The sequence below is a fragment of the Sorex araneus genome, chromosome 8 (assembly GCF_027595985.1).
Source record: "Sorex araneus isolate mSorAra2 chromosome 8, mSorAra2.pri, whole genome shotgun sequence".
In the NCBI taxonomy this organism is placed as follows: Eukaryota; Metazoa; Chordata; class Mammalia; order Eulipotyphla; family Soricidae; genus Sorex; species Sorex araneus.
In genome coordinates, this window is record NC_073309.1 from 48447508 (window position 1) to 48591686 (window position 144179).

General features: G+C 49.7%; 1 protein-coding gene across 1 annotated transcript; it reads right to left on the reverse strand.

The window, feature by feature from the left end:
* Positions 1-34314: 34314 nt before the first annotated feature.
* LOC129406854 (poliovirus receptor homolog) lies at positions 34315-99513 on the reverse strand. The gene is made up of 9 exons (XM_055146451.1): positions 99435-99513; positions 97537-97905; positions 93329-93446; positions 91834-91982; positions 48873-49091; positions 38674-39036; positions 36410-36527; positions 35140-35288; positions 34315-34403 (listed from the first exon to the last, which is right to left on the reverse strand). Exons 1-9 carry the CDS (start codon positions 99511-99513, stop codon positions 34315-34317), a joined length of 1653 nt encoding a protein of 550 aa, XP_055002426.1.
* Positions 99514-144179: the final 44666 nt, after the last annotated feature.

The window sequence follows — 144179 nt, forward strand, 5'->3', positions numbered from 1 at the left end:
CTGTGCTGTCAGGTGAGCATCACTCCTCCCCATGTCCCTCACACGTGGAGTCTACATTTTAGTTGATGCCCCTTTCTGGGCCCCTCATGCTGCATCTGGGGAAACTGCCCAGCCCCGGGGAGAAGGATCCACAGGCCTGACCTCTGGACCGCGGGGCTGCAGGGAGAATCGCTGGTTTTGTCTGAAAGGACCTTGCAGCTCAGGTTTGAATCTTCCCTTTCCAGGCTGTCTCCTGTGCAGCTGTGCAGAGAGAAGCCAGCGCTTCCCAGGACCCGCCGACAGAGGGCGCCAGGGGACAGGCGAACCGACCTGGAGACACTGGGGCAGGGAGGAGGCTTCAAGGCTGGCAGCTGTTCCCAGGACCAAGTTCCCTCCATAGACCTGGGCCCGCCCCAGCCAGCCCTCAGGGTGTCCCCTCTGCATCCTAACACTGTGGACAGCTGCGAGCTTGGGGTCCCAGCACGCCCTCAGGCTCCGTGGTGGCTGGAGGGACTCACGGATCTCAGGAGGGCCGGGTGGTTCCTCACCAGACCGGGTGGGATCGGGGTCTGCAAAGGGAAAAGCACCGCGGGGCCCCTGGGACCAGCTCGGGCTCTGCTGGTGTGAGGAACTGGCCCAGAACAGACCACAGGTATCAATTTAGCTTTCTCAAGACTCTTTTTACAGGAGCCCGCATGGCAGAATAACTTGATTTTTTGCCCCTGAGCAAGGAATTCGGATACAGGCACCCCGGGTCGCAAGAAGGGTGGTGGTCAGACCAGATAACCAGACCCATATCACAAGACCCAGGACTGCCCCCAGAACCGGGACATCCTGAATATTGGCGCGAATACTGATCTCTAAAACCATAGGTTAAATGGATTGGTTAAGAAAGTTCGTTATATTACAAATCTATTGGCTATGAAATGCGCAGGCTCTGATGTAACGGCCGGGGAAGGCCGTTATATAAAATCTCCTTTGGAGAAGCTCGGGGTCTTGCCCAGCTGCTGGACCTGCGTGTCCGTGTAGGCGGCTGGACCCTGGCTAGCCAGTCTTAAAATAAACCCTGCTTGCTGTTCGCAGTCTCTGGAGTCTCTTTGTCGTTATAGGAAGATCTCCATCCGCTCCCTAACACTGGTTCCCACGGGCTCCCACCCGCCACCTTCTCCCAGGACCCCGCGTGCAAACCCCCTCGTCAGGCAGCTCAGCTCAGCTGCACCTCCAGAGTTTCTCTGGGTCACAGTGGACACGGGTCTCCCACGGGGCTGACCTGGACTCCAGCCCCTGCAGAGATGCAGCTGATGCTGTAAGGGTGAAACTGACGACGTAACAGGCAGGGACGGCAGCAATGAGGAAAACCTGGTGAGATTTAGCTTCAGTTGCTGGAACTGAAAGAGATTCGGTTTCCTGGCAATAAAACACAATGAGTACCTAGCCAAACTGAACCCACCTGGCAAAGTTCCCGGGCTCAGCGAGTGGGCTCAATTAACGAACTCTCATAATGCCCCAGAAGTTGCTTTCTGTTAACCCTAAAAGAATGAGAAGTGGGGGCTGGAGCGATAGTACAATGGGTAGGGTATTTGCCTTGCACGTGGCTGACCTGTGTTTGATTCCCAGCATCCCACATGGTTCCCCGAGCACCGCCATGAGTTATTCCTGAGTGCAGAAGAGCCAGGAGTTAACCCCTGTGTGTTGCCGGGTGTGACCCAAAAAGAAAAAAAAGTTAAAAGAACAAGAAGTCTATGTCATAAAATTGGTACTGATACTGGAAATTATTGTTTAACTGTTGCCTAACCACAGTTTCCATGGACATTTGCCAAAACACCTTCGTTCAGTAACTAAGATTTCTTTCTGAAATAAGAAGGCCTGTACTGCTTATGTAATCAAACCCTGTATAAGCTGCTTGCTGCCTGAAGTCAGGGTCGCTATCAAGAGACCACTCTGTGGGTGAGACAGTTGGCCCCAGTATACTGGAATAAAACTCCTACCGCTTTTGCATTATTGAGTTAGTGTTTCTGTCTGTCTCACCGCTTGGGAACCCAGAATCCCGGGCTTAATATTACACATCCCAGATACCCCATAATTATACAATTGCCATAGACTCTCCAGTGGGACCCCCTGCACCCCCAAAACACAGACTTCTGTCATAAGATTGTGACTTTGATCCCTGGGTGCCCACATGCTCTGACGTGGCTTCTGTGACTCTTGTGACGCTTGGTGCTCCCCCAATGTTGCAACTGAGCATGATCACTGGAGCACAGCCAGGGGCGTGGGAGGACCACAGTTAAAGAGTGGGGGCCTGGTACACCCTGCAAGTGAAGACTGAGACCACTGAAGTGTCTGTCAGAGATGAGCACAGTGAGCACCACCTCCAGCCCTAGGGAGCACCACAGCATGTGTGAGAGGTGCAGCCTTTGCAACAGTAGCTGTGAGAGAGGGAAAGGGAAGTTTTCTCCCTTTATTTCTTATTTCCTTTTTTGTCTTTTTTGGTCACACCTGATGGTGCTTAGAGGTTACTCCTGGCTTTGCACTCAGGAATTACTCCTGGTGGTGCTTGGGGAACCTTATGGGGTGCCAGGGATCAAACCCGGGTTGACTCCATGCAAGGCATACAGCCCTACCCGCTGTGCTATCACTCTGGCCTATTTTCTTTTTCTTTCTTTTTCTCCTTTTGGGGTCACACCCAGCAGTGTTCCTGGAGCATGTGATGCCAGTGTTAGTCTCAAGGCTTCTCACCATGAAACCTTCACTCTGCTCAGAGATTTTCATAGAATTTGAGGAGTCTGAAGCAGTAGGCAAGTGGGTATGGCACTTGCTTTGCTTGTGGTTGACTCAGGGTCAATCTGTGGAAACCAGATATGGCCTCCTGAGCATTCCAGGAGTGATTTCTGAGCACTGATCCAGGGGTAAATTCTGAGCACTCCCCGGTGTGGCACACACACAAAACAGAATTTGGGAAGCTCTGTGACAGATCATGAGTTAGAATTAACACCTAAATTTCATGAGATCTTTGTCTAAAAATCTTTGTAAGATAGTAAGAAAAAATATTTATCATTTCCAACTATTAAATTATATTTATATGCAGGGGGACTTGTAAGACTCTGACCTCTGACCTTGAGTTTCCAGGTCTCTGAACAAGTCATTCCCCATAGTTACCAACCTTCACTGATATCCCATGTCACCAGCAAGGACTGAGATTGTCATGGTACCACACCTAGTCCCCTCCTTCCCCTTCTGTAAGATAACATTGCCACAGGAAGCTTAGGTTTATTTGGGTTGTTCCCATCACAGTGCACCCATTCATCTGTGTTTATCTGTAACTTCTTTCTTTGTGCTCGGTTGACTTATAAATACTGTTTTTCTCTTCTCCTTAAGTCCTTTGCATAGTTTATTCAGTGCAATGTCCTTTTTGTATGGGCACAGGAAGACAGTAAATGCTATGTTTTTGTAACCTGGGAGTCAATTGACTCTAAATGATATTTTCCTCCTGGGCATCTGTTCTCTGGACTTAAGCCTCAGCTGTCCTAACTTCCTAGCACCCCCAAAAGCAGGGTCCCGACGAGGGACTGGATGGACCCAGGGCAAGTGGTGAGCTATGTGCTAGCCTAGCATAGAGATGGGCCTCGCCAAGGTGCCTAATGCTTAACTGTAAGTTAAGATCCTGTTTATGGACAGATGCTGTCATGATCCAAAAAGTAATAACTAGGGTTAGGAATGATTAATCTGGCCTGAGCACCGCATTCTGAGTCTGTGGCAAGATGTTCCCAGGATAGCTGTCCTACAAGTCTCAATGTATCTCTTGCTGTGCCCATACAAAAATAACTAATATTTAGATGTTAATTAAGATGCTAGGAGCAGAGGAATACCCCTAGGTGGTGTTTCCACCCTTGAGCCTGATGGGCAGTCAGGAAGGGCTTTCTTATGTTGAGTTTGCTAGAAGACTGGGTATAGCATGGGCACAGAGGGCAAGGGGTGGAGAGATGAGTTGGGGAGAGGCAGAAAAGGGGAGTCAGGGAGTCATCGAGAGAGAAGGAGTCAGAGTCAGAATCCAGAGAGGAGAGAGGGTTGGAGGAGTTGGGAGAGAGAGAAGACAGAGGGCGAGATGGAGCACGGAGAGATGAGTGGGAGAGACAGGAGGAGACGGGAATGAGGAGCAGTGTGAGGCTAGAACGAAGGCTCAGAGAGACTGGAACAGGTGCGTTTGGAGAATGGAATAAACGGCAACTGATCAATCAATCCTCCTTCATCTGCCCCATGGCCCCAGCCGCCCCAGCTAGGGGAGGGGTCTGGGATCTCCCCCAACTGGGTGTCTAGGGGAAGAGCCATCAGGGCCTCCCCTGGCCGCCCAAAGATTATACAGCCTCCTGCCTCCCCTTCTCCTGTAGAAGGACCCTGGTGTCAGCCATCAGGGCCCAAAGAACATCCAGGAGACGCTCCCAACCAAGGCCCTGAATTCTTCACCCTGTAAATGAGTTTGTTCATTTCAGTGACAGTCATAGACTCAGGGATTAGGACCCGAATGTCTGGGACCCATTGTTCTACTGACCACTGTCCACTGGGCCTGCTCCAGCGCAGTAACCAAGATGGGAGGGTATTTCTGCACAGAGAGGATGATGCAGGGGTGGATGGGTGGAAGGATGGAGAGATGAAGGGATGGAGAGAGGGATGATGAGAAGAAGGGTAGATGGATGTATATATGTACAAGTGAATACTGGTTGGTTTCATGGACAATAAATGGCCAGAACAACATACGTAGCTGGATCAGTGATAAATATATGGAAGATACAAAAATGATAGGAGATGAGGTTTCAGGGCCTCTCAAAGTGGGTGCTACCACACCCTGGGGGTGCAGTAATGATCCAGGGGAGTAACTGTAGTCTCAGGTGGTTGGTGAAGGAGAAACTTTCTGTTTATTTCTTTTTTGTTTTAGTTTATTATTATTTTTTTATTAGTGAATCACCGTGAGGGTACAGTTACAGATTTACACATTTTTTGTGCTTGTGTTTCATCAGCCGAGGGAGCTCTGCTCGGGGCGGGGAGGGAAGCTGGAGCCTACCATCTTCGAGGGGCCCTGGGGAAGACAGCCAGGCATGCTGGCCAGAGACTCTCTGGCCCTGAGCAGAGCTCCCGTGGCCGAAGACCTCCGGAGCCTTAGCCACAGCCATGCTCAAAGCCCTTCTCCACACGTTCGGATGAGCCTCACACATGAAGGTACCGGCAGAGGAACCCAGGTGTGTGGGAAGCGGGCCTGAGACCTCCAAGCCTGCTCGGATCGGGACTTGGCCTCTTCTGCCCAGATTTCCCATTTTCCAGTAGCCAGGCGGTCACACCCAGGGATTGCCCCCCACTCCTTGTAATTCCACCAACGGCCAACGTCCAGAGACTTAAGAGCAAGCTCCCGGAACAGTGTGGCCGAAAAGTGGCCGTGTGACATCTTATAGCCTACTTCTCCCTCTGGGAGAACTGGCAGGCTACCTAGAGTTTCCTGCCCACATGGGAGAGCCACACAAACTCTCCATGGTGTATTCATATGCCAAAAACAGTAACAATGCTGGGTCTCATTCCTCTGATCCTGAAAGAGCCTCCAATGGGGCATCGTTGGGAAGCACGAGTAAGGAGAGGCTTCTAAAATCTCAGGGCTAGGACGAATGGAGACATTACTGAGACAGCTCAAGAAATTCGACGATTGGCGCCATCTTGCCACAATCCACAGAGAAGCGGCAGGCATTCTGGTGAGCAACGCGGCCTGGAAAATGCTCCGGACCCGAATTGGGGCCTGAGTCTTGTCGGCTGGGTCTGTGCCAGGACCCGGGTCTCTTTTTGTTGCAGGGATCACTTCCAGGGGTGCCCAGGGGTGCCAGGGATCAAACCCCGTGTCTTGCATGACAGCAAGCAAGGACTCCAGTCTGCTGAGCCCTCTGCAATGTGGGATCTGAGTTTTTACATTTATATTTTGTTTGTTTTCTGGGTCACACCCGGTGATGCTCAGGGCTGACTCCTGGCTCTGTGCTCTGGAAGTTCTATGGCTCTGGCCCTGGATCAGATTTTATTGGGCACCATATCTGGGTCCCTCAGGCCCAATTTTGGGAAACTTCCCGGCCTCCAGGGAAAAGGAAACACAGGCCTGACCTCTGTGTTTCAGAGCTGTAGGGAGAGTCAGTGGTTTGTTTGAAAGGACCTTGCAGGAGCCAGAGCAATCGTACAGTGGTTAAGGAGCTTGCCTTGCATGCAGCCAACCCAGGTTCAATCCCCAGCACCCCTTATGGTCCTTTGAGCACTGCTAGGAGTAATCCCAGAGTGCAGAGTCAGCAGAAACTCCTGAGCAAAACCTTGCCTGGTGTGGGGAAAATCCCCTCTGAAAGGACCTTGCAGGTCAGGTTTGAATCTTCCCTTTCCAGCCTGTCTCCAGGGCAGCTGCCAAGAGAGAAGACCTTGCCTTCCAGAACCCACCGGCAGAGGGCGCCAGGGGACAGATGGACTGACCTGGAGACACTGGTACTGGGGGTGATGTCAAGGCTGAGTCCCCAGGACAAAGCTTGTCCCAAGGCTACTCCCTCCTCCCACCCCGCCCCAACCCACCTTTAGGGGGTCCCCTCTGCATCCTAACACAGTGGGCAGGTGCGAGATTGGGATCCCAGCATCACCCTCGGCTCCCTTGTAGCTGGAAGGACTCACGGATGTCCCCCAGTCTCATCCCTGAACTGACAAGTACCCAGCAACAGTCCGCTGAGTGTATAAGGAGTGGAACCAGAGGCCAGCAGGGGCCGGGGCAGGGGCGGGTGTCAGGGAGACTTTGCTGCTCTGATTCTTTTTTGGTTTTGTTTTACCTACAGGAAGCCAACAAAGGTGAGATCCCCATGTGGATCCTGGATCCTGCCAGCAGTGATCCCTGAGCACCATTGGTGTGGCAAAATAAACAGAATGTGAGCCTGTCTTGGTTCTGTCTCAGTGCAGTTGGGCCATGAGAAAGTGGAGTGTCTCTGGGATTAGATTCTTCCCAGGCTGGTGGATGGGTCCCGGGCGCAGAGCAAATGCAGGAATTTTATTTTTATTTTATTTTAATTTAATTTATAAAGTAGTTCACAATATTTGACTACACTTAATTTTCAAAGAGCACCAATCCCACCACCATTCTACCTTTCCACCACCATATTTTGGATATTTCCATCCCAAACCCTGAGCCCTGCCCCAAAGCAGAACTGAAATAATTTCTTTTGTATAGTTTGTTATGAATAAACTGCTCAAAATGCCCCAAAATACATTTCCTAGGTGAGAGTATGTGAAGATTGCTGTATTTCACCCTGGGGTCATTAATCCCTTCTCTAAGAGATTACTAACATGTTAAAGATAGAGCTTTGTGTTCATATATATATATATATATATATATATATATATCTGTAAAAATATATTTCCCTTAAGATTGGTTGCCTTCTTCTTTAAATGCCATCTTATGTGGTGCGCGAGACTTGGACCAGAGTGGTGTGAGGTATGAGAGTCTACGTGGTCCAGGAATAGATTCACTTGTGGGTGAGGCTCGGCCGAGCGTGTGGAGAGTGGCTGTGAGCATGGCCATGGTTGAGTTCTGGAAGTTTCGGCTGCGGGGCCTGGGTCCCTTGGGGCAGGGCGGGGACTCACCTGCCCCCCTGGGTACCAATGTGGGATTTTAAAGCTGAGCTGAAAGGCCTCCCGGCAGCTGTGGACTAAAAATGGGCACAGGTTCCTCCAGTAGCTGCTGCCCTGGGTTCCCGCACAGCAGGAATCAGTCAGCAGGAAACTGGGCTCTGAGGCTGAGAGACCTGAGACCACCCTAATCCAGCCCCATTCTTTTATTGAATCACCATGTGGAAAGTTACAAAGCTTTCAGGTTGCAGAGCTGCTAGCGTACTTAAAGAGGCTGGGAAGGACGGGAGGCATCTCTCGGCCACCAAACACACATGTCGCGCAGCACCCAAACATGCTTTGTGAACTCACACCCTACAGCCTTTCCATATTTTACTATAGAGCAGTGTTCTTTGCTTAGACATAGAAAGACCATTAATGCTGTGCTCCCAATATTTGGCAGTTAATTGTATCAACTCCTGTGCATCCGTCATAATTGTTTGACTCAGGCTTCAGTTGCCATAGTTCCTAACACCCACCAAAGGGAGATCCCACTGTGGGACTGGGATGGACCTGGGGCGAGTGGCAAAAATAACTTACCATCAAAATGGGAAAATCTAGAAAGCATAAAATCACAGGATTAATGCAAGCCATTATGACTTCAGACAGACATAGGACCGCCATGGGGAAGACCAAGCTGGACAAGCCTGAGGAGACTGGGATTTACTTGCCCTCAAAGCCCAGAGAACTAATTTTTGGAATCTATATCTATTAATGTGTTTATCCAAATAATGGTGAGTATTGAGTAGCAAGGAAAGGAGAAAAGCAGTATAGATGTCCCTGGGAGACAGAGCATCTCTTTAAATCAATCCCTCCCAAGAGAATTGCCTCCACCAAAATGCTTTAACTCCATAAATGATCAGTCCCATCTATGTGCAGTCCTATACCTTGACCCTCCTCAGATGTTCTACAAGTACATTAACAGCCCTGCATTAAATGGGCCATTTTTACCACCTACCCATGAGTCGCCATCTCTTTGCTCCTCTGCTGGGGAGGAGGCTCTCAGCTGCTAAACGCATCGCACACTTGAAGTCACAACCGAGAAAGACAATGTGGATCCTTCCCTGAGGGGCCAGAGTCGGCAGGGCAGGATGTGAAGGCTGCCCATGGAGGCAGAGGCTCAGCAACCACTGTCAATGACACAGGTCACACTGAGAACCTCCCAGCTGCAGCCTAGACCACTGGTGTAGACCATGGATAGTGCTGCGTGGCCCAGGAAGCCAGTGTAGACCACTGGTTTTTAAGTCTTTTGCACATAAAGACCAGTAAAAAATAAAAATATTTCACCAACCACTATAAAAGAAATAATTAACATTATTTATAAAGGACTTTGTGTATTCATTCTTAGCTCTGTTATCATAATAAGATTCCATATTTAATTTACTTACAAATAACCAGAAATCAAGCAGAAAACAAAAATATTACTGGCAAATCCTACTATATTTTCCCCTGGTCCAGCAGGAAATTTCTGCGGCTCGGCAACAGTGTGGGGACAGGGGTTGGGAAGCGCTGGTGGAGATGCTGGAAAGGGCGTGGGAACGGGCTGGGAGCTGTGCATGGGTGGGGGGCAGCAGCAGGATGCCAGAGTGGGCAGTTCCGGTCAGAGAGCAGCTGAGGCAGTGTGTGTGGAATCTGCTGAAGGGAGCAGGTGTGGACAGTGTGGGAGTCAGTGTAGACGGCAGTTGTGGAGCCAAAAGAGCAGGAATATGTGACCCAAGATTTCGAGGAGACAGCGAAAGATGGTGCTGTTGGTGGCCCATGTGTAGACAATGAGGGTTTGGTGTGGTGGTTTTATTGGTGCCCAGGTGTAGATAATGAGGATTTGTTGTGGTAGCATTTGTGGGGCAGGGATAGACAATGAGAGTATGGTGTGGGGTTGGGGTTGGTGGCCGACGTGTAGACAATGAGGATTGTTTGGGCAGTGGTGATGATGGCCTGGGTGTAGACAATGAGGGTGGTGAGAGGGTAGTGTTGAAGCCTAGGTATAGACAATGAGGGTTGGTGTGGTGCTGGTGTTTGTGGCCCAGGCGTAGACAATGTGGGTTGGTGTGGTGATGTCGGTAGTAGGGTCACGGCAGTGCTGTAGTCAATATTGGAGGCAGGAACTGAGCATGCGCATCTCAGCTCTCAGTCTTTGTCCTGGATAAACTGAGATCCCCACCCTGGTTCCAAATAACTGCCTGGCCCAGGCAAAAAACAAACAACTCTCCTCCCCACCACACACAAACAACCAAAACAGTCTCCAGAATGTTATACAATATCCAGATCATCCCGTCTCTCCTGACCACAACACCTCCCCCTCGAACCGGCCCCATATGCACCCTCAGCCCCACCACTGCTGCTTTAACTCCTTTGGTCTCATCCCTCCCTTCCTGCTCTGAGTCCTTCCTGGACCCCTGATGCCCACTAGCACCGTGCACAGTCACGCCCATACCGGAAGTCCCGCCCCTCACTCGCACAGACGACGTAGAGCTGAATGGAAAGTGTGTGGGGGTTAGGGCCAGATGGCTGGGGCTGGGTGGGGTGAGTGACAGGGTTTGTGTACTGTGAGTGCATGTGCTGCTCTGTGCTGTGACTGGATTCAATGTTACCAAGTTTCCTACATTTGAAATTGTAAGAAAATGTTGTGATGAAAAAAAAATCCTAGGTGTGGTGCCGAAGCTATTGTACAGTGGGGAGGGTGTTTGCTTGCACACGGCTGACCTGGTTTTGATCCCTGGTATCATATATGGTCCCCAGAGCACCAACAGGATTAAGTTCTGAGTTCAGAGCCAGGATTGACTCCGAACATTGATGGGTGTGACCCAAAACAAAACAAAACAAAAAAAAAAAACGATAAGAAAAGAAAAAGAGGACCCTCTGCTCTTAAAGACTATGATTCGAGAGATCTTCTAACCCATTTTGGCACCTAGAGCGGCTTCTTACAGAAATGCATCTAGACTGTGAGCTGTGCTACAACCCCGTGCCGCCAGGGGAGGGATTTTCCCTCTCCACCCTGTGTTTCTGTGCAGAAAATGGTGGCAGTGGCAACATCCACATGGCGAGAGCCACCTCCTAAGACTTCCAACCCAGAGATATGAGTTTTGCAGTGACGTTGTTCATAGGTGATCATGGGAGGGGAAGCGTTACCAGCACGCCCTTCACCCAGATAAGATCTGGAGCTGCCGTGCGCAAAACGGACCTTCTGCTCCTAAAGACTATGATCCAAGAGGTCTTCTAACCCATTTTGGCACCCAGAGCGGCTTTTTACAGAAATGCATCTAGACTGTGAACTGAGCTAAAATATCAGAAATCCAAAACCGCACGGCCGCTGTCGAGGCCGTATGAGCTCATAGAGTCTTTATTCTGACTCAATAATTTCATTGAAAAGAAATTATTAAATGATGTCTTTTCAGCAGGCCTGATTGTTGGGGGGGAAATTCCAGACAATAATAGTGAGTTCTCTATTGAAATATTGAATGTATTCAAAGTATAGAGAGAATAAAGTGAAGATCATTAGCTACTTAGGTGGGGGGTGGGTGGGAGGGGGGTATATTGGAGTTCTTGGTGGTGGAACATGTGCACTGGTGAAGGGATGGGGGTTTAATCATTATATGACTGAGACTTAAACCTGAAAGCTTTATATTTTTTTCATGGTGATTCAATAAAATAAAAATTTTAAAAGGTATAAAAAGAAAAAGAGAATTCTAAAAAAAGAGAGAGAATTCTATGTAGGAGGCAAAGCAGAGCAATAGCACAGCAGATATGGGCGCTGGCCGTGTACATGGCAAACTGAGTTTGATTCCTGGCACCCCTAGTACACCCAAGAGTCATCTCTGAACACAGAGAAGGATTAATCCTTGAGAATTACTGGGTGTGCCCCTCCCCCACACACAAAAAAAAACCAAATCCAGAGGCAGCCAGCAGCAATAGTACAATGGGTAGAGTGTTTGCATATAGCTGACCCGAGTTCAATCCCTGGCATCCCATATGGTCCCCTGAACACCACCAGAAATAACTCCTAAATGCAGAGCCAGGAGTAACCCCTGAGCACTGACGGGTGTGGCCCAAAAAGAACAAAATTCCACTTACAGCTGGAGAAACAGTACAGCAGGGAAGACATTTGCACTCCAAGCAGCTGACTTGAATCAAACCCCAGCTCAGATACGGTCCTCAGAGCACTGCCAGGAGTGATTCCTGAGCACAGAGTGAAGGAATAAACCCCGAGTACAGAGCCAGGAGTAAACCCTGAGCACCACAAGGTATCATGACAAGGTGACACCAAGTTTGCATTCAAAAGGAGGGGGCTCAAAAAGAAGAGCTGAAAAACAGGATGGGACACTCTGTGGATGCAGGAACCCAGGGACAGGAAGCCCCTAAGAGTAAACCTGAGAATAACCTGATTTATAGACAAAGTGGCTGCGATACATTGTTCTCTTCAGCTGCCAATTTTTAGAAAGCATGTTTTAACCATTTAAGGCAAACCATGTATATCCAGCCTCTATACTAAAATCATGCTCGCTTGCTTAGAAAAATTCCCAGTTGATGTTGCCAAACAGGATGTGATAAGAATGTATGAAAACTGCCTGGAAGCAGGTCGGGGCTGTTGGTAGCGCTGAGCCCCGTGCTCTCAGGCTGGGCAGCCCCTGCAGGCTAATAAAGGCTCTTCAATTCAGTAAACAAGTGTGCTGGAAACTTCTTAGGTAACCTCTCACTCCAGAGTAGGGCCCAAAACAAAAACAAGAAAGAAAATTGAAAGAGAAGACAGAGAGCTCTGCTGGGAGACCTCAGGCTGGTTTCTGGGCTTCTCTGGTCCTTTCCTAGTGAGTGAAAAGGGATGAGGACAGTGAGCACTCCCGAGTGCTCCCACAGTCAGGGCTGTCCCAGGGCTTCCCCCATCTCAGCCCTTAGTCTCCCAGCAGCTCCCTGAGCCAAGGCCCATCCAGCCCACACCTGTTCTTGCCAGAGGCCAGGACACGCCTCACCTCACTGCACCTCACTTTTGCTGTTTCTCTGACTTCTGGGCCTGGGGAGTGTGTCTCTCACCCCATCCCCCGTGGATTCTTGGGACACGCACACCCACAGGGCAGTGAATGCTTACTCCCCCCCACCCCCGTGCTGTTGGGGCCTGGGTGTCAGAGGAACCAACACAGGCTGGGAGCAGCTGGGGGGGAGGGGCAGAGGAAGCTGGTTTCACTTTCTGTTCCTCTTCTAGGAAAAGGATGTTTCTATAAACCTGAAAAAGCCAGCACAAAGAATGCAAAACTCTCTGCTCAGTGGGTCCAGAAACACCGCCTGTGGTAACTTTCCTTAGAAAGACTCTGAACTCCCTACAAACTCTGCAGAAGATGCTCTGAGTGACTTAAACTCACAGCCCCGTCCCAGGCTTTAGAGCACCTAGCACCCAGAACCTGCTCATGATGCAGGCAGGGAGGGAGGGAGATAGGGAAGGCCCCTCCCAAGGCAATGGCATTGAGTCTCCTGGGAAGTAATAATATAAAAATCCTTCAATTGCAAAAGCCAACTTTGCAGGAAAACAGGAACTGAGGCCTCACTTAGCCCCAGTAACAGACCTAGAGAAGGCCGGACCACTACTGAGGGGACAGACTTCAGCAGAGGCAGGAACTGGTATCAAAGACTTGAAGGAGGTTCACAGGAAACGTTGAAGCTGTCCCTTTGTCACAATCCTTGATCAAACCCCCACCTCTGGCAGAAAACTGCAGACCAAGGCAAGCCCTGAGAATATGCATATAAAAGCCGGCCTTCAAGGCCACTCAAGGCTTGTCCACCTTCGGGGAAGCCCACATCTCTCCAGCTCCTGCCTAGGAGACCAAGCTGACCTCAGGTGTGGCTTGATGGCCACCTGGTGGAGGTGGCCAGACTCAGGCTTGTACTGAGCAGGACTGATGAAAAACTTTCTCAGTCCCAGTTAACGCTGAGTCCCGGGGTGGCAGAGGTGGGTTGGAAGAAAGTGACCATCTCTCTCCTCCCCGCCTCACACAACTTCTGGCTGGTGGTCTGACATTTAACATCGCTGATCCTTAACACAAAGGAAAAACTTGATTTCCCGAGCCCAGACCTCCTGTGCCCGTCCAGTCTGAGGCCGCTGTCCAGGTCGCTGGCAGCCCAGGTGCAGGCCGCTGAGGAACAGTTCCATGGTGCTGTCCAGGCTGCTGGCGCTGGGCCAGGCCCAGGGTCCTCTACTCGTCCCGGCAGATCTTGGCCTGGCAGTGCCGGTGTCCTCCTCTCTGTCGCTCTTGCCCTGGCAGGGCTCGAGGCTCCCAGGGTGCTGGTTGCAGGAGGGGGCAGGGAGGGATACCCTGTTGGGCACCAGACAGTGGACAGCCGCGTCATTGAGCGGGACCGGCTTATGACCGCGACCGGGACAGGCGTGGACCTGTCGCTGCGCTTGCACAGGCACAGCGCGTCCTGGGTCCCGCAGCTGGAGCGCGGCGTTCAGGTGCACGTGGATCTTGTGCGCAGTTTCCGGTGGTCTTCAGGGTGTCCCTTCGCCTGGTGCTCTGTGCCCCCTCCCGGCAGCAGCAGCAGGACTGGGGCGAGTGCGGCTGCGGGAGCCAAACTATGGGCGCACAGGCCCACGTGGGCCCCAAGACAGTGGGGTGACCTGGGGGTGCCCAGGTGCAGTGGATCCCCGCTGTAGCTCCCAGGTTGGCTCTGCAGGTCCCGGCTGTGACCAGATCTTAAACGACCGAGTTTTCTGGGGTTTCTCCGAGCTGGGGTGGATAATCTTATCCACCCTCACCCCCACCCGAACTCCGGGATTCCCAGCAGCTGTATCCACAGTCCACTACTGCCAGCATGTAAGCTCATTGCCAATCAAATACTCTGCGATTTCTGGAGTGATGTCACAGACGCTACAATACTAACATCCCAGTAGGGCCTCACCAGGTTGGATGGGAAGTAACACAGAGGCCAACTAGCTCCAGTAATAAGAACATGAACTCGGAAGCTCAACTAGCAACACCAGCTCAGTAAACCCTCAGATAAGCTCCTAATGGCCCCAGGCTGAGATACAATTGTCACAAGTTTTCTTTCACTGAAGTGTTTTTTTATCATCCCACTAGCCATTTAGTGGTAACAAGCAATATAAAATATGGTGGGTCTTCGCTCTCCGCCCAGATGAGATCCAGACCAGCCGCGCACAAAACAGCCCCTCTGCTCCTTAAAGACTATGATCCGGGAGGTCTACTAACCCATTTTGGCACCCAGCGGCTTCTTATAGAAATGCATCTAGACTGTCAACTGAGCTAAAATATCAAAAATCCAAAACCGCGGGGCTGCTTTCATGGCCGCACAGGCTCATATAATCTTCATTCTCAGCAATGGAAAACAAATTATCAAATGATGCCTTTTCAGCAGGTTTGATTGTTGGGGGGAAATTCCAAATAATAATAGTGAGTTTTCTGTTGAAATATTGAATGTATTCGAAGTATAGAGAGAATAAAGTGAAGATCATTAGCCACCCAGGTGTGTGTGGGGGGGGTGGGAGTGGGAAGGGGGTATATTGGGGTTCTTGGTGGTGGAACATGTGCACTGGTGAAGGGATGGTGGCTTGATCATTATATGACTGAGACTTAAACCTTTGTAACTTTTAAAGCTTTGTAACTTTTTTCATGGTGATTCAATAAAATTCAATAAGATAAAAATTTTAAAAGATATATATTGTGGGTCTGCTAAGGGGCAGTCATCAGGGTGATTGAGAAAATGGACAGTGGTGGAGGCAAGGTGACAGTGGTGGTGGGATTGGGGTTGGAATATTGAATGTCTGAAACAAATCATCCTGAATAACGTTGTAAATTTGTAAATCACAGTCTTTAAATAAAGTGGGGAAAAGTTAAATGACTGCATTTCCTGTTTCTTAAATTGTGAGAAAATATTGTGCTTAAAATAATCCATTTGGGAGGGTCAGAGTGATAGCATAGCAGCGAGGGCACTTTCCTTGCACATGGTCAAACCAGGTTCTATCCCCTGCATCCCACATGGTCCCTGAACACCCACAGGAATGATCCCTGAGTGCAGAGCCAGGAGTTTGCCCTGAGCATATCCAGGCAAGATGCAAAAAGCAAAAGTTCCATTTGGGGCCCAGAGACAATCCAGCAGGTAAGGCTTTTGTGTTCCATGCAGGTGACACTTTCAAACCCCAGCCCCTTATATGGTCCTCAGAGCACCTCCAGGAGGAAACCCTGAGCACAGAGCCAGGAGTAAGCCCTGAGCATCACAAAGTATGACCCAGAAACAAAAAAGAAAAAAAGAAATACAACGAGGAAAGAGAGTTCTGCTGGAAGGCCTCAGGCTGGTTCTGAGCCTCTCTGGTTTTTTGTCCTAATTAGTAAAAAGAGACTGAGAACAGTCACCCCTCCCGAGTTGTTCCCACAGGAGGGTCCTGAGGGGTTCCCCATCTCAGCACTTAGTCCCCCAACAGCCCCCTGAGCCAAACAGTCTGTCAGCCCAGTTTCATTGAGGGGGAAACTGAGGCACAGAGTTCCTTGTTCCAGTCATTCAGAGGGTAAGTGCAGAAGTGGTATCTGAGCTGGGCCATCTGCAGAATCCTGACAGCCATCTACCAGGCTCCTAGAAAAATCTTCATTATTTAGCAAAACTCACATCACAGACCTTTACAAAATGGAGAAACCAGAAAGATATATGATGCCCAGCACAGCATACGGACCCCGAGAACCGCCAGGAGTGACCCCTGAGAGCCAGGAGTAAGTCCTGAGCATAGCCTGGTGTGCCTCCAGAACTACACACACACACTGACACAGACACACACAGACACACACACAGATACACACTCACACAGACACATACACAAAGGAGAAGCCCTTAATAGAACTTTTTTCAGTTTTGGGCAATACACAGTGATGCTTGGGCTCAGCTCTGAGCTCAGGGACCACTCCTGGCAGCACTCAGGGAACGGGGTGCCAAGGATTGAAGCTGGGCAAGCCATGGGCAAACCATGCACCCTACCCTCTGTACTATTGCTCTGACCACTTTGGATGTGCCCGCCTACCACACACCTGCTCTTTTATTCCTTTTCTTCTTCTTTTTATGCTTACTGGGCCATACTGGAGATACTCAAGGGTTACTACTCCCGACTCTGCACTCAGGAATCCTGGTGGTGCTCGGGGCACCATTTGGGATGCCGGGGATCAAACCCCGTAGGATGCGTGCAAAGCAAGCGCCCTCCCCACTGTACTGTCTCTCCAACCCACACCTGCTCTTTCTAGATGCCCAGGAAATGCCTCACTTTCACTGCACCTCACTTCTGCTGTATCTGTTCTTTGACTTCTGGGACTGGTGGGTTTCCATCACAGCATCTCACACCATCACTCGTGGATTCTTGGGCATGCGTGTATCAACATGGAAGTGAGCACTCACTTCCCCCTGTGCTATTGGGGGCCTGGAACACAGAGGGGCCGCACCCAGGCACGGGGACGGGAGGTGGGGGACAGAGTTAATTGGTTCCACTGCTGGGAAGGGATGTTTCTCAAATCCCAAACTTAGGATGATCCAGCAATGACCTTTCTAGCATCAAGTCAAAGAATACAAAATCCTCTGCCTGATGGGTCCAGAAACAACCCCTGTGGGAACTTCCCTTGGAAAGACTCTGAGCCCCTTTCAAACTCTGCAAAAGATGTTTGAACTTTAGAGCACCTGACGCCCAGCACCTGATCAGCACCCTGGAACCCAGCCTGGACCCTGAGTCCCAGTAACGGCCCCTGAGGACACTGCCTGATGGCCTCTCAATCACGGACAGTCCTTCCCCTCTGCTCTCCAGCATTTCTGGGGACACTGAGGTGCCTTTCCAGGGGTCAATGCCTGACCCTGTTTTGAGCCGAGGCTGACTTGAGAACAGTCGCCCTGGTCCCTGGAGCATTGGGGTGAGGGGGCAACGAGGGGTCACTGTGGGGCGAGTTCTGGCAAGTGGGCACCTTCAGTGCCAGGTGTTTGGGTGCTGTGGAATGGGGTGCTGCGCCCCTTATGTGGAGTGACTGAACCCACAAGACTGGAATTGCTGATTCCCTGATGGCTGCAGGGGCCCCAGGGGCCACTGATCCTGCCTGTGGGGTGCAGGGGTGGGGCGAGCACAATGCAGGGCTGGGAACCTGTGGGAGCCTGGGGTCCAAAAGCAGGAGAAGGGGTCACTTACCGGCTTTGGTGGGCACCTGGGGCGGTAAGAGCAAAGGCAGCATCAGAGTCAGGCTCAGCAGGGAGGGGGGCCAGGGCATGCCAGGGGTCTTAGCAGGCTGAGCAGGATGACAGGGGGTCTCTCCGCCCTTGGAGCATTTCTTCCTGCCAGTTGATTCCCTTTGGGAAGGATTCCAGGGTCAGCTGCTGCTGAAGGAACCAGCACTGTTAAAAGAAATTTCTTGGTTAAGCGTGTTAACGGCCAAATCCAGAGACTCATGAATGAGTCTCAGAACACGGCAGCTTGCTACAAAGATGCACCCAGTGCTGAGCTGATTTCACTGGGGCACTTCAGATGGAGCAGACATCCTATATTATTCATATATTATTCCTATGTTATTCATAATTTTATAATATTATAATATTATCCTAATTATTCTATAATATTATCCTATGTAATATTATCCTATATTATTCTGTAATACTATCCTATATTATTCTGTAGTATTACCCTATATTATCCTATATTATTCATAATTTTGTAACATTATTATAATATTCATAATATTATTCTTATATTATTCATAACAAGCAATGCAAAATAAATTATTTAGCACCAGCCTGTGGGGCAGGCTTTAATGGAGGTGTGAAAATTTGAAATAATGGAGGGAAGGGTTGATGTGGTGGGATTGTTTTTGAGAGATTGAATGTAATCAATTACTGTGACCAACTTTTTAAAAAAAATGTTTAATTGAATCACCATGTAGAAAGTTACAAAGCTTTCGGGCTTAAGTCTCAGTTATACAATGCTCAAACACCCATCCCTTCACCGGTGCACCTATTCCACCACCAGAACCCCAGTATACCTCCCCCCCACCCTGCTCCCCATCCCCCGCCTGTGTAGCTGATAAATTTCTGCTTTAAGTTCCAGTATTTGCTCCACTAAACCTCAACGGAAACATCAACCCCTCATCTCATGAGACTTGCCCACTAGCCTGGGAGGAAGTTTAGACGAGTCCAAAAGACCTGCCCCTTTCTAAAGTGAAACTGAGGTGAGACAGAACCAAGACATCTGAGAATGGCCACAGATCCCCAGGTTTTCAGGGTTGTTTTTTTGCCACATGCAGCGATGCTCAGGTATCACTACTGGCTCAGTACAGGTTCACTCCTGGCAGGGACCCACCTGGGTGAGGGGTCTTACCTGTGTGTCCCGTGGAGACAAGCACCCTCAACGCTGTGCTGTCGCTCTGGCCCACAGCCTCAGTTTCTCCCTCTGAAAAGTCCCCACCCAGGAGGGTCTGCAGGGCTGCACCTGGCCCAGCTCAGCCTGGACTTGGGTTTGTTCAAAGCTTTCCCCACTTTGCCCCTGATCTCTAGAAGTGCTCTCAGGGTGGGAGGAGCTGAAAGAACTGGCCTGGGCTTGGGGTGCAGAGGGTGTGACAGTTCATCCCTGAAGATAAACACCAGCTGGTTTCTATTGGGTCAGACAAGGCAGAGCATTGATTCCAGAACCTTCTGAAATCAGAACCCGAGGCCTCAGGCAGACCCCGGTAGCCAGGGGCAACTGCACAGGACACCCATGTCAGCCCTCAGAGTTGTAGGTGAGGTTACCCTGAAGGCTCCAGCACATTTGTTTGAAAGACCTAAAAGCCTTTATCAGCCCGCAGTGGCTGCCCAGCCTGAGAGCTCAGGGCTCAGCCACCAACAGCCCCGACCTGAGTCCAGGCAAGTTTTAATCATTCCTTTATCACATTCTACTCAGCAACAACAATCAGCTTTTTTTTCCCCCTTTAACAAGAGAGTATGATTTTAGAATATTGAAGGTTGACCTTAGCTTTAAAATGCGGAAAGCTTTTTTACTTACTTAGTAGCGGACAAGAGCAGTGTGGAGCAGTGTGGAACTTATCTCAAAGTCAGGTTGTTTCCGCAGTTATACTCAGTGGTTTCGTTTTCTGTCCCTTTGTTCACAGACTGTGTCATCCTGTTTCTCACTTTTTTCTCACTTTTTTTTTCTTTTTGTGTCATACAAACCAATGCATAGGAATTACTCCTGGCTCTGCACTCGGAATTACTCCTGGCGGTGTAAATAGGGGACAAAATGGGATTCTGAGAATTGAACCCAGGTCGGCTGCATACAAGGCAAATGCCCTACCACAGCCTGATGCTGAAAATGACCTGTTTAATGCAGAGCTGCTAGCATACTTACAGAATATCTCAGGGGGTTTGAGGTATAGGACTAGGTGTGATTGATCATTTACATAAATAAAACATTTGGAGGAGGAAATTCTTTGAGGAGATTAACTTAAGGAGACACTCTATCTCCCAGGGACATCTAGGTTGCTTATATCTTTCCCTCTAGTTGTATATGTTATCAGTACTTGCAGTTGTTTGGATAAACACAGTAAGAGACAAAGATCTCTACACTTGGTTCTCTGGGCTCTGAGAGCAAGCAAGGCTTTTATCTTAAATCCCAGACTAAATCTTCTCAGGCCAGTTCAATTTATCCATCCCCCATGGTGGTTTTGTCTCTTAAATCATAACAGCTTACATCAAGATTATACTTTTATGCTTTTTAGCCTGTCCCATTTCAATGCCAGGGTAGCTTTGCCACTCACCACAGGTCCATTCCAGTCCCACGGCAGGATATTCCTTTTGGGGGTGTTAGGAACTACAGCAACTGAAGCCTGGGTCAAGTAGTTATGACCAATGCCCAGTAGTAGATGCATTTCAGAGTCAATCAACTCCCAAATATTAGGAGCATTGCATTAACGGTCTTTCTGTGTTTAACCAAAGAATATTGCCCTATAATAAAATATAAAAATGCTATAGGAAAATAGGAAAGTAGGTACAATACACAGCACTTCAAATCACCACAAAGTCCATAATTACTTTTGGCTTATAAGTAATCAAAACTGACTTGGGGAGCTGAGACAATGAGAGGTAAAACACAAAAGGAAGGTTAAAGATAAACTTTAATTAAATTAGGTATGCTAGTAAAACATGGTAGCTTCTCTGGGAAGAGGAAAAGGAGCAATTCATGGATGAAGCTTTAAACACTTAGGGTTAATATCCAACTGTCACCTGCCTTTTTCTCCTAACGTTGGGTCACCTCATCACACAGCCTCCTTGGTCTTCCTCATCTTATGCAACTATACACCTTAAGATATTTCTCTGCCCTGTTCTGAACATGTGATGTATGTTCTTTGTGTGCTCCTAGATTGCCTTGCCACTTCTCCCCCCTGTGAATGTGTGAGTTTCCTGGAACATGTATGAGCTATGATGTAACCACCTCAGTGGGGCATGAAACCAGACCCATGAGCTGGCCACAGGGACAGTCCAGTGATTAAGGCATTGACCTTGCTTACAACCAACCCAAGTTCGACCCCCAGCACTGAATTAGCTCCCCTGCACCCTGTCGAGAGAATTCGAAGCACAGAGCCAGGAGTAAGTCCTGAGCACCCCCTGAATGTGGCAAAACACAACTCACACCCCAATGAGGAAAAATAAACAAAAGTTCACACTGGTGTCTTTGCCAGAGCCCCCTTAGAGCAAGCTGGACTCCTCAGAATGGAGGAAGTTGAGGAACAAAAAGGCCGTGATGAGAATAAGAGCAGAGACTTGGCAGAGCCATAGCCCAAAGGAGAGTGCGCTTCCTTGCACACAGCTGACCCAGGTCTGAAGCCCAATGTCCCATAATGGTCCCCTGAGCACTCCCAGAAGTAATTTCTAAGTGCAGAGCCAGTAGTAACCCCTCAGAAATGCAGGTGTGACCTCCAAATAAAAACAAAACAAAACAAAAGAACATGAGCAGCAAACTTACTTACAAACTTACAGCAAAGGCCCTTCCAAGCTGCAGCCACCCCTGCTCCGGCCCGTGCTGGCCTCTGGTTCATCTCCCCAAACACTCAGGGCTGTTGCTGCTGGACAGTTGTCAGTTCAGGGGTGAGACTGAGGGACATTCTTCAGGGATCCAGGCTTGGGGTGCAGCAGCACTAACCCTGGTACTCAGGAGTACCGAGGGAACTCCAGTGAGGGTCCCAGAGCTTCCCCCTGAACTCACAGGATGCCAGCAAGTCTGTTTTGGATTCCTTTGGATTATTTGTGTGGCATACCCAGCAGTGGTCTGGGCTGACTCCTGGTTCTGCACTCAGGGATCACTCCTGGCTGTTTTAAGGGGAGCCTGTGATATGCCAGAGGTTGAACCAGGGCTGACAACATGCCAGACAGGCTTCCTGCCTGCTGTGCCATCTTTCCAGCCTCAACACCATCAAGTGTCAATGGCTAATGGTCAGGGAGCAGCAGAGCAGAAGTCAGCGGACAATTCTACAGAGAGCCCAAAGGTAAAGAAGGGAAGGCGGGAGCGACAGTGCAAAGGGCTGAGAACAAGCTTTGGGTGCAGGGGGCCTGAATTCAATCTCGGGTCCCTTGAGCACCCCTAGCACTGACCCCCATGCACTGAGCCCAAGCACTGAGCACTCAGCACTGCCCCGTGTGCCCAGAAACCAACCAACCAGACAGTAAAGAGGAGAAATGAGGGACTCAGTCTGCACCGTGGGGAGCGCCCAGACTTGTGTTCTGGGGTCCCCCTGGGTGTTGCTTTGGGATCAGGCTGTGGGGGTCGGGGTGGAAGCCAGAGGCCCAGTGAGAGGCGACTGTGAGGTCCAGGAAGGTGGGGGGCCTTCTTGGCTGCAGGCAGAGTGTGGGGATGGAAGGGATTGGTTTGATTCTCTGTTCTGGGGTTTTGTTCTGTTTGGGTTTTGCCTCCTTCACTGGTCCTCAAGGCAGCTCCCAACTCTGTGCTCATGTGTCACTCCTAGTGAGTCTCGGGGACCATGAGGTGCTGGGGATTGGAACAGAGTTAGCCTCAGTCAAGACAAGTGCCTAAACCTGACCCCAACTCTCTCTCCTCCTCCTTCTCAGTGAACCTGGGGGGCAGAGCCCTAGCCTGTGCTGTTGGATGTGTCGTGCGTGGTTAAGAGAGAAACCCCCTTTCCTGCAAGTCTCTCAGGGTCTGGGGGGAGGGAGAAGCTGATTCTGGGAAAGCTGTGAGCAACGGCTTTGGGGACCACATGAAAGCACCAAGGGCAGGTTTAGTCCTGAACAGATGGCAGTGAACACGCACAGACACACACAACAGAGAGACAGACAGAGGCACAGAGACAACTGCATGCACACAGAAACAACTGCATGCACACACAAACACACACACACAGTAGAAATATTAAGATCTCATCAGGTTTGGGTTTTCCTTCTGGGTGGTAGGGAATTTCTACTAGAAATTCAGGGTCAGAGGCTGGAGCAATAGCACAGTGGGTACGGTGTTTGTCTTGCACACAGATGACCCGGGTTCGATTCCCAGCATCCCATATGGTCTCCTGAGTACTGCCAGGAGTAATTCATGAGTGCAGAGCCAGGATTGACCACTGTGCAATACCGAGTTTAACCCAAAAAAAAGAGAGAAAAAAAGAAAAGAAATTCAGGCTTATTTTTGCCTTCTTTTCTGCCTGGGAACTTATGTTACTGTTACTTTGTTCTCGCTGTTATTATTTTCTCTCCTTCCTCCATGCAACTCTAGCTGTGGGGACGGCTCTCATGCCCATCTGGTGCTCACTGGGGTCCACCAGGCCCTCTGCCCATGGGGTCCCAAAGGGACTGGGGGTACATTGTCAAGAGGACATGAGAGAACTTTGCCTGGAGCAGCGGCCATCGCTGTTGTCCACAATGGGCCCTTCTGCAGAGCCGCTTCTGGGCCTGAGAGAACAACATGTGCCTTAAAGTCCTAGAACATTCTCCCCTGGCAGACTCTGTCGGTGTGGTTGTCACTGGGGGATTCACTGGAAGGTGGTTGTTCTGGGCCCAAAGAGCGTCACGTATTTGTGCTTGTTAGTGCGGAGGGAGGCATCTCCCAGGGTGCCAGAGACTGACCCGGTGATAGGGGGTGAGGGGGACTGGGACTCGGGGATGCACAAGCCCCTGCCTCCTGATTATTGTGCTCCCCCAGAAGGATTCTATGGGAGCTCAAAACCATCCAGCAAACATTTATTTAGGTGGCAGGAAGTAGCAAGGGAGTAAACAACATCAAGAAGTGGGGTGGATGGGGCAAGCCTCATTCTTTTCATTTTGCCTTATGTTTGCTTTCAAACTTCCTCCTTGCTTGAAAAAGAGAAAGTAGCAAAGTCTTCATAAGAAGTGGGGGTTGCGGGGGCCACACACATGTGCGGCCTCTCCGCAGCTGTACAAGCGTGAATCCAGACCCAGCAAAACCTCTTTCGGTGTGAGCAACTCCTCGCAGAATGTCTCCAGCCTGAGAACTAAGCCTCGGCCCCGTGCCCACCCGGGAGGGGAAAGGTATTTCTCTCTCTCGCCTCTTTCTCTCCGGGGATGAAGGGCGCGGTGGCCGCCATATTAAGACGACCACAGATTGGGTTTTCAACCCTGCAATTATCTAATATCTGGAAGAAATCTCCCTGGACTTCTTGTTAAAGTACAGAAATTCAAAACCGCGCGGCCTTATTTGTCTTCACAGTAGGTCTGAATCTAGTGGGGTACTCCTAACAACAATGGTGAGGTTTGTGTTGAAATATTGAATGTAACCAAAGTAAACAGAATGTAAAATGAAAAAAAAAAATAAAAGTACTGCTAAACAAAAAAAAAAAAAGAAGTGGGGGTTGGCCAGGAATAGTAGAGATGTATACACCAGGAGGATAGTTCCATGGCTTGGAAGCCGGCCTCACATGCTGGGGGAAAAGGCAGTTCAGATAGAGAAGGGACCACCAAGTAAAGGGTGGTTGGAGGGCCCGCTCGGGATGGGAGAGGCGAGCTGAAAGTAGACTATAGACCGAACATGATGGCCACTCAATACCTCTATTGCAAACCACAACACCCAAAGGGAGGGAGGGAGAGAGAGAGAGAGAGAGAGAGAGAGAGAGAGAGAGAGAGAGCAAAAGGGAATGCACCTGCCACAGAGGCGGGATAGGGTGGGGGAGGTCAGGGTGGGGGTGGTGGGAGGGATGCTGGGATCATTGGTGGTAGAGAATGGGCACTGGTGAAGGGATGGGTACTTGATCACTGTATGACTGAAACGTAAGCACAAAAGTTTGCAAGTCTGTAACTATACCTCATGGTGATTCATTTAAAACAAAATTTTTTTTAAAGAGGTGGGGGTTGAAAGAAAAAGTTTGAGAGCAATGTTCTCTTTCTTTTGGCACTTTTATGATTCCAGGTTTCCTCCCTCCTCTTCCCTCTTTCTCAGCGGCCACGCGGTTTGGGATTTCTGTACTTTAGTATTTTAGTAACTAAGTCCAGGGAGATTTAAGATAGAAATTGCATCATTTCCCTTCCTGCGGCAGCATGGGGCTATGGCTTAGCTCACAGTCTAGAGACATCTCTGCAAGCAGCTGCTGGTACAAAAAGTAGTCTAGCTGGCCTCCGGATCGTGGTCGATCAGCTGCGGAGCGGCCACAAAAACGTGTGGCCACCTGGGTCGCATCTCGGCAGAGAGCTCAATTTCTAGTTTTTGAGAAATGTCCATATTGTTTTTCAAAAAGGCTGGACCAGTCAGCATTCCCACCAGCAGTGAAGGAGAGTCACTTTCTCCCCACATCCATGCCAACACCAGTTGCTTTTGTTCTTTTGGATGGGTGCCAGGCTCTGTGGTGTGAGATGATATCTCATTGTTGTTTTGATCTGCATCTCTCTGATGATTAGTGATGAAGGGCATTTTTTCATGTGTCTTTTGCCATTCAGATTTCTTTTTGAGAAAATTTCTGTTCATTTAATCGACCCATTTTCTGATGGGGCTGGATGTATTCTTGTAGAGTTCAACCTTATCTGATGGGTATTGGTTGAGTATCCTTTCCCATTCTGTAGACTGTCTTTGTATTTTGGTCTGTTTTTTTTTTTTTTGAGGTGCAGGAGCTTCTTAGTTTAAGATAGTTCCATTTATTTATCTCTGTTTCCACTTGCTCGGTCCATGGAATTTCATCCTTGAAGATACCTTTAGCTTCAATGTCATAGAGGGTTTTACTGACCTTTTTTGCAATGTACTTTATGGATTCTGGCCTGATGTTGAGGTCATTAAGCTACTTCGATCTGACTTTTGTGCATGGTGTTAGGTAGAGGTCTGAGCCCATTTTTTTTGCATATAGCTAACCAGTTTTGCCAGCAGCATTTGCTAAAGAGGCTTTCCTTGTTCCACTTCACATTTCTTACTCCCTTATCAAAGATTAGATGATCATATATTTGAGGGTGTGTGTAAGGATATTCAACCCTATTCCATTGGTCTGTGGATCTGATTTTGTTCCAATACCATGCTGTTTTAACTATTACTCTTTGTAGTACAGTTTGAAGTTGGGGAAGGTGATGCTCCCCCCATCTTTTTCCCCCCAAGAATTGCTTTAGCTATTCGTGGGGGCTTGTTGTTCCATATGAATTTCCTTTTTTTTAAATAATTTTTTTAATCGAGTCACCATGAGAACAGTTACAGGGCTTTCAGGATCAAGTCTCAGTCATACTATGATCAAACACCCATCCCTTCACCAGTGCACATGTTCCACCACCAAGAACCCCAGCATACCCCTCTGCCTGTGTGGCAGATGACTTTTACTTTACTCTCTCCTTACTTTGATTACATTCAATTTTCGACAGAACAGTTACTATCATTATTTGGAGTTTTCTCCCCAACAGTCAGAACTGTCAGAACGGCATCATTAGATCGTATTTTTTCTATTGTCGATAACAAAGAGCATATGATGTTGCACGGTTGCGAAAGCGGCCTCCCAGTTTTGGGATTCTGGTATTAAGTCCAGAGGTATTTCTGCGAGCAGCTGCTGTATTCTGAGGCTGGTTTGTGTGTCTCTGGGATCATGGCTGTTCAGGAGTGGAGGACCAGATCATGGGCGCTGCTCAGGGTTTCATTGGGCAGGAAGCAGGGCCGGTACTGCCACCCCCCCATCGCAAAATTCCCCAAGCATCCCATCACCGCAAGCTCCTACCTACTTCTCTGTCCAATTGGTTGGGAACGGTGGTGGTCGCCATGCTGCTGCTAAGGGGAAAAGGTAAAGGGACAAAAACCCTTCCCCTCCTGGGGCTGCACAGGGCCATAGTTTAGTTCAAAGTTCAGGAGCATATCTGCCAGCAGCCGCTGCGTTACGACATTGGTTTCTGTGCCTCTGAGATAATAGTTGATTGGGGTGGCAGAACAGTTCCTGAGCAGTTTTTTGTTTGTTTGTTTGTTTGTTTTGTATATCAGGAAAGGTTGAGGCCAGGTGCGTGGTTTGCAGAGATATCCCAGTCCCACATACCAGAGCCATGTTGGTAGAAGGTCAGTGTCACCGGGACTCTCTCTGAACAAGGCAGGTTGGCTGCACCTTCTCCATCTAGCACCCCGGTATTGTTGGCCCGGTCTGGGATCCGGAGCATTCTCCAGCTTGCTGTGCCCACCGGTCCAGAATCTTCACTGTTCCTTATGAATTTCAAGAGTGTTTGATCAATTTCTTTAAAGAATGTCATGGATAGGGCTGGAGCAATAGCACAGCGGGTAGGGCGTTTGCCTTGCACGCGGCCGACCCAGGTTCAATTCCCAGCATCCCATATGGTCCCCTGAGCACCGCCAGGAGTAATTCCTGAGTGCATGAGCCAGGAGTAACCCCTGTGCATCGCCAGGTGTGACCCAAAAAGAAAAAAAAAAGAATGTCATGGATACCCTTATAGGGATCACATTGAATCTGTATAATGCTTTGGGAGTATTGCCATTTTGACAGTGTTAATTCTCCCAATCCATGAGCAGAGTATGTGTTTCCATTTCCTCATGTCCTCTTTTACTTCTTGAAGAATTATGTTTGTACAGATCCTTTACCTCCTTGGTTAAGTTGATTCCGGGGTACTTGATTTTCTGAGGCATGGTTGTGAATGGGATTGCCTTTTTCATATCACTTTCTTCTCTCTCATTATTTGCATATAGGAAAGCCATGGACTTTGGGGTGTTGATTTTATAGCCTGCGACTTTAACATACAAGTCTGTTGTTCCTAGGAGCTTCTTGGTAGAGGCTTTAGGGTTCTGTAAATATAGTATCATTTTAGTCATATGCAAATAGTGAGAATAGTGAGAGTTTGATTTCTTCCTTTCCTCTTTGGATGCCCTTAATGCCTCTTTCTTGCCTAACTGCTATGCCAAGTAATTCCAGTACTATATTGAATAGTAGTGGTGAGAGTGGGCATCTTTGTTTTGTTCCTGATCTTAGAGGGAAGGCTCTTAGTTTTTCCCCACTGAGGATAATGCTTGCCATAGGCTTGTGGTAGATGGATTTGACTATATTGAGGAAAGTTCCCATTTTGGTGAGAGTTTTCACCATAAGCGGGTGCTGGATCTTGTCAAACGCTTTCTCTGCATCTATTGATATGATAGTATGGTTTTCCATCTTTTCTTTTATTGATATGATGAATTATATTGATTGACTTCTGAATGTTTAACCATCCTTGCATCCCCGGGATGAATACCACTTGGTAGTGGCGTATGATCTTTTTGATGAATTGTTGGATTCTGTTTGCTAATATTTTGCTGAGGATCTTTGTATCCATGTTCCTCATGGATATCAGCCTGTAATTTTCTTTTTTTTTGTGGTGTCTCTGTTTGCTTTTAGTATTAGGGTGGTATGTGCTTCATAGAAACTGTTTGGGAGAGTTTCTGTTTCTTCAATTTCCTAGAAAAGCATGAAAAGGACTGGAAATAGGTCCTCTTTAAATGCTTGGAAGAATTGGCTAGTGAATCCATCTAGACCTGGACTTTTGTTTGGGGAAAGACTTTTGAGTACTGTTTCAATTTCCTTGATGGTGATAGGTCTATTCAGGTATTCCAAATCTCCGTGGGTCAACTTTGAGAGGTTATAAGAGTCCAGTAATTTATTCATTTCTTCTAGGTTCTCTTGTTTCGTGGCATATACAACAGAGTAATGTCTGATGATCTTTCGAATTTCTTTGGTTTCTGTTGTGATGTTTCCTTTTTCATTTCTGATTCATTTAACAGGGTTATCTCTTTCTCTTTCCTTATGAGTCTTGCTTGTGGTTTATATATTTTCTCAATGAACCAGCTGCCGGTTTCATTGATCTTTTGGATTGTTTTTTGGGTTTCCATGTCATTAATTTCTGCTCTAAGTTTCATTATTTCCTTCCTCCTGCCTGGTTTGCACTCCTTTGTTGGTCATTTTCTAAGATCTTGAGCAGTGAAGTCAGGTTATGTATGTGGGTCTTCTTCCTTCCTGAGAAATGCTTAAACTGCTATAATTTTTCCCCTCAACACTGTTTTAGCTGCATCACACATGTCCTGATAGCTCGTGTCTTCATTCTCATTTGTTTCTTGTATCTTTTGATTTCTTCCTTGATTTCCTTCCTGACCCACTCATTGTTCAACATTGAGTTGTTTAATTTCCAGGTGTTTGATTTCAGTCTCCATTTCTGTGTGCAATTAACTTCTATCTTCAGTGCATCGTGGTCTGAAAAGAGAGTTGATACAATTTCTATCCTTCTGATTCTATTGAGGTATGTTTTTTGTCCCAGCACATGGACTATCTTGGAAAATGTTCCATGTGCCCTGGAAAAGAATGTGTATTCGGGTTTTGGGGGGATGAAAAGCCCGGTATACATCTATTAGCCCTCTTTCTTCCACTTCTTCCTTCAAAGTCAATACTTCTTTGCTGAGTTTTATGACAGGGTGGTGTTGAAGTCTCTGACTACTATTGTGTTGCTACTAATGTTCTCCTTGAAGTCTATTAGCAGTTGCTTTTTGGGGAGGGGGGTCACACCCGGCGATTCTCCGGGGTTATTCCTGGATCACGCACTCAAGAATACTCCTGGCAGTGCTTGGGGGGACCATATGGGATGCTAGGAATCGAATCCTGGTTGCTCGCGTACAAGGCAAACGCCCTACCCGCTGTGCTATCGCTCCAGCCCCAGCAGCATTGTAAGTATTTTGCTGACCCTTCATTGGGTGCATATATGTTTAGGAGTGTGATTTCTTCCTGTTGTACTTAACCCTTGATTATTAAAAAATGACCTTTGTTGTCCCTTCTAATCTTTTTCAGCCTGAAATCTATGTTGTCAGATACTATGATGGCCACCCCACCTTTTTTGAGGGATTTGTTTGCTTGAAGGATTATTTTCCATCCTTTGACTTTGAGTCTGTATTTGCTCTGACTCTTCAGATGTGTTTCTTATAGGTAGCAGAATGTTGGGTTCAGTTTTCTAATCCATTTGGCTACTCTGTGTCTCTTAATTGGTGCATTTAGACCATTGACATTGAGAGAGATTATTGTCATGGGGTTTTGTGTCATCTTTCTGTGGAGGTTTGTTGTGCTTGTAGGGTATTTTTTTTTGGTCTTACAGTAGCCCCTCTAGTCCTTCTTTTAAGGTTAGTTTTAAGTCTATGAGGTTCCTGAGCATTGTTTACCCATGAAATAGTGTATCGTTCCTTCGAGTCTGAGTGAGCGTTTAACTAGATGAAGTATTCTTGCTGAGGCGTTCATTTCATTGAGTTTTTTCACTACATCCCAACATTGTCTTCAGGCTCAGACAGTTTCCTCTAATAAGTCTGCTATAAATCTATGGGGTGCTCCTTTGTATGTGATTTCCTTCTTTGACCTTGCTGTTTGCAGTATTGTGTGTCTCTATCTGTGGATCGTCATTCTGATTACAATATGCCTTGGAGTCTTTTAATTAAGGTCTCTTTTAGCTGGCACCCTTCGGGCTCCTTGGATCTTGATGCCTGCATTCTTCAGCTCTGGGAACTTCTCAGCAATGATATCTCTAACTATTGGTACTTCATTGGGGTTGTCTCCCTGTCCTTCTGGTACATCGATGATTCTTATGTTGTTCCTCTTGAATTCATCCCCTAGGTCTCTTATCCGCCCAAGTGCTATTTTGAGGTCTTTTTCTGTTATATCTTGTTTCCTATATGCTTTCTGCAGCTCATCTTCAAGCTAACTGATTCTGTCTTCAGCTGTCGTCATTCTACTATTGAGGGCACCCACTGAGTTCTTAATTTCATCTACGATTCCATTATTAGTGACACTTCTGTTTGTAGCTTTCTCATTTCTGCTCATTTCTTCCTGTATTTTGTTGGCTGTCCATTCCACTGTTTCTTTTATGTCTTCCTTTAATTTATTGGATGCCTGTTCCACCATTTCTTTGAGCTCATTGAACAGCCTCAACATTTCATCTCTGAATTCTTTATTGGAGAGATCATATTTGTGGTCGTTCCCTCCTGAGCCTTCAAGGCTCTTTCCTTCATCCACTCCTCATGGTAGGGATCTGCGCTCTTTCTTCATGGGCCTCTGCAGCTTCCTCACTCCAGGCCACATGGGCTGAGGCCCAAGAAGTTGTCCAGGCTGAGACGCCCCATGGCCCATGACCCAGGAGCACCGGCCTCTGGGAATCTCCCAGGAAAACAGGTTCTTTCAGGGGCAGCAAAGGCAACTGCCCTGGGAGCCTGCAGAGAGGAGGAGAGCCCAGGGGTCCTGAGTTCTCATGTGTGACCAGAGGATGGAGGCCAAGACAAAGACATCTTGTCTCCTGCTGGAGGCAGGATGTGAGCCTCTAAGCCGAGTGAGGCTTCACAGGCCACTTACACTGTGGTTAGGGCTCTCGATCCCTCCACCGCTGGGACAGAAGGAAAAGCAGAAGCAGCCCCATGGGAACCTGACTCCCTAGACTGTGACATTCTACTCTCCAGGGGAAGTGGGGCACAGAGAAGGGAAGCCGGACAGACTTTCACCCACCTTAAGAACGGCCCCAAGGTGCTCGTCACCTTCTAACTGGTGGGTGGATGCCTGTTTTTTCCAATAGGGCTACAGGACTAGGCATCCAGAAACAAAGAAAAAGGTGACAGAGACCCGGAGCCTGGCACACATCCTGCTCTTCTGCTGGAATGTTCTCCTGGTGAGCCCCCAAATGATGCAGGTGACGCGGAAGCGGTGGGTCTCTGTGTTCTTTCACTATTCCCAGATTCTTCAATATTTTCAACAATGAAAATATTGAGAAATAAGATCCTCAGACTCAGAGTTGAAAAGTAGAAAAGTTTATTGGAAAACAAATGAGAAAAGGAGCTCCCGAGTGGGGAGGAACACTTAGTATGGGACTAAGTTAAGGTAAGGGACTTTTGTCATTCCTTAATGGTTGGCAAGTATTTACAAAAGAAGCCAGAAAATCACAGGAGTGTGTGGCTGGTCTAAATCTCTCCAGGCACAATTGCCCGTTAGCTCAGTTTCCCTGTGAGCCCAGGCTCCCGGGCAGAGTTTGTGTTCCTGGGAAGCCCTGGGGTGCTGAGACAGAACCTTGGGGTAAATGTGAGTCAGGTTCATGGAGGAGAGATGGACCTCCAGAGAGAGGATTCTGTGTGCTGAGGACCCCAAACCCGCACCTGCCCACTGTGTTATGATGCAGAGGGGACTCCCTGAGGGACGTCTGGGGCCAGGAGAGCAGATGCAGAGGGTGTTTTGTTCTGGGAAAGTGTCCAGCCTAGGAACCCTCCATCAGTGTGTCTAGGTTGGTCCCTGTCTCCCCTGGCGCCCTCTGTCGGTGGGTCTTGGGAAGCGCTGGCTTCTCTCTGCACAGCTGCACTGGAGACAACCTGAAAAGGGAAGATTCAAACCTGACCTGCAAGGTCCTTTCAGACAAAACCAGCCACTCTCCCTGCAGCCCCGCGACCCAGAGGTCAGGCCCATGGGTCCTTCTTCCAGGAGGCCGGGCAGTCCCAGATGCAGCGTGAGGGAATGCAACCCCGCGTTTAAGGTTCAGCACGGGGAGTCTGCTCGCCTGATTGAGCTCTGCTGTGCGTGCTGAGGGACCAGGTCTACCCCCGACCCACAGGGTCCTCCGAAGCCCCACGATGAGTAACCCCCAAGCATTGGGCCCACAGTGACCAAACAATTTTTTACGCAGCAGCTCTGAGCACAGACCAAGGAAACTAACTTGGCCTTTGAGTCAATCCCACAGACTCTGGGTGCAGCACAGGGGGTGCTCCTGGGAGACCAACCGAGCAGTGCTCTGAGTACAGTCCTAACTCTGAACCCCACTCCCCTCACTTATCCCAGCAGCCTAGGCCAGGTCCTGACCAGCGGGGAGAGGAGACGCGTCTGGGAGCTGCAGCCAGTCACAGGAAGTGGTGTGAGGCCCGGGGCTCCCCCTTCCCTCCAGGGTTCACCAATTCTAAATCGGGCTGGGAGAGGCCTCGTCCGGTTACTCCTCGGATCCCTTCAACTCTCTCTTTTGTGTGTGTGTGGTGTTAAGGGTCAAACCTGGAGCCTCAAACATAAAGTTATATGCTCCATCAACAGGTTATTGATTAGAAATCAATACTGACTGAGCCCCATCCAGTAATTTATTCATTAAGAACAATACTAAGTCCCATCCCACCATTGTGACTGTGTGGCTTTGGGAGCTGGGTGGGGTCTGGGTCTGCCCCTGACCCTCAGGAGCTGTGTGACCTTGAGCCCTGGGCTCCCCTCTCTGGGCCTCAGTTTCTCACCACCAGGGCTCCCCAGTCAGTCCTGAGTGTTTCCTCCTGCCAGGGGCATTCCCGGGGGCAGGAGACCTGGCTGGGCACCGACACTCCCCATGCTCCTCTCCCTGCCCTGCTGATGTGTCTCCCACAGAGCGACAGTCACAGAAACACAGCCAGGCTGGAGTGAGACAACATGCCCCATGCAGAGCTCAGTGCTGCCCCGAGTGCTCAGGGAGGCCCCACTTTACAGATGAGGAGACTGAGTCACAGGCAGCTGGTCCTCTGCCTGTCCTCAGCAATAAGGCCGGGAGTGACCGTGCACAGGCCGCCAGGCTCTAGGGATGATACACATGGGGTCACTCAATACTTGAGTCCAGAATGGTGCCAAGGTACAGGTGACACAGACTCTGACAGTCCTGCCCTCAGGGCCTCACTGGGAGACACAGTCATGAGCCCTCAGAGCATGGCCCAGAGTGGGCACAGTTGGGGTAAGACAGTCCAGGGAAGAGAGTTTAAATATTCTGGGGCAATAGGAAAGACTTCCTGGAGGAGGAGGTCTCTGCTAGTATATGAGGAGTTCCTTTGTGAGTAACAAGCACTGTGGGTCCAGATATGCCCTGTCCTCCAGCTACTAACACTTCATGTGTCCCACTTCTTTCTCCTTGACCCTGCAAAGAGTGATCAGGGTTCCAGTTCCTGCTGTCTCTCATTTCTGTAGGAGCATCAGGGGATCTCTCCTAGCAAGGGACATGAGAGACAGCTGGGGGTGTCACTCTGCCCTCGGTCCCCCTGTACCCTGGTGGGTGCCCAGTGCTGAGGGGCCTGGAATCGGGGGCCTCACTCCCTTGGGGTGAGAGACCAGCCCTTGCCTCAGTGTCCATGTCTGCAGGGTCGGGGCCGCCCGGCTGTGGGGACACGCAGGACAGGCTGCCTGGGGGGATGAGCACAGAGCCTCACGCGGGGTCAGGCTTAGGGATCGTGGTTTGGGATGCTTAGGGCCAACACAAGGGTGGAGAATGTTCCAGAGACACTCACGGGACCTTCTAACGCCGGAACTAAAGCAGGGTCCCCAGCACAGCCACCACCGCAAACGGGAGGCTGAGCTTGAGGCCGGAGTCTGCGAGTGATGCTTTCCCGGAAGATTCTGAAGAAAGAGAAGCAGCAAGAATTTAGGGTAGAAGACTTTGGGGATCCCTGTGGTCCAGGGGCGGGACCCAGGACTGACCAATCAGAGCGCTCCCCTCTGTGTGGCTGCTGGGATTGGCCAGAGCCACTGTCAGGGTTGAGTTCAGGGGCCAGAAGGACAGGACAGCGGGGAGGGCACTGGCCCTGCAGACAGACCACCTGGGTTTGGTTCCTATGACCCCTTATGGACCCTTGAGCACTGTCAGGATTAATCATTCAGCACAGCCAGGAATAAGCCCTAAATATCCCCGGGTGCTGCCCCCAAAGCAAAACAAAACAAGGAAAGGTGTTGGGTTCCCCTCTGCCCCACTAAACGGCGGGATGGGCACCTGGAATGCCCACGTGTTCCAGATTACTGAGTCGGAGTCCGCTGAGAATAGAGCCAGCACCGAGAACAGCGCAGACACAATAAGGAAATTTCTTGGTTTTACACTCACGCTTGGGGCTCCCCAGTTAAACCAAACCTGACAGGGCCGTTTTCTCGCCCAACTGGGGCGTTTCCAGCAACTGCAATGGCAGCTGTGGCGTTCCCAGCCCCTGGAAAGGCCTTTCTGAGTGTCCAGGCAGAGGCCTCGGCAGGAGTCCGGGATCATCTCATGGCTGAGGGTCCTCCCCCAGGGACTCTCCCATCCCTCCTCAGAGACAGTCCTGCCTGGCACCTCCTGGGGTGTCTCCGTGCTCCCCACTGTCCTCACCTGGGAGCTGAACTCTCATGGCTGCCTGGCCCGTCCCCAGGGCATTGGAGACGCGGCAGATGAAGGTCGTGTTGATGGACTCCTCAGTGGGCTGGATCAGGAGCCGGGAGCCCTGGGGTACAGCAGAGGGGGGCAGGGGTCCCGTGGTCCTGGGGGACACAGGTGGGTGAGAATGCGGCCTCTGCTGGAGCCCAGAGTGACAGGGACTGAGGAACCCCAACACCTCCCCCTGTGTGACCCAAGTTGAGTGGTACCTGGAGTCCCCCCAACTCTCCCTCTCACACCCCTATGACTGCTCAGCAGGTTCTGAGACCCGCCTTCTGATTCCATCCAGAACTTTCCAGCCCTCAGGCCTGTGTGGGCACTGCTCTGTCCCCATCCTCAGGCTCTTACTCACCTGTCACCCTGCAACACACACCTGGTGGCCTGAAAGACTCACTAGAACAGAGCTCCAGGCCCTCCTCTGCTCAGAGCCTGAAAACTCCTGCCTCAGTCAGAGCAAAGCCCAGACCTTAGGTTGGGTCCCCAGAGCTGCCCCGATTCCTCAGACCCCGGGGTCAGTTGCCGCCTCCCTTGCTCTGGTATCAGGGTCCTTGGGGTGGACCCCAGCTAATGATGCCCCTACTGGGTGCAGGTGATCTTTGCCCTTGTATGGCCCAGTGCTGAGTGGGGAGAGTGGGGGTCAAGGCGGAGGGTGAGGACGGGGCACAGAGCAGCCCTGGGAAGAGCTGGGATACCTGCAGCTGGGCTGAAACACCAGAAACTGTGTGTGCAAGGCCCCTTAATTTAATTTAAAGATAATCTGGATGTTGTTCCTAGGGCTGAGCCCCAGGTTTCCACTCATGGGTGCCTGTCCACCATGGAGCTGGGATCCTGCCAGAGACAAGACAGTCTAGTAGGGTCAGAAGTGAGTCTCTGGATTCTTCTTCTTCTCGTTCCTTGTAGACCAGTGGTCCATCCCCAGCCTCCTCCCTCAGACCTAAGAGTTCATTCCTAGTACCTCTTCCCTCAGGCCCAGGGGAACATCACAATGCCTCCTCCCTCAGAATCAGGAGTCCATCCCCAGCCTCCTCTCTCAGACACTGGCCCATACTCTCAGCACCTTTCTCAGGTATAGGAGTCAAGATCAGCCCCTCCTTCTCCCCACCTTGGACTCTGAACAGCCAGGCCCTGTCCCCCAATAATTGGGAGTTTATCCCTAGCCTCCCCCCTCTGACCCAGAGTCCATCCCCAGCCTCCCCCCTCAGACCTGGATCAGCCCAGGACTCACGTGCTCCAGTTATAACTCTTGGGCTCCGGGTTGCTGCGGGCGTCACAGTTCAGGTTGGTCTCCCTGCGGCCCTGCTGCCCGATGGCATCATAGAGAGAGATGGAGACCTGGGGGGCATCTTGGGGGGATGGACAGGGACAAGCTCAGGGACAGGAGTGCTGAGGGGCCACACTTGAGGAGAAGAGCCATCACCCACAGTTCAAACAGGGACACGAGGGGCAGCTGAGTCTGGGCAATATGACATAACTCTGGGCACATATGGAGTGTCCTGGGAGGGTCAAAGTCTTGCTGTGTCACTATAGTGACCTGGGGACAGATGCCAAATGTGCTCATGTCCCTGAGGGGTCCAGCTCCTGCTCTGCAGTGTCACGTGCTTGGGAATGTCTGCTCTGCTCCCTCTGCCAGGACCTGCAAATGCAGCAGAGTGTGTGTGGGCAATGGGGAGAGACAGGCTGTGAGCAGGTGCATACTAGGCTGGGCCAGTGTAGACCATGAGTCTGGATCCTCACTGTCCACACTGCCTGTCAACTGGCACAGTGTCCACGAAACCCTTGACATGCTATGGTCCAGAGGAACCAAGATGCAGAATTAGTGGCTCAGCGCAGACCAGAGTGGATGGTTCTTAGATCTGTGGCTAATGATCTAAGGTACTGTGGAGGGTGTGAGTACAATGAATGCTCATAACTCTGTTCTCCTGTCAGCAGGAAAGATAACACAGTGGGTAGAACATTAGCCCTGCATGCGGCCAGCCTAGGTTCTATTCCTCGCATCCCATATGGTCCCCAACACCACCAGTAGTATCCTGATACACTCAGGAGATGCTGAGCATCTCTGGGTGTGGCCTTCCCTCCCGTAAAACACAAAAACTGATCTTCTTCCTCTGAATAGTGTCAGAATAGTGTTAGCTGGGCTGGGGAGGCTCGAACCGTCTATGCTGCTCCTGTGGGCAGCGCTGTGCAGAGTGTTGGGATACAGGCACCCCTGAATAGCAGATCTGGGGTGCATATGATGCATGGAGTGTATGTCAGACATTCACACACACATGGGGGATGCTCAGGACAGGGCCCCGCTGTGACCCACATCTGGCTCTTCAGGGGCCTCATCTGGGGGCATTAGTAGGGGTGAGGTTGTGTGGGGAAGACCAGGCAGAGGGTGTTGGGGGCCGTGTAGACAGCCACAGGGCAGCAGGGAGGCAACTGTGGGGCAGGTAGGCAGCCCCTGAGGAGATGGGCAAAGGGCAGTGTGTTCTGTGTCAGGGTGCACAGTATAGACTCTTCTCCTGCAGGGCCAGTGTAGACAGGGCAAGAAATGAATGAGATCCATGGAGACAGGGTCTCAGCAGCCTATGTAGATGACACTGGGTCCAGTGAGAACTCCCCTAGCTGTGCCCGAGTCCACTAGTGTAGACCAGGGATAGTGTTTTGTGCCCCAGGGAACCAATGTCAACCAGTGGCTTTAAACTCTTTTGCACATACACCAGTGAAAATAGAAATATTTTAGCAACCACTAAAAAAGAAATAAACAAAATTTATAAAGTACTTTCGGTATTCATTCTTAATTCTACTATCATAATAAAAATTTTACAGTTATTTAATTTACAAATAACCAGGAATGGAGCGATGGCATAGCGGGTAGGGCGGCGTTTGCCTTGCACACAGCTGACCCGGGTTCAATTCCTCCATAGTCAGTGTAGACGGCAGTCGGGGAGGCAACAGGGAACAGGATTATCTGAACCGACAAGTTGGAGCAGACCATGGAAGATGGTGTTGGTGCCCAGGTATAGACAGTGAGGGTGGGTGTGGTGATGTCGGTGGTGGGGCCATGGCAGTGCTGTTGTCACTGACTTAGAAGCAGGAACTGAGCATGCGCATCTCAGCTCTCAGCTTTGTCCTGGATAATAAACTCGGGGGAGTCTGGGAGCTAATCCAGGTTCCCAACCCGGCTCCATTTAACTGCCCTAGCCCAGGCGAAAAAAAAAAAAAAAGAAAAGGAAAAAGAAAACTCCCAACCAAATTACTCCCCAGATTCCTACGCAAGAACCAGGGCATCCCTTCTCTCCTGAGTTTCACCTCCCCCTCTAACCGGCCCCATATGCAGCCCCATCCTCACCATTGCAGCTTTACCTCCTTTGGTTTCTGCACTGCCCCTTACCTCTCTGAGTCCTTCCTGGACCCCTGGTACCCAGTAGCCCCACCCCTCACCACCAGCCCAGAAACTTCGCCTACAGATACTTCCCTCCAGGAAGCCCCGCCCCTCACACTCACAGAACACGCGGAGGCAGGTGCTCGCACTCCCCAGCTGGGATGTGCTGATGCGGATCTCGCAGGTGTAGTTGGCTTCGTCCCCAAGGCTCAGCTCACGCAGGGTGAGCGAGGCGTCAAGCGTGTCCACACCCAACCGGGCGGCCTTGAACTGCAAACGGTCGGGCTCTGTGATGCTGGGGCCCCGCTCCCAGTGGAATTGGGCCACAATGCTGGGGTCCCCCGGCGGGTCCAGCCGCGTCCACCTGATCTGAGTCACCTGCGGAGTTTCAGACTCCAGACGTTGCAGGTGACACGGCAGGGTCACAGTGCTGCCCAGGGATCCCTGCACCTCAGTGGGCGCCAGCACGACCACCTCCCTGGCCTCTGTGGGGGAAACGGGGAAGAGGAGATGGGCAATCTGAGGGGGCTGCAGATCCCAGGAGCCAGGTCTGGGTGGGAAGGAGCCCCGGGGTGTTCGGCTGGGTGATCACCTTCAAGCCAGGGGGATGAAGAGTGTGGGGGTGAGGGCTAGTTAGGCGGGGTAGGGTGGGATGAGGAACTGACAGGTGTACTGTGGGGTGCAAGTGCTGCTCTGTGCTGTGACCAGAGTTAATATTACCAAGTTTCCTATATTTTTTAATTATGAGAAAATATTGTGCTTAAAAAATATCATGGAGGATTACTCCACAGCCTGGAAGTTGGCCTTGCATGCTGGGGGAAAAAGCAGCTCAGATAGAGAAGGGATCAGCATGTAAAGGGTGCTAGGGGGGCCCGTTCAGAATGGGAGATGCGGGCTGAAAGTAGATTATAGACCGAACATGATGGTCACTTAATACCTTTACTGCAAACCACAACACCAACACCCAAAAGGAGAGAGAGAGCAAAAGGGAATGCCCTGCTACAGAGGTGGGGTGGGGTGGGGGGAGGATGAGGTGGGGGTGGTGGGACCATTGGTGGTGGAAAATGGGCACTGGTGGAGGGATGGGCACTCGACCACTGTATGACTCAATGTAAGCATGAAAGTTTGTAAGTCTGGAACTGTACCTCACGGTGATTCACTAATTAAAAAAAAATTCATGTTGGAGCCATATAGTACAGTGGGGAGGGAGCTTGTCTTTCACATGGATGACCTGGTTTGGGTCCATATGGTCCCCAAGCACCATGAGGATTAATTTCTGAGTTCAGATCAGGAGTGACCCCTAGCATGTGAGTGTGCCCTTAAAATTTAAAAGAAAAAAAGAAAAAAGAAAATTCTATGTTAAGGGTCCAGAGAAATAGTACAGCTGATAGGGCACTTGCCTTGCACATACATGGCCGACTGTGTTTGATCCCCACCATCCAGTATGATCCCCCAAACACACCAAGAGTGATCTCTGAGCACAAATCCAGGATTAAACCTTCATTATTGCTGGGTGTGCCCCCCCCAAAAAATCCAATAGCTGCAGCAATAATACAATTAATTGGTAGTGAATTTACATGCAGCCATCCTGAGTGCAAACCTCGGCATCCCGTATGTCCCCCTGAGCACCGCCAGAAGTGGCTCCTGAGTGCAGAGCCAGGTGAAACCCTGAGAAGTGCCAGTGTGGCCCAAAAGAGGAAAAAATTAAAATCCATTTGAGTCTGGAGAGACAGTACAGCAGGTAAGGTATTTGCATTCCATGCAGCTGACGGAATCTAACCCCAGCTCAGATATGGTTCTCGGAGCACCACCAGGAGTGATTCCAAAACACAGAGTGAAGGAGTCAACCCAGATACAGAGCAGGAGTAAGCCCTGAGCACCACAAGGTATTGTGACCAGGTGAACTAAAGTTAGCAGAAAAATGCAGGCGGCTCAAAAGAAGAGCTGAGAAACAGGATGGGACACTCCGGAGATGCAGGGACCCAGGGACAGGAAACCCCTAAGACTAACCCTGAGAATGTTCTGATTTATAGATAGAGTAGCTGCCATACATTGCTCTTTTCAGCCACCAACTTACTTTTTTTTAAACGGTGGATTCAACTGTTTAAGGCAAACCATGAACATCTGGCCTCTGTACTAAAGTCATGCTACTTACTTAGAAAATTTCCCTTCCCAGATTTTTTTTATTATTATTATTGTTTATTTTTTTATAATTTATTTATTTTTAATTAGAGAATCACCGTGAGGGTACAGTTACAGATTTATACACTTTTGTGCTTATACTTCCCTCATACAAAGTTCGGGAACCCATCCCTTCACCAGTGCCCATTCTCCACCACCCGTAAACCCGGCGTCCCTCCCACCCTCCCCACTCCCATCTCCCCGAAGGATGTTGCAATAGGCATAATAAAATATATATTAGTTACCCATCAGATAAGGGGTTGATATCAATGGTATATAAAGCACTGGTTGAACTCTACAAGAAGAAAACATCCAACCCCATCAAAAAATGGGGCGAAGAAATGAACAGAAACTTTACCAAGGAAGAAATACGAATGGCCAAAAGGCACATGAAAAAGTGCTCTGCATCACTAATCATCAGGGAGATGCAGATCAAAACAACCATGAGATACCACCTCACACCACAGAGACTAGCACACATCCAAAAGAACAAAAGCAACCGCTGTTGGAGAGGATGTGGGGAGAAAGGGACCCTTCTTCACTGCTGGTGGGAATGCCGACTGGTTCAGCCCTTCTGGAAAACAATTTGGACGACTCTCAAAAAATTAGATATTGAATTCCCATTTGACCCAGCAATACCACTGCTGGGAATATATCCCAGAGAGGCAAAAAAGTACAATCGAAACAACATCTGCACATGTATGTTCATCGCAGCACTGTTTACAATAGCCAGAATCTGGAAAAAACCCGAATGCCCCAGAACGGATGACTGGTTGAGGAAACTTTGGTACATCTATACAATGGAATACTATGCAGCTGTTAGAAAAAAGGAGGTCAAGAATTTTGTAGTTAAGTGGATGGGCATGAAAAGTTTCATGCTGAGTGAAATGAGTCAGAAAGAGAGAGACAGACATAGAAAGATTGCACTCATCTATGGTATATAGAATAACAGAGTGGGAGACTAACACCCAAGAACTGTAGAAATAAGTACCAGGAGGTTGACTCCATGGCTTCGAGGCTGGCCTCACGTTCCGGGGAAAGGTCAACTCAGAGAAGCGATCACCAACTACATTGTAGTCGAAGGCCATGTGGGGGAAGGGAGTTGCGGGCTGAATGAGGGCTAGAGACTGAGCACAGCGGCCACTCAACACCTTTATTGCAAACCACAACAGCTAATTAGAGAGAGAGAACAGAAGGGAATGCCCTGCCACAGTGGCAGGGTGGGGTGGGGGGGAGATGGGAGTGGGGAGGGTGGGAGGGACGCTGGGTTTACGGGTGGTGGAGAATGGGCACTGGTGAAGGGATGGGTTCCCGAACTTTGTATGAGGGAAGTATAAGCACAAAAGTGTATAAATCTGTAACTGTACCCTCACGGTGATTCTCTAATTAAAAATAAATTATAAAAAACAACAACAACAACAAAAAAACAAACAGAAAAAAAAAAAGAAAATTTCCCAATTGATATTGCCAAACAGGATGTGATAAAAATGTATGAAAACGCATGGCGGGTAGGGTTTGCACGCGGCCAACCCGGGTTTGATTCCTAGCATCCCACATGGTCCCCTAAGCACCGCCAGGAGTAATTCCTGAGTATAGAGCCAGGAGTGATCCCTGCGCATTGCCAGATGTGACCTAAAAATTTTTTTTTTAATTATAAAGAAAAAAGAATGTATGAAAACTCTGCCTGGAAGCAGGTTGAGGCTGTTGGTAGCGCTGAGCCCCGTGCTCTCAGGCTGGGCAGCCCCTGCAAGCTAATAAAGGCTCTTCTATTCAATAAACCAGTGCTCTGGAGACTTCTTAGGTAACCTCTCACCCCAGAGTAGTACCCAAAACAAAAACAAGAAAGAAAATTGAAAGAGGAGACAGAGAGCTCTGCTGGGAGGCCTCAGGCTGGTTCCTGGGCCTCTCTGGTCCTTTTCCTAGTTAGTGAAAAGGGAGGAGGAGAGTGAGCACTCCCGAGTGCTCCCACAGTCAGGGCGGTTCCAGGGCTTCCCCCATCTCAGCCCTTAGTCTCCCAGCAGCTCCCTGAGCCAAGACCCATCCAGCCCACACCTGTTCTTGCCAGAGGCCAGGACACGCCTCACCTCACTGCACCTCACTCTTGCTGTTTCTCTGACTTCTGGGCCTGGGGAGTGTGTCTCTCACCCCATCCCCATGGATTCTCAGGGACACGCACACCCACAGGGCAGTGAGCGCTCATTCCCCCTGTGCTGTTGGGGCCTGGGTGCAGGAGGAGCCAACACGGGCTGGGAGCAGCGTGGTGGGGGCAGAGGAAGCAGGTTTCACTTTCTGGTCCACTTCTGGGAAACAGTGGGAATATTTCTCAAAACCTAAAAATACAGTGATCCAGCACTAAAAAGAACCCTAAACCCTCTGCCCAATGGGTCCAGAAACACCCCATGTGGTTATTTCCCTTGGAAAAACTCTGAACTTCCTTTAAATTGTGCAAAAGATGCACTGAGTGTCTTTATCTCACAGCCCCGCCCCGGGCTTTAGAGCAACTGGCGCCCAGTACCTGCTCAGACACCCCTGGAGCCCACCTGGGCCCTGAGCCCCAGTAACGGCTCCTGATAACCGTCAGGTAGGGCGGCGTGCCAGGACACAGGGCCCGGTCCAGGCAGGCCACTCGGGGCCAGACAGGAGCAGAATACAGGCAGGGCTCAGTAGATGCCCAGGCAGGGCTGGGATGTCAGGGGGTGACAAGGTGCTGAGCACAGAAGTCTCACCCACGCACATGTGCTTGTGGCTGGAGACTAGCAAGTCGCTCACGGGACAGGGCAGCGTGGGACAGGACCAGTGACTCATTCACGGGAGGCTGCAGACAGTGTAGGACAGGACTGGTAAAGTCTTTCACGGGTAAAAACACCTTGGGAGGGACCCGGACCCATCTACCTTAATCTGTACAATAAACTCTGACTCCCGAGTTTTGTATGCAAATCTTTCATAGAATTCTCAAAAGCCCACCAGCATAGGGAAATCCACATTCACAGTAACAGTGTCACCTGATTATACTGGTACATTTAATATAAGTGAGACATCAATTCATTACTGAAAAAGCATAAAACCTTAACAAGTTAAGAATAACAGACCTTTCTGTATCCAGCAGAGGGTGGCCACAAGCACAGAAGTGAGTGCAACATTTAGTGACAAAATGCTGAGAACTGTATCATGACTTTAAAGAAGCTCCTCTGTGTGTGTGGGGGGGGGGGGGGGGACTGGAGCAATAGCACAGAGGGTAGGGCGTTTGCCTTGCACGCAGCTGACATGGGTTAGAATCCCAGCATCCCATATGGTCCCCTGAGCACCACCAGGAGTAATTCCTGAGTGCAGAGCCAGGAGTAACTCTGTGTATGGCTGGGTGTGACCCAAAAGGCAAAAAAAAAAATCTCCTTTTAAAAAGAAGTTATTTATTTTGATTTTGGGGTCACACCAGGTTATGCTCAGGGCCTACTCTGTGCTCAAGGATTACTCCTGGCATACTTGGGGGACTATGTGAGTGTCAATGGTCAAACCCGGGTCAGCCACGTGTGCAAAAGTCCTTCCACTGTACTACTGTTTTGGCCCTGGATAAACTATTCTTGCTGAAGTTTTCATCTCAACGAGCTTTTTTTCACTATATCCCACCATTTTGTTCTGATTGGAGAGTCATTTGATAGATCTACTCTGATTCTTATGGGAGTTCTTTATATGTAGATTCATTTTTAGATCTTGTTGCTTTCAGTATTTTTAATTTCTGTCTTTGGGCTTTGTCATTCTGATTTTACCATGTCTTGGAGTTTTGTATTTGACTCACTTTTGCTGGGGCCCTTCTGTTCCCTTGGGTCTCAGTGCTTACACTCTTCAACTCTGGGAAATCCTTATCTACAATTTCCTTAATGGAGGGTTCTTCTCAAGCTTGCCTCCTTGGTCTTCAGAGACTCAGATGATGCTTATATTGTTCCTCTTGAACTAAGTCCACAAGTCTCTAGTGTACAGCTCATTTCTTTTCAGATTTTTTTAAGTCTTCTAGACTTTTTCCTTTTGTTTATTTTCTTGGGGACCACACCTAGCAGTGCCTGAGGCTTACTCCTGGCTCTGCACTTAGGAATCACTCCTGCGGGGGGGGGGGGGGCTCATGGGACCCTGGGATGCCAGGGATCTAACCCAGGTCAGCTGCATGCAATGCAAGTGCCCTCCCCACTCTACTGTGGCCTGAGCTTCTAGTCTTCCAGATCTTCATCTCATCTGAGAGCTCTTCAGTCTTTTCATCAGCTACTGTTATTCCGCTGCTCAGACCTTCTATTTCCTGCCATACTTTTCATTCTGTCACATCTGAATGCAGTTTTCTCATACCTGCTAGCATACTTTCTTGTGCTCTGCTGACCTTCCCCCTCAGGGACAGCAGCAGGTGGTCACTGAGTGGGTGCAGGCTGGGCGCACCATGACCGGGCACCCTAGAGCCACACATCTGGGTCGCTGGGCCCTGGCCCTGCCATGCATTGGTATTTGATCTGGGGGCCCTGGGGAGAATGTCCAGCAGCCTGGGGGGTCTCTGTGGGTCCCACCCTGCTGCATTTTTCCACACCGATTTTCCCCCCAGGGGACTGAGCTGCCCCTGCATCCGGGGGTGGCTGGGACTAGGGGCCAGGAAGAACAACTCTAGCCTGGGGAGGTCAGGGGGGCTGAGTGCAGGGAGAAGGGGAAGCCAGTGGTGTGGGTCACCCACCAGCATCCACAGGACGCCAGAACAGCCACAGCCAGAACAGCGGGTGTAGCACCAGCTGGGCAGGAGGTGGGCCACGCGAGGGCCCTGGGGTGCAGGGCAGCTGCCCAGGCGCCTGTGTGCTCTGTGCCTTCTTCCCGATAGTGATTCTGAGAATACGCTGCAGTGGGGCCCAGAGACTGGGGCGGGCCCAGGTGGTGACTGAGCTGGAAGCACCCGCCCATGGTGAGGCCCTGTGCCAGCGCTGAGCTGCCGCCCACTGCCGCCCCCTACTGGCCGGGAGAGAAAACGGAGGTACAGAACACACCAGGTCCCTTTCTAGTGCTGGTGGCTGGGCTGAGATGGGCCTGAAGCGGGGTTGGATCCCAGTTCTTGCCCATCTGTGGGAGTCCAGAGGGAGTCCTGGAGTGCCATATTCAGGGCCAGACCTTCAGGGTCACCGCCTCCTGCCAAGGAGCTGCAGGGACCAGCCTGGTCCTTATTCCCGAGAGGATGCAGCGAGTGGTGAGCAGACAATGGGGTGACATGGGTGCAGGTGAGACTTTCCCTCCTACATTCCAATGCTCATCTCCTAAAGCTGGCACAGAGACCCCAGGACAGGACAGGGAAGCCCTCCTTGTCTTCATACATCTGCCAGTTGCAGGCTGGGCACTTGCCCTCACCTTCTGTCCCTTGACCCCCTTTTGGGGGTGGTTCTTGTTTTTTTTTTTTTTGGTTGGTTGGTTTTTTTTGGCTTTTTGGGTCACACCCAGCGATGCTCAGGGGTTACTCCTGGCTCTGCACTCAGGAATTACTCCTGGCAGTGTTTGGGGGACCATTAGGGATGCCGGGGATGGGGATCGAACCCGGGTTGGCCACGTGCAAGGCAAACGCCCTACCTGCTGTGCTATCACTCCAGCCCCCTGGGGGTGGTTCTCATTGTTGATGCCCTCCTTGCATACCCCTCTTGCAAGTCCCAAGTTCTCTCAAGTCTCATAATATAAAACTGACCTCCTGAGCCCACTTTCTACTCTGATGACTAAGGGACACACCACGGGGATAAGGGATTAATATCCAGGATATACAAGATACTTGTAGAATTGTATAAGAAAAAAACCTCCAACCCCATCAAAAAATGGGGAGAAGAAATGAACAAAAATTTCCTAAAAAAAGAAACACAAATGGCCAAAAGGCACATGAAAAAATGCTCCACATCGCTAGTCATCAGGAAGATGCAATCAAAACAACAATGAGATATAATCTCACACCACAGAGACTGGCACACATTCAAAAGAACAAAAGAAACCAGTGCTGGCGTGGATGTGAGGGAAAAGGGACGCTCCTTCACTGTTGGTGGGAATACCAATTGGTCCAGCCTTTCTGGAAAACAATATGGACAGTCCTTCAAAAACTAGAAATTGAGGGGCTGGAATGATAGCACAGCGGGTAGGGCGTTTGCTTTGCACACGGCCAACCCGGGTTCGATTCCCAGCATCCCATATGGTCCCCTGAGCACCGCCAGGGGTAATTCCTGAGTGCAGAGCTAGGAGTGACCCCTGTGTATTGCCGGGTGTGACCCAAAAAGCAAAAAAAAAAAAAAAAACTAGAAATTGAGCTTCCAATATGACCCCAAAATACCACTTCTGGGAATATATCCTGAGGATGCAAAAGAGCACAGTAGAAATGACATCTGTACCTATATATTTATTGCAGCACTGTTCACGATAGCCAAAATATGGAAACAACCCGAGTGCCCTAAAACAGATGACTGGTTAAAGAAACTTTGGTACTTCTACACAATGGAATACTATGCAGCTGTTAGGAGAGATAAAGTCATGAAATTTGCTTATAAATTGATAAGCATGGAGAGTATCATGCTAAGTGAAATGAGTGAGAAAGAGAGGGACAGACATAGAGGGACTGCACTCATTTGTGGAGTGTAGGGTAGCATCACATGAGGCTGACACCCAAGGACGGTAGATACAAGGGCCAGGGGGATTGCCCCATAGCTGAAAGACTGCTTCATGAGCGAAGGGGAGAAGGCAGATGGAATAGAGAGGGGATCACTAAGAAAATGATGGTTGGAGGAACCAGTTGGGATGGGAGATGCATGCCGAAAGTAGATAATGGACCAAATATGATGACCTCTCAGTGTCTGTGTAGCAAGCTATAATGCCCAAAAGTAGAGAGTATTGGGAATATTGTCTGCCATGGAGGCAGGGGGAGGGTGGGAAAGGGGGGTATACCCAGGATATTGGTGGTGGGGAATGTGCACTGGTGGAGGGATGAGTGTTTGATCATTGTGAGATTATAACCCGAACATGAGAGCTTGTAACTATCTCACAGTGATTCAATAAAATTTAAAAAATTTTAAATATATATATATATATGTGGTGTCAAGACTGAAACTTGGGTTGGCCATGGGCAAGGCAAGTCCTAACTTCTGAGCTGTGGCTCCAGCCCCTGATATCTGTTTGTGATCAATAATCTCATCCCCCTCTGTAACATATACATGTATCTGTCTGTAAATACTGGTATTTAGAGAACGTGCACTCATGAATGGTGAGTATGCTTCTGTATAGATGTGAGTATGTGTGTGTGTGTGTGTGAGACAGTAAGCTTGGGGCCAGAGCAATAGCACAGCAGGGAGGGCATTTGCCTTGCATGAAGCTGGCCTGCATTCAATGCCCAGCACCCCATATGTCCCCCCAAGCCATCCAGGTGTGATCCCTGAGCAGAGATGTAGGAGGAATACCTGAGAACTGCTGTGTGTGGCCACAACACCCCCCAAAAAAATAAACAGTTCTAGCATCTAGTCAAAGAATGCAAAACCCTCTGCTGGATGGGTCCAGGCACACCCCCTGTGGGAACTTCCCTTGGAAAGACTCTGAACCCCCTCAAACTCTGCAAAAGATGCTCTGAGTGTCTTGAACTCACGGCCCCGACCCAGACTTTAGAGCACCTGGTGCCCAGCACTTGCTCAGACACCCTGGAACCCATCCTGGACCCTGAGCCCCAGTAACAGCCCCTGAGAACACGGTCTGACGGCCTCTCACTCACGGACAGTCCATCCCCTCCGCCCTCCAGCATTTCTGGGGACACTGAGGTGCCTTTCCAGGGGTTCAATGCCTGACCCTGTTTTGAGCTGAGGCTGACTCGGGAGAGGCCACCCAATCCCTGGAACATTGGGGTGAGGGGCACAGTGAGGGGTCATTGCTAGGGTGAATGCTGAAGCATGTCTACCCTCAGAGCTGGACATTTGGGGGCAGAGTGCAATGGGGTGCTGGGCCCCTTCTGTCAGCTGACTGAGCCCATGGGCATTACCAATTCCCTAATGACTGCAAGGGCCCTGCAGAGCCATTGATCTTGCCTGTGGGGGTGCAGAGTGGGGAGAGCACTGCGCAGGGCTGGGATTATACGGGAGCCTGGGGTCCGAGCGCAGGAGAAGGGGTCACTTACCGGCTCTGGTGAGTGCCCAGGGCAGTAAGAGCAGAGACAGCAGCAGAGTCAGGCCTGGCAGAGTGGGGGGCCGAGCCATGATGAGGGTCCTAAAGGGCTGCCAGGGGATCAGGGTCTCCATCAATCCTTGGAGGCCAATTTCTGCTGATTGATTCCGTTTGTGCTGGAAACCAGAGCTGCTATTGCTGCAGGAGCCTGTTCCCGTGTCTACTCCACAAACTGCCAGAAGGCAGAACAAAAGCCCTTTTTATAGCTTTGACCTCAGCTATAAAATCCCCGCATTTCCTTGCTCAGGTGCAAACTCCACCCTGAGACCTGCCCACAAACCTAAGGACAGGGTTTGGATGCTGAAAACAATCTCAAGCACCAAGGGATCCCTTGAGCACCCCTAGGACTCACCCCCAAGCACTGAGCCCAAGCACAGCCCCATGTGCCCAGAAACCAACCAACCAAACAGTAAAGAGGAGAAATGAGGGACTCAGTCTGCACCGTGGGGAGCATCTGGGCTTGTGTTCTGGGGTCCCCCTGGGTGTTTCTTGGGGATCAGGCTGTGGGGTCGGGGTGGAAGCCAGAGGCCCAGTGAGAGGTGACTGTGAGGTCCAGGCAGGAGGTGGGGGCTCCTTCTTGGCGGCGGGCAGAGTGTGGGGATTGAAGGGATTGGTTTGATTCTCTGTTCTGGGCTTTTGTTCTGTTTGGCTTTTGCCTCCCTCACTGGTCCTCAAGGCAGCTCCCAGCTCTGTGCTCATGCGTCGCTCCCAGTAAGTCTCAGGGACCATGAGGTGCCGGGGATTGGACCAGAGTCAGCCTCAGTCAAGACAACAGCCTTAACCCGGCTCCAACTGTCTCCAGCCCCTCCAGTGAGTCTGGTGTCAGAACCCCGGCATTTGCTGATGGATAGTTCACAGTAAGAGAGAAACCCCCTTTCCTGCCAGGACTCTCAGGATATGGGGTGAGGGAGAAGCTGATTGTGGGAAAGTTGTGAGCAATGGTTTTGGGGACCACATGAAAGCACAAAGGGCAGGTTTAGTCCTGAACAGGTGGCAGCGAACATGCACACAGACAAACACAGAGACAGACATGCATCAAACACACACAAATATGTAACACAAAGGCACACACAGACATCCACAGAACAACAGAAATCTTTAGATCTCATGAGGTTTGGATTTTCCTCCTGGATGATCAGGAAGTTGTATAAGAAGCTCAGGCTCACTTTCTCACTCATATTTGCTTGGAACTTGTGTTACTGTTACTTGGTTCTCGCTGTTATTATTTTCTCTCCTTCCCGCCACTGTGGCTGTAGCTGTGGGGGCGGCTCCCACGCCCAGCTCTGGTGCTCACACATGATTCTCTGTGTGCTCAGTTGGGTCCACCAGGCTCACTGACCCTGGGCCCTGTAGAAAATGAGGGGACTTTTCTCGGGAACAGCGGCCATCCCTGCTCTCACAAGGGTTCCCTCTGCAGAGCCACTTCTGGACCTGAGAGAACAAGATGCACCTGAAAAGCCTAGACTATTCTCCCCTTCAGCCTCTCTTGGCATGGCCGTCATGTGGGGTCCACTGGAAGGTGGTTGTTCCGGCCCCAAAGGGCATCATGTACTTGTGTGTGCGTCAGGAGAGGGCTCCCATCCCCAAGTGCCAGGACTGAACCTGGTGGTAAGAGGTGAGGGGGCCCAGACATGGACCTGTGCTCCCCAATTCTTGTGCTCCCCCAGAGAGATTTCACAGGGAGCTTAAACTCATCCAGGGAACACTTATTTAGGAGAAAGGAAGTAGCCAGATACTGATGCAGGTGCGACTGGAGAGTGACGGTAGGTCTCTCTTAGTGCGTGATTCCCAGGTTCCTCAATATTTTCAACAATGAAAATATGGACATGGGCCAGCAAAAAACAATGGGGCTGTCCACAGCAGCTGGCAAGGGTAAACTGAGGCTTCCTCTTTCAGCAATAAAGTACATCAGGAGGGGCTGGAGTGATAGCACAGCGGGTAGGGCATTTGCCTTGCACGTGGCAGACCTGGGTTCAATTCCCAGCATCCCATATGGTCCCCTGAGCACCCCCACGGTTAATTCCTGAGGGCAAAGCCAGGAGTAACCCCTGTGCATTTCCAGGTGTGACCCAAAAAGAAAAAAAAAGCATCAGGAAATGGGCATCGTGGAGCTCACACATGTTCTCTTTGTTTTGCCTCATTTTTGCTTTCAAACTTTCTAGGAAAAGTGAAGTTTCCCGGTAAGAAGTGCAGCTGCTGTTGGTCTGTTCAAAGAACAGAAAGAACATGCTGAATCAAGTCACATAATTCATGAGAAAACATGATTATTGAACTTACATGATTCATGATTAACGGCTGTGTTAATCATGAATCATGATTGCAAACACCGTAATCAATCATCATATCAGCGCCCACTTTGAGAAGCCCTGGTACCGCATCTCCTAAAATTTATGGACCCTCCTTATATTTGTCATTGGCCCACCTATCTGTTGTTCTGGCCATCTATCTTAAACAAATAAAGGGGCCTAGAGAGACAAAGTTCAAGAACAAGGCTTTTTTTTTGCCTCTTTTATGATTTCATTTCCCTCCCTCCAAGTCCCTCCCTCTCTTCTTTCTAGTCCTTGAGCCAGGGAGTCTTGGGGTTCTTGAGCTTTGGGGTCTCGGGGTTTGGCCATGATTGTGCAGTTTCCTGAGGTGCCATGACCAACTGTCCTGGCGCCAATGTATTTCAGTGTTTGCTCCTTGGAAGTGTTTTCCATGTGGGATCTCCTGGACCCTCTCACAGCTGGGGCCCAGCAGTCCCCAGGGCTGACCTACTTGCGCCCTGTCGGGCAGAGGGAGAGACCGTGTGTGGGACCCGCTGCAGTTTCCTTATTCCCACACACATGGACCCCCTGGCTGGGAGCCTCACTGCCCACAGCCCGGAACCTTCTTTCTCCTTCGCCCCCACGGGGCCACCCAGAAACCCTTTGCTGTCTCTCTCCTACCCGGCCTGAAGTCCTGCCCCTGGGCTGTTGCTCCAGCCCCAAGGTCTTCACTGGGTGGTGGTTGGGGAGGGGAAGTGGGTTGGGTCTACACCTGCACTGCTCAGGGCCGACTCCTGGGTTTTCAGGAAATGAATCACTAGTTCCCACCTGGAAATCTACCTTCTGTTTTTGGTTTGCGGTCACACCCAAATTGCGCTCAGGGCTTACTCCTGGCAGATCTCAGGGAGCCATGTGCAGTTCCCATGATTGAATCCAGGTCAGTTGTGAGCAAGGAAATCCCCTTTCTGCTGTCCTGCCTCTCAGACCCTGCAACCTACCTCCTTAAGAAATAAACAGAGGCGCTGGACAGGTGTGTGTGTGTGTGCGCCAGGTCGTCGGACTGTTCCTGCCGCCTGACCGGCCCAGTGCCCCAGTCACGGCCCAGCATCCTTGCCTGCTGTCCTAGCTCCACTCTTCCTCGGAGAGGTGTGTGTGTGTGTGCACGCCCAGCCCTCGGACGGTTCCAACCACTTGACCCTCCCATTCCCTGACAGCCCCCCAGCACCCCAGTACCTGGCCCCTAGTCCTGTCCCACAAGTGCTTGCTGGGGGCGTGGCCTGTACCTCAAGGGGTGTGGCCTTAGGGGGCGTGGTCTCAGGGGGCGTGGCCTCCTGCCTGATTTTTTTTCCATCCCCTGTTCTGCAGATTTAGATCATAATCTGTATAACCTATTTCTTTGAAGAACACCCTGGACATCTCAATCACTGTATGCCAATAGTCCATTAGCCTATTCTAATTTCACAAAAACTGTTCGTGAACAATAGAAGCTGCACAAGCCCTTCGGAAAGAGAGCATAGCCTCAAGGCTTCACTAGAGGCCCCACATAAACGAGGAGGAGCGCCTGAGAGTAAGGAACTATCCTAGAAGGGGAAAATGACTACCATCATCAACTAAACTCATCCAGAATCCCCCCCTGCAGCAAGAGGGAATAGGATAGACAACTAGAAGGTTCCAACTCTATAGCTCCATAACAATATGAAGAAATGGCGAAAATGCCCACCACGAGGAGAGGATAAAGAAAAGATTCCAGAAGCCCCAACAGGGGTTACCCACAAATATGACCTCTCAGATAAAGAATTCAGAGAGGAAATCTTGAAGATGGTTGATGAACTCAAAGTAACCCTGTGTGGAGAGCCTCCATGGGATCGTGCTTCGTGAACACCTGCTTCTTGTTGGTTTCACCGTGCTTCGTGAACAACACCTGATGGGGAATCAGGATGTCTTGTCACGCCCACAAGTTGTGGCTAGTTTATCAGCTGCAGACACTTGGGGGCAAACAAGCAGGGAGAAGTATTATAAGGGGGGAAGCTGCCTAGCTAGGGGTTCCCCCTCGTTCGTCCCTCTCTCCTCTTTCCCCGTTTCCCCTCTTTCCCAATTCATGGAAAGTCCCTGAATAAATCGTGGCAAGAAGGATCTCCGAGTTGCGTGTTTCTTCGCTGGTCGAAGCGGCGCGCGACAATCCTGGAACAGACATCCAATAAATTAAGGGAGGATATGAATTAAGCTTTGGAACGGTCCACCAAGAAAATGCAGGAAGAAACGAAAGCAGAAATTTCTAAGCTATGAACAGAAGTGACACAAATAAAGGAATCTGTAGATGAATTAAAAATGTCAGTAGGTGTCCTCAACAGTATGATGGCTACAGCTGAAGACAGAATCAGTGAGCTTGAAGATGAGCTGCAGAAAGCTTACAGGCAACAACAAATAATGGCAAAAGACCTCGAAGTGGCACTAGAGCAAATCAAAGTCCTAGGGGATGACCTCAAGAGGAACAACATAAGAATCATTGGAGTACCAGAAGCACAGGGAAGTAACCCCAATGAAAAAAACACAGTAAAAGACATCATTGCTAAGAAATTCCCAGAGATGGAGAAAGCAGGCATCCAGATCCAAGGAGCTCGAAGGGTACCAACAAAAAGAGACCCTAATAAAAAGACTCTAAGGCATATCATAGTCAGAATGATGAATGCTGTGGACAGAGAGACAATACTGCAAGCAAGGTCAAAGAAGGAAATCACATACAAAGGAGCACCCCTTAGATTCACAGCAGACCTATCAGAGGAAACCCTCCAAGCCCAAAGACAATGGTGGGACATAGTGAAAAAAACTCAATGAAATGAATGCCTCACCAAGAATACTTTATCTGGCTAAACTTTCACTCAAACTTGAAGGAACCATACACTATTTCACGGAGAAACAAGAGCTCAGGAACTTCATAGACTCAAAACCAAACTTAAAAGAAGGTTTAAAGGGGCTACTGTAAAACAAGGAAAACCCTACAAGAACAACAAACCCCACAGAAAGATGACACAAAACCCCATGAAAATAATCTCTCTCGATGTCAATGGCCTAAATGCACCAATCAAGAGACACAGAGTGGCAAAATGGATTCGGAAACTAAACCCAACATTCTGCTGCATACAAGAAACACATCTGAACAGTCAGAGCAAACACAGACTCAAAGTGAAAGGATGGAAAACAATCCTGCAAGCAAACAACTCCCTCAAAAAATCTGGGGTGGCCATATTAGTATCCAACAGCATAGATTTCAGATTGAAAAAGATTTTAAGGGACAGCAAAGGTCATTTTCTATTTATCACGGGATATTTACAACAGGAAGAAATTACACTCTAAAACATAGGCAAACCTAATGAGCAACCAGCTAAATACTTAAAACAACTGCTAACAGACTTTAAGGAGGACATCGCTAGCAGCACAATAGTAATTGGAGACTTCAACACCGTCTTATCACCTACGGATAGATCGACAAGAACACAATTCAGCAAGGAAACACTGACTCTGAAGGAAGAAATGGAAGAGAGAGAGGGCTAGTAGATCTATATAGGGCTTTACACCCCAAAAAGCAAGAATGCACATTCTTTTCCAGTGCACACAGAACATTTTCCAAAATAGACCATGTGCTGTGTCACAAAATATACCTCAGTAGAATCGGGAAGACAGAAATTGCATCAACTATCTTTTCAGACCATGATGCGCTGAAGATAGAAGCTAATCACACACAGATGCAGAGAAACAAGTCAAACACCTGGAAGTTAAACAACTCAGTGTTGAACAATGAGTGGGTCAGGAAGGAAATAAAGGAGGAAATCAAAAGATAACTCGAAACAAATGAGAATGAAGACACGAGCTACAAAAAACTAAGGGATGCAGCCAAAGCCGTGTTAAGGGGGAAATTCATAGCGCTGCAGGCATTCCTCAGGAAGGAAGAAAGGACCTACATAGATAGTTTGATTTCACAGCTCAAGGCCTTAGAAAAGGACCAGAAAAAGTAACCCAAACCAGACCAAAGGAAATGAATAATAAAATTCAGAGCAGAAATTAACGACATGGAAACCCAGAAAACAATCTGAAAGGTCAATGAAACCAAGAGCTGATTCTTTGAGAAAATAAACAAGATTGATAAACCACTAGCAAGACTCACAAAGAGAGAGATAGAACCCTAATAAGCCAAATCAGAAATGAAACAGGGGACATCACAACAGAAACCAATGAAATTCAAAAGACCATCAGAGACTACTTTGAAAGTCTTTATGCCACGAAACAAGGGAACCTAAAAGAAATGGATAAATTCCTTGATTCCTAAAATCTCCCGAGACTGAACCAAGAAGACTTGGAATACCTGAATAGACTCATTAATATCAGGGAAATTGAAACTGTAATCAAAAACAAAAGCCCGGGTCCAGGTGGATTCATTAGCATCCTTCAAGGTAGAGAACTGGGGGAAGATGAGGTAGGAATCTGAACAGAGGTGTGAGCGTCCTGCAAATCAAAGCCAATGATAATGAATCTGTATAGGCTTGGCTTCTAATTGCTGAATTTGTTGTCTAATAAAAGCCAAGATTCTATTTAAAACGCAAGGGCCAACAGTAACTAACAATAATACAGCTGACAGTGGACCCAGCAAGGGGAGTAAGTAATCTTAAATTCTACTCTGAGTTTAGTCATGGAATCCCGGACCACTCCTGTGATCTGCAAAAAATGAGCATTAAAACGGCATTCCTCCCCTAGGGCAGCACATAATCCTCCCCTGTTGCAACAATAATAAGTCCAGTCCTCTCCTGTTCTGCAACACCACTTCAGACAGGAACGTCAGGGATTTCTTGAGATGATGATGGAGGTTTCGATCCTCTCCTGGTCCTCATCAGTAGCTACTCGAAGGGATGAGAATCTGCTCCACTGGGTTGCAAGTGAATTGATACCAGTCCTGGCTCCTGCCAGTGCAGTTCCAAACAGCTGCCAGTCCAATTCCAAACAGCGTGGCTATGGTTAGAGTGGATATCACCTCCCTCTTCTTAATTTTACTCCAGATGAGGCCGTAGCAGGATCCAGAATGGATTAGTAGGTCTGTCATCTGTTAAAATATAAGCAGAGACTTTTCCTCCTACAAGGAGGTTTCCCACTATTTCCCTTATTGTGTGTTTGTCAGATTTTAATGCAAATATAAAAATCAATTGTTTCCCAATCCCTTTCTCATTTACAAAGTTGCAAGAGCCAGATACCTGGAAGAGTTAACAAACTAAATTAGCAAGTATTTTCTGCTGAGCAAAAGTGTGATTAGAATTCACTGTTGAGGTTAGGGAGGGTCTGCATATCCAGTCTGACTGAGGCAGAGCTTGCTGAGCTGGGAATGCAGGGGGATGGGCAGATTCAGGGAAATATCTTTAAAAACTCTCAAGGTGACAACTGAGATTAACCCCTTATAACCCTGAGCTAAGTAGCTTTATCAAAAAATCTCAGATCAAATAAAACACTGATAGGATAAGTTTTGCAACCAATTTTATATCTCTAGAAATTCATGTTTTAACTAAACCATTACTCTTCGTACCTGTTTTACTACAATTATTTCAGCTCACATTTTAATAATTGAATGCAAATGTATGTGTGTACATTGACACAATAACATAAGACCTTTAAACCATCAATTTTTATGAAACATGAGTAAACCTTCTTTTTTTTTTTTTTGCTTTTTGGGCCACACCCTGCGATGCTCAGGGGTTACTCCTGGCTTTGCACTCAGGAATACTCCTGGCGGTGCTTGGGGGACCATATGGGATGCCGAGGATCGAACCCGGGTCAGCCGCATGCAAGGCAAACGCCCTACCCGCTATGCTATCGCTCCGGCCCCATGAGTAAACCTTCTTTGGCTTAAGTTCAATAGTTCTTATACCATAGTTAGTTCAAACCACAGCTTTCTACACCAGATACTTTTAATAATTTCACAATGTAAACATGCTGTCGAACACAGAAAAAGGCCTTTGGTTCTTACCAAACTTTGGTATTAGCTTAAGAGAATACTTGAACTGCCATTGTTTATAAAAACATGAAGAAACTTAATGTTAATGGCTTCTGTGCCTCTATTATTTGTAAAATGGCCTGATTTTTAAAAAATTTTTATTTATTTATTTTTCATAAAATTGGTTGAGCCTTGTAAGATAAAGCCTTGTACTCTCTGAACTTATTTCACTTTAGTTTCTGGCTCTAGTTCTGTAGCTTTTTCTAGATAGTACAGATACTGGAATTCAAAAGAATTTCAACTGTTTGGGGCTGGAGCGATAGCACAGCGGGTAGGGCGTTTGCCTTGCACGCGGCCGACCCGGGTTCGATTCCCAGCATCCCATATGGTCCCCTGAGCACCGCAAGGGAGTGATTCCTGAGTGCAGAGCCAGGAGTAACCCCTGTGCACCGCCAGGTGTGACCCAAAAAGCAAAAAAAAAAAAAAAAAAAAAAAGAATTTCAACTGTTAATAACTATTAATGTTCTTCCAATAAGAAATTTAGATTGAAAATTTCAATTTCTTTGTAGGTGCCACATTCTGATTTAAAATCTTTGTTTAAAACCTGATCTAACAAGTTCCAAAGATACCTAGATCTTTTAAATTGCTGGGTTTCACATCACTCTGACCTCCCTTGATTTTGTTTGTCCAGGTCTAAGAATTACTGACTTCAAACTAGCTCTGACACTCGAGTGTTCTACAGACAGACAGGCAGACAGACAGACAATAGACATCACACATACATATACACAAATATATACTCGATCGATCAATCTGACCCTTCAGGAATGGCAGGAAAAAACTGATAGACTGAGAAAGGAAAGAGCAGTCCCCAGGGCAAAATGAGCCCCGTCGGCCGATTGGGAACATTGCTCCCCATTTCTCTGCCTGAGCAGCCAGTTTCCTGCTTGTTAAAAATGGGTCAAGAAAGTGCTTTTGGGGGCTGGAGCAATAGCACAGCGGATAGGGCGTTTGCCTTGCACGCGGCCGACCCGGGTTCGATTCCCAACATCCCATATGGTCCCCCGAGCACCGCCAGGGGTAATTCCTGAGTGCAGAGCCAGGAGCAACCCCTGTGCATTGCCGGGTGTGACCCAAAAAAAAGCAAAAAAAAAAAAAAAAGAAAGTGCTTTTGTTGATATAAGCCGCAAAACCTTTTCAAAAATGTTGAAACCTAAGGTGGTCAGATGCTAGCATTTTTCTTTCTTGGTCAAGACTAGTTCTGAGGCAGGGAACTAGTATCTTCTTATCACACTTGGGGATAGGCTACCTTAGTGATATACTTTTTCATTCCTGATATTATCAAACACTTAACCACATGATCTTACATTTTCCTGCCTTCTCTGCTGATAATAATAAGCAGAACTAAGAGAAAGATAATGAGACAAATACACACACTAAGGGCACACGCACAAAGCACACTCCTGCACTCACTCGGACCGATCCTTCTTTCACTCGGGTGCGCACCCCACTCACCACATTCACACTGAGATTCCTGAACCTGCCCTATGGACGTCCACATTATCTTTGGTCTTATCCCCCTGACAATGGGGTTGCTGGTAATCTAGAGAGCAAATAAAATGATTTTCAATCACCTTCTCTATGAGAACTAGGGATTCTCGGGCCGCTGGTGTCAGACTCCGAGGGGGAGAAGGGTCAGCATTACCACGCAAAAAGTCATAAAGGGGCATAAGATCTCCTTTGGTAAGTTTGAGATAGGGACTGAGCCATGTAATATGCCCAAGCAGTTGTTGAAAATCATGTAGTGTCTTTAACAAAGTAAGCTTCAATTGCGTTTTCTGCAGAAGTACACGAAACCCCTGGAGGCAGAATCCAAGAAAGGTATAAGGGTCAGCAGTCTGAATTTTATTGGGGGCAATTTGAAAGCCAGACTGAGTAAACGCACAGATTACTTGATTGTAGCAGAGCATAGTGGCCTGTGGATTAGATCCAGCAAGCAGTATATCATCCATATAATGAACCATATAAATGTCAGGCCATCGTGCCCTGATGGGAGCAAGAATATGAGCCACAAATTTTTGACACAGTGTGGGACTATTTGCCATTCCCTGGGGTAAAACTTTCCATTGAAAACGTTGCATGGGCTCTTTATAATTAGTAGCTGGCAAACTAAAGGCAAATGGGGGCGATCATCAGGATGCAAGGGAATTGAGAAAAAGCAGTCTTTTAAATCGAGTACTATCTTATACATTTCTGAACGAATGGCTGCTGGGGATGGTAGTCCAGGTTGAAGCGCCCCAAAAATGACTATGGTTTTATTTACTGCCCATAGATCCTGTAGCAGTCACCAACTGCCGTTTTTTCTTTTTTATAAAACAAAAAATGTGTGTGTTCCACGGGGAGGAGGTGGGTTCTATGGGGGTGGGGCACCGGGCCCCGCTGGGTCCCGCCGGCCTCTGCCGCCACCGCAAGTTTTTCCTGTACTAACAACATGGTGGGCTGTAATTTTTTCAATGGGAAGGGCCACTGGTCCACCCACACAGGCTTATTGAACTAGCTGTGCTAGCCGCGCGCCAGCATCCAGGATTAAAAACGGGGAGGTTGATTCAACTACTACTCCAATCTGCCCTTGAAAATCAGCATCTACAATCCCGGGGAGTACTTGCACAACCTGAGTCGGCATATTGCCCCGTCCAATAATTAGGCCAAAATTTCCAGATGGCAAAGGGCCACAGGCGTTGACATACACTATCTGGGGACCCTGTTCTTTAACTAATAATGTGCGGGAGGTGGCACAGAGGTCCAATCCGGCTGAGTATGGGATGGCTTTGCAAAGGGATTGAATGCCGATAGGTTGAATGGCCCATGATTTTGAGGTGCCCCAGTCATGGGAGGGGGAGCGGATTGGGGGCCCTGGGGCTGGCTCCGAATCAAGTTTCCTGGCTTGGCCTTCCAGCGGCACTCTGATGCCCAGTGGAAACCCTGTTTGCACACAGGGCAAGGAGTTTTAGGTCTGGGCCGCGGTTTTTTATTGGGACAGCTTTTTAAAAGATGTACAGGCTGTTGACAACCAAAGCACAGCTTGTTCTGGCTGTTCGCTGGTTGAATGGCAGGCTGTTTGAAATCAGCCCCTATAGCAAGCCCTATTTTTTGGGTGGTGGGATCGACATATGAAGCTAGAGTTTGGTGGGATGAAGGAGAGACCAAGCTTTTTTTACTAGGTCCTTGAGAGACGCTAGGTCCTCGGGAGAGTGTAGAAGGCTGCAGGGCACTCACTAGTTCCTTATCCAGCTGCCTTATTTGAGTCAAAAGTTGGACATATTCCTGCTTCTGTTGGAGAACTGCGCGTAAGGCGGCAGTGTCCCGGGCAAGCTGGTGGACTGCCTCACTGGCGTCATATGGGGAATTTAAAAAGGCAGTGGCATGGGACAGATAAGGGGGTGGCTGTTTTCCTGATGGGGGCCAAGGGGCTGAGGGCTGATACTGTTAGGGCACAGATCGAGATCTCCCTTACTGACAAAGAGACTCCAGAGACTGCAAACAGCAAGCAGGGTTTATTGTAAGACTGGCTAGCCAGGGTCCAGCCGCCTACACGGACACGCAGGTCCAGCAGGTTGGGCAAAAGACCCCGAGCTTCTCCAAAGGAGATCTTATATAGGCCTTCCCCGGCCGTTACAGCAGAGCCCGCGCATTTCATAGCAAATAGATTTGTAATATTACAAACTTTCTTAACCAATCCATTTAAAAGGACATCACTCCTTAGCCTATGGCTTTAGAGATCAGTATTCACGTCAATATTCAGGAATGTCCCAGTTCTGGGGGCAGTCCTGGGGCTTATGATATGGGTCGTGTGATATGGGTCTGGTTATCTGGTCTGACCACCACTCTTCTTGCGACCCAGGGTGCCTGTATTCAAATTCCTTGCTCAGGGACAGATAGACAAGTTATTCTATAATGCTGGCTCCTGTAAAAAGAGTCTTAAGAAAGCTAAATAGATTCCTCTGGTCTGTCCTGAGCCAGTTCCTCACAATACTTCGCCACCTCATCTTCCAGGATAGCCCCGTCCTCCGGGGGCAGGGATTCGGGTTCTAGAGGAAAGGGATCAGAGATACCAGAAATCACAGGTTAAAGTCTCAGAGGCGCCTCCGCACGGGAGGGCTCAGGTAGGGGAGCAGGATGGTCAGAGTCTATATAGTAGAATTTGAGGAGTCAGCCCCGTGCATGGGGGTGGCCTCATCCCCACAGACTGAGGGAGCCTTGGAAACAGAGGATAAGCAGGCCATAAAGCAAGAAGAGAAAAGAAAGGGTCACTGGTAGGCTGTTTCTGCCAATTCGACAGAAATGAAAACACAGGACAAAGGGATTCAACCTTCCACCAGTGACTGTCCTCACTGGGAGGCTGTTTCTGCCAACTCGACAGGAATGAAAACACAGGACAAAGGGATTCAACCTTCCAACAGTGACTGTCTTCACTGGGAGGCTGTTTCCTCCAACTCGACAGAAATGAAAACACAAAAGGAACAAGGCTTATGGTTTGTCACAAGAAGGGGGAGACGGGGACACTCATAACGGACCACTCAGATGCATGTCTGGCCGGTGAGGAACTTAGCCAAAGTGGATCAGCCTGAGCGGTGACTTGCGGACAGTGTCTAAACTAGCACAACCCTAGACCATATGTTCCTCATAGAGTCGCAGACAGCCCAGTCGGACTCCGTAACCTTAAAGGGATCTTAAGGATGCCAAGTCATGGAGCCACAGACTCAGTACAAGGACGAGGATGTCCAAGACTGCACAATTACTCACACATACACACACACACACACACACACACAAGACAAGGGAATTCAAGCCTTTCCGCCATTGACCATATCGTCCTTAACATGAGACTGTATTTGAGCCCAGTTCCATACCAGGGCGTGACGAGACTGTATTCGAGCCCGGTCCCATACCAGGGTCCCATACCAGGGTCCCATACCAGGGTGTGCGCCAAGAGAGAGGAGACCCTCAGAGATACTCACCTTCTTCGTGAGTTTGTCGGCCGACGTGAACCTGAACAGGCGTTCGGTGGTCCCCTATTGCCCCACACTGGGCGCCAGGTGTGGGGTCCCATCACTAACCAGCAGGGAGGACCCTTTGTGGAGCTGAGAAGGGGACACAACCAAATAAACAGACGCAGACGCAGAGCCAGAAAGCAGCAAGGAGGAAGAGAAAGAGTTTATTCTACTAGCAGCTACTACTTATACCTTTCTGTTAGGGGGAAATGGTGTCTGGACCCACATACAAATGCAGATTGGCATGTCCTTTTGTTACAGGCATAGGCTATTGAGAAACAAATGGCAACCATAGTGGCAACCTTGCTACAAGCCTCTGTTAGAATCAGAGAGCCAGGCTGTCTGACTAGGAGATAAGAGCCAGGCTTGTAAAGCGGCTCCCTACACAAAATGGGTTTGGGAGGAACTTTCCTCAAGATAGTCAAAGCCATCTACCATAAACCTATGGCAAACATTATCCTCAATAGGGAAAAACTTAGGGCCTTTCCTCTAAGATCAGGGACAAGATAAGGATGCCCACTCTCACCACTTCTGTTCAATATAATACTGGAGGTACTTGCAATAGCTTTTAGGCAAGAAAAAGATATTAAGGGCATCCAGATAGGAAAGGAAGGAATCAAACTCTCACTATTCGCAGATGATATGATACTATATCTAGAGAAGCCCAAAGCCTCTACAAAGAAACTCTTAGAAACAATAGACTTGTACAGTAAATTTGCAGGCTATAAAATCAATAGCCAAAGTCCATGGCCTTCCTATACGCAAACAATGAAACAGAGAAAAGGGACATGAAAAAAGCAATCCTGTTCAAAATCATGCCCCAGAAAATCAAGTACCTTGGAATTAGCTTAACTAAGAAAGTAAAGGACCTCTACAAAGAAAACTATAACATGCTACTCCATGAAATAAAAGAGAACATGAGGAAATGGAAACATATACCCTGCTCATGGGTAGGGAGAATCAACATTGTCAAAATGGCAATACTCCCCAAAGCATTATACACATTCAACGTGTGATCCCTATAAGGATACCCATGACATTCTTCAAAGAAATAGACCAAACAATCCTAAAATTCATATGGAACAACAAACGCCCACGGATAGCTAAAACAATCCTTGGGGAAAAGACGATGGGAGCCATCACCCTTCCCAATCTTAAACTTTACTACAAAGCAGTAACAATTAAAACAGCATGGTACTGGAACAAAGGCAGAAACACAGACCAATGGAACAGGGTGGAATATCCCTACAAACAACCCCAAATGTATGATCATCTAATCTTTGATAAGGGGGCAAGAAATGTGAAGTGGAGGAAGAAAATCCTCTTTAACAAATGGTGCTGGCACAACTGAACAACCACATGCAAAAGAATGGGCTTAGACCTCGACCTAACACCATGCACAAAAGTCAGAACAAAATGGATGAAAGACCTCAACATCAGACCACAAACCATAAGGTACATTGAAGACAAGGTCGGTAAAACCCTCCACGATATTGAAGTTAAAAGTATCTTCAAAGATGACACACAACTGATCAACCAAATGGAAACAGAGATAAACAAATTGGACTATATTAAACTAAAAAGCTTCTGCACCGCAAAAGATACAGTGACCAGAATACAAAGACAATCTACAGAATGGGAAAGGATATTCACCCAATACCCATCTGATAAGGGGTTGATATCAAGGGTATCAAAGAGCTCCCAGTAGGTGGTCATTCTGGGAGTTACCTTCTTAGACTTAAATTTTGCAGACTTTTCTCTCCGCTCTGTGAAGTAGAATTTCGCACGAAGGAGACGGTGGTCTGATCCCGTTTGAAATTTTGGGACAACAGCAACATTGGTCAGGCAAAACCCTCAATTGAACATGATGTGGTCAATTTCATTGTGGAACTGTCCACTGAGAGACTCCCATGTCCAGCGTTTAGATTCGGCCTTCTGGAACTGTGAGTTACCATGGATGGTCTTGGTCAACATGATGAATTCAGACAGTTTCTCACCCTGATCATTCCATTCTAGGCCAGGTGTCCCAATGTGGAGTTCTTCGGGCAACCTTCTCAGACCTATCTTGGCATTAAAATCACCAACAATGATCTTATAGAAGGTGTGGTCTTCTTTTTTTTTTTCCCTGCCCCCCCCCTTTTTTTTCCCCTGGTGTGGTCTTCTTTATAGAATTTCTCCAGTTCCATGTAGAACCTCTCTGTTGGTATACAACATCCCATAATCTCAGGCCTAGCTAGGCCTGGATGTAAACGGTTTATGTTTTGGTTACTGTAACTTTAAATGGCGGTTACTGTTTCCGTTGGTTGATTTGCATATTTGCCTATGTGGCTGAATATGATTGGTTTGTATGTTAATTTTATAAATAAAAGGAGGTTGAACATGCTGCTCTCGGGCAGGCCATAACATCAGACCTCCAGAGGCAGTCCTGTGATCCTCCCAAAAAAATATATTTATTCTCCGAGTAAAGTGCCTCTGACTCTCCGGTAAAATTGCAACATTGTTGCAACATATGGCGCCCAACGCTGGGGCTCGAAGATAAAGGCTCCATGCGGAAGAAATAGAGAAAGGGGAGAGATAAGGGGAATTAAGAAAGAAAGGAAGGAAGGAAGGAAAGAAGAAAAAGGGAATAAAGGAAATAGAGATAGAAAGGAAGGAGATATAAAAGAAGAAATATAGAAAGAAAGGAAGGAAAAAAGAAAAAAGGAATAAAGGAAATAGAGATAGAAAGGAAGGAGATATAAAAGAAGAAATATAGAGAGAAAGAAAGGAAGAAAAGAAGAAAACGGGAATAAAGAAAGAGATAGAAAGGAAGGAAAGAAGAGAAAGGAAATAAAGAGATATAAAAGAAGAAATATAGAGAGAAAGAAAGGAAGGAAAGAATAAAAAGGGAATAAAGAAATAGAGATAGAAAGGAAAGAAAGAAGAAAAAGAGAAAGGGCATAAAGAAATATAGAGAGAAAGAAGAAGAAACATAGATAAGGAAGAAGTAAAAGATAAAAGAAGGGAGAAAGAAGAAATATAAGAAATATAGATAAGGAGAGTCGGGGCCCGTGCTCGGCTCCGGCCGGCCGGGTTTTCGGCCCGGGCGCCCATGCCCCTGCAGAGCTGGTGGATGTGGAACAAGCGGGAACCAGAGACAGCTTTAGGAATTGGGGTTCCAGCAAGTGCTTGCACCCATGTATGGAGACTGTGAACTAAGCTTTTGCCCCATGCCGGCTAACGGAGGAAATAACCTTCCTTCTTGGTCTCTCTCCCCTCCGGGAGAAGGCGTGGTGTCTGACATTTTGTGGGTCCGTTGAGAAGGTATGAACTTTGGCTCGGAAAAAAAATAAAAAAAGAAATGTGTGCTTTGAACTTGAAACAGCCGCGGGATACAGGGCCAGCCCCAGTCGGGGCCCGTGCTCGGCTCCGGCCGGCCGGGTTTTCGGCCCGGGCACCCATGCCCCTGCAGAGCCGGTGGATGTGGAACAAGCGAGAACCAGAGACAGCTTTAGGAATTGGGGTTCCAGCAAGTGCTTGCACCCATGTATGGAGACTGTGAACTAACTTTGGCTACTGCTCTTCCAGAAAGAGAAATGATTCATTTTCAAACTTAAATCTTCGCGGACTTAATTACTATAATACAGAAATTGTAAACCGCGCGGCCGCTACTGCGGCCGCACGACATTTTATCTCTTCATTCTCATCAGTGGAAAACTTATTATCAAATATTTCCCTATTAATAGAGCTCTATTCTTAGCGGATAAATTCTAACAAAAATAGTGAGTCTATTTTGAAACTCTAACAACAATAGTGAGTTATGTGTTGAAATATGGAATGTAATCAAGGTAAAGAGAAAAGGAAGTGAAATTATCACTCACCTACGGGGTGGGTTGGGGTTGAGGGGTGGGATGTATACTGTTTTTTTCTTTTGTTTGTTTGTCTGTTTTGTTTTTGCTTTTGTTTTTGTTTTTATTGGTGGTGGAATATGGGCACTGGTTAAGGGATGGGTGTTTGAGCATTGTGTAACTGAGATATAAGCCTGAGAACTTTGTAACTTTCCACTTGGTGATTCAATAAAATAAATTTTAAAAAAATTAAAAAAAAAAGAAATAAAAAGTTAACAACAGGAAAAAAAAAGAAATATAGATAAGGAAGGAAGAAGAAAAAAGAGAAGGGGAGAGATAAGAAATATAGATAAGGAATGAAGAAGAAAAGGAGAAAGGGAGAAAGAAGAAGAAATATAGATAAGGAAGGAAGAAGAAAAAAGAAAGGGAGAAAGAAGAAATATAGAGAAGGGAAAAGAAGAAAAAGAAAGGGAGAAAGATAGATAGATAAAGAAAGGGAAAAGAAGAAAAAGGAGAAAGGGAGAAAAGAAATAAAGAATAAATAAAGGAAGAAAACGAAAAAGGGGCAATGGGCAATTCTGTAACTTCTCAGCAGGATGCCTATGTTGACACTTTGAACTCTCTAACAGAAGCAGCTGGTCTGCCCTTAAAGGAAGAGATAATAAGATGCCTCCTTGAGAGGATACAAAAGTATTGTCATTGGTTAAAGCTAAAAAATATAGAACAATTCAATCTAGATTTATGGGTAAAAATAGGGAGAGAACTGTGTCATGCACAGAAAAATGGAGATTTGATCCCAGAAAAGGAATGGAGGGCGTACAATTGCATTACTGGCGCCCTGAATTTTTCACAGTTTGACTTTGAGTATGAGGAACCTTCTCTCTCTTCTCATACTACTCTCTCTACTGATTCATCAGCTCTTTCGTCTTCTCATACTACTCTTTCCACTAATTCATCAAATTCTAAGGCAACTTACAAGGAAACTCCTGTGTTAGAGGAGAAAAGTGGGGAAGAATCTTTGATAGCATCTGTCTTATCTGGTGAATCATATCAAATTGATGATTCACCTGCCCAGTCTGAGTCTGACAGCATCAAGTCAGACACAGAAAATTCGGTTTTAAAAGAGGATGTAAACTCCCAAGAGTTCAGAAAAGTTAATGAAAAATTAGATAAATTAATTAGACAAATGAAGTACCTTGAGATGCACCACCCTTCTGAAAGAAAGATAATGCCTACTGTACAGGGTATCACTGATCCTGACTCGTTGGCAGTTCCTTCCCCTCAATTATATAAGAATAGGGAAGAGAAATCTCTGTGTCGCCATTTTAATTTTACTCCTGAGTTGCATTCTCTGATGCAAAAATGTGAAGCTCCTTTATATAAAACAAAGTTGAGTCAACAGCCTGCTCACTTTATGACTTTTCCAGTTGTTTGTAATCCTAATATACGAAGAAAAAGACAGGCAGGGTAATATGAGCCTGTTCCTTTTAAGTTTCTTTCCTCGCTTAAGCAAGCTGTGACCACCTATGGTGTTACTTTTAACTATGTGCTAGTAAACCAGAAAAGAAAGGATGATTTTGGAAGCACTAATGAAGAAATATTTTGGGCAAAAAAGATTACTGATGATAATAAGCCTACTTCGGTTATGACCTTTGAGGATGGAACAAATCCGGAGGGTATGTTAGATTCAGGTGCTGATATTACTGTTGTCGCCTCCCATCATTGGCCTAAAGTTTGGCAAAAGTGTTGTGTGGACGTTACTTTTTCTGGCATGGGTGTGATCACTGATGTTCAACAGAGTGTGCAGGCTCTTCGTTGTAGTGATCCTGATGGAGACACGGCAGTCATCCAGCCATATATTGCTCCAATAGCTATCACCCCATGGGGACAAGATTTGTTGCAACATATGCCCCCTAAAGTTGGTGTGAAATATATTAAAGAAAAAGAGGTGTCTCAGCAATCGCCTTTTTAATTTGGGCCACTGCTCAAAGAACAGCTCTCCCAATAGTATGGAAAAAGGTTCAACCTGTTTGGGTTGAGCAGTGGCCCTTAACAAAAGAAAAACTTAAGGCTGCCTCCCAGCAGTGGTATTGCTGGGTCAAATGGGATTTGCTCATCTTTCTTAACTCTGCCATATTTGGGGCTCTTTCGGTGACAGGTGAATGAGGCCAATTGTTGTTACTCTTGTTGGCATATCGAATATGCAATGGGTAGCTTGCTAGGCTCTGCGGTGCGGGCGAGATACTCTCGGTAGTTTGCCGGCCTCTCCGAGAGGGACGGAGGTTTTTAGGGCGGCCTCCAATCGCCCTTAGAGGTGTTACCATGGTTCACACCAAATTTGAACCCTATCAAATATGGTGAGGAAATAATAGGTATTAAGTGTTTTATGGTGTGTCGAACAGCTGCGAGGTGGCCATGAGATCCGGAGAGCAACCTGGAGCGTGGCGGTGGGAAGATGCTGTCCTTGACAACATCGACAAGGAATACGATCAACTGGTTCAGCACCTCCATGTCTGTGCGAAGAACGCCGAGAGTGAGAAAGCCACAAATAGACACCTGTCTTCGGAAACTCTCGAGCTCATTCGTCAACGTGGTTTGGTGCGAGCCTCAGGCAACCACAAGATAACGTCCAAGCTCACAAAGCTGTGCAGAGATGCAATAAAGGAAAACCTCAAAGAGAGAAGAGCAGCAGTGTTGGCCAGTGCAGCAGAAGCCGGGAAAAGTATTCACAATGCTTGCCTGTCCTTCGCCAACTACAAGACTAAGATGACTGCCCTCAGACATCCCGATGGATCTATCACATCCTCCAGAAAGGCAATGGAGAAAATTACTCACGACTTCTACTTGGATCTCTTTGACAGCCATGTCCACCTGCCCACATACCAAATTCCGCAGGATGGATATGTCGTTCCCAACGTCCTCCCTTCTGAAATCCGACACGTCATTTTGCTGGTAAAGACACAAACAGCACTGGTCCGGACAAGGTCAGACCTGAACGCCTGAAGAATCTGCCACCAGTACTCATCAATACACTGGCCCGACTCTTCACACACTATACGTCTGAATGCAGAGTTCTGTTCCAGTGGAAAACCAGTAGGACCGTTCTGTTGTACAAGAAGGGAGACATCAATGACATCAGCAACTATTGCCCAATCTGCCTGCTCTCTGTCGTCAACAAGTTTTTCACTCGTGTCATCCTGAATAGAATAGGCAGAACACTAGATGAAGGAAAACCATGCGAGCAAGCCGGGTTCTGAAGGGGATTCAGCACGATAGACCATACCACACAGTGACCAAACTCACTGAAGTTTCTCAAGAGTTCAAGATGCCGCTCTGTCTACCGTTCATCGACTTAAAGAAGGCCTCCGATTCTATTGAGACTGAGGCGGTTATCGAAGTCCTGGCCAAATAGGGCGTTCAAACTCAGTATATCAAAATCCTCCGAGAGCTGTATTGTGGATTCACCACGAGGATCTTACCATTCTACAAGGAAGTGATCATTGATGTAAAGAGAGGGGTGCGGCAGGGTGATACCATTTCACCGAAACTCTTCAGTGCCGCCCTTGAGAACATCATACGGTGACTGGAATGGGAAGGAATGGGAATGAAGATAGACAGTCGGCAATTTCACCACCTCCGCTTCGCTGATGACATTGTTCTCATAACACCAAACATTAGCCAAGCGGCACAAATGCTGGCCGACTTCGACCACGAGTGGGGAAAGGTCAGATTGCAGCTGAATCTCAACTAGACGATGTTCATAAAAAATGAACTGGTCCCTGAAGCTCCATTTGCTCTCAATGGAACGAACATCTCTGAATGCAGCAGCTATGTGTACCTGGGTCAAGAAATCAACATGAGGAACAATTTGGTGCCAGAACTGTGCAGGAGAAAGAGAGCAGCGTGGAATGCATTCAAGAGTGTCGAAGAGGTGGTTAAGAGAATGAAGAACCTCCGACTCCAGGCACATCTTTTTGATTCCACCGTTCCTCCTGCACTAACATATGTCTCAGAGACCTGGGCCCTACACAAACAGGATGAGAATGCTATTAGGGTATCCCAAAGAGGAATCGAAAAAGCTATGCTGGGAATATCATGTCTCACTCAAGTGAGAGAAGGAATCCGGAGTTCTGACCTCCGTCGACGGTCAAAAAAAGAGATGCTGTCTCATTTGCCAAGGCATCAAAAATCAGATGGGCCAGTCATGTAATGCGATTCAGAGACTGGACTAGAGCTGGACTAGAGCTGTTACCGACTGGATTCCACGGGACGTCAGAAGACCTCGTGGCCGCCCACCAACTAGATGGTCAGATTTCTTCATCAAATCCCTGAATGAATGATTTGAGGCTCTTCCTGTTCCTGGAGCAAGCAGATATCATTGGGCTGCACTAGCACGCAACAGAGACAAATGAAGACATTACTGGCGCCCACTCGAGCAAATCGAAGATCAACGGGACTACAAGTGATACAAGTGATCAAGGCTATATAAGGCACTGGTTGGACTCTACAAGAAGAAAATATCCAACCCCATCAGAAAATGGGGCGGAGAAATGAACAGAAACCTTCTCAAGGAGGAATACAAATGGCCAAAAGGCACATGAAAAAATGCTCTTTATCACCAATCATCAGGGAGATGGAGATCAAAACAACTGTGAGATACCACCTCACACCACAGAGACTGGCACACATCCAAAAAAACAAAAGCAACCGCTGTTGGTATGGATGTGGGGAGAAAGGGATCCTCCTAAACTGCTGGTGGGAATGCCGACTGGTTCAGTCCTTTTGGAAAACAATATGGAGGCTTCTCAAAAAATTAGAAATTGAGCTCCCATTTGACCCAGCAATACCACTTCTGGGAATATATCCCAGAGAAGCAAAAAGGTATAGTCGAAATGACATCTGCACTTATATGTTCATCACAGCACTGTGTTTACAATAGCCAGAATCTGGAAAAAACCCGAGTGCATTTCAGAATAGATGACTGGTTAAAGAAACATTGGTACATCTATGCAATGGAATACTATGAAGCTGTTAGAAAAGATGAAACCATGAACTTTGCATATAAGTGGATCAACATGGAAAGTATCATGCTAAGTGAAATGAGTCAGAAAGAGAGAGAGAGACATAGAAATATTGCATTCATCTGTGGAATATAAAATAACAGAATAGGAGACTAACACCCAAGAATAGTAGAAATAAGTACCAGGAGGTCGGCTCCATTGCTTGGAAGCTGGCCTCACATGCTGGGTAAAAGGCAGCTCAGATAGAGAAGGGAACACCAAGTAAAATGTGGTTGGAGAATCCACTTGGGAAGGGAAATGCGTGCTGAAAGTAGACTATAGATTGAACATGATGGCCACTCCATACCCCTATTGCAAACCACAATACCCAAAAGGAGAGAGAGAACAAAAGAGAATGCCCTGCCACAGAGACAGGGTGGGGTTGAGGGGATGGGATTGGGGGGTGGGAGGGATACTGGATTCATTGGTTGTGGAGATGGTGGAGAGATGGGTTCTCGAACATTGTATGACAGAAACACATCATCTTCATCATCATTATCATCATCATCATCATCATCATCATCATCATCATCATATCATCCCGTTGATCGTCGAATTTCTTTTTTTTATATATTTTTTAGTTTCTTATTTTAATTTTATCACCATGTGGAAAGTTACAGAGTTCTCAGGTTTATGTCTCAGTTATACCGTATTCAAACACCATCCCTTCACCAGTGCCCATATTCCACCACCAAAATCCCTGGTATACCCCCCACCCCCCACTCCAACTGTATAACTGATGAATTTCACTTCATTTTCTCTTCACCTTGATTACGTTCCATATTTCAACACAAAACTCACTATTGATGTGGGAGTTATATCCCCAAACAAGATAACCCTAATAAGGAGGCATTTGATAATTAGTTTTCCATTCAAAGATTGTATTTTTCAGGTTTTGGAAAAGGTCGCACGGCCGCATTAGCGGCCGCGCGGCTCAGATGTGTCCCAGTCCCGAATCCTGGAGCCGTGTTAGTTGCTGCTCAGTGTCGCCAGGGTTCCATCTGGAGAAGGTGTGCTGGCGGCACCTCCTCCTTCTGGCCCCCCGGTGTTGCTGGCCCCGATTCGGGTCCGGAGCATTTTCCAGGCAGCGTTGCTCACCAGAATGCCTGCCGCTTCTCTGTGGATTGTGGCAAGATGGCGCCAATCGTCGAATTTCTTGAGCTGTCTCAGTAATGTCTCCATTCGTCCTAACCCTGAGATTTTAGAAGCCTCTCCTTACTCGTCCTTCCCAACAATGCCCCATTGGAGGCTCTTTCAGGTTCAGAGGAATGAGACCCAGCATTGTTACTGTTTTGGGCATATGAATACACCATGGAGAGTTTGTGTGGCTCTCCCATGTGGGCAGGAAACTCTAGGTAGCCTGCCAGTTCTCCCAGAGGGAGAAGTAGGCTATAAGATGTCACACGGCCACTTTTCGGCCACACTGTTCCGGGAGCTTGCTCTTAAGTCTCTGGACGTTGGCCGTTGGTGGAATTACAGGGAGTGGGGGGGGGGGCAATCCCTGGGTGTGACCGCCTAGCTACTGGAAAATGGGAAATCTGGGCAGAAGAGGCCAAGTCCCGATCCGAGCAGGCTTGGAGGTCTCAGGCCCGCTTCCCACACACCTGGGTTCCTCTGCCGGTACCTTCATGTGTGAGGCTCATCCGAACGTGTGGAGAAGGGCTTTGAGCATGGCTGTGGCTAAGGCTCCGGAGGTCTTCGGCCACGGGAGCTCTGCTCAGGGCCAGAGAGTCTCTGGCCAGCATGCCTGGCTGTCTTCCCCAGGGCCCCTTGAAGATGGTAGGCTCCAGCTTCCCTCCCCACCCCGAGCAGAGCTCCCTCGGCCAATGAAACACAAGCACAAAAAAATGTGTAAATCTGTAACTGTACCCTCATGGTGATTCACTAATAAAAAAAAAATAAAACAAAAAAGAAATAAACAAAGTTTCTCCTTCACCAACCACCTGAGACTACAGTTACTCCCCTGGATCGTTACCGCACCCCCAGGGTGTGGTAGCACCCACTTTGAGAGGCCCTGAAACCTCATCTCCTATCATTTTTGTATCTTCCATATATTTATCACTGATCCAGCTACATATGTTGTTCTGGCCATTTATTGTCCATGAAACTAACCAGTATTCACTTATACATATATACATCCATCTACCCTTCTTCTCATCATCCCTCTCTCCATCCCTTCATCTCTCCATCCTTCCACCCATCCACACCTGCATCATCCTCTCTGTGCAGAAATACCCTCCCATCTTGGTTACTGCGCTGGAGCAGGCCCAATGGACAGTGGTCAGTAGAACAATGGGTCCCAGACATTCGGGTCCTAATCCCTGAGTCTATGACTGTCACTGAAATGAACAAACTCATTTACAGGGTGATGAATTCAGGGCCTTGGTTGGGAGCGTCTCCTGGATGTTCTTGGGGCCCTGATGGCTGACACCAGGGTCCTTCTACAGGAGAAAGGGAGGCAGGAGGCTGTATGATCTTTGGGCGGCCAGGGGAGGCCCTGATGGCTCTTCCCCTAAACACCCAGTTGGGGGGAGATCCCAGACCCCTCCCCTAGCTGGGGCGGCTGGGGCCATGGGGCAGATGAAGGAGGATTGATTGATCAGTTGCTGTTTATTCCATTCTCCGAACGCACCTGTTCCAGTCTCTCTGAGCCTTCGTTCTAGCCTCACACTGCTCCTCATTCCCGTCTCCTCCTGTCTCTCCCACTCATCTCTCCGTGCTCCATCTCGCCCTCTGTCTTCTCTCTCTCCCAACTCCTCCAACCCTCTCTCCTCTCTGGATTCTGACTCTGACTCCTTCTCTCTCGATGACTCCCTGACTCCCCTTTTCTGCCTCTCCCCAACTCCTCTCTCCACCCTTTGCCCTCTGTGCCCATGCTATACCCAGTCTTCTAGCAAAATCAACATAAGAAAGCCCTTCCTGACTGCCCAACAGGCTCAAGGGTGGAAACACCACCTAGGGGTATTCCTCTGCTCCTAGCATCTTAATTAACATCTAAATATTAGTTATTTTTGTATGGGCACAGCAAGAGATACATTGAGACTTGTAGGACAGCTATCCTGGGAACATCGTGCCACAGACTCAGAATGCAGTGCTCAGGCCAGATTAATCATTCCTAACCCTAGAAGGGTCCAAATCTAGTTATTACTTTTTGGATCATGACAGCATCTGTCCATAGCATTAGGCACCTTGGTGAGGCCCATCTCGGTGCTAGGCTAGCACATAACTCACCACTTACCCTGGGTCCATCCAGTCCTTCGTCGGGACCCTGCTTTTGGGGGTGCTAGGAAGTAAGGGCAGCTGAGGCTTAAGTCCAGAGAACAGATGCCCAGGAGGAAAATATCATTTACAGTCAATTGACTCCCAGGTTACAAAAATATAGCATTTACTGTCTTCCTGTGCCCATACAAAAAGGACATTGCACTGAATAAACTATGCAAAGGACTTAAGGAGAAGAGAAAAACAATATTTACAAGTCAACCGAGCACAAAGAAAGAAGTTACAGATAAACACAGAGGAATGGGTGCACTGTGATGGGAACAACCCAAATAAACCTAAGCTTCCTGTGGCAATGTTATCTTACAGAAGGGGAAGGAGGGGACTAGGTGTGGTACCATGACAATCTCAGTCCTTGCTGGTGACATGGGGTATCAGTGAAGGTTGGTCACTATGGGGGATGACTTGTTCAGAGACCTAGAAACTCAAGGTCAGAGGTCAGAGTCTTACAAGTCCCCCTGCATATAAATGTAATTTAATAGTTGGAAATGATAAATATTTTTTCTTACTATCTTACAAAGATTTGTAGACAAAGATCTCATGAAATTTAGGTGTTAATTCTAACTCATGATCTGTCACAGAGCTTCCCAAATTCTATTTTGTGTGTGTGCCACATCAGGAAGTGCTCAGAATTTACCCCTGGACAGTGCTCAGAAATCACTTCTGGCAAGCTCAGGAGGCCATATCTGGTTTCCACAGATTGACCCTGAGTCAACCACAAGCAAAGCAAGTGCCATACCCACTTGCCTACTGCTCCAGCCGCCTCAAATTCTATGAAAATCGCTGAGAAGAGTGAAGAGGTGAGAGGCCTTGAGACTAACACTGGCATCACATGCTCCAGGAACACCGCTGGGTGTGACCCCAAAAGGAGAAAAATAAAGAAAAAGAAAATAGGCCAGAGTGATAGCACAGCGGGTAGGGCTGTATGCCTTGCATGGAGTCAACCCGGGTTTGATCCCTGGCACCCCATAAGGTTCCCCAAGCACCACCAGGAATAATTCCTGAGTGCAAAGCCAGGAGTAACCTCTAAGCACCATCAGGTGTGACCAAAAAAGACAAAAAAGGAAATAAGAAGTAAAAGGAGAAAACTTCCCTTTCCCTCCCTCACAGCCACTGTTGCAAAGGCTGCGCCTCCACACATGCTGTGGTGCTCCCTAGGGCTGGAGGTGGTGCTCACTGTGCTCATCTCTGACAGACACTTCAGTGGTCTCAGTCTTCACTTGCAGGGTGTACCGGGCCCCCACTCTTTACCTGTGGTCCTCCCACCCCCCTGGCTGTGCTCCAGTGATCATGCTCAGTTGCATCATTGGGGGAGGACCAAGCGTCAGAAGAGTCACAGAGGCCACGTCAGAGCATGTGGGGACCCAGGCATCAAAGTCACAATCTTATGACAGAAGTCTGTGTTTTAGGGGTGCAGGGGGTCCCACTGGAGAGTCTATGGCAATTGTATAATTATGGGGTATCTGGGAGGTGTAATATTAAGCCCGGGATTCTGGGTTCCCAAGCGGGGAGACAGAAACACTAACTCAATAATGCAAAAGCGGTAAGAGTTTTATTCCAGTATACTGGGGCCAACTATCTCACCCACAGAGTGGTCTCTTGATAGCGACCCTGACTTCCGGCAGCAAGCAGCTTATACAGGGTTTGATTACATAAGCAGTACATGCCTTATTATTTCAGAAAAAAATCTTACTTAGTTACTGAACAAAGGTGTTTTGGCAAATGTCCATGGAAACTGTGGCTAGGCAACAATTAAACAATAATTTTCAGTATCAGTACCAATTTTATGATTACATAGACTTCTAGTTCTTTTAACTTTTTTTTTCTTTTTTGGGTCACACCCGGCAACGCACAAGGGTTAACTCCTGGCTCTTCTGCACTCAGGAATAACTCATGGCGGTGCTCGGGGAACCATGTGGGATGCTGGGAATCAAACCCAGGTCAGCCGCGTGCAAAGCAAATACCCTACCCACTGTGCTATCGCTCCAGTCCCCCACTTCTCGTTATTTTAGGGTTAACAGTGTTGGTATACAACATCCCATAATCTCAGGCCTAGCTAGGCCTGGATGTAAACGGTTTATGTTTTGGTTACTGTAACTTTAAATGGTGGTTACTGTTTCCGTTGGTTGATTTGCATATTTGCCTATGTGGCTGAATATGATTGGTTTGTATGTTAATTTTATAAATAAAAGGAGGTTGAACAGGCTGCTCTCCGGCAGGCCATAACACAAAACCTCCGGAGGCAGTCCTGTGATCCTCCCCAAAAAATATGTTTATTCTCTGAGTAAAGTGCCTCTGACTCTCCGGTAAAATTGCAACATTGTTGCAACATATGGTGCCCAACGTGGGGCTCGAAGTGGGAAGAAATAGAGAAAGAGGAGAAATAAAGAGATTTCTTCCGCTCAGTGCGGAAGAAATAGAGAAAGAGGAGAGATAAAGGGAATAAAGAAATAGAGATAGAAAGGAACGAAAGAAGAAAAAGAGAAAGGGAATAAAGAGATATAAAAGAAGAAATATAGAAAGGAAGGAAGGAAAGAAGAAAAAGGGAATAAAGAAATAGAGAGAAAGGAAGGAAAGAAGAAAAAGATAAAGGGAATAAAGAGATATAAAAGAAGAAATAAAAATATATATATAAAAAAATAAATAAATAAATAAATAAAAGAAGAAATATAGAGAGAAAGGAAGGAAGGAAAGAAGAAAAAGGGAATAAAGAAATAGAGATAGAAAGAAAGGAAAGAAGAAAAAGATAAAGGGAATAAAGAGATATAAAAGAAGAAATATAGGGGCCGGAGCGGTAGCACAGCGGGTAGGGCGTTTGCCTTGCACGCGGCCGACTCGGGTTCGATCCCCGGCATCCCATATGGTCCCCAAAGCACCGCCAGGAGTAATTCCTGAGTGCAAAGCAGGAGTAACCCCTGAGCATTGCTGGGTGTGACCCAAAAAGCAAAAAAAAAAAAAAAAGAAGAAGAAATATAGAGAGAAAGAAAGGAAGGAAAGAAGAAAAAGGGAATAAATAGAGATAGAAAGGAAGGAAAGAAGAAAAAGAGAAAGGGCATAAAGAAATATAGAGAGAAAGAAGAAGAAACATAGATAAGGAAGAAGTAAAAGAGAAAGGAAGGGAGAAAGAAGAAATATAAGAAATATAGATAAGGAAGGAAGAAGAAAAAAGAGAAGGGGAGAGAGAAGAAATATAGATAAGGAAGGAAGAAGAAAAGGAGAAAGGGAGAAAGAAGAAGAAATATAGATAAGGAAGGAAGAAGAAAAAAGAGAAAGGGAGAAAGAAGAAATATAGAGAAGGGAAAAGAAGAAAAAGAAAGAAAGGGAGAAAGAAAGATAGATAAAGAAAGAAACGGAAAAGAAGAAAAAGGAGAAAGGGAGAAAAGAAATAAAGAATAAATAAAGGAAGGAAAAGAAAAAGAGGCAATGGGCAATTCTGTAACTTCTCAGCAGGATGCCTATGTTGACACTTTGAACTCTCTAACAGAAGCAGCTGGTCTGCCCTTAAAGGAAGAGATAATAAGATGCCTCCTTGAGAGGATACAAAAGTATTGTCATTGGTTTAAGCCAAAAAATACAGAACAATTCAATCTAGATTCATGGGTAAAAATAGGGAGAGAACTGTGTCATGCACAGAAAAATGGAGATTTGATCCCAGCAAAGGAATGGAGGGCGTACAATAGCATTACTGGCACCCTGAATTTTTCACAGTTTGACTTTGAGTATGAGGAACCTTCCTCTCTTCTCATACTACTCTCTCTACTGATTCATCAGCTCCTTCGTCTTCTCATACTACTCTTTCCACTAATTCATCAAATTCTAAGGCAACTTACAGGGAAACTCCTGTGTTAGAGGAGAAAAGTGGGGAAGAATCTTTGATAGCATCTGTCTTATCTGGTGAATCATATCAAATTGATGATTCACCTGCCCAGTCTGAGTCTGACAGCGTCAAGTCAGACACAGAAAATTCGGTTTTAAAAGAGGATGTAAAAAAAATAAATAAAAAAAAGAGGATGTAAACTCCCAAGAGTTCAGAAAAGTTAATGAAAAATTAGATAAATTAATTAGACAAATGAAGTACCTTGAGATGCACCACCCTTCTGAAAGAAAGATAATGCCTACTGTACAGGGTATCACTGATCCTGACTCGTTGGCAGTTCCTTCCCCTCAATTATATAAGAATAGGGAAGAGAAATCTCTGTGTCGCCATTTTAATTTTACTCCTGAGTTGCATTCTCTGATGCAAAAATGTGAAGCTCCTTTATATAAAACAAAGTTGAGTCAACAGCCTGCTCAGTTTATGACTTTTCCAGTTGTTTGTAATCCTGATATACAAAGAAAAAGACAGGCAGGGGAATATGAGCCTGTTCCTTTTAAGTTTCTTCCCTCGCTTAAGCAAGCTGTGACCACCTATGGTGTTACTTCTAACTATGTGCTAGCCCTTCTGGAAAATTTTGCAGAAGCTACTACTGTAATTCCGTTTGATTGGCAAACTCTTGCAAAGGCAGTGTTAGAAAATTCTCAATATGTACAATTTAAATCCTGGTGGAGAGAAGAGGCTGAGAAATTTGCTAGAATTAAAACACCAAAACAAGTTGCTAACACTGTAAACCAGATTTTAGGCACTGGCAAGTGGGCTTTAGTGGAAGAACAAGTCCGTTTAGAAGCAAACATTTTAGAAGCTGTTAATAAGACCTGTCTAAAGGCGTGGCGTTATCTTGAGACCTCTGCAAAACGTACTATGTCATTCACAAAAATCTTTCAGGAAGCAAATGAGCTTTACACAGATTTTATTGCCAGACTCCAAGATTCTCTTGAAAAGGCTATACCTGATGAAGGCCTTCGTGAAATGCTTATGCTAACTTTAGCGGTGGAAAATGCTACAGCAGACTGCAAAAAGGCAATTCAAACTGCTAAGATAATGAGAAAAAACTCTCTGGATGATTTTATTAAAGTATGTAGGGAAGTGGGAACACCAACCCATCAGACACAAATAATAGCCGCTGCTTTTAAAAGAGTAAACCAGATAAAATGTTACAGCTGTGGAGCTTTGGGACATCTCAGACGAAATTGTACAAGTATTAACTCTAGAATGAGAAGAGAACCAGGCGTCTGTAGAAAATGTAGGAAGGGGAAACATTGGGCCAATGAATGCCATTACAAAAGAGAAAAAAATAGAAAAGATAATGAGCCGTCGGGAAACGGTATCGGGGCTCGACCCGGGGCCCCTTCAACAATATGGGAAATCTTCAGTAAAATCTATCAAGAGTTCTTCATCCCCTACCATGATAACAATCAATAAACCAAAAGGCATTAGCAATAAATTGATGCTGGACAAAGCGTGCAGCTAAAAAAGCTTTAAAGCGTGCAGCTTTAAAGCGTGCAACATTAAATCAAAGCGTTTTAATTATAATTATATAATTTAATATATTTAATGTATACAAAGCAACTTCTGGGGCATTATGAGAGTTAATTAATTGAGCCCACTTGCTGAGCCTGGGAACTTTCCCAGGTGGGTTCAGTTTGGCTAGTTACTCATTGTTTTTTATTGCTAGGAAACCGAATCTCTTTCAGTTCCAGCAACTGAAGCTAAATCCCACCTGATTTTCCTCATTTCTGCCTTCCCCGCCTGTCACGTCGTCAGTTTCACCCTTACAGCATCAGCTGCATCTCTGCAGGGGCTGGAGTCCAGGTCAGCCCCATGGGAGACCCCTGTGTCCACTGTGACCCAGAGAAACTCTGGAGGTGCAGCTGAGCTGAGCTGCCCGACGCGGGGGTTTGCACGAGGGGTCCTGGGAGAAGGTGGCGGGTGGGACCCCGTGGGAACCAGTGTTAGGGAGCGGATCGAGATCTCCCTATAACGACAAAGAGACTCCAGAGACTGCGAACAGCAAGCAGGGTTTATTTTAAGACTGGCTAGCCAGGGTCCAGCCGCCTACACGGACACGCAGGTCCAGCAGCTGGGCAAAGACCCCCAAGCTTCTCCAAAGGAGATCTTATATAGGCCTTCCCCAGCCGTTACAGCAGAGCCCGCGCATTTCATAGCCAATAGATTTATAATATAACGAACTTTCTTAACCAATCCATTTAAAAGGACATCACTCCTAGCACAGCGGGTAGGGCGTTTGCCTTGCACGCGGCAGACCCAGTTCGGATCCCAGCGTCCCATATGGTCCCCTGAGCACGGCCAGGGGTAATTCCTGTGCATCGCCAGGTGTGACCCAAAAAGCAAAAAAAAAAAAAAAAAAAAAAAGGACATCACTCCTTAGCCTATGGTTTTAGAGATCAGTATTCGCGCGAATATTCAGGAATGTCCCGGTTCTGGGGGCAGTCGTGGGTTTTGTGATATGGGTCTTGTGATATGGGTCTCGTTATCTGGTCTGACCACCACCCTTCTTGCGACCCGGGGTGCCTGTATCCGAATTCCTTGCTCAGGAGCAGAAAATCAAGTTATTCTGCCATGTGGGATCCTGTTAAAAGAGTCTTGAGAAAGCTAAATTGATTCCTGTGGTCTGTTCTGGGCCAGTTCCTCACACCAGCAGAGCTCGAGCTGGTCCCAGGGGCCTCGCGGTGCTTTTCCCTTTGCAGACCCCGATTCCACCCAGTCAGGTGAGGAACCGCCCGGCCCTCCTGAGATCCGTGAGTCCCTCCAGCCACCACGGAGCCTGAGACCCCAGACTTGGCGTGCTGGGACCCCAAGCTCGAAGCTGTCCACAGTGTTAGGATGCAGAGGGGACCCCCTGAGGGCTGGCTGGGGCGGGGCCTGGGGATAAAGGCCAGCCTGGGTGCTTCCTCCCTGCCCCAGTGTCTCCAGGTCAGTCCGTCTGTGCCCTGGCGCCCTCTGTCGGCGGGTCCTGGGAAGCGCTGGCTTCTCTCTGCAAAGCTGCACAGGAGACAGCCTGGAAAGGGAAGATTCAAACCTGAGCTGCAAGGTCCTTTCAGACAAAACCAGCGACTCTCCCTGCAGCCCCGCGGCCCAGAGGTCAGGCCTGTGGATCCTTCTCCCCGGGGCTGGGCAGTTCCCCCAGATGCAGCATGAGGGGCCCGGAAAGGGGCGTCCACTAAAATGTAGACCCCACATGTGAGGGACATGGGGAGGAGTGATGCTCGCCTGGCTGAGCACAGGCTTTGCCCAGTCTAGTACGGCAGATTTGGGGGCAGCACAAGGGGTGCTCCTGGGAGAGCGACTGGGCAGTGCTCTGTGGGCACCTCACCCACTTCAGCACCCGCCCGCACTTACCCGGTGATCAGGGGCGCTGTGGCGGGTCCTGACCTGCGGACACAGAGCAGACATGTCAGGAACCCGCGAGCAGTCATGGGCAGACCACTGGGTGCGGGGCCTGTAGCTCCAGGCCCTCGGGGATCCCCCTTCCCTCAGGGTCCCACAATTCTAAAACGGGTCTGGGGAGAGGCTTCATCCTCGGGATTCACCTGATTCTTTCCTTTCGGTTTAATTCTTTGCAGTGTCAAAAATCACACCTGGCATCTCACATATGCAAGTCACGTGTTCCACCGCTGAACTCCATTCCAACTTGTTATTAATTATCAATCAATGAATCGATACCACAGAACCCCATCAAGCCTGTTATTAGATATAAATCAATAAATAAAACCAATCAACACAGGCTAAACCCTATCCCAGCCCTATTATCGTTGTTATTATTATTATTATTATTATTATTATTATTATTATATTTGGGGTCCAGACAGCGGGTGAAGGACCACCAGGACGCTGGATTCCCCCAACAGTTCCCGTTACATGCTTCACTTCCGGAGTGCTGTACCCCTGAGATTACAGCTCACAGGGCCGCATCACTGTGGGAAATGTGTTGGGAAGGGAGATGTATGCTGAAAGTAGACTAGAGGCTGAACACGATGGCCACTCAATACCCGTATTGCAAACCTCAACACCCAAAAGGAGAGAGAGTACAAAAGGGAGTACCCTGCCACAGAGGTGGGATGGGGTTGCGGGGGGGAGATGGGATTGGGGGGTGGGAGGGATACTGGGTTCATTGGTGGTGGAGAATGGATACTGATGGAGGGATGGGTTCTCAAACATTGTATGAGGGAAACACAAGCACGAAAATGTGTAAATCTCTAACTGTACCCTCATGGTGATTCACTAATTAAAAAAATAAATAATTTTTTTTAAATAAGTGCTCTGAACTCAGTGGACTCAGGAGCGTCCCTGGGACCCGCCCCCTCCAGAACATCAGAAGGTGGTCACCGAGCAGGTGGGTGCTGGGCGTGTCATGACCGGGCACCCTAGAGTCACAGACCTGGGTCAGAACTCACATGCACCTGGACTCCGGCCCCTCCATGTGTTGGTATTTGATCAGGGTCCTGGGGAGAAACGTCCAGCCACCTGAGGGGTCGCTGAGACCATGTCCCCTGCTGTGGGTCCCACCCTGCTGTATTTCTCCACAGCGATTTCCCCTGGGGATACGTTGCAGGACTGAGCTGCCCCTTCCCAGCGGCCGAGAGCCGGGCCCTGTGGCCACTGCCCCTGCATCCAGGGGTGGCTGGACTAGGGCCAGGAAGGAGGGCGGCTCTCAACTGGGGCAGTCAAGAGGGCTGAGCTCAGGGAGGGGGCGGCGGGGGCTAGTGGTGCGGGTCACCCACCAGCATCCAGGGGACCCCAGAACAGCAACAGCAAAGGCAGACGGAACAGTGGGTACGGCCACAGCTGGGCAGGGGCCGGGGCCACGCCAGGAGCAGCGTCCAGGTGTCTGCTCGCTCTGTGGCTTCTGCTCTACAGCAATTTGGCTCTGACGCTACAGTGGAGCCTGGGCGGGCCCAAGTAGTGACGGAGCTGAGAGCACCCACCCACAGTGAGGTCCTGTGCCAGCACTGCACCTGCACCCGCTGCCGCCCCCTACTGGCCAGGCGAGGAAACTGAGGCACGCCCAACACACACCAAGTCCCTTTCTTAAAATTAATTTTTATTTAAAACATCATGATCTACAAAGCTGTTCATTATACAGTTGTTCCAGGTATTTAGTGTTCCAACACCACCAGTGAGACCTTCCCTTCACCAACATCCCAGTTTCCTTCCCCATCCCAACCTGCCCCCTGTAGCACAAAACAAATTTGCTTTGTATTACTTGTTCTAACAGAACTTTTAGAAATGGTAAATAGAATGATCAGAAAATAAATTAGTAGGAGCCAATTTGTGATTGCTATCTGGTTTTAACCAATGTTAACAAGAAAATTAAAATGATTTAATACAGTATAATTAAATCCTATTTTCATTTACATAAGTTTTCAACTCTGGGATCATTACATAAGTTTTCAATTCTTGGAGCTCATTATGCAATAATCATGTCATACCTGTCGTTAATAAAACTTTCAAAGAAGGGGCTGGAGTGCTAGCACAGCGGGTAGGACATTTGCCTTGCATGCAGCCAACCCGGGGTTCGATTCCCACCATCCCATATGGTCCCCTGAGCACCGCCAGGGGTAATTCCTGAGTGCAGAGCCAAGAGTAACCCCTGTGCATCGCCAGGTGTGACAGAAATAAATAAATGAATGCATAAATAAATACATAAATAATAAAATTTCAAAGAAATTCTATGTTAATATATTTTGGAGTTTACATGAAATAGGGAAGGCATTCATATGGAAATCTTCCTGCACACCCCACAAACACACACACACACACTTCATTTAAACACTGTGATTTATACAGTTGTTCATACAGATTAGTTACAGGCATTCAATATTCCAACACCAACCCTATCAGCACTCTCACCTTCCCTCCACGATTGTCTACAGTTTTCCCAACCACCCCTCAACAGGCCCACAGTAATTAATTTTATGTTGTTTAAGAGAATAATTTTTAAAAATTCCTTTGAAGAAAATTAGCATAAATTGTTGTATCTCATCACGGAGACCTTAAATCCTTGCATGAAATATTACTAAAATCTTGTAACAAGCTAAGGTTTCTGTGTTACTGTTTTTGTTAATTACTTGGCTTCTATGTTACATCCCATCCAATCTGGAGAGCTACTCCTGGATTATCAGTGTTGTAAAGTTTGGAGATGTAGCTCCAGGGCCCAGAGTTTTTACCTGGATGGTACAGCTGAAATTAATTTTTAACTGGGTGGTGGCTTTGGGGTATAGATATGACTGACAGGGCTTCTGGATGTACAGGGAAGTGAAGGGATGTAGCCCAGTTTTACTCTGAGACCCACATACCAGTTTTTTTTTTTTATTGAATCACCATGAGATACAGTTACAAAGTTTTCATGATTGAGTTTCAGTCATACAACGATTCAACACCCATCTCTCCACCAGTGCACATTTTTCCACCACCAATGTCCCCAGTATCCCTCCTGCCACCCCCATCCAAGCCTACCCCCTCCATCTAGGGCAGACAATTTCCTTCTTACTCTCTCTCTACTTTGGGGCATTATGGTTTGCAATAGAGATACTGAGAGGCCATCAAACCCGCGTACCAGTGTCCTCAGCAGGTTCTGGGAAGGTCAGTCCCAAGCCAGTGAGGTCCTGCTGGAGGCATGGCAGCGACATTGAGTGTGGGAGCAAGCGGCTGCCATGGCTCTGTTCGAGCGGGCACTATGCTGACCCGCCCCTTCCAGAGTGCCCTGAATGTCTCCGCCATGGCAGATGTCAAAAAAAATTTGGCAGTTCATTGATCTTTTCGAGATTTATTTGAGTCTCTGGAGTTTCCACTGTGCTGGAGGCTGTTTGTGGGTTGACAGATCACTTTCTAGTTCTGGGGGCTGGGCTGAGATGGGCCTGGAGCAGGCAGGATCCTAGTTCTTCCCCATCCATGGTCCTTTTGCAGCAACCTAGAACCCCAGGCTGCTGTGGGAAACATTTCCCCTCTCAGAGTCTCAGTTTCCCCAGCACATTACGGCCCACAAAGTATCGTCAGGAGTGACCCTTGAGCACAAAGCTAAGAGCAGCCATTGAGCATGACCAGCTCAGTGTAGCAGTGAGAATCAAAAACAAAAAACACAGGCTGCGATCATGAAGGGAACCGGTGCAGGGAGCCCTTGTGGCACCCATGTTTGGACACCGCCTCCATGGGCTTGCAGGAGTCCTGGAGTGCCGTGTGCAGAGACAGACCCACAGAGTCGCCCCCACCTTCGGGAAGCAGCCGGGACAAGCCTGGTCCTTCTCCCCTCGAGGATGTGGTGAGCGTTGAGCAGATAACAGGTGACATTGGCGCAGGTGAGACTTTCCATTCTGCATTCCAGGCAAGGGGACCCCCAAGCAAGGCAGGGAAGCCCCTTCCAGTCGCTCCATCGCTGCTGGTCTCTGTGTGAGCTTCCCCTCCCTCCTGTACCACAAATCCCCCTGGCACCTTAGGGGCGATTTTTGGCTGTTCCCCTCCCTGGCCCTCCCTCTTACAAGTCTCAAGTTCTTTCAAGTTTCAAAACCATGAAACTGACCTCCTGGGTCCACTTCAACTCTGATGATTCAGGGGACTCTGCATTACTCCAGAGAGCTGGGGCAATATCCACTCTCTTTTACTTTCTAAACATAGTTATGTTTGTTTGGGGACCAGGAACCTGGTGGTGCTCGTGCTCCCTCCTGGCTCTGTGCTCAGGGCTCCCTCCTGGCAGGGCTCAGGGGAACGTGTGGTGCTGAGACTGAAACCTGGGTTGGCCGTGGGCAAGGCAAGTCCTCACCTCTGAGCTGTGGTTCCAGCCCCAGATTTGATCTGTTATGTGCCAATAGACTCTTCCCCCACCCTCCTAACGTATACAAGTAAGTGCTCTGCAAATAATGTTATTTAGTGAAAATATACTCATGAATGGGGTGTGTATATGTGTGTGATGCGTGTGTGTGTGTTTGTGTGTGTGTGAGTGTGTGTGTGTGTGTGTGTGTGTGTGTGTGTGTAAGACAGCAAGCATGGGACCAGAGCAATAGCAGGAGGGAGAGCATTTGCCTTGCTTGCAGCTGATCCGGGTTCAATTCCCAGCACCTCATGGTTCTCTGAGCCCACCTGGTGTGATCACTGAGCACAGAATTAGGAGTGAGCACTGCTGGGTGTGCCCTCCCAAAGAAAGTTCTAATATCTAATATCTAGTCAAAGAACGCAAAACGCTCTGCCCCATGAGTCCAGGAACACCCCCTGTGGGAACTTCCCTGGGAAAGTCTCTGAACCCCCTTCAAACTCTACAAAAGATGCTCTGAGTGTCTTGAACTCACAGCCATGCCCTGGGTTTTAGAGCACCTGGCGCCCAGCACCTGCTCAGACACCCTGGAACCCAGCCTGGACCCTGAGCCCCAGTAACGGCCCCTGAGAACACAGTCTGACAGCCTCTCACTCATGACAGTCCAACCCCTCCGCTCTCCAGCATTTCTGGGGACACTGAGGTGCCTTTCCAGGGGTCAATGCCTGACCCTGTTTTGAGCTGAGGCTGACTCGGGAGTGGTTGCCCTGGTCCCTAGAACATTGGGGTGAGGGGGCGCAGTGAGGGGTCACTTCTGGGTAAATGCTGGTGAATGGGCACCCTCAGAGTCAGACGTCTGGGGCAGAGTGGAATGGGGTGCTGTGCCCCTTCTGCGGAGTGACTAAGCCAACAAGACTGGAATTGCTGATTCCCTGACGGCTTCAGGGGCCCCTGGGGGCTGTTGATTCTGCCTGTGGGGGCTCAGGGGTGGGGTGAGCACTGTGCAGGGCTGGGATCCTGCGGGAGCCTGGGGTCCGAGCACAGGAGAAGGGGTCACTTACCAACTCTGGTGGGCACCCAGGGTGGTAAGAGCAGAGGCAAAAGCAGAGTCAGGCCCAGCAGGGAGGGGTGCCAGGCCAAGCTGGGGAGAGGATGTTGGGGGGCTTATGGGGCTGGGGCAGGGTGGCCTCAGGTCTCTCAGCCTCGGAGCCCAGTTTCCTGCTGACTGATTCCTGCTGTGCAGGAACCCAGGGCAGCAGCTGCTGGAGGAGCCTGTGCCCATTTCTAGTCCACAGCTGCCGGGAGGCCTTTCAGCTCAGCTTTAAAATCCCACATTCGTACCCAGGGGGGCAGGTGAGGCCCCGCCCTGCCCCAAGGGACCCAGGCCCCACAGCCGAAACTTCCAGAACTCAACCATGGCCATGCTCACAGCCACTCTCCACACGCTCAGCCGAGCCTCACCCACAAGTGAATCTATTCCTGGACCGCGCAGACTCTCATACTTCACACCACTCATGGTCCAAGTGTCTCGAACCACATAAGATGGCATTTAAAGAAGAAGGCAACCAATCTTAAGGGAAATATATTTTTACAGATATATATATATATGAACACAAAGCTTTATCTTTAACATGTTAATAATCTCTTATAGAAGGGTTTAATGACCCCAGGGTGAAATACAGCAATCTTCACATACTCTCACCTAGGAAATGTATTTTGGGGCATTTTGAGCAGTTTATTCATAACAAACTATACAAAAGAAATTATTTCAGTTCTGCTTTGGGGCAGGGCTCAGGGTTTGGGATGGAAATATCCAAAATATGGTGGTGGAAAGGTAGAATGGTGGTGGGATTGGTGCTCTTTGAAAATTAAGTGTAGTCAAATATTGTGAACTACTTTATAAAATTAAATTAAAATAAAATAAAAATAAAATTCTTGCATTTGCTCTGCGCCCAGGACCCATCCACCAGCCTGGGAAGAATCTAGTCCCAGAGACACTCCACTTTCTCATGGCCCAACTGCACTGAGACAGAACCAAGACAGGTCCACATTGTTTATTTTGCCACAACAATGGTGCTCAGGGATCAATGCTGGCAGGATCCAGGGTCCACATGGGGATCTCACCTTTGTTGGCTTCCTGTAGGTAAAACAAAACCAAAAAAGAATCAGAGCAGCAAAGTCTCCCCGACCCCTGTCCCCAGAGCTGCAGCCGCCCCTGCCCCGGCCCCTGCTGACCTCTGGTTCCACTCCTTATACACTCAGCGGATTGTTGCTGGACAGTTGTCAGTTCAGGGATGAGACTGGGGGACATCCATGAGTCCTTCCAGCTACGAGGGAGCCGAGGGTGATGCTGGGATCCCAATCTCGCACCTGCCCACTGTGTTAGGATGCAGAGGGGACCCGCTAAAGGTGGGTGGGGGCGGGGTGGGAGGAGGGAGTAGCCTTGGGACAAGCTTTGTCCTGGGGACTCCAGCCTTGACATCACCCCCAGTACCAGTGTCTCCAGGTCAGTCCATCTGTCCCCTGGCGCCCTCTGTCGGTGGGTTCTGGAAGGCAAGGTCTTCTCTCTTGGCAGCTGCCCTGGAGACAGGCTGGAAAGGGAAGATTCAAACCTGACCTGCAAGGTCCTTTCAGAGGGGATTTTCCCCACACCAGGCAAGGTTTTGCTCAGGAGTTTCTGCTGACTCTGCACTCTGGGATTACTCCTAGCAGTGCTCAAAGCACCATAAGGGGTGCTGGGGATTGAACCTGGGTTGGCTGCATGCAAGGCAAGCTCCTTAACCACTGTACGATTGCTCTGGCTCCTGCAAGCTCCTTTCAAATAAAACCAATGACTCACCCTGCAGCACTGAAACCCAGAGGTCAGGCCTGTGTTTCCTTTTCCCTGGAGGCCGGGAAGTTTCCCAAAATTGGGCCTGAGGGACCCAGATATGGTGCCCAATAAAATCTGATCCAGGGCCAGAGCCATAGAACTTCCAGAGCACAGAGCCAGGAGTCAGCCCTGAGCATCACCGGGTGTGACCCAGAAAACAAACAAAATATAAATGTAAAAACTCAGATCCCACATTGCAGAGGGCTCAGCAGACTGGAGTCCTTGCTTGCTGTCATGCAAGACATGGGGTTTGATCCCTGGCACCCCCTGGAAGTGATCCCTGCAACAAAAAGAGACCCGGGTCCTGGCACAGACCCAGCCGACGAGACTCAGGCTGTGAGCGACCACATAGGGGCGTCTGCCCCACAGGGGCTGGTGTTGGTGCTGCACAGGGGGTGCTTTGATGGAGACCCCCCACAATGGGATGGTGCTTTGTGCAGACCCCTCACCCCCACCTCAGCACCCCACCCCACACTTACCCCAGTAGCCCTGGCGCTGTGGAGGTCCAGAGCTGGGGACACAAGAAGACACGTCAGGAACCCGCGGGCAGTCACGGACAGACCCTGGGGACCACTGAACCCAGCCCGGCCCATTATCAATTGTCAATCAATACAGTTAATACTGATGAGCCCCATCCCCGCCATGTCATTACTATAAATCAATATAGCGGGTAAGGCATTTGCCTTGCACACGGACGACCCAGGTTCGATTCCTCTGTCCCTCTTGGAGAGCCTGGCAAGATAGAGTGTATCCTGCCCACACGGCAGAGCCTGGCAAGCTCCCCATGGCATATTGGATATGCCAAAAACAATAACAACAAGTCTCACAATGGAGACGTAACTGGTGCCGCTCGAGCAAGTCGATGAACAACAGGACGACAGTGCTACAGCGCTACTCTCAGTCCTGCCAGAACCCCATCCCAGCCCTGTCACTCATAAATCAATAAAACTGATACTGGGGCTGGAGCGATAGCGCAGCAGGTAGGGCGTTCGCCTTGCATGCGGCAGACCCCGGTTCATTCCTCCGCCCCTTTCGGATAGCTGGCAAGCTACTGAGAGTATCTCGCCTGCGTGGTGGAGCCTGGCAAGCTCCCCGTGGCGTATTCGATATGCCAAAAACAGTAACAAGTCTCACAATGGAGACGTTACTGGTGCCCGCTCAAGCAAATCGATGAGCAAAGGGATGACAGTGCTACAGTGATATAACTGATACTGGCCATGCCCCATCCTGGCCTATTAATCATCATAAATCAATATAGCAGAGTGTGGCCTTGGGAGCCAGGTGGGTCCGGATCTGGCCCTGACCCTCAGGAACTGTGTGACCTTGAACCTTGGGCTCCATTCTCTGGGCCTCAGTTTCACACCCCCAGGGGCTCCCCCGTCAGTCCTGAGTGTTTCCTCCTCCCAGGGGCGTTCCTGGGGCAGGAGACCCGGCTGGGCACTGACGTTCCTAAGCTCTTCTCCCTACTCTGCTGATGTGACACCACAGAGCAACAGTCACAGAGACACAGCATGGGGTGGGGGTGGAGGGTAAACATACCCCATGCAGGGCTCAGTGCTGCCCCGAGTACTCAGGGAAGCCCCACTTTACAGATGAGGAGACTGAGTCCCAGAGAGCTTGTCCTCTGCTGGTGACTCAGCAATAAGGCCGGGAGTGACTGAGCACAGACTGCCGGGCTCTGGGAATAACACACATGGGGTCACCAGCTCTAATCACTGAGTCCAACCTGGTGCTGGGTGCAGGGGACACAGAGCCTGAGAGTCCTGCCTTCGGGCCTCACAATCCAGGGAAGACAGACATGGAGCCTCATTGAGTGACTCAGAGTGGGCACAGTTGGGGTGGGAGAGACCAAACCAGGTGGTGACACATCTGGGGCACCGGGGAACTCCCTGGAGGAGGAGGCCTCCATTGGGAATGAGAGAGACAGTTTCCCTGAGGGTCAGTGAGCACTGCGGGTCCAGAATGCCCTGTCCTCCAGCTGCCCTGCCCTCCAGTATTATTTCACATGTCCCCAGCCCCTGCAGGGAGACCAGGGTTCCAGTTCCTGCTGCCCTCCTTTCTGTAGGAGCATCAGGGGGTGTCTCCTAGCAAGGGACATGAGGGACAGCTGGGGGTGTCACTCTGCCCTCGGTCCCCCTGTGCCCCTGCTGGGCACCCAGTGCTGACGGGGCCTGGAATCCAGGGCCTCACTCCCTCGGGTGGGAGACCAGCCCCTGACTCAGTGGTCTGCAGAGTCGGGGCCACCCGGCTGTGGGGACACACAGGACAGGCTGCCTGGGAGACAAGCACAGAGCCTTGCATAGAGTCGGGCTCAGGGATCGTGGATCAGGATGCTCAGGGCTGACACACAAATGGGGAATGTTGAGAGAGGGGACACTCACGGGACTGAGTCCGAAACAGGAAATAAACAAGGGCTCCCAGCCCAGACACCAAAACGATCCCTGAAACCCAGAGGCCGATCCGGAAAGCCGAGGGTGAGTGTGACTGTTCCCGGGGAGATCCTGGGGAAGGAGGAGACAGGGGGTTAGGATCGGAGACTGGAGTTTCTTGTGACAGCAACCATCTCCCTCCATCCTGTCAGAAACCACCACTCTGTCCCCTGGGTATGTTCAGGGTCATGACCCCAGCGTCAGCTAATAGAGTGTCACACCCACAGGCTGCTGTGACCGGCTCCTAGGATTCTCTATGTCTTGGTGTCTGAGTCACACCAGAGGTGCTCAGGGCTTACTCCTGAGTCCACACGCGGGGGTCACTTCTGATGGGCTTGAAGGACCAATGAAGTGGGGAAATCGAACCCAGGTTGGCCATGTGCCGGACAAATGCCCTCCCCTGCCATACATGGCTCTGACCCCTCAGGGACCCTTCCCGCAGGTGAGGGACTTGTCACCAAGGACCCTCTCACCCACTCAGAGACTGTCACCTCGGCCTTCTCCTGGGGTGTCACCGTGCTCCCCACTGGTCCTCACCTGGGAGCTGGACTCTCAAGACTGCCTGGTCTGTCCCCATGTCATTGGAGACGCGGCAGACGAAGGTCGTGTCGACGGACTCCTCAGTGGGATGAATCAGGAGGTGGGGGCCCTGGGGTATAGCATAGGATGGCAGGGGGCCCGTGGTCCTGGGGGACACAGGCGGGTTAGAACTCGGCGTCTGCTGGAGTTTAGAGTGACAGAAACCCAGCACCTCCCCCTGTGTGACCCAAGTTGGGGGGTACCTGGAGTCCCCCTGACTCTCCCTCTCATGCCCCCCATTACTGCTCAGCAGGTCCTGAGACTCGCCTTCAGAATCCATCCAGAACCTTCCAGTTCTCATGGCCTGTGTGGCCCCACCCTAATCCCCCTGGATCCTGCTCCCCCTCTCACCCCACCCTTGGTCTCCCCTGCTGGCCTAAGAGAACTTGCTGGAACAGAGCTGCAGGCCCTCCTCTGCTCAGCCTCCCCAGAGATCCTGCCTCTCTCAGAGGAAGCCCCGCTCTTTGGGCAGGTCCCCCCAGATCTGCCCGATGCCTCAGACCCCGAGATCTGTTACTGCCCTCTGGGCTCCAGACTCTGAGTTCCTGACACACGTTACCTGGAAAATGATGCACATCTATTGGGGTGCAGGTAATGGACCCTGAGTGGCCCAGTGCTTACTAAGGACTGTGGGCATGTAGGGCAGGAGGGTGAGGATCGGGCACAGAGCAGCCCTGGGAAGAGCTGGGGTGCCAGAGAGCCGGGCTGGACCCCCCATAAACCATGTGTGCAAGGCCCCTTCAGTTTCCTGAAACTTCATTGTGGATGTGGGTTTAGGGGCTGAACCCATGTGGGTGCCTGACCCCACTGAGCTGAGTCCTTGTCCCTATGATGACACTTTAAAGGGACCTATGGTGACTCCCTCTCTTCTCCAACTGCCTCTCCCTCCCCTCAGGCCAGCAGCCCCTGCCCCAGCCTCCTCCCTTAGACCCAGGACTCCAGGGCCAGAGACACAGTAAAGAAGGTCGGGCATCTGCCTTGCATATGACCGACCCTGGTTCGGTCCCCAGCACCGCAGTGGGTCCCCTGAGCCACTCCAGACTGATCCCAGAGTGCAGAGCCCAGGCAGAGCTGAGCACTTCCACGGATGAGGCACACACACAAAAAAAAAACCTCCCCCAGGGTCCAACCCCTAGCCCCTCCTCCCTTAGAGCCAGGAGTCCATCCAGAGCCTCCCTCCTCAGACTCAGGAGTCCATCCCAGCCTCCTCCCTCAGACTCAGGAGTCCATCTCAACCTCCTCCCTCAGACCCTGGGCTCATGCTCCCAAGCCTGTTTCCTCAGATCCAGGAGTCCAAGTCAGCCCCTCCTCCTCTTCACCTTGGATTCTGGGCCCCCAGATCCTGGCCCCCAAACTTGGGGGTCCATCCCAGCCTCCTTCCTCAGACTTTAGAGCAGCCCCCCATCCCCCGCCATGATCTCCTCCCTCAGACCCGTATCAGGCCAGGACTCACGTGCTCCAGTCATAAATCTTGGGCTCCGGGTTGCTCAATGCGACACAGTACAGGCTGGTCTCCTTTTGGCCCCGCTTTCCGATTTCTTCATAGAGGTTGAGGGAGACGTCAGGGGCATCTGGGGAGGGGGTAGGTTCAGGCTCAGGGACAGAATCTCTGATGGGCCCCACTCAATTAGGGTTCAGGCCCTGCAGGTAAGGCCGAGATGGGAGGCCTGGAGGAGGGGTGTGGGTCCCTGGGGGAAGAGAAGCCTGAGGGTCCTGGGGTGGGAGGCAGCAGGGCACAGAGGGGCTCAGAATCCCCCACCCCTAGGATTCAGGACAGTAGGTTTGGGGGTGCCGTGGCCAGAATGTAAGGAATGATTGGGACCGTCCACATACACAAGCTTATTCAAGGCTCTGACAAGTCCTGCACGGTGGACCACAAGAGCCCACCTCCTGCTGCTTGTCCCTCCCCAAACTGAACAGGAACTATTCACAATAGCCAGAATCTGGAGAGTGCCCCCAAACAGATGACTGGATAAAGAAACTATGGTCCATCGACACAATGAAATACTTGCAACCACCTGGAAAACTAAAGTCAGAAATTTGCTTGTACCTGAGTGGACCTGGAGAGTGTCACGCGGAGTGAAATGAGTCACAGGGAGAGGGATGGACAGAGAATGAATGTACTCATTTGTAGCAGCACTGTAGCACTGTCATCCCGTGATTTGCTCGAGCGGGCACCAGTAACGTCTCCATTACGAGACTTGTTGTTACTGTTTTTGGCATATCGACTACGCCATGGGGAGCTTGCCAGGCTCTGCCAAGCGGGCATTATATTCTGAGTAGCCTGCTGGGCTCTCTGAGAGAAACAAAGGAATCGAACCCAGGTCGGCCACATGCAAGGCAAACGCCCTACCCGCTGTGCTATTGTTCCAGCCCACATCCTGGTTGTGGCCGTCAGCGTGGGCCTCCTGCTCTTCGTGGTGGTCGCCTTCTACTGCATGAGAAGCAACGGGGCACCCCGGGTGCTGCCGGCGGGCTGAGAAGGGGCTCCGTGAGTACTCAGTTGTGGGATATGAAAGCATAGTAGGAGACTATCACTCAAGGACAGTAGAAACAATGGGCCAGGAAGACGGGACCATGGTTGGAAGGTGCCACAAGTGGGGGGCGGGGAGACATTGGGACAGAGAAGGGACCACTGTGACAGTGAGAGATGGAAGTGATCACTCTGGACAAGATCTGAGCGCTGAAAGGAGGAAAGTGATAGGCATGTTACCCTTTCAGTAATAGTAAAAAGAAAATGAGAGAATGAGAGAGATAGACAGAGACAGAGACAGAGACACAGAGAGAGGGAGAGAGAGAATCTGCCGAATAGAGGCAGGCCGGGCAAGGAGGGAAACTGTGTCATTGGTGGCATGAAATGTGCAAGGAACTGTTGAAGGGACGGATGTTGAAACACTGAATGAAGCAGAATCGTGAACAACTTGGTAACTGCATCTGATGATGATTCAGGACTCAAATGTCCGGTGGCTCTCTCATTTTCTTTTTAGGTTCGGAGATTTGCAGTACTATTAGTGAAAGGATAACATGCGTATCACTTTCCTCCTTTCACCGAACATTCGAGTCCTGTGTTTCACCTTGCTTGTCCTTGCATGATCCTTTGGGACCACCTTCCTTTCATCAAAACTTACATGTGGGCTCACTCTACCTTCCTGAGGAATGCTTGTAGAGCTATAAACCCTCGTAACACTGCTTTTCCCGTGTCCCCTGGTAACTCATGTCTTCATTCTCGTTTGTTTCCAGTAATCTTTTGAATACCTTTCTAACTCACTCATTGTTCAGTAGTGAGTTGTTTTATTTTCAGGTGTTCAATTTGAATTTCTGTTTCTGTGTGTGATTCACTTCTATTTTCAGTGCATCATGGTCTGAAGAGATCATGGATACAACTTCTATCCTCTAAATTTTATGGAGCTATGTTTTGTGACCCAGCGTGTGGTCTATCTTGGAGAATGTCCATGTGCACTTGAGAAGAATGTGTATTCAGCTTTTGGGGGATGAAATGTCCTATACATATATATATATATGTGTATATGTATACACTACAATTCCATATTTTCCATTTCTTTCCTCACATAAAGCATAGCCTTGCTGAGCTTGAGTCTGGTTGATCTATCAAGAGGAAATAAGGTGGTGTTGAAATTTCCAACTATTATTGTTACTATCAGTGTCTTTCTTCAAGTCTATGAGCAGTTTTTTTATGTATTTTGCTGGATCCTCATTAGTTGCATATACATTTAAGAGTGTGAGTTCTTCCTGATGTACAGATGCTTTGATCATTAAGAAATGACCTTGGGGCTGGAGAGATAGCACAGCAGGTAGGGCGTTTGCCTTGCACGCGGCCGACCCAGGTTCGAATCCCAGCATCCCATATGGTCCCCTGAGCACCGCCAGGGGTGATTCCTGAGTGCAGAGCCAGGAATGACCCCTGTGCATCACCGGGTGTGACCCAAAAAGAAAAAAAAAAGAAAAAAAAAGAAATGACCTTAACTGGGGGCTGGAGCGATAGCACAGCAGGTATGGCATCTGCACATGGATGACCCAGGTTTGATTCCCTGCATCCCATATGGTCCCCCGAGCACCGCCGGGAGTAATTCCTGAGTGCATGAGCCAGGAGTAACCCCTGAGCATCACCGGGTATGACCCAAAAAGTAAAAATAAATAAATAAAATTTTTAAAAAAGAAAAAATGACTTTCACTGTCTCTTGTAACATTTCTCAGTCTGAAGTCTATGTGATCTGATATTAGTATGTCCACTCCAGCTTTTTTAAGGGAATTGTTTGCTTGTAGCATTGTTTTCCATCCTTTCGCATTGAGTCTGTGTTTGCTCTGTCTGCTCAGATGTGTTTCTTGCAGGCAGCAGAATGTTGGGTTCAATTTTTGGACCCATCCTGTCACTCTGTGTTTTTTAATTGGTGTCAATTTTAACCCATTGCCATTGAGAGAGATTATTGGTATGGGGTTTTGTGCCATCTTTCTGCCAATGTTTGGTATACTTGAGGGGCTTGTCTTGTCTTAAAGTGGTTGCTCTTGTAACCATGGTTTGGGGCTGTGAAATTCCAGAATTGATTTTTTTTAAGCTGTGTTGTTCATTCCGATATGAATGAGAGTCTAGCTGGGTAAAGTATTCTAGGTTAGACATATTTCATGGAGTTTTTTTCACTATTTTTTTCCACCACTGTTCAGGCCCTTAGGGTTTCATCAGATAGATCTGCTGTGACTCTTAAGGATGCTCCTTTATCAGCAATTTCTTTCTTTGATCTTGCTCTTTTCTGAATTTTATCTGCCTACGATCCTCCTTGGACGCGGCCAACTGGGGTTCGATCTTCCGTCCCTCTCGGAGAGCCTGGCAAGCTACTGAGAGTATCCCGCCCGCACAGTAGAGCCTGGCAAACTACCTGTGGTGTACAAAATGCCAAAAACAGTAACAAGTCTCACTATGAAGATGTTACTGGTGCCCGCTCCAGTAAATAGATGAACAACGGGACGACAGTGCTACAGTGCTACAGTGCTATGCTGATTCAGTTTTTAAAAAGGCAGGAATATCTGTGACCCAAGAAGTTGGAGGAGGCAGCAAAGAACTGGTGTGTGGTGGCCCTGATACAGACAATTAGGGTGAGTGTGGTGTTGTTGGTGGCCCAGCTGTAGACACAGTGTTGGTGTGTGGTGGTGGTCCTAGTGTAGACAATGTGGGTGGGAGTGCTGGTGTTGGTCGTGAGGTCACTGTGTTGGAGGCAGGAACTGAGCCTGCGCATCTCAGCTCTCAGCCTTTGTCCTTCATAAACTCAGGGGAGTCTGGGAGCTAATCCAGGTCCCCAACCCCACTCCGAATAACTGCCCTGACCAGGAAAAAAGCAACTGAAAAAAAAAAAAAGTCTCGAAGATGCCATGCAACAAATAGGCAAATCCCTCTCTCCTGACCACAACACATCCCCCTCCAATGGATCCCATCTGTACCCCCAGCCCACCCCCTGCTGTTTTACCTCCTTTGGTCTCACTCCTCCCTTTCTATTCTGAGTCCCTCCTGCACTGCCACCCACTAACCCCGCCCCTCCCCGAGGCTCCGCCCACTCCCCAACTACACCATCCAGGAATCCAGGACTCAAGACCACACCCCTACAGGAAGCCCCGCAAAACCACGCCCCTCCCGGTAGCCCCGCCCCTTACACGTACAGAACACACGGAGCCAGATGTTGGAGCTTCCCACTTTGAATGGGCTGGTGTGGATCTCGCAGGTGTAGTTGGCGTCATCCTCAGGGGTCAGTCTGTGAATGGTCAGCGAGGCGTCCATAAGGTTGGCACCCAACTTGCCAGCTTGAAACTCCATACGATTGGGGTCCTGGATGCTTGAGCCCTGGTCCGCATGGAATTCGGCCAATATGCTGGGTTCCGACAGAGGGTCCAGCAGCGTCCACCTGATCAGAGTCACCCGCAGGGTTCCAGAGTCAGGAGGTTTCAGGTGACACGGCAGGATCACAGTGCTGCCCACAGAGCCATTCACCTCCCTGGGCGACAACAGGACCAACTTGCCAGCCCCTGTGGGGGAAACGCGGGAGGGGAGAGAAGCCAGGCTGAGGGGCTGCAGATCCCAGGACCCAGATCTGGATGGGGTGGAGCACACCCAGCCCAGATCCCTGCAGCCACATATTGTTCCAAGGAAGCCAGAAAAATGTCTGGGGGCCACTGGGTGTCTCCCAAACACACACATACACACACAGAGACACACACAGAGAGAGAGAGAGCAAAAACATCCACTTTCATTTTTTAATCTAATAAATCCCAGGGGGTACAGGCATTCAAATTGTGAAATAAATTTGAGTGGTGTCTGGAATCAGACAACGAGGAACTGGAGAAGGAACTTGCAGCCCAGGGAATTCAATGCACATTCTGGCACTTTCGTTGTTGTTCCTGGTTTGGGAACCACACCAGGCTGTGCTCAGGGCTTGCTCCTGGCTCTGCACTCAGGAATCTCCCCACACAGGGTTTGGGGGACTGTGGCTGGTGCCGAGATCAAACCAGGTAGACCCTGATCAAGGCAAGCGCCCTCCCCGCTGTTCTATCTCCTACCCCTCTACTGTCACTATGCGCCTGATCTGGCATTAACTTGCCCGCCCACACACGCCCGCCCTTGTGAGACAAAGGAGAAATGCTTCACTTCCACTGAAACCCACTTTTATCATGTCCATTCCTTGCTTTCTGGGATTGGTGAGTGTGTCTCTCACACTATCACCCGTGGATTCATCACACATCAATAAGGCAGTGAGCATTCAAGTCCTCCCGCCAGCCCAAGCTGTTGTGGATATGGATCACAGAGGGGCTTCACCCAGGTGGGGTGGGGTGGGGTACAGTGTAGGTTGGTTTCACTCCGAAATAATCATAGAGATTTACTGAAAGCTTAAGAATGTGGTGACCCAGCCAGAACCCTTCTAGCATCTAGTCAAACAGAAACCCTCTGCCCGATGGGCCTAGAAACACCCCCTGTGGGAACTTCCCTTGGAAAGACTCTGAACCCCCTTCAAACTCTGCAAAAGATGCTCTGAGTGTCTTGAACTCACAGCCCCACCCAGGGCTTTAGAGCACCAGGCACCCAGCACCTGCTCAGACACCCTGGAACCCAGCCTGGACCCTGAGCCCCAGTAACGACCACTGATGGTCTAACGGCCTCTCACTCACAGGACAGTCCATCCCCTCCACTTTTCGGCATTTCTGGGGACACTGAGGTGCATCTCCAGGGGGTCAATGCCTGACCCTGTTTTGAGCTGAGGCTGACTCGGGAGGGGTCGCCCTGGTCCCTGGAACATTGGGGTGAGGGTTCAGTGCTGGGGTGAATGCTGGCAAGTGGGTACTCTCAGAGCCCGATGTTTGTTGGCAGAGTGGAATGGGGTGCTGTGCCCCTTCTGCGGAGTGACTGAGCCCGCAAGCCTTGAATTGCTGATTCCCTGATGGCTGCAGGGGCCCCTCGGGGCCATTGATCCTGCCTGTGGGGGTGCAGGGGTAAGTCGAGCTCTGTGAAGGCCTGGGAGCCGGGAGCCTAGGGTCCGAGCGCAGGAGAAGGGGTCACTTACCGGCTGTGGTGGGCACCCAGGGCAGTAAGAGCAGAGGCAGCAGCAGAGTCAGGCCCTGCAGGGTGCGGGGGTGGGCCATGCCGGGGGTCCTAGCAGGCTGAGCAGGGTGACCTGGGGTCTCTCCACCCTCAGGGCTTCTCTTCTTGCGGTTGATTCCCTCTGCGCAGGACCCCAGGGGCAGTACCTGCTGGAGGAGCAGGTTAGAATAATCGATCTGAGGAGCCCCCCAGAGACCCACCACTTCCTACAGCTGGGAACTGGGCTGAAATGGAACCAAGAGTGGCCACAGATTAACCTGGGTTTTTTTGGTTTTGTTTTTGTTTTATTCTTGCCTCATCCAGGGGTGCTCAAGGGCTCAGTCCTGTCACGATCTGGGACCCACCTGGGTACGGGGATCTTACCTTGTGGCCTGTGGAGACAAGTGCCCTCCCCGCTGTGCTGTTGCTCTGGTCCCGCAGCCTCAGTTTCTCCCTCTGAAAAATCCCCACCCAGGTGGTTCTGCAGGGCTGCACCTGGCCCAGCTCAGTCCGGGCTCGGGTTTGGTCAAAACTTCCACAACTTTGCATAGAGGTGCTGCTGGGGCAGGAGGGGCTCATGGACTGGCGGGGGGCTTGAGGCGTGGATGGCATGAAGGTAGATGAACACTCTGGGGTTGCGGGGGGCGGGGGCACCTGCCAGCTGGATTCTATTGGCTCACACCAGAGTAGAATGTTCATTTCAGAGCCCTTTGGTGACAAACAAAGGCCAGCCAGATGGCAGCAGCCAGTGGCAACCACACAGTGGACCCCTGTCAGCCCCTCACTGTGGGGCTGAGGTTTCCCTGAAGGCCCCAGCGCCCTTGATGCAGAACTGAAGAGCCTTACGGCCCCCAGGGGCTCAGCCACCAACACCCCACCTGATGCAGGTAGTTTCCCCTCATTCTCACACATCCTGCTCACTAGCAAGGGTCCGTTTCTTTCTCACTAAGCAAGAGGCCGTGACTAGAGAGGCTGACAGTGGAGCTGAGCCTGGGGGGTTAAAAACCTTTTTCCCCTTGGCAGCTGAGAAGAGCGGAGTGTGCCGACCCCATGGAAGCTCACCCCCTGGCCGAGAGACTCGAGTCTGGAGAACACGGTCTGTCGGCCTCTTGGTGGAGGGAAGGGGACAGTGGGGGTGGGATTGGGGCTGGTAGTGAATGCCTTTAACCAACCATCGTGCACAGCCTTAGAAACCAGGGTGTCAAAATAAAGTAGGGAAAATTCTTCACTTGTATCACTTGTCATCCCATTGATCTTCGATTAGCTCGAGCGGGCGCCAGTTACATCTCCATTTGTCCCTGTCACGTGCTAGTGTAGCCCAATGGCATCTGCTCCTTCCAGGAACACAAAGAGCCTCAAATTGTTTGTTCAGGGTTTGACAAAGAAGTCTGACCATCTCATAGGTGGGAGGCCACACGGGCTTCTGACGTCCCGTGGAATCCAGTCGGTAACAGCTCTAGTTCAGCTGAGGTTTCCCGCTTGTGAAGCGTTCACTCTGCCCTCCAAACTGCAGCTCCAGGACTCACGGGCTTCAATCATAACTCTTGGGCTGCGGGTTTCTGCGGGCGTCACAGGTCATGCTGCGGCCCTGCTGCCGGAAGTCATCATAGAGGACGATGGAGACCTGGGGGCATCTGGGGAGGGGACAGGAGCCCTAAGGGGTACACACTTAAGTGGGGTTCAGGTCCCACAGATACAGCTGAGATGGGAGGCCTAGAGGAGGGCTGTGGGGTCCCTAGGAAACAGAAGACTAAAGGTTTTGAGGTGGGAGGGCAGCTGGGCACTGGGCACTGGGTACTGCAAGGTCTCAGGAACCCCCATCTCTGGGCTTCTGGACAGTCAGGGCAGGGGTACCATAACCAGGACATGAGGAAAGCCTGGAAACCTCCCCTGTATAGGCACATTCAAGGTTCTGACAAGGCCTGCAGGGCTGAGGATCGGCCCCCACCTCCTGCTGCTGCTTCCTCCCAAAGTGAGTGGCAACATCACATGGGGTCCGTGAACCACAGCAGGGTTCTGTGTGTAAGGGGGACCGTGTTGGCACATCCAAGGTAATCAGTTTAGATGCTTCGAGGGAGTGGGGAGTCTGCAGGGCAGACAGTTGGGAGGATGGGGGAGGGTCCGGCAGCACTTGTGACTCTCCTGATGGGCCCAGTGTGGACAGTGCTGGGTTGTGTGTGTCAGAGTCAGGAAGGTGGATCACAGCCCCTGAGGGCCGGGGTTGATCGGGGGCTGGGTGGGGGGGTTAGTAGCTGAAGGAGCCCTGGGAAGTGGGTGAAAGTAAGGCAGGTTGGGAGGGGTGCAGAGTGTTAAGCTGAGCCAACGTAAACCAGTTTTTCCAACGTTTTGCTGACCAATTAAATAGAATTATTTGGCCAGTCATTATTCAGAAATAATATCTATTATTTGGTGTCAGAGCCATAGAGACTGTAAGGTGAGTCGGGTGTTCCCTCGCACAGGGTCAGCCTGGGCTCCTGCCCAGCACCCATACGGTCCCCCAAGCTCTTCAGACGTGACCCCAAGGGCAGAGCAAGGAGCACGACCGGAAGTGGCTCAACAGGAAAAAATAAGCCTCCTTTTGTATTCTGTTTAAAGCCTAGCGTCATGAAATGAAAGCTTTCTTTAAAAAGTAACTTAGAAGAAGTCAGAGAAATAGTACGTACAGCAAGGAGGGCGTTTGCCTTGCACGTAGCCAACCCGAATTGCATCCCTGGCATCCCATGGTCCCCTGAGCAACCCTGAGTGTGGCCCACAAACAAACAAACAAAAAAACTCACAATCCGGGACTGGAGCTATATTATAATGGATTAGGAACTTCCCTCTACACCGCTGCCTTCCACCCTACCAAAATCCCCTAGAAACCAGGTTATCAGTTTTAAAAAATGCTACTGACAAACGCTAGTGAGCTTTCTCAGCCCAGACTGCAGGCTGGGGCTGAACCCACCGGTGCCAGCGTTGGACGGGGATCGGGAATGTCAATGCGGCAGAGCGCAAGCCCAGAAAGAGTTACAGGAGAGCAGGGGAGGGGCAGGCGGAAAAGGCGCTGAAGGGGGCGTAGGCAACGCTGGGGGCTCTGGCTTGTGGAGGCGACAGAAGTCAGTGATTAGTGGCTCAAAAACAAATGAAAAGAATCTGGGCTGGGGGGGATTGCCCCCCCTTCTGGTCCCTCTTCACAGCCCCCACCCTTCTCCTCCCCAGCCCGCCCGTCCCCGCCCTGCACCACCAGCGCCCAGAGCACCTGGAGCTAGTGCTCGCGCTCAGGATCCCCCAAAAGGACGTGGTGATCTCGCACGTGTCCTGGGCAGAGGGCAGTGGGTTCTGTACCAGGAAGGACAATGGAGACCCTTGCCCTGCCAAAGGAAACAGGATGGGAAGTGAAGGGCCAGCAGAGTGGAGTGGGATGCTGTGCCCCTTCTGCAGAGTGACTGAGCCCTCGGGACTGGAATTGCTGCAAAGGCCCCAGAGGGCCATTGATCCTGCCTGTGAGGGTGCAGGGGTGGGGCGAGCACTGTGCAGGGCTGGGAGCCTGCAGCAGTCTGGGGTCTGAGGGCAAGAGAAGGGGTCACTTATCGGCTCTGGTGGGCGCCCAGGGTGGTAAGAGCATAGGCACCATCGAGGGGTGGGGGGGACGTGGTGGGGGGCTTATGGGGCTGGGGCAGGGTGGCCTCAGGTCTCTCTGCTCTCAGAGGCCAGTTTCCTGTTGACTGATTCCTGCTGTGCGGGAACCCAGGGCAGCAGCTGCTGGAGGAGCCTGTGCCCATTTCTAGTCCACAGCTGCCAGGAGGCTTTTCAGCTCAGCTTTAAAGTCCCACATTGGCCCACATCCCAAAAAACAAAAGCAACCAGTGTTGGCGTGGATGTGGGGAGAAAGGGACTCTCCTTCACTGCTTCTGGGAATGCCGACTGGTTCAGCCCTTTTGGAAAACAATATGGACGATTCTCAAAAAATTAGAAATTGACGAGAAGCAGACCCTCCGCGCCTAAAGACTGTGATCCTGAGGTCTCCTAACCCATTTTGACACCAGAGCAGATTCTTGAAGCCATGCATTTTGACTGTGAACTGAGCTAAAATATTAGGAACCCAAAACGCAAGACTCAGAGTCTTCACTCTCAGGAATAAAGAGAAATTATTAGATGATGCCTATTCAGCAGGCCTGATTATTGGGGAAAGTTTCCAAACAATAATAGTGAGTTCTGTATGGAAATATGGAATGTACTCAAAGTATATAGAGAATAAAAAGAATATCATTAGCTACTTAGGTGGGGGGTGGGGTGGGAGGGGGGTGTATTGGGGTTATTGGTGGTGGAACATGTGCACTGGTGAAGGGATGGGGGTTTAATCAGTATTTGATTGTGACTTAAACCTGAAAGCTTTGTAATTTTTTTTCACGGTGATTCAATAAAATATTTCTTATTAAAAAAATTTTTTTAAAAATTAGAAATTGAGCTTTCATTTGACTCAGCAATACCACTCCTGGGAATATATCCCGGAGAGGCAAAAGGGTATAGTAGAAATGACACTTGCATTTCTATGTTCATTGCAGCACTCTTTACAATAGCCACAATCTGGAAAAAAACCGGAGTGCCCAAAAACAGATGACTGATTAAAGAACCCTGGTACATCTACACAGTGGAATACTATGTAGCTGTCAGAAAACATGAAGTCATGAAATTTGCATATAAGTGAATCAGCATGGAAAGTATCATGTTGAGTGAAATGAGTCAGAAAGAAAGAGACAGACATAGAAAGATTGCACTCAGATGTGGAATATAAAGTAGCTGAGAGGTACAAGCTTGCAATGATGCAATTTCTGGCAGATATTTCTCTGGACTTAAGTTACTAAAATACTAAAATACAGAAATACAAAACCGTGAGGCTGCTAGTGCGGCCACTTGACCTCATATCTCTTCATTCTCAGCAATGGAAAACAAATTATCAAATGCTTCCTTTTCAGCAGGTCCGACTTTAGAGGGGAGAAACTCCAAACAATAATAGTGAGTTTTTTGTTGAAATATTGAATGTAATCAAAGTAAAGTGCAAGTAAAGTGAAATTTATCAGTTACACAGGCAGGGTGGGGAGCTGGGGAGGTGGGGGGGGTGGCGGGGAGCTATACTGTGATTCTTGGTGGTGGAATATGTGCACTGGTGAAGGGATGGGTGTTCGATCATTGTATAACTGAGACTTAAACCTGAAAGCTTTGTAACTTTCCACATGGTGATTCAATGAAAGAATACATTTTTTAAATAAAATGCCACATTGGTAACCAGAGGAGGCAGGTGAGGCCCCTCCCCGCCCCAAGGGACCCAGCCCCGGCAGCCGAAAACCTCCAGAACTCAACCGTGGCCATGCTCACGGCCGCTCTCCACACACTCAGCCAGGACTCAACCACAAATTAATCTATTCCTGGACCACTCAGACTCTCATACCTCACACCACTCATGGTCCAAGTATCGTGAACCACATTAGATGGCATTTAAAGAAGAAGGCAACCAATCTTAAGGGAAATATATTTTTACAGATATATATATGTATGTACACAAAGCTCGATCTTTAACATGTTAGTAATCTCTTATATAAGGGTTTAATGGCCCCTGGATGAAATACAGCAATCTTCACATACTCTCACGTAGGGAAAGTATTTTGGGGCATTTTGAGCAGTTTATTCATAACAAACTATACAAAAGAAATTATTTCAGTTCTGCTTTGGGGCAGGGTTCAGGGTTTGGGATGGAAATATCCAAAATATGGTGGTGGAAAGGTAGAATGGTGGTGGGATAGGTGCTCTTTGAAAATTAAGTGTAGTCAAATATTGTGAACTACTTTATAAAATTAAATTAAAATAAAATAAAAATAAAATTCCTGCATTTGCTCTGCTCCCGGGACCCATCCACCAGCCTGGGAAGAATCTAATCCCAGAGACACTCCACTTTCTCATGGCTCAACTGTACTGAGACAGAACCAAGACAGGCTCACATTCTGTTTATTTTGCCACACCAATGGTGCTCAGGGATCACTGCTGGCAGGATCCAGGGTCCACATGGGGATCTCACCTTTGTTGGCTTCCTGTAGGTAAAACAAAACCAAAAAAGAATCAGAGCAGCAAAGTCTCCCCGACCCCTGTCCCCAGAGCTGCAGCCGCCCCTGCCCCGGCCCCTGCTGACCTCTGGTTCCACTTCTTATACATTCAGCGGACTGTTGCTGGGTACTTGTCAGTTCAGGGATGAGACTGGGGGACATCCGTGAGTCCTTCCAGCTACAAGGGAGCCGAGGGTGATGCTGGGATCCCAATCTCGCACCTGCCCACTGTGTTAGGATGCAGAGGGGACCCCCTAAAGGTGGGTGGGGGTGGGATGGGAGGAGGGAGTAGCCTTGGGACAAGCTTTGTCCTGGGGACTCCAGCCTTGACATCACCCCCAGTACCAGTGTCTCCAGGTCAGTTCATCTGTCCCCTGGCGCCCTCTGTCGGTGGGTTCTGGAAGGCAAGGTCTTCTCTCTTGGCAGCTGCCCTGGAGACAGGCTGGAAAGGGAAGATTCAAACCTGACCTGCAAGGTCCTTTCAGAGGGGACTTTCCCCACACCAGGCAAGGTTTTGCTCAGGAGTTTCTGCTGACTCTGCACTCTGGGATTACTCCTAGCAGTGCTCAAAGGACCATAAAGGGTGCTGGGGATTGAACGTGGGTTGGCTGCATGCAAGGCAAGCTCCTTAACCACTGTACGATTGCTCTGGCTCCTGCAAGGTCCTTTCAAACAAAACCACTGACTCTCTTGGGGCCGGAGCGATAGCACAGCGGGTAGGGCGTTTGCCTTGCACGCGGCCGACCCGGGTTCGATCCCCGGCATCCCATATGGTCCCCCAAGCACCGCCAGGAGTAATTCCTGAGTGCAAAGCCAGGAGTAACCCCTGAGCATCGCTGGGTGTGACCCAAAAAAAAGAAAAAAAAAAAAAAACACTGACTCTCCCTACAGCTCTGAAACACAAAGGTCAGGCCTGTGTGTCCTCCTCCCTGGGGGCTGGGCAGTTTCCCCAGATTGGGCCTGAGGGACCCAGCGATGATGCCCATTAAAATCTGATCCAGGGCCAGAGCCATAGAACTTCCGGAGAACAGAGCAAGGAGTCAACCCTGAGCATCACTGGGTGTGACCCAGAAAACAAACAAAATATAAATGTAAAAACTCAGATCCCACATTGCAGAGGGCTCAGAAGACTAGAGTCCTTGCTTGCTGTCATGCAAGACATGGGTTTGATCCCTGGCACCCCTTGGCACACCTGGAAGTGATCCGAGTCAGGAGAGGTGCAAAAATCTGCAACAAAAAGAGACCCGGGTCCTGGCACAGACCCAGCAGATGAGACTCAGGCTGTGAGCGACCACATAGGGGCGTCTGCCCCACAGGGGCTGCTGTTGGTGCTGCACAGGGGGTGCTTTGATGGAGACCCCCCACAATGGGATGGTGCTTTGTGCAGACCCCTCACCCCCACCTCAGCACCCCACCCCACACTTACCCCATTTGCCCTGGCGGTGTGGCGATCCAGAGCTGGGGACACAAGGAGACACATCAGGAACCCGAGGGCAGTCACGGACAGACCCTGGGGACCACTGAACCCAGCCTGGCCCATTATCAATTGTCAATCAACACAGTTAATACTGCTGAGCCCCATCCCGGCCATGTCATTACTATAAATCAATACAGCCGGTAGGGCGTTTGCCTTGCACTCGGATAAACCGGATTCGATTCCTCTGTCCCTCTTGGAGAGTCCAGCAAGCTACTGAGAGTACCCCGCCCACACTGCAGAGCCTGGCAAGCTCCCCATGGCGTATTCTATATGCCAAAAACAGTAACAAGTCTCACAATGGAGACGTAACTGGTGCCACTCGAGCAAGTCGATGAACAACAGGACAACAGTGCTACAGTGCTACTCTCAGTCCAGCCAGAGCCCCATCCCAGCCCTGTCACTCATTATAAATCAATATAACTGATACTGGGGCTGGAGCGATAGCGCAGCGGGTAGGGCGTTCGCCTTGCATGCGGCCAACCCTGGTTTGATTCCTCTGTCCCTCTTGGAGAGCCCGGCAAGCTACCGAGAGTGTCCCACCCACACTGCAGAGCCTGGCAAGCTCCCCGGGGCATATTCTATATGCCAAAAACAGTAACAAGTCTCACAATGGAGACATTACTGGTGCCGCTCAAGAAAATGAACAACAGGACAACAGTGCTACAGTGCTACTCTCAGTCCTGCCAGAGCAACCATAATGGAGACGCTACTGGTGCCTGCTCGAGAAAATCGTTGAGCAACGGGATGACAGTTGTACAGTGATATATCTGATACTGGCCAAGCCCTATCCAGGCCTATTAATATATCATATATATCAATATAGCAGAGAGTGGCCTTGGGAGCCAGGTGAGTCTGGGTCTGGCCCTGACCCTCAGGAGCTATGTGACCTTGAGCCCTGGGCTCCCCTCTCTGGGCCTCAATTTCTCATTCCCCAAGGTCCCACAAGCCAGTCCTGAGTGTTTCCTCCTGCCAGGGGCGTTCCGGGGGCAGGAGACCCTGCTGGGCACCAACACTCACCATGCTCCTCTCCCTGCACTGCTGATGTGACAACCACACAGTGACAGTCACCAGAGACACAGCCAGGCTTGAGGGAGACAACGTGACCCATGCAGGGCTCAGCGCTGCCCCAAGTACTCAAGGAGGCCCCACTTTACAGATGAGGAGACTAAGTCACAGGGAGCCCGTCCTCTGCCGGTAACTCATCAGTAAGACCAGAAGTGACCGAACACAGGTGGTCTAGCTCTGGTGATGACACACTCGGAGTCACCTGCTCCGAGACCTGAGTCCAGCCTGGTGCTGGGGTGCAGGGGACACAGACCCTGAGAGTCCTGCCCTCGGGTCTCAGAGTCCAGGGAGACAGGCAGGGACCCTCAGTGTGTGACCCAGAGAGGGCGCAATTGGGGGGAGGGAGACCAGAGCAGGAGGTGACAAATTTGGGGCACCAGGGAACTCCCTGGAGGAGGAGGCTCCCATCGGGAATGAGAGAGACAGTTTCCCTGAGGGTCAGTGAGCACTGCGGGTCCAGAATGCCCTGTCCTCCAGCTGCCCTGCCCTCCAGTATTACTTCACATGTCCCCAGCCCCTGCAGGGACACCAGTGTTCCAGTTCCTGCTGCCCTCCTTTCTGTAGGAGCATCAGGGGGTCTCTCCTAGCAAGGGACATGAGGGACATCTGGGGGTGTCACTCTGCCCTCGGTCCCCCTGTGCCCCTGGTGGGTGCCCAGTGCTGACGGGGCCTGAAATCGGGGGCCTCACTCCCTCGAGTGGGAGACCAGCCCCTGACTCAGTGTCCATATCTGCAGGGTCGGGGCCACTCGGCTGTGGGGACACGCAGGACAGGCTACCTGGGGGGATGAGCACAGAGCCTTGCACTGGGCTGAGCTCAGGGATCGGGGCTCAGGATGCTCAGGGCTGACACACTGGCGGGGAATATTCCAGAGAGGGGACACTCACGGGACTGAGTCCGAAACAGGAAATAAACCAGGGCCCCCAGCGCAACCACCAACACGATTTCTGAAATCCAGAGGCTGATCCGGAGAGATTGGTGTGAGTGTGAGGATGATGGTTCCCGGGTAGATCCTGGAGGAGGAGGAGGCAGGGGGTTAGGATAGGAGACTGGAGTTTCTTGTGACAGCAACCATCTCCCTCCATCCTGTCAGAAATCATCACTCTTGTCTCCTGGGTATGTTCAGGGTCATGACCCCAGTGTCAGCCGATAGCGCGTTACACCCACAGGCTGCTGTGACCGGCTCCTAGGATTCTCTTTGTCTTGGTGTTTGAGCCACAACAGAGGCGCTCAGGGCTTACTCCTGAGTCCACACTCGGGGGTCACTTCTGATGTGCTTGAAGGACCAAATGAAGTGGGGAAATCGAACCCAGGTTGGCCATGTGCCGGACAAATGCCCTCCCCTGCCATATTATGGCTCTGACCCCTCAGGGAGCCTTCCCGCAGGTGAGGGACTTGTCACCAAGGACCCTCTCACTCACTCAGAGACAGTCATCCTCGGCCTCTTCCTGGGGTGTCACCGTGCTCCCCACTGGTCCTCACCTGGGAGCTGGACTCTCATGGCTGCCTGGCCCGTCCCCAGGTCATTGGAGACGCGGCAGACGAAGGTCATGTCGATGGCCTCCTCAGTGGGATGAATCAGGAGGTGGTGGCCCTGGGGTATAGCATAGGATGGCAGGGGGCCCGTGGTCCTGGGGGACACAGGCGGGTGAGAACACGGCCTCTGCTGGAGCCCAGAGTGACAGGGACTGAGGAACCCCCACACTTCCCATTTTATGGCCAAAATGAGGGGTACCTGGAGTCCCCCCTACTTTTCCTCTCACGCCCCCCTCTCATTACTGCTTAGTGGGTCCTGAGACCCGTCTTCAGAATCCATCCAGAACCTTCCAGTTCTCAGAGCCTGTATGGCCCCACATTAACCCCCCTGACTCCTGCTCCCCCTCTCACCCCACACTTGGTCTCCCCTGCTGGCCTGAAAGAACTTGCTGGAACAGAGCTGCAGGCCCTCCTCTGCTCAGCCTCCCCAGAGACCCTGCCTCTCAGAGGAAGCCCTGCTCTTTGGGCAGGTCCCCCTAGAGCTGTCCGATGCCTCAGACCCGAGATCTGTTACCACACTTTTGGCTCTAGACTCTGAGTTCCTGACACACGTTACCTGGAAAATGATGCACATCTATTGGGGTGCAGGTAATGGACCCTGAGTGGCCCAGTGCTCACTGAGGACTGTGGGCATGTAGGGCAGGAGGGTGAGGATGGGGTACAGAGCAGGCTTGGAAAGAGCTGGGGTGCCAGAGAGCCAGGCTGAACCCCCCCCAGAAACCGTGTGTGCAAGGCCCCTTCAGTTTCCTGAAACATCATTGTGGATATGGGTGCTGGGGCTGAACCCCGGGTCTCACACATGTGGGTGCCTGACCCCACTGAGCTGAGTCCCTGTCCCCATGATGACACTTTAAAGGGGCCAATGGCGACTCCCTCTCTGCTCCAACTGCCTCTCCCTCCCCTCAGGCCAGCAGCCCCTGCCCCAGCCTCCTCCCTCAGACCCAGGACTCCAGGGCCAGAGACACAGTAAAGAAGGTCGCGGACCTGCCTTGCATATGACCGACCCGGGTTTGATCCCCAGCACCCCAGTGGGTCCCCTGGGCCCCTCTAGGAGTGACCCCAGAGTGCAGAGCCCAGGAAGAGCTGAGCACTTCCAGGGATGGGGAAAAAAAAACCAAAAGCCCCAGGCCCCAGAGTCCACCCCCTAACCCCTCTACCCTCACACCCAGTGCTCCACTCCCAGTCCCTCCCTTAGAGCCAGGAGTCCATCCAGAGCCTCCCTCCTCAGACTCAGGAGTCCATGCCAGCCTCCTCCCTCAGACTCAGGAGTCCATCTCTCTCATACTCCCTCAGACCCTGGGCTCATGCTCCCGGCGCCTGTTTCCTCAGGTTCAGGAGTCCAGGTCAGCCCCACCTCCTCTTCACCTTGGAGTCTGGGTCCCCAGCTCCTGTACCCCTAAACTTGGGGGTCCATCCCAGCCTCCTCCCTCAGACCTTAGAGCAATACCCCCCACCTGACCTGCCACCATGATCTCCTCCCTCAGACTCACGTGCTCCAGTCATAAGTCTCGGGCTCCGGGTTGCTCATTGCGACACAGTTCAGGCTGGTCTCCTTTTGGCCCCCCTGTCCGATTTCTTCATCGAGATTGAGGGAGACTTCTGGGGCATCTGGGAGGGGGTAGGTTCAGGTTCAGGGACAGAATCTCTGAGGGGCCCCCATCAGGTGGGGTTCAGGCCCCGCAGGTACAGCCGAGATGGGAGGCCTGGAGGAGGGGTGTGGGTCCCTGGGGGGAAGGGAAGCCTGAGGGTCCTGGGGTGGGAGACAGCAGGGAGCAGAGGGGCTCATAATCCCCCACCCCTAGGATTCAGGACAGTAGGTTTGGGGGTGCCGTGGCCAGAATGTAGGGAATGATTGGGACCGTCCACATACACAAGCTTATTCAAGCTCTTACAAGTCCTGCATGGTGGACCACAAGTGCCCACCTCCTGCTGCTTGTCCCTCCCCAAACTGAACAGGAACTATTCACAATAGCCAGAATCTGGAGAGTGCCCCCAAACAGATGACTGGATAAAGAAACTATGGTCCATCGACACAATGAAATACTTGCAGCCACCTGGAAAACTAAAGTCAGAAATTTGCTTGTACCTGAATGGACCTAGAGAGTGTCACGCGGAGTGAAATGAGTTACAGAGAGAGGGATGGACAGAGAATGAAGTACTCATTTTGTAGCAGCACTGAGGCACTGTCATCCTGTTGTTCACCGATTTGCTCGAGAGGGCACCAGTAACGTCTCCATTGTGAGACTTGTTGTTACTGTTTTTGGCATTACGAATACGCCACGGAGAGCTTGCCAGGCTCTGCATGCAGGTGGGATACTCTCGGTAGCTTGCCAGGTTCTCTGAGAGAGACGGAGGAATAGAACCTGGTCGGGCGCATGCAAGGCAAACACCCTACCCGCTGTGCTATTGTTCCAGCCAGCATCCTGGTTGTAGCCATCAGCGTGGGCCTCATGCTCTTCATGGTGGCCGCCTTCTACTGCATGAGACGCAACGGGGCACCCCGGGTGCTGCCGGCGGGCTGAGAAGGGGCTCCGTGAGTACTCAGTTGTGGGATATGAAAGCATAGTAGGAGACTATCACTCAAGGACAGTAGAAACAATGGGCCAGGAAGACAGGACCACGGTTGGAAGGTGCCACAAGTGGGGTGCGGGGAGACATTGGGACAGAGAAGGGACACCTGTGACAGTGAGAGTTGGAAGTGATCACTCTGGACAGGATCTGAGCTCTGAAACAAGAAAAGTGATATGCATGTTACCCTTTCAGTAATAGTATTGCAAACCTCAGAACCTAAAAAGAAAATGAGAGAATGAGAGAGACAGACAGAGACAGAGACAGAGACACAGAAAGACGGAGAGAGAGAATCTGCCACATAGAGGGAGGCTGGGCAGGTAGGGAAACTGTGTCATTGGTGTCATGAAATGTGCAAGAAACTGTTGAAGGGACGGATGATGAAACACTTAATGAAGCAGAATCGTGAACAACTTGGTAACTGCATCTGATGATGATTCAGGACTCAAATGTCCGGTGGCTCTCTCATTTTCTTTTTAGGTTCAGAGGTTTGCAGTACTATTAGTGAAAGGATAACATGCGTATCACTTTCCTCCTTTCTCCGGACATTCGAGCCTGTGTTTCACCTTGCTTGTCCTTGCATGATCCTTCGGGACCACCTTCCTTTCATCGAAACATACATGTGGGCTCACTCTACCTTCCTGAGGAATGCTTGTAGAGCTATAAACTTTCCTCTTAACACTGTTTTCACCATGTCCCAGAGGTTCTGGTAACTCATGTCTTAATTCTTGTTTGTTTCCAGTAATCTTTTGATTGCCTTACTAATTCACTCATTGTTCAGTAGTGAGTTGTTTTATTTTCAGGTGTTCAATTTGAATTTCTGTTTCTGTGTGTGATTCACTTCTATTTTCAATGCATCATGGTCTGAAAAGATCGTGGATACAACTTCTATCCTCTAAATTTTATGGAGCTATGTTTTGTGACCCAGCGTGTGGTCTATCTTGGAGAATGTCCATGTGCACTTGAGAAGAATGTGTATTCAGCTTTGGGGGGATGAAATGTGTGTATGTATGTATACACTACAATTCCATATTTTCCATTTCTTTCCTCACATAAAACATAGCCTTGCTGAGCTTGAGTCTGGTTGATCTATCAAGAGGAAATAAGGTGGCGTTGACATTTCCAACTATTATTGTTATTATCAATGTCTTTCTTCAAGTCTTTGAGCAGTTGTTTTAAGTATTTTGCTGGATCCTCATTAGTTGCATATACATTTAAGAGTGTGAGTTCTTCCTGATGTACAGATACTTTGATCATTAAGAAATGACCTTAACTGGGGGCTGGAGCCATAGCAGAGCGGGTATGGCATTTGCACGTGGATGACCCAGGTTTGATTCCCAGCATCTCATATGGTCCCCCGAGCACTGCCAGGAGTAATTCCTGAGTGCATGAACCAGGAGTAACCCCTGAGCATTACCGGGTATGACCCAAAAAGTAAAAATAAATAAATAAAAATTTAAAAAAATGAATAACAAGAAATGACCTTCACTGTCTCTTGTAACATTTCTCAGTCTGAAGTCTATGTGATCTGATATTAGTATGTCCACTCCAGCTTTTTTAAGGGAGTTGTTTGCTTGTAGGATTGTTTTTCATCCTTTCACATTGAGTCTGTGTTTGCTCTGTCTGTTCAGATGTGTTTCTTGCAGGCAGCAGAATGTTGCGTTCAATTTTTGGACCCATCCTGTCACTCTGTGTCTTTTAATTGGTGCATTTAACCCATTGCCATTGAGAGAGATTATTGTTATGGGGTTTTGTGCCATCTTTCTGCCAATGTTTGGAATATTTGAGGGCTTGTCTTGTCTTAAAGTAGTTGCTCTTCCCTCCCGTCCCCCGCTTCCTGCCGCCGTCTGTGTCCCCCGAGTTTTTGAAGCCGCTCCCCGCCCACCCCGTGCACCCCGTCTCCCAAACCGGCTTTGTAACTGCGCACGTCCTTCAGGTACGAGGACCATCCCTCAGCCACGCCCTCCTGTCCCCCCCCTCAACAGGAAGACACTGGGGACGTGGCCTGTGTCTTAGTGGGCGTGGTCTCAAAGTGGGCGTGGCCTACTGTCGGAGCGGCGGCCGCTAACGGGGCCGCAGTTATTCCTTGCTACCTCAGCTCAATTGGTACTGTGTATTTCTTTGAAAATTCACTTTTGCGATCTCAAACACTTACTCAAAATAGCCATTAGCTTAGTCTGACACTATAAAAGCTGTCAGTGAATAAGGGAAGTTTAGCACAATCGGAGCCCCTTCTTCCCACAAGAAGGAAGAGGAATAAATAACTACAAAGTTCCAACTCTATACTTCCGTAACAATATGAAGAAGCAGCGAAAATCCCCTCCTCGAAGAGAGGGGGAAGAAAAGATACCAGAAACCTCACCAGGGGCTACTCACATCTACGACCTCTCAGATAAACAATTCAGAGAGGAAATCTGGAGGAGAGTCGATCTACTCCAAGCAAATATGGAACAGACATCCAATAAATTAAGGGAGGAGATGAATGAAGAGCTGGAACGGTCTACCAAGAAAATCCAGGAAGAAATGAGAGCCAAAATTTCAAACCTTCGAACGGAAGTCTCACAAATAAAGGAATCGGTAGATGAAATAAAAATCTCACTAGATGCCCTCAACAGTAGAATGACTACAGTCGAAGACAGAATCAGCGACCTGGAAGATGAGCTGCAGAAAGCTTATAGACAACAACAAATCATGGCCAAAGACCTCAAAATGGCTATAGAGCGAATCAGAGCCCTGGGGGATGACTTCAAGAGGAACAACATAAGAATCATTGGAGTACCAGAACCACAGGGAAGTAACCCAAATGAAAAAAACACAGTCAAAGACATCATTGCTAAGAAATTCCCAGAGCTGGAGAAGGCAGGCATCCAGATACAAGGAGTCCGAAGAGTACCAGCAAAAAGAGACCCGAATAAAAAGACCCCAAGGCATATCATAGTCAGAATGACGGATACCATGGATAGAGACACAATTCTGCAAGCAGCAAGGTCAAAGAAGGAAATCACATACAAAGGAGCACCCCTCAGATTTACAGCCAATCTGTCAGAAGAAACCCTCCGAGCCAGAAGACAATGGTGGGACATAGTGAAAAAACTCAACGAAATGAATGCCTCACCAAGAATACTTTATCCGGCTAAACTCTCACTCAAACTCGAAGGAACCATACACTATTTCTCGGATAAACAACAGCTCAGGAACTTCATAGACTCAAAACCAATCTTGAAAGAAGGTCTAAAGGGGCTACTGTAAGACAAGGAGGAGCCCCATAAGAACAACAAATCCCACAGAAAGATGACACAAAACCCCATCACAATAATCTCTCTCAATGTCAATGGCCTAAATGCACCTATCAAGAGACACAGAGTGGCTAAATGGATCCAGAAATTAAACCCAACATTCTGTTGCCTGCAAGAAACACACCTGAACAAACAGAGTAAACATAGACTCAAAGTCAAAGGATGGAAAACAATCCTGCAAGCAAACAACCCCCTTAAAAAAGCTGGAGTGGCCATCCTGGTATCCAACAACATAGATTTCAGGATGAAAAAGATCAAAAGGGACAGCGAAGGTCATTTTCTGTTTATCAAGGGATATGTACAACAGGAAGAAATCACACTCTTAAACGTATACGCTCCTAAAGAACGACCGGTTAAATATTTAAAACAACTCCTAACAGACTTCAAAGAGGACATCACTAACAGCACAATTGTAGTCGGAGACTTCAATACTGCCTTATCGCCTCTAGATAGATCGACAAGAACAAAACTCAACAAGGAAACACTGACTCTGAAAGAAGAAATTGAAGAGAGAGGCCTAATAGACCTATACAGGGCCTTACACCCCAAAAAGAAAGAATACACATTATTTTCCAGTACACACGGAATATTTTCTAAAATAGACCATGTACTGGGCCCCAGAACATACCTCAATAGAATCGGAAAAATAGAAATTGTATCAACCATCTTTTCAGACCACGATGTGCTGAAGATAGAAGTTAACCACTCACAAATATGGAAAATCAAATCAAACACCTGGAAATTAAACAATTCAATGTTGAACAATGAGTGGGTCAGGAAGGAAATCAAGAAAGAAATCAAAAAATACTTAGAAACAAATGAGAATGAAGACACGAGCTACCAAAACCTATGGGACGCAGCTAAAGCCGTGTTAAGGGGAAAATTTATAGCTCTCCAAGCATTCCTCAGGAAGGAAGAAAGGGCCCACATAGATAGCTTGACTTCACGACTCAAGACCTTAGAAAAGGACCAGAAAAAGGAACCCAAACCAGACCGAAGGAAAGAAATAATAAAAATTAGAGCAGAAATTAATGACATCGAAACCAAAAAAACAATCCGGAAGATCAATGAAACAAAGAGTTGGTTCTTTGAGAAAATAAATAAGATTGACAAACCACTAGCAAGACTCACAAAGAAAGAGAGAGAGAAAACTCTAATAAATCGAATCAGAAATGAAAAGAGAAACATCATAACAGAAACCAGTGAGATTCAAAAGATCATTAGAGACTACTTTGAAGGTCTTTACGCCACAAAAAAGGAGAACCTAAAAGAAATGGATGGATTCCTTGATTCCTACAATCTCCCAACACTGAAGAAAGAAGACCTGGAATACCTGAATAGACCCATCAATGTTAAGGAAATTGAAACTGTAATCAAAAACCTCCCCAAAAACAAAAGCCCAGGCCCAGATGGTTTCACTGGCGAATTCTTCCAAACATTTAATGAAGACCTATTGCCTGTTTTCCTCAAACTTTTCCAGGAAATTGAAAAAACAGGAACTCTCCCAAACAGTTTCTATGAAGCACATATCTCCCTAATACCAAAAGCAAACAAAGACACCACTAAGAAAGAAAATTACAGACCAATTTCCCTGATGAACACCGATGCGAAGATCCTCAACAAAATACTAGCAAATAGGATCCAACAACTCATCAAAAAGATCATACATCACGACCAAGTGGGATTCATCCCGGGGATGCAAGGATGGTTTAACATTCGGAAATCAATCAACATAATCCAGCATATCAACAAAAGTAAAGATAAAAACCATATGATCATATCAATAGATGCAGAGAAAGCATTTGACAAGATCCAACATCCTTTCATGATGAAAACCCTCGCCAAAATGGGGTTTGGAGGAACTTTCCTCAAGATAGTCGAAGCCATCTATCACAAGCCTACGGCAAGCATTATCCTCAATGGGGAAAAACTAAGGGCCTTTCCTCTGAGATCAGGCACAAGACAAGGATGCCCACTCTCACCACTCCTCTTCAATATAGTACTGGAAGTACTTGCGATAGCTATTAGACAAGAAAAAGAGATTAAGGGCATCCAGATAGGAAAGGAAGAAATCAAACTCTCACTATTTGCAGACGATATGATACTATATCTAGAGAAGCCTAAAGCCTCTACTAAGAAACTCTTAGAAACAATAGACTTATACAGTAAAGTTGCAGGCTACAAAATCAATACCCAAAAATCCATGGCCTTCATATATGCAAACAATGAGGCAGAGGAAAGGGACATGAAAAAAGCAATCCCATTCACAATCGTGCCCTAGAAAATCAAGTACCTCGGAATCAGCTTAACCAAGGAAGTAAAAGACCTCTACAAAGAAAACTACAAAACGCTACTCCATGAAATCAAAGAGGACATGAGGAAATGGAAACATATACCCTGCTCGTGGATAGGGAGAATCAATGTTGTCAAAATGGCAATACTCCCTAAAGCATTATACAGATTCAGCACAATCCCTATAAGGATACCCATGACATTCTTCAAAGAAATGGATCAAGCAATCCTAAAATTCATATGGAATAACAAACGTCCAAGAATACCTAAAGCAATTCTTGGGAAAAAGACAATGGGAGGCATCACCCTCCCCAACCTCAAAATTTACTACAAAGCAGTAACAATTAAAACAGCATGGTACTGGAACAAAGGCAGAGCTGTAGACCAATGGAACGGGGTGGAATATCCCTACACACAACCCCAAACGTATGATCATCTAATCTTTGATAAGGGAGCAAGAGATGTGAAATGGAGCAAGGAAAGCCTCTTTAACAAATGGTGCTGGCACAACTGGACAACCACATGCAAAAAAAATGGGTTTAGACCTTGACCTGACACCATGCACAAAAGTCAGATCAAAATGGATTAAAGACCTCAACATTAGACCACAAACCATAAGGTACATTGAAGACAAGGTAGGCAAAAACCCTCCACGATATTGAAGATAAAGGTATCTTCAAAGATGACACAGAACTAAGCAATCTAGTAAAAACAGAGATCAACAAATGGGACTACATTAAACTAAAAAGCTTCTGCACCGCAAAAGATACAGTGACCAGAATACAAAGACTATCCACAGAATGGGAAAGGATATTTACACAATACCCATCAGATAAGGGGTTGATATCAATGGTATATAAAGCACTGGTTGAACTCTACAAGAAGAAAACATCCAACCCCATCAAAAAATGGGGCGAAGAAATGAACAGAAACTTTACCAAGGAAGAGATACGAATGGCCAAAAGGCACATGAAAAAGTGCTCTACATCACTAATCATCAGAGAGATGCAGATCAAAACAACCACGAGATACCACCTCACACCACAGAGACTAGCACACATCCAAAAGAACAAAAGCAACCGCTGTTGGAGAGGATGTGGGGAGAAAGGGACCCTTCTTCACTGCTGGTGGGAATGCCGACTGGTTCAGCCCTTCTGGAAAACAATATGGACAATTCTCAAAAAATTAGATATTGAACTCCCATTTGACCCAGCAATACCACTGCTGGGAGCTGGGAATATATCCCAGAGAGGCAAAAAAGTATAATCAAAACGACATCTGCACATGTATGTTCATCGCAGCACTGTTTACAATAGCCAGAATCTGGAAAAAACCCAAATGCCCCAGAACGGATGACTGGTTGAGGAAACTTTGGTACATCTATACAATGGAATACTATGCAGCTGTTAGAAAAAAGGAAGTCATGAATTTTGTAGTTAAGTGGATGGGCATGAAAAGTTTCATGCTGAGTGAAATGAGTCAGAAAGAGAGAGACAGACATAGAAAGATTGCACTCATCTAGGGTATATAGAATAACAGAGTGGGAGACTAACACCCAAGAACTGTAGAAATAAGTACCAGGAGGTTGACTCCATGGCTTCGAGGCTGGCCTCACATTCTGGGGAAAGGGCAACTCAGAGAAGCGATCACCAACTATAATGTAGTCAAAGGCCATGCGGGGGAAGGGAGCTGCGGGCTGAATGAGGGCTAGAGACTGAGCACAGTGGCCACTCAACACCTTTATTGCGGGCCGTAGAAGCTAAATAGAGAGAGAGAACAGAAGGGAATGCCCTGCCACAGTGGCAGGGTGGAGTGGGGGAGAGATGGGATTGGGGAGGGTGGGAGGGACGCTGGGTTTACTGGTGGTGGAGAATGGGCACTGGTGAAGGGATGGGTTCCCGAACTTTGTATGAGGGAAGTATAAGCACAAAAGTGTATAAATCTGTAACTGTACCCTCACGGTGATTCTCTAATTAAAAATAAATAAATTTAAAAAAATAGTTTAAAAAAATAAATAAATTTTAAAAATTTCTTTTTAAAAAAAGTAGTTGCTCTTGTAACCATGGTTTGGAGACTGTGAAATTCCTGAGTTGATTTTTTTTTAAGCTGTGTTGTTCATTCCTATATGAATGAGAGTCTAGCTGGGTAAAGTATTCTAGGTTAGACATATTTCATGGAGTTTTTTTCCACCACTGTTCAGGCCCTTAGGGTTTCATCAGATAGATCTGCTGTGACTCTTAAGGATGCTCCTTTATCAGCAATTTCCTTCTTTGATCTTGCTCTTTTCTGAATTTTATCTGCCTACGATCCTCCTTGGATGCGGCCAACTGGGGTTCGATCCTCCGTCCCTCTCGGAGAGGCTGGCAAGCTACTGAGAGTATCCCGCCCGCACGGTAGAGCCTAGCAAGCTACCTGTGGCGTATTCAATATGCCAAAAACAGTAACAACAAGTCTCACAATGAAGATGTTACTGGTGCCCGCTCCAGTAAATAGATGAACAACAGGATGACAGTGCTACAGTGCTATGCTGATTCCGTTTTTAAAAAGGCAGGAATATCTGTGACTCAAGAAGTTGGAGGAGGCAGCAAAGAACTGGTGTGTGGTGGCCCTGATATAGACAGGGTGAGTGTGGTATTGGTGGCCCAGCTGTAGACAGTGTTGGTGTGGTGGTGGTGTTCCCAGTATAGACAATGTGGATGGGAGTGCTGGTGGTGGTGGGCCATGGCAGCGCTGCTGTCACTGTGTTGGAGGCAGGAACTGAGCATGCGCATCTCAGCTCTCAGCCTTTGTCCTGCATAAACTCAGGGGAGTCTGGGAGCTAATCCAGGTCCCCAACCCCACTCTGAATAACTGCCCTGACCAGGAAAAAAGCAACTGAAAAAAAAAAAAAAGAAACAAAAAAGTCTCGAAGATGCCATGCAAGGAACAGGCATACCCCTCTCTCCTGACCACAACACCTCCCCCTCCAACGGACCCCATTTGTACCCCCAGCCCACCCCCTGCTGTTTTACCTCCTTTGGTCTCACTCCTCTCTTTCTATTCTGAGTCCCTCCTGCACTGCCACCCACTAACCCCGCCCCTCCCCGAGGCTCCGCCCACTCCCCAACTACACCCAACCACAAATCCAGGACTCGATACCACGCCCTTACAGGAAGCCCCGCAAAACCACGCCCCTCCCGGTAGCCCCGCCCCTTACACGTACAGAACACATGGAGCCAGGTGTTCTCCCTTCCCAGTTTGAACGGGCTGGTGTGGATCTCGCAGGTGTAGTTGGCGTCATCCTTAGGGATCAGGCTGTGAATGGTCAGCGAGGCGTCCATAAGGTTGGCACCCAACTTGCCGGCCTGCAACTCCATACGTTTGGGGTCCTGGATGGTAGAGCCCATGTCCGCATGGAATTCGGCCAATATGCTGGGTTCTGACAGAGGGTCCAGCCGCGTCCACCTGATCAGAATCACCCGAGGGATTCCAGAATCAGGTTTCAGGTGACACGGCAGGGTCACAGTGCTGCCCACAGAGCCATTCACCTCCCTGGGTGACAACAGGACCAACTTTCCAGCCCCTGTGGGGGAAGCGGGGAAAGGGAGAGAAGCCAGGCTGAGGGGCTGCAGATCCCGGGACCCAGATCTGGATGGGGTGGAGCACACCCAGCCCAGATCCCTGCAGCCACATATGGTTCCTGAGTACAGCCAGAAAAAGGTCTGGGGACCATGGGGTGTCGCCCAAACGCGCACGCGCGTGCGCACACACACACACACACACACACACAGAAACACACACATACACTCTTATTTTTTAATCTAATAAATCCCAGGGGATACAAGCATTCAATTGTGGAACAAATTTGAGTGGTGTCTGGAATCAGACAATGAGGAACTGGAGAAGGAACTTGCAGCCCAGGGAATCCAATGCCCATTCTGGCACTTGCATTGTTGTTTCTGGTTTGGGGACCACACCTGGCTGTGCTCAGGGCTTTCTTCTGGCTCTGCACTCAGGAATCTCCCCAGGAAGCATTTGGGGGACTGTGGGGGAAGTGCAGAGATCAAACCCAGGTAGGCCCTGTTCAAGGCAAGCGCCCTCCCCGCTCTTCTATCTCCTACCCCTCTGCTGTCACTACGCACCTGATCTGGTTTTAACTTGCCCGCCCACACACGCCTGCCCTTCTGAGACAAACGAGAAGTGCTTCGTTTCCACTGAAACCCACTTTTACCATGTCCATTCCTTGACTTCTTGGACTGGTGAGTGTGTCTCTCACACCGTCACCCGTGGATTTGTAGGATGACATTACTTTGTCCTTTCCCCTCTTGCCACAAGGAGCTTGTCCCGGTTTTTCCTGGAGTTTAGACTTACCCCAGTCACACCCATCAAGGTGTTCCCGAATGACTCCCATCCCTTTGTTTAGCTGTAATCACTTCTCTATGCTCTCTTCCCCAAAACAGTTAATCAGCTTCTCCCCCTAATCTGACTCTGCTAATTTGTAAGGTCAGACCTTCCTAGGACACTGAACTTATATTATAAGTTAATATTGCCTTTCTCCACTCCTTATGCCTTTCGAATAATTTACTTTAAAGCAATGTCCTTTTTGTATAGGCACAAGAAGACAATATTATGCTTTTGTAACTTGGGACTTCATTGGCTTTGAATATTATTCATTCCCGGGTATCTGCTTTCTCCACTTAAGCCTCAGTTGACCTCAGTTTCTAGCACCCCAAAAGCTGGGTCCCAACAAGGGATGGGACAGATCCAGGGCAAGCAGTGAGTTATGTGCTACCCTGGCATCGAGATGGGCCTGGCCAAAGTGCCTAATTCTTAACTATAAGTTAAGAGCTTGATCATGGACGAATGCTGTCATGATCCAAAAGTAATGAGACTAGGACCCTGCTAGGGATAGGAAAGACTAATCTGGCCTGAGCACTGTAGTCTGAGGTCGAGATGGCCCCAGGAGGACAATTCTATAAGCTTTAATGCATTTCTTATTGTGTCCATACAAAATGATCAATATTATGAATGCTTATATGTTTGCTGGATGAGGAGAGGAAAATCACACTCATGGGACTCCGCCCTTGGGTGGATCCTCCAGCTGAAAGAGAATCAGCCCTAGGAGAAGCATCCCCTGAAGGAAAGGAACCTTACCCCTATTAATTGTGACCACACTTATGTGTACACCCCAACCCTCTCAGGCTGAGAAGATTTAACTAGGCTGTAAGAGTGGGTCGCGCGGGCGAGATCCAGAGAGAGATCCAGAGCCAGGAGAGAAGAGAGAGAGAGAGAATGAAATAAACTGATTGAGCAGCCAGTTTGGCCTTCTTCCTTCCATCGCCTGCCCTTGACCAACAGCCACACACAGCAGTTCAGAGCACCGAACGCAGCGGTGAGACAGAGCCGCCCAGAGAGCCCGCAAGTGCACACGCTTGTCGGCGCGCCTTAGTTTTTTACATGGATTCATCACACATCAATAAGGCAATGAGCATTCAAGTTCTGCCCCCACCCCAAGCTGTTGTGGACAGTGATCACAGAGGGGCTTCACCCAGGTGGGAGTGGGGGTGCAGTGGGGTAGAGTTTAGGTTGGTTTTATTCTGGAATAACCATACAAAATGATCAATATTATAGAGATTTTCTGAAAGCCTAAGAATGTGCTGACCCACCCAGAACCCTTCTAGCATCTAGTCAAAGAACACAAAACCCTCTGCCCGATGGGCCTAGAAACACCCCCTGTGGGAACTTCCCTTGGAAAGACTCTGAACCCCCTTCAAACTCTGCAAAAGATGCTCTGAGTGTCTTGAACTCACAGCCCCACCCAGGGCTTTAGAGCACCAGGCACCCAGCACCTGCTCAGACACCCTGGAACCCAGCCTGGACCCTGAGCCCCAGTAACGACCACTGACGGTCTGACGGCCTCTCACTCACAGGACAGTCCATCCCCTCCACTTTTTGACATTTCTAGGGACACTGAGGTGCATCTCCAGGGGGTCAATGCCTGACCCTGTTTTGAGCTGAGGCTGACTCGGGAGGGGTCGCCCTGGTCCCTGGAACATTGGGGTTAGGGGTCAGTGCTGGGGTGAATGCTGGCAAGTGGGTACTCTCAGAACCAGATGTTTGTTGGCAGAGTGGAATGGGATGTTGTGCCCTCCTGCGGAGTGACTGAACCCACGAGACTGGAATTGCTGATTCCCTGATGGCTGCAGGGGCCCCGCAGGGTCATTGATCCTGCCTGTGGGGTTGCAGGGGTGCGGCAGGCACTGTGCAGAGCTGGGAGCCTTCGGGAGCCTGGGGTCCAAGCACAGGAGAAGACGTCACTTACCGGCTCTGGTGGGCACCCAGGGTGGTAAGAGCAGAGGCAGCAGCAGAGTCAGGCCCAGCAGGGTGGCGGGGCGGCCCATGCCGGGGGTCTTAGCGGGTTGAGCAGGGTGACCAGGGGTCTCTCTGCCCTCAGGGCCTCTCTTCCTGCTGGTTGACTCCCTCTGTGCAGGACCCCAGGGGGAGCACCTGCTGGAGGAGCAGGTTAGAATAATCCATCTACACTGTAAGATGGAGTCTTCTCTCCCTTGACAATCCCTCTGCGCCTGCACAACTGCTCACCCGGACCCGCCCACCAGTGGGAAGGAAACTGAGGCACGTTCCTGAGACCCGCCACTTCCTACAGCTGGGAACTGGGCTGAAATGGAACCAAGAGTGGCCACAGATTAACCTGGGTTTTTTTGGTTTGTTTTTTTATTCATGCCTCACCCAGGGGTGCTCAGGGCTCAGTCCTGTCACGATCCGGGACCCACCTGGGTGCGGGGATCTTACCTGTGTGGCCTGTGGAGACAAGTGCCCTCCCCGCTGTGCTGTTGCTCTGGTCCCGCAGCCTCAGTTTCTCCCTCTGAAAAATCCCCACCCAGGTGGTTCTGCAGGGCTGCACCTGGCCCAGCTCAACCCTGGTTCGAGTTTGGTCAAAACTTCCACATCTTTGCATAGAGGTGCTGTTGGGGCAGGAGGGGTCAGAGGACTGGCCGGGGGCTTGCAGTATAGATGGTGTGAAGGCCACACTCTGGGGGAGGTGGAGGACCTGCCAGTTGGGTTCTGTGGCTCACACCAGAGTAGAATGTTCATTTCAGAATCCTTTGGTGACAAACAAAGGCCAGTCAGATGGCAGCAGCCTGTGGCAACCACACAGTGGACCCCTGCCAGCCCCTCACTGTGGGGCTGAGGTTTCCCTGAAGGCCCCAGCGCCCTTGATGCAGAACTGAAGAGCCTTACGGCCCCCAGGGGCTCAGCCACCAACACCCCACCTGATGCAGGTAGTTTCCCCTCATTCTCACACATCCTGCTCACTAGCAAGGGTCCGTTTCTTTCTCACTAAGCAAGAGGCCGTGACTAGAGAGGCTGACAGTGGAGCTGAGCCTGGGGGGTTAAAAACCTTTTTCCACTTGGCAGCTGAGAAGAGCGGAGTGTGCCGACCCCATGGAAGCTCACCCCCTGGCCGAGAGACTCGAGTCTGGAGAACACGGTCTGACGGCCTCTTGGTGGAGGGAAGGGGACAGTGGTGGTGGGATTGGGGCTGGTAGTGAATGCCTGTAACCAACCATCGTGCACAACCTTAGAAGCCAGGGTGTCAAAATAAAGTAGTGAAAATTCTACACTTGTGCTGATCTTCGATTTTCTTGAGCGGGCACCAGTTACATCTCTATTTGATCCTGTCGCGTGCTAGTGTAGCCCAATGGCATCTGCTCCTTCCAGGAACACAAAGAGCCTCAAATCATTCGTTCAGGGTTTTGACGAAGAAGTCTGACCATCTCATAGGTGGGCGCCTCACGGTCTTCTGACATCTCTGGAATCCAGTCCGTAATAGCTCTAGTCCAGCAGTCATCTCTAAATCGCATTACATGTCCAGCCCATATGATTTTTGACAGCTTAGGAAACAAGACAGCGTCCTTGATTCCTTTTTTTTTTTAATTGAATCACCATGTGGAAAGTTACAAAGCATTCAGCCTTAAGTTTCAGTTATACAGTGATTGAAAACCCATCCCTTCACCAGTGCACATATTCCACCACTAAGAACCCAGTATAACTCTTGGGCTCCGGGTTGCTGCAGGCGTCACAGGTCAGGCTGGTCTTCCTGTGGCCCTGCTACCCGATGTCATCATAGAGGGCAATGGAGACCTGCGGGGGGGCATCAAGGGAGGGGACCGGGACAGGCTCAGAACAGGAGCCCTGAGAGGCCCTCACTTGAGGAGGAGAAGAGCCCCGCCCACATTTCAAACAGGAAACACCAGGGCCCGCTGAGTCCGGGCTACACGACATGACCCTGGGTCATTCAGGGTCCTGAGAGGGTCAGAGTCTCACTCTGTCACCTTAGTGACCTGGGGACAGATGCCAAATGTGTCCTTGAGGGGTCCAGATCCTGCTCTGCAGCGTCACGTGCTTGGGAATGTCTGCTCTGCTCCCTCCTGCCAGGGCCTGCAGAGCTTGTCCAGGGATGGGAAGGACAAGCATGTTTGGGTGTAGACAGCACTAGGATGAGCCAGTGTAGACATGAGTCTGGATCCTCACTCTCCACATTGCCTGACATCTGCCACTTATGTCATGCAGCCCTTGACATGCTGTTGTTCCGGGGGCGGGGGGAGGGTGAAGAATTAGTGACTTAGCATAGAAGAGAGTGGGAGTCCTATGGCTAATGACCTCACACGCTCAGGAGGCATAGCACTGTAGCACTGTCCCCCCCCCCCCGCATTGTTCATCAATTTGCTCAAGCGGGCACCAGTAATGTCTCCATTGTGAGACTTGTTGTTACTGTTTTTGGCATATTGAACATGCTACAGGTAGCTTGCCAGGCTCTGCTGTGCGGGTGGGATACTCTCAGTAGCTTCCCGGGCTCTCTGAGAGGGACAGAGGAATCAAACGTGGGTAAGGACAATTAATGCTGGGAACTCAGATCTTCCTCCTCTGACACTTTCACTGTCTTTATTCCCAACTGGGCTGGGGAGGCTCAAACAGTCTCTGCTGCTCTTATGGGCAGTGCTGGGATGAGGGTGGGGACATAGGCACCCCTGAACAGCAGATCTAGGGTGCAGGGGATCCCGGGGATGTATGTCAGACACTCCCAGGACACACACACCATGGCAGACACTCAGGAAGGGACCCCACTGTGACCCACGTCTGGCTGTACTGGGGGCCTGATCTGGGGGCACTAATGGGGGTGAGGCTGTGAGGGGAGGACCAGGCAGATGGTCTTGTGGCTGTGTAGATAGCCACGGGGTAGCAGGAGACAGTTGTGGGGCAGGTAGGTAGCCCCTGAGGAGCTGGTATAGATGGTACTGGGCAGAGGGCAGTGGGTTCTGTACCAGGAAGGACAATGGAGACCCTTGCCCTGCCAATGGAAACAGGACGGGAAGTGCAGGATGTCCATGGAGACAGGGTCTCAGCAACCAGTGTAGATGACACAGGACAGTAAGAACTGCCCTAGCTACAGCCTGGATCACTGGTATAGACTGTGGATACTGTTGTGTGTCCCAGGGAGCCAGTGTAGACCAGGGGGGTTTAATCCTTTTGTGCCTACAGACCAGTGAAAATAGAAATATTTCACCAACTGCTAAATCCAATTTTTTTAAATGTATATATATATTTTAATTCTTTTATTGATTCACCATGTGGAAAGTTACAAAGCTTTCAGGTTTAAGACTCAGTTATACAATGCTCAAACAAAAATCCAGTTTTCCATTTACATAAGTTTTCAACTCTGGGATCATTACATAAGTTTTCAATTCTTGAATCTCATTATGGAATAATCATGTTGTACCTGTCATTAATAAAACTTTCAAAGAAATCCTATGCTAATATATTTTGAAGTTTACATGAAATAGGGAAGGCATTCATGTGTAAATCCTCCCACACCCCTCCCACACACACACACACACATACATGCACTTTATTTAAACATTGTGGTTTACACTGTTGTTCATACTGATTAGTTACTGGAATTCAATATTCCAACACCAACCCCACCACCACTGTCACCTTCCCTCCACCATTGTCTACAATTTTCCCAACCACCCCTAAGGTCTGGCCCCTCAGCAGGCCCACAGTAATTAATTTTATGTTCTTTGTTTAACAATAATAAAAATATATTTTTTCTTAGAAGAAAATTAGTATAACTTGTTGTATCTCATCATGGAACCTTAAATCCTTACATGAAGCATTACATAAAATGTGGTTACAAGTTAAGTTTTCTGTGTTACTGTTTTTGTTAATTGCTTGGCTTCTATGTTACATCCCATCCAATCTGCAGAGCTACTCCTGGATTATCCGTGTTGTAAACTTTGGAGATGTAGCTCCAGGGGGCCCAGAATTTTTAACTGGATGGTACATCTGGAGTTAATTTTTAACTGGGTGATGGCTTTGGGGTATAGATGTGACTGACAGGGCTTCTGGATGTATAAGGAGGTGGGGGCTCAGTTTTACTCTGAGACATGCATGCCTGTAATTTCTTAATTGAATCACCATATGATACAGTTACAAAGTTTTCATGATTGAGTTTCAGTCATACAATGATTGAACACCCATCCCTCCACCAGAGTACATTTTCCACCACCAATGTCCCCAATATCTCTCCTGCTACCCCCATCCAAGCCCACCCCCTACCTCCATGGCAGACAATTTCCTTCTTACTCTCTCTCTCTACTTTTGGGCATTATGGTTTGCAATAGAGATACTGAGAGGCCATCAAACCCTCGTACCAGTGTCCTCAGCAGGTTCTGGGAAGGTCAGTCCCAAGCCAGTGAGGTCCTGCAGGAGGCATGGCAGCGACATTGAGTGTCGGAGCAAGCGGCTGCCAGGGCTCTGTTCGGGTGGGCACTATGCTGACCCGCCCCTTCCAGAGTGCCCTGAATGTCTCCGCCATGGCAAATGTCCAAAAAAATTTTGCAGCTAGGACGCTCGCAGCTGCACGAGCGTGAATCCAGGCCCAGCTGAACGAATTCCAACATGGGCAGCTACTCGCAGAATGTCTCCAGCCTGAGAACTAATCCGCGACCCCATGCCCGCCCAGGAGGGGAAAGGTATTTCTCTCTCTAGCCTGTCCCTTCCCGGGGATGAAGGGCGTGGGGACCGCCATATTATGACGACCACGGATGGGGTTTACAAGCTTGCAATGATCCAATATCCGGAAGAAATCTCCCTGGACTTAGTTGTTAAAGTACAGAAATCCAAAACCACGAGGCCGCATTTCTCTTCACAACAGGTCTGACTCTAGTGGGGTGCTCCTAACAATAATGGTGAGGTTTGTGTTGAAATATTGAATGTAACAAAAGTAAATAGAAAGTAAAGTGAAATTTATCAGTTACAAGGTGGGGTGGGGGTGCGGGGGTGGGCGGGGTGGGAGGTGTACTGTGTTTTTTTTTTTTTTCGGTAGTGGGATATGGGCACTGGTGAAGGGATGGTTGTTTCAGCATTGTATGACTAAGACTTAAGCCTGAAAGCATTGTAATTTTCCACATGGTGATTCAATAAAATAAAATTCTTATTAAAAAAATACATACATATATATGCGTGTATATGTACACACATGTGAGAACTCAAACAATTTTTTAAAGGTGCATGCAAAAACCAAAAAAGGATGAAACGTAACTTCTGTGGAAAATATGATAGATAGAAAGTTTATGTGCATACACACAATAGTTATAAACTCTAAAAGTACCAAAACGACTTCCATTATTAAAAAGTCCTCACTGTACATGGGTATTCGAGCATTGTATAACTGAGATTTAAACCTGAAAACTTTGTAACTTTGTAACTTTCCACAATAAAAAATTAAAAAATTAAAAAAAAAAGTCCTCACTGTAACTGGTGCAAGCAGTCTTTATTTTTATTTTAAAATCATTTTAGATTTACAATTCATTAAAACTGCAGAAGCTTCTATATAGCCTTTACTCACTTTCTATTCATTATACCATGTATTTATGAAAACTAATAAATGAACATTGACACAAAAAAAAATTTGCAGCTAATTGATCTGTTTCGAGATTTATTTGAGTCTCTGGAGTTTCCACTGTGCTGAAGGTGGTTTGTGGGCTGACAGGTCACTTTCTAGTTTTGGGGACTGGGCTGAGATGGGCCTGGAGCAGGCGGGATCCTGGTTCATTCCCATCCATGAAGCAACCTAGAGCCCCGGGGTGCTGTGGGAAACTTGTTTCCCCTCTCAGCGTCTCAGATTCCCCAGCACATATATGGCCCACAAAGTATCGCCAAGAGTGACCCTTGAGCACAAAGCTAGGAGTAGCCACTGTGGACCAAAATCAAAAAACACAGGCTGTGATCATGAAGGGAACCGGGGCTGGACGCCCTTGTGTCACCCATGTTTGGACACCCTCTCCATGGGCTTGCAGGAGTCCTGGAGTGCCGTGAGCAGAGCCAGACCCTCAGAGTCGCCCCCACCTGCGGGGAGCAACAGGGACAAGCCAGGTCCTTTTCCCAGCCAGGAAGTGGCAAGGGGTGAGCAGACAACGGGTGACATTGGCACAGGTGAGACTTTCCATTCTGCATTCCAGGCAAGGGGACCCCCAAGCAAGGCAGGGAAGCCCCTTCCAGTCACTCCATCGCTGCTGGTCTCCGACTGAGCTTCCCCTCCCTCCTGTACCACAACCCCCACAGGCATCTTTGGGTGATTTTGGCTGTTCCCCTCCCTGACCCTCCTTCTTACAAGTCCCAAGTTCATTCAAGTTTCAGGAACATGAAACTGACCTCCTGGGTCCACTTCAACTCCGATGACTCAGGGGACTCTGCATTACTCCAGGGAGCTGGGGCAATATCCGATCTCTTTTACTTTCTAAACATAGTTGTGTTTGTTTGGGGACCAGGAACCTGGTGGTGCTCGTGCTCCCTCCTGGCTCTGTGCTCAGGGCTCCCTCCTGGCTCTGTGCTCAGGGCTCCCTCCTGGCAGGGCTCAGGGGAACGTGTGGTGCTGAGACTGAAACCTGGGTTGGCCGTGGGCAAGGCAAGTCCTCACCTCTGAGCTGTGGTTCCAGCCCCAGATTTGATCTGTTATGTGCCAATAGACTCTTCCCCCACCCTCCTAACGTATACAAGTAAGTGCTCTGCAAATAATGTTATTTAGGGAAAATATACTCATGAATGGTGTGTGTGTGTGTGTGAGTGTGTAAGAGAGCAAGCATGGGACCAGAGCACATGTGTGTGTGTAAGACAGCAAGCATGGGACCAATAGCACAGCAGGCTGGGCATTTGCCTTGCTTGCAGCAGATCTGGGTTCAATGCCCAGCACCTCATGGTTCTCTGAGCCCACCTGGTGTGATCCCTGATCACAGAGTTAAGAAGTAATCCTGGACACTGCTGGGTGTGCCCCCCAAAGAAAGTTCTAATATCTAATATCTAATATCTAGTCAAAGAATGCAAAACCCTCTGCCCCGTGAGTCCAGGAACACCCCCTGTGGGAACTTCCCTTGAAAAGTCTCTGAACCCCCTTCAAGCTCTGCAAAAGATGCTCCGAGTGTCTTTGACTCACAGCCCCACCCCAGGGCTTAGAGCAGCTAGTGTCCAGCACCTGCTCAGACACCCTGGAACCCAGCCTGGACCCTGAGCCCCAGTAACGGCCCCTGAGGACACAGTCTGACTCACGGACAGTCCATCCCCTTCGCCCTCCAGCACTTCTGTGGACACTGAGGTGCCTTTCCAGGGGTCAGTGCCTGACCCTGTTTTGAGCTGAGGCTGACTCGGAAGCAGTCGTCCTGGTCCCTGGAACATTGGTGTGGTGGGGGGGCAGTGAGGGGTCACCGCTGGGTGAATGCTGGCGAGTGGGTACCTCAGAGCAGAACGTCTGGGTGCAGAGTGGAATGGGGTGCTGTGCCCCTTCTGCGGAGTGACTGAACCCTCGGGACTGGAGTTGCTGATTCCCAATGGCTGCAGAGGCCCCGCAGGGTCATTGATCCTGCCTGTGGGGGTGCAGGGGTGGGGAGAGCACTGTGCAGGGCTGGGAGCTTCGGGAGCCTGGGGTCCAAGCACAGGAGAAGGAGTCACTTACCGGCTCTGGTGGGCGCCCAGGGCGGTAAGAGAAGAGGCAGCAGCAGAGTCTGGCTCAGCAGGGTGGGGGGTCAGGCCGAGCAGAGGAGGGTGGGAACATGGTGGGGGGCTTATGGGGCTGGAGCAGGGTGGCTGGGTGTCTCTCTGACCTCAGAGGTCAGTTTCCTTCTGACTGATTCCTGTTATGCAGGAACCCAGGGCAGCAGCTGCTGAAGGAGCCTGTGCCCATTTCTACTCCACAGCTGCTGGGAGGCCTTTCAGCTCAGCTTTAAAATCCCACATTGGTACCCAGAGGGGGCAGGTGAGGCCCCGCCCCGCCCCAAGGGACCCAGCCCTGGCAGCCAAAAACCTCCAGAACTCAACCGCGGCCATGCGCTCGGCCGAGCCTCACGCACGAGTGAATCTATTCCTGGACCGCGCAGACTCTCTTACCTCCCACCATTCTTGTTCCAATTGTAGCGCACCACATTGATGGCGTTTAAAGTAGAAGGCGAGGCTGGAGCCATAGCACAGCGGGTAGGGCGTTTGCCTTGCACACGGCTGACCCGGGTTCGATTTCCAGCATCCCATAGGGTCCCCTGAGCACCGCCAGGGGTAATTCCTGAGTGCAGAGCCACGAGTAACTCCTGTGCATCATCGGGTGTGACCCAAAAGGAAAAAATAAATAAATAAAGTAGAAGGCAACCAATCTTAGAGGGAAATGTATTTTTACAGATTTATATATGTAAGTACACAAGGCTCAACCTTTAACAACATGTTAGTAATCTCTTGCAGAAGGGTTTAATGGTCCCTGGGTGAAATACACCAATCTTCACACACTCTCCTCCAAGGAAAGTGTTTGGAGCATTTTGAGTGGTTTATTCATAACAAACAATACAAAATAAATTATTTCGGTTCTGCTTTGCACCAGGGGTTGGGGTTCAGGATGGAATCATCCAAAATACTGTGGTGGGTTGGTGTCCAGAAATTAGTGTAATCAAATATTGTGAACTACTTTATAAAATTAAAATACTAAAATAAAATTCCTGCACTTGCTCTGCGCCTGCACAACCCCCATCCCAGGCCAGCCCACCAGCCTGCAGGAAACTGATGCAAGTCCCAGAGACAGGCCACTTTCTCATGGCCCAACTGGGCTGAGACAGAACCAAGACTGGTCCACATTCTGTTTATTTTGCTACACCATCGGTGCTCAGGTGCGACGGCTGGCAGAATGCACCATCCACATGGGGTACCTGGACTCTTCCCTTTGTCGACCTCCTGTAGGTAAAATAAAACAAAAAAAGAATCAGAGCAGCAAAAAGGATCCCCTGAGCACTGTCTCCCAAGCTGCAGCTGCCCCTGCCTGCCCCAGCCCCACGGCCTCTGGTTCCACTCCTTAAAGGCTCAGGGGATTGTTGCTGGGCAGTTGTCAGTTCAGGGATGAGACTGGGGGGCATCCTTCAGGGGCTCAGCTGGGGTGCAGCAGGAATAACCCTGGCATCAGGACTGGCCCAGGGAAACTCCAGAGAAAGGGCCAATGGGCTTCAGCCCAGGAAGCCACAGGACACCAGCAAGTCTGTCTTGGTGTTCTTGTTTGTTTCTGGGCTACGCCAGGCAGTACTCAGGGCTGACTCCAGGCCCTGCACTCAGGGATCACTCCTGGTGGGCGCACAGGACCCAGGGGGTGTCGGGGATCAAAACTGAGTACACCGCAGGCAAGGCAGGCAGGCGGTCCACTGTGCTCTCTCCAGCCTCAACACCACTAGTCTGGAACGACTGATGGTCAGGGAGCAGCAGACAGGAGACAGACAGACAGACAGACAGACAGATCTACAGAGAGACCCAAAGTTAAAGGAGAATAGGCGAGAGTGATAGTGCAAAGGCCTGAGAACAAGCTTTGGGTGCAGGAGGCCTGAATTCAATCTCAGGCACCGCCTGGTCCCTTGAGCACCCCTAGGACTCACCCCCAAGCACTGAGCCCAAGCACTGAGCACTCAGCACCGCCCCGAGAGCCCAGAAACCAACAACCAAACAGTAAAGAGGAGAAATAGGGACTTAGTCTGCACCGTGGGAAGCGCCTGGGCTTGTGTTCTGGGGTCCCCCTGGGTGTTGCTTTGGGGTCAGACTGTGGGGGTCGGGGTGGAAGCCAGAGGCCAGTGAGAGGCGACTGTGAGGTCCAGGCAGGAGGTGGGGGCTCCTCGGCTGTGGGCATAGTTCGAGGATTGAAGGGATTGGTTTGATTCTTTGCTCCCAAGGTCAGAGGTCAGTCTTACAAGTCCCCTCCACATAATATTTATTTATTTATTTATTTATTTATTTATTTTGATTTTTTGGGTCACACACAGGAATGCTCAGGGGTTACTCCTGGCTCTGCCCTCAGGAACTACTCCTGGAGGTGCTCAGGGGGACCATATAGGATGCTGGGAATCGAACTCAGGTCAGCCGCCTGCAAGGCAAATGCCCTACCCTCTGTGCTATTGATCCAGCCCCTATAAATATAATTTAACAGCCTGAAATAATAAATACTTTATTTACTATCTTACATAGTTTTTAGATAAAGATCTCATGAAACTTAGCTGGTAATTCTTTCATAGTTCCCCAAGTTAATTCCTTTTGTTGGTGCCACACTTGACAAAGCTCAGAAGTTACTCCTGAATCAGTGCTCATAAATCACTCCTGACAAGTTCACGGGGCCATATGTGGTTTCTGGAGATAAAACCTGGCTCTGCCTCAAGCAAGACAAGTGTCCTGCCTTGTTCTTTTTCTCTTTTTTTTTTTTGTCTTTTTGGGTTACACCCAGCGATGCTCAGGGGTTACTCCTGGCTCTGCACTCAGGAATTACTCCTGGAGGTGCTCAGGGGACCATGTGGGATGCCGGGATCGAACTTGGGTTGGCCGCATGCAAGGCAAACATCCTACCCACTGTGCTATCATCCTGGCCCCAAGTGTCCTACCCTTGGACTACAGCTCTGGCCCACAAATTCCATAAAGCTAGCTGGTCTGTAGCTCAAAGGGTGGAGTGAAGCTTTCGCAGGCGAGAAGCCTCAGCACCAAATCATTCCTGTAGCACCACTGGGTGTGGCCCCAGAAGGAGTGAAAAAAAAAAAAGAAAGAAAAAAAAGTCCCCTTCCCTGTCACAGCTTCTATTGGAAAGGCTGCACCTCCCCCTTATGCTGCTCATGGCGCTCCCTGTGATGCTCACAGTGCTCATCTGCTGCTGGACACTTCAGTGCTCGCAGTCTTCACCTGTGGGGCTCACCACAGCACACACTCTTTAGCGCTGGTGCTCTCACACACCTGACTGTGCCAGTGCTCACGCTCAGTTGCCTCATGGGGCAGGACTCAGAGTCGGCAGAGTCGCTGGGCTCATGGTCAGTACATGTGGGGGCACCAGGGCTCAAACTCGTGACCTCACACTTGCAAGGCAGGTGACTGAGGCCGGGGAGCCAGCCCTCAAGACCCAGGTGTCAGATTCTTACACAACTCTGTGCCTAGTGATCTTTCTGGAATCCACACTCAGGAAGGACTGGGTCTGACTTTGTCACTGGCTCTGGGCTTTGCCCCTGAGCCCTGGGCTACCCCATTGATAGCAGAGTCTTTGTTTGGGGGTGAGGGTCAGGGGAGGGCACTTGGGGGTCCCACTGGGGAGTCTACGCTAACTGTGTGGTTATGGCGACATCTATCTGGTGACATCTATCAGCTGCATCTCTGCAGAGGCTGGAGCCCAAATCGACCCCATGGTGGACCCCTGTGTCCACTGGACCCCAGAGATACTCTGGGCATGACGCTGAGCTGAGCGGTCTGGTGGGGGTCGGCATGTGGGGTCCTGGGAGAAGGTGGTGGGTGGAGCTGGTCCGGAGACCCCTGTGATTTTCCCTTTGCAGACCCAGATCCCACATGGTCAGGTGAGCAGCCGCCCGGCTCTCCTGAGTTCCATGAGTCCTTCCAGCTACGAGGGAGCCGAGGGTGATGCTGGGATCCCAATCTCGCACCTGCCCACTGTGTTAGGGCGCAGAGGGGACCCCCTAAAGGTGGGTTGGGGCGGGGTGGGAGCAGGAGATAGCCTTGGGACAAGCTTTGTCCTGGGGACTGACAGGCTTGACATCACCCCCAGTCCAACTGTCTCCAGGTTGGTCCGTCTGTCCCCTGGCACCCTCTGTCGGTGGGTCCTGGAAGGCGTGGTTTTCTCTCATCACAGAGACATCAGAGACAGCCTGGAAAGGGAAGATTCAAACTTGACCTGCAAGGTCCTTTCAGAGGGGATTTTCCCCACACCAGACAAGGCTTTGTTCAGGAGTTTCTGCTGGCTCTGCACTCTGGAATTACTCCTAGCAGTGCTCAAAGGACAATAAGGGATGCTGGGGATTGAACCTGGGTTGGCTGCATGCAAGGCAAGCGCCTTAACCACTGTACGATTGCTCTGGCTCCTGCAGGTCCTTTCAAACAAACCACTGACTCTCCCACATTGCAGAGAGTTCAGCAGGCTGGAGTCCTTGCTTGCTATCATGCAAGACACGGGGTTGATCCCTGGCACCCCTGGGCACCCCTGGAAGTGACCCCGAGTCAGAAGCAGTGCAAAATCTGCGACAAAAAGCAGACCCGGGTCTTGGCACAGACCCTGACGACGTGACTCAGGCTGTGAGCGACCACATAGGGGCGTCTGCCCCACAGGGGCTGCTGTTGGTGCAGCACAGGGGGTGCTTTGATGGAGACCCCCCACAATGGGATGGTGCTTTGTGCAGACCCCTCACCCCCACCCCAGCATCCCACCCCACACTTACCCCATTAGCCCCGGTGCTGTGGAGGTCCAGAGCTGGGGACACAAGAAGACATGTCAGGAACCCGCGGGCAGTCACAGACAGACCCTGGGGACCACTGAGTCCAGCCCAGCCCATTATCAATTGTCAATCAATACAGTTAATACTGCTGAGCCCCATCCCCGCCATGTCATTACTATAAATCAATACCCTCAGTCCTGCCTGAGCCCCATCCCAGCCCTGTCATTGATTGTAAATCGAATAACTGATACTGGCCAAGCCTCGTCCTGACCTATTAATCATCATAAATCAATATAGCACTTGGGATGCAGGAGACCAGAGCACATGGTTACACATTCTGGGGCACCAGGGGACTTCCTGGAGGAGGAGGCCTCCATTGCAAATGAGAGAAAACAGCTTCACTGAGGGTAAGTGAACTCTGTGGGTCCAGATATACCCTGTCCTCCAGCTGCTAATACGCCACATGTCCCAGAAAGTTCTTTCTCCTCGGCCCATGCAGAGGGGACCAGGGTTTCAGTTCCTACTGCCCTCTGCTTTCTGTACGGACATCAGAGCTCCCTCTCTGCTCCATCTCCTAGCAAGGGTCATAAGGAATAGCTGGGTGGGGGGTTGTCACTCTGCCCTCTGTCCCCCTGTGCCCCTGATGGACGCCCAGTGCTAACGAGGCCTGGAATCGGGGGCCTCAGTCCCTCGGGTGGGAGACCAGCCCCTGCCTCAGTGTCCATGTCTGCAGGGTCGGGTCCACCCGGCTGTGGGGACACGCAGGACAGGCTGCCTAGGGGGACAAGCACAGAGCCTCGCGCGGGGTCAGGCTCAGGGATTGTGCCTCGGGATGCTCAGGGCCGACACATGGGTGGGGAATGTTCCAGAGACACTCACAGGACTGTCTCTTACGAAGGGAAAAAACCAGGACCCCCAGCGCAGCCACAAACATGATTCCTGAAACTATGAGGCCGATCCGGAGAGCCGAGTGTGAGTCTGAGGATGACGGTTCCCGGGGAAATCCTGGGGAAGGAGGAGGAGGCAGGGGGTTAGTATCGGAGACTGGAGTTCCTCCTGACAGCAACCATCTCCCTCCATCCTGTCAGAAATCAACACTCTGTCTCCTGGGTATGTTCATCAGCCCAGCGTCAGCCAATAGAGCGTCACACCCACAGGCTGCTGTGACCGGCTCCTAGGATTCTCTTTGTCTTGGTGTTTGAGTCACACCAGAGGTGCTCAGGGCTTACTCCTGAGTCCACACTCGGGGGTCACTTCTGATAGGCTTGAAGGACCAAAGAAGTGGGGAAATCGAACCCAGGTTGGCCATGAGCAGGACAAATGCCCTCCCCTGCCATATTATGGCCCTGACCCCTCAGGGAGCCTTCCGGCAGCTGAGGGACTCCTTCACCAGGGAAGCCCTCACCCATTCAGAGACTGTCATCCTCAGCCTCCTCCTGGGGTGTCTCCGTGCTCCTCACTGGTGCTCACCTGGGAGCTGGAGTTTGTAGAATGCCTGGCCCATCCCCACGTCATTGTAGACGCGACAGATGAAGGTTTTGCTAATGGGCTCCTCAGTGGGCTGGATCACGAGTTGGGAGCGCTGCGGTACAACATAGTTGGGCAGGGGGCCCGTGGTCCTGGGGGACACAGGAAGGTGAGAATTCGGCCTCTGCTGGAGCCCAGAGTGACAGGGACTGAGGAACCAAGCACCTCCCCCTGTGTGACCCAAGTTGGGGGATGCCTGGAGTCCCCCTGACTCTCCCTCTCATGCCCCCCATTACTGCTCAGCAGGTCCTGAGACCTGCCTTCAGAATCCATCCAGAACCTTCCAGTTCTCAGGGCCTGTGTGGCCCCACCCTAATCCCCCTGGCTCCTGCTCCCCCTCTCACCCCACCCTTGGTCTCCCCTGCTGGCCTGAGAGAACTTGCTGGAACAGAGCTGCAGGCCCTCCTCTGCTCAGCCTCCCAGGAGACCCTGCCTCTCTCAGAGGAAGCCCCGCCCTTTGGGCAGGTCCCCCCAGATCTGCCCGATGCCTCAGACCCCAAGATCTGTTACCGCCCTCTGGGCTCTAGACTCTGAGTTCCTGACACATGTTACCTGGAAAATGATGCACATCTATTGGGGTGCAGGTAATGGACCCTGAGTGGCCCAGTGCTCACTGAGGACTGTGGGCATGTAGGGCAGGAGGGTGAGGATGGGGCACAGAGCAGGCCTGGGGAGAGCTGGGGTGCCAGAGAGCCAGGCTGAACCCCCCCAGAAACCGTGTGTGCAAGGCCCCTTCAGTTTCCTGAAACATCATTGTGAATGTGGGTGCTGGGGCTGAACCCCGGGTCTCACACATGTGGGTGCCTGACCCCACTGAGCTGAGTCCCTGTCCCCATGATGACACTTTAAAGGGGCCAATGGTGACTCCCCCTCTGCTCTGTCTGCTTCTCCCTCCCCTCAGGCCAGCAGCCCCTGCCCCAGCCTCCTCCCTCAGACCCAGGACTCCAGGGCCAGAGACACAGTAAAGAAGGTCGGGCACCTGCCTTGCATATGACCGACCCGGGTTTGATCCCCAGCACCCCAGTGGGTCCCCTGGGCCCCTCTAGGAGTGACCCCAGAGTGCAGAGCCCAGGCAGAGCTGAGCACTTCCAGGGATGGGGCATAAGAAAAAAAAAAACCTCCCCCAGGGTCCAACCCCTAGCCCCTCCTCCCTTAGAGCCAGGAGTCCATCCAGAGCCTCTCCTCAGACTCAGGTGTCCATCCTAGCCCCCTCCCTCAGACTCAGGAGTCCATCTCATTCACAATAGCCATAATTTGGAAACAACCCGAGTGCCCCCAAGCAGATGACTGGATAAAGAAACTATGGCACATCTAAACACCTCAGACCCTGGGCTCATGCTCCCGGCGCCTGTTTCCTCAGGTCCAGGAGTCCAAGTCAGCCCCTCCTCCTCTTCACCTTGGATTCTGGGCCCCCAGATCCTATGCCCCCAAACTTGGGGGTCCATCCCAGCCTCCTCCCTCAGGCCTTAGAGCAATCCCCCACAACCCTGCCTGCCACCATGATCTCCTCCCTCAGACCCGTATCAGCCCAGGACTCACGTGCTCCAGTCATAAGACTTGGGCTCCGGATTGCTCATTACGTGACAGTACAGGATGATGTCCGGGTGGCCCCCCGGTCCGATTTCATTATAGAGAGAGATGAAGGCCTTGGGGGCAACTGGGGAGGAGACAGGGATGGGCTTAGGGACAGAATCCCTGAGGGACCCTTATTCAGGTGGGGTTCAGGTTCTACAGGTATACCCAAGATGGGAGGCCTGGAGGAGGGATCTGGGTCCCTGGGGGAAGGGAAGCCTGAGGATCCTGGGGTGGGAGGCAGCAGGGCGCAGAGGGGATCAGAATCCCCCACCTCTAGGCTCCAGGACAGTAGGTTTGGGGGTGCCGTGGCCAGACTATAGGGAATGATTGGGACCATCCACATACACAAGCTTGTTTAAGGCTCTGAAAAGTCCTGCAGGGTGGACCACAAGTGCCCACCTCCTACTGCTTGTCCCTCCCCAAATTTAATAGGAGCTATTCACAATAGCCATAATTTGGAAACAACCCGAGTGCCCCCAAGCAGATGACTGGATAAAGAAACTATGGCACATCTAAACACTGAAATACTTGCAGCCACCAAGAAAACTAAAGTCAGAAATTTGCTTGTACCTGGTTAGACCTGGAGAGTGTCATGCTGAGTGAAATGAGTCAGAGAGGGAGGGATGGACAAAGAATGAATGTACTCATTCGTGGGATATGAAAGCAATGTAGGAGACTATTACTCAAGGACAGTAGAAACAATGGGCCAGGAAGATGGGCCCAAGATTAGAAGCTGCCACAAGTGGGGGAAGGCATTAGGACAGAGAAGGCACCCCTGTGACAGTGAGAGTTGGAAGTGATCACTCTGGACAAAATTTGAGCGCTGAAAGGAGGAACGTGATATGCATGTTACCCTTTCAGTAATAGTATTGCAAATCTCAGAACCTAAAAGGAAAATGAGAGAATGAGAGACACAGAGACACAAACAGACAGACAGACAGACAGAATCTGCCGCATAGAGGCAGGTTGGGCAGCTAAGGAAACTGTGTCATTGGTGGCATGAAATGTGAGAGGAACTGTTGAAGGGACAGGTGTTGGAACATTGAATGAAGCCCAGTCATGAACAACTTGGTAACTGCATCTTATGATGATTCAATTAAAAATGAAAAAAAAAAAAGCAGGAATATCTGTGACCCAAGAAGTTGGAGGAGGCAGCAAAGAACTGGTGTGTGGTGGCCCTGATACAGAGAATTAGGGTGAGTGTGGTGTTGTTGGTGGCCCAGCTGTAGACACAGTGTTGGTGTGTGGTGGTGGTCCTAGTGTAGACAATGTGGGTGGGAGTGCTGAGGTCACTGTGTTGGAGGCAGGAACTGAGCCTGCGCATCTCAGCTCTCAGCCTTTGTCCTGCATAAACTCAGGGGAGTCTGGGAGCTAATCCAGGTCCCCTATCCAGCTCTGAATAACTGCCCTGACCAGGCAAAAAGCAACTGGAAAAAAAAAAAAAAAACCACGAAAAAAATATCTCCAAGATGCCATGCAACGAACAGGAAAACCCCTCTCTCCGGACCCACAACATCTCCCCTCTAACCGGGCCCATCTGCAACCCCTGCCCAACCACTGCTGTTTTACCTCCTTTAGTCTCACCTCTCCCTTCCTGCTCTGAGTCCATCCCGCCCCTCCCTAGCCCCAGGGCTCCCCGAGGCCCCGCCCACTCCCCAGCTACAACCTACCACGAATCCAGGCCTCGAGACCACGCCCTTACAGGAAGCTTCATAAAACCACGCCCTCTGGGTAGCCCCGCCCCTTACACGTACAAAACACATGGAGCTTGGTGTGTGTGCTTCCCGTATGGAATGGGGCGATGTGGACCTCGCAGGTGTAGTTGGCGTCATCCGAAGGGCCCAGGTGGTGAATGATCAGCGAGGCGTCCAGCAGGTCGGCACCCAACTTGGCAGCCTTGAACTCCATACGGTGGTGCTCCTGGATGTTAGGGCCCAGCTCCCTGTGGAATTCGGCGATAATTTTGGTGGTCCCCAGAAAGTCCTTTCGCATCCACCTGATCAGAGTCACCTGCGGGGTTTCAGATTGACGAGGTAGCAGGACACACGGCAGGATGATATTTCCGTCCTTAGAGCCATTCACCTCCCTGGGCGACAACAGGACCACCTTCTTGACCCCTGTGGGGGAAACAGGGGAGGGGAGAGGGGCCAGGCTGAGGGGCTGCTGATCCCGGGACCCAGATCTGGATGGGGAGGAGCACACCCAGCCCAGATCCCTGGAGCCACATATGGTTCCCTGAGTACAGCCAGAAAAAGGTCTGGGGACTACTGGGTGTCACCCAAACAACACATACGCGCACACACGGACACACACACACACACACACACATCCACTCTTATTTTTTTAATCTAATAAATCCCAGGGGGTACAGGCATTCAAATTGTGGAATAAATTTGGGTGGTGTCCGGGCTCAGACAATGAGGAACTGGAGAAGGAACTTGCAGCCCAGGGAATTCAATGCACATTCTGGCACTTTCGTTGTTGTTCCTGGTTTGGGGACCACACCTGACTGTGCTCAGGGCTTGCTCCTGGCTCTGCACTCAGGAATCGCCCCAACAGAGTTTTGGGCACTGGGGGGGGTGCCGAGATCAAACCAGGTAGGCCCTGTTCAAGGCAAGCGCCCTCCCCGCTGTTCTACCTCCTACCCCTGTACTGTCACTATGCTCCTGATCTGGCTTTAACTTGCCCGCCCACACACGCCTGCTCTTCTGAGACAAAGGAGAAATGCTTCACTTCCACTGAAACCCACTTTTACCATGTCCATTCCCTGACTTCTGGGATTGGTGAGTGTGTCTCTCACACCATCACCCTGGGATTCCGGGGAGAAACATAAATACAGCAGTGAGCATTCATGTCCTCACACACACACACAAACACACACACACACACCGCCCCCAAGCTGTTGTGGACATGGATCACAGAGGGGTTTCACCCCCTCTGTGGGTGGTGTACAGTGTAGGTTGGTTTTACTCTGAAATACCCACAGATATTTTCTGAAAGCCTAAGAATATGCTAACCCAGCCAGGACCCTTCTAGCATCTAGTCAAAGAACACAAAACCCTCTGCCCAATGGGCCTATACACACCCCCTTTGGAACTTCCCTTGGAAAGATGCTGAACACCCTTCAAACTCTGCAAAAGAGGCTCTGAGGGTCTTAAACTCACAGCCCCGCTCCGGCCTTTAGAGCACCTGGCGCCCAGCACCTGCTCAGACACCATGAAACCCAGCCTGGACCCCAGTAACGGCCACTGACAGTTTTAGGGCCTCTCACTCACAAGACTGTCCATCCCCTCCACTTTTCGGCATTTCTGAGGACACTGAGGTGCCTTTCCGGGCGGGGGGCACTGGGGGTATGTCAATGCCTGACCCTGTTTTGAGTTGAGGCTGACTCGGGAGCGGTCACTCTCGTCTCTGAAACATTGGGGTGAGGTTTCAGTGCAGGGATGAATTCTTGCAAGTGGGCACCCTCAGAGCCAGATGTTTGTTGGCAGAGTGGAATGGGATGTTGTGCCCTCCTGCGGAGTGACTGAACCCACGAGACTGGAATTGCTGATTCCCTGATGGCTGCAGGGGCCCTGCAGGGCCATTGATCCTGCCTGTGGGGTTGCAGGGGTGTGGCAGGCACTGTGCAGAGCTGGGAGCCTTCGGGAGCCTGGGGTCCAAGCACAGGAGAAGACGTCACTTACCGGCTGTGGTGGGCACCCAGGGTGGTAAGAGCAGAGGCAGCAGCAGAGTCAGGCCTGGCAGGGTGTTGGGCCAGGCCATGCTGGGGGTCTTAGGTGGCTGAGCAGGGTGGCCAGGGGTCTCTCTGCCCTCAGGGCCTCTCTTCCTGCTGGTTGACTCCCTCTGTGCAGGACCCCAGGGGGAGCACCTGCTGGAGAAGCAGGTTAGAATAATCCGTCTACACTGTAGGATGGAGCCTCCTCTGCCTTGACAGTCCTCATCCCTCTGCGCCTGCACAACTGCTCACCCGGACCCGCCCACCAGCGGAAGGAAACTGAGGCACGTCCCTGAGACCTGCTACTTCCTACAGCTGGGAACTGGGCTGAAATGGAACCAAGAGTGGCCACAGATTAACCTGGTTTTATTATTATTATTATTATTATTACTCGTGCCTCGACCAGGGGTGCTCAGGGCTCAGTCCTGTCACGATCCGGGACCCACCTGGGTGCGGGGATCTTACCTGTGTGGCCTGTGGAGACAAGTGCCCTCCCCACTGTGCTGTTGCTCTGGTCCCGCAGCCTCAGTTTCTCCCTCTGAAAAATCCCCACCCAGGTGGTTCTGCAGGGCTGCACCTGGCCCAGCTCAACCCTGGTTCGAGTTTGGTCAAAACTTCCACATCTTTGCATAGAGGTCTGTTGGGGCAGGAGGGGTCAGAGGACTGGCCGGGGGCTTACAGTATAGATGGTGTGAAGGCCACACTCTGGGGGAGGTGGAGGAACTGCCAGTTGGATTCTGTGGCTCACACCAGAGTAGAATGTTCATTTCAGAATCCTTTGGTGACAAACAAAGGCCAGTCAGATGGCAGCAGCCTGTGGCAACCACAAT

Excerpts from the sequence above, each read along its gene's own strand:
- LOC129406854 (XM_055146451.1), bottom strand. The coding sequence starts at position 99,513 with ATGGCCCACCCCCGCACCCTGCAGGGCCTGACTCTGCTGCTGCCTCTG. Across the intron at positions 93,447-97,536 it reads GCTCCGTGTGTTCTGTACGT|ATGCCCCTGACGTCTCCCTC; the intron begins GTAAGGGGCGGG and ends CCCCCTCCCCAG. Across the intron at positions 34,404-35,139 it reads CATGAGAGTTCAGCTCCCAG|AATCTTCCGGGAAAGCATCA; the intron begins GTGAGGACAGTG and ends CTCTTTCTTCAG.